The following is a 144,179-nucleotide window of genomic DNA, read 5'->3' as shown; positions in this document are numbered from 1 at the left end:
AACTAATGATTCACTTAATTCATTATATGTTGATCTTTAATCTGTGCATCAGTACTTTATTAAAAATTAAACAGTAACCATATGCAGTTAATAACATAGTGAACCATCACACATAAGCAACACACATGAACACCAAGATTTAAGGTAGAAACCCAATGTGGGTGAAAACCACCTACTGCTGTCATCTCTGTCTTCTTTTAATAATAAGAAAATCTGTTTACAACATTGTACTGGTGTAGAATCATACCAGTACGTAGGCTTCTAACTACAGAAGGTTACTACCTTCTCTCATCCTCCAGCTTCTACTGGAAGGGTGCTACAACCCCCTAGATCTTGTACTAGCCGATATGTTTACTAGTACGTAGGCGCCAACCTACGGAAGGCTACAACCTTCTTTCTTCCTCCAGGGACCACGTTTCATAAATTTTTAGACTGTATACTCTTGGAACACAACACCATAATCTGAAGGCCATGTTTCATCCAATTTTCATACTGAACCCATCAACAACATTGAAGCTCACAATCAATCACCACTGAAATACAACTATCAAATACATCTGCATCAACCAATCATTGAAACTCAATCATCACTCTCTGAATCAACCAATATCAATCAATCACTTACAACCTCTGAACCTCTGACACAACTAAATCAACCATTCATTCATACTTAATCAAGTTCAACCAATCAACAGGAACAAAAAGATTACTGTAATCAGTACACAAATATGAACCCAGAATATTGCATCATCATTCAGAACTAGTTGTAACCTCAAAACCATGCATCAGATTGTATACGCTACTTGAAAGAGCTGAACCAGCATGTATATGCAACTTCACCAAAGCGAACCAGTGTATATATCAACAAATACTTACTTATAACCTTGCTACATTTCCTGACTTCTAACATACCCAAATCATCACATATAAAGGATACAACATGTGTTAACAATCAGATCTACCCTATCCATTATCAGATCACATAATGATAAGTCATTATGATCATGATCCATCATTAGATCTCATCCATCATTACTGAAGCAAATCACACTCAATCAATCTGACCATTTAGAATACTGTCACCAGAATACAGTCACCAGAACTCAAAGCAGAACCCAAAACTTTGTAGCAGCAAACAAAAACAACTGAAACATGCTTCATAAGGTATACGCTACTTCCTTGTGTTGAACCTACGTGTATACACACTTTTCTCAAAGCCAACCAGCGTATAAATCTGTAAATATTAATTCATAACTCTGCAGCTATTCCAGACTTCAGTTATACCCAGATCATAATATTTATAGAACAACACATGCATCAGTATACAGATCTAGAATAAACATGATCAAACCATATAAAGATAATTCATTCCAAGCCTTAATATCCTGATCCATCATAAGATCTTATTCTCCATCAATCACTAAGGTTCATCCCTGGTTCAGATCAAGAAACACACCAAAACCTGCATACTAGATCTCACACTTCATCAGATATTTGATACTTGCACACATTGGCCTAATGATATTCTCCTCCTTTTATAGTTTTAGGCCTTTCTCAATACCATGGACCAAATCCACTTAGGACCAATATCTTGGACAAAATACCTAGGGTCAATACCTCGGACCAGATACCTGGGACCAATACCATGGATTAAGATACCATGGACCAAATACTTCAGACCAAAAACTTAGTTTTCCAATGTATACGCACTTTTCCTTCCGTGAAAGTGCGTGTGTACGTATATGCGACTTGTATACAATGAACCTACATGTATACACATCTTGTTCAATGGTGCACCCGCATATACATCTCTTTCTTCATTCTGTGAAGACTGATCTGTAATTCTTTGCTATTTACCTGCTATACTGTGATCTTTCATCTGAGTGAGTTACCTTCTGAACTGATTCCTTGACACTGTCCTGCATTTCATCACATCTGTAAACACTACTGTTATGCATTATGTCACATCTGATATCTCTTCTATAGATTAATCTAGTTACCATATACAAGTGAGTTGTTCTGCTACAAGTGGGTTGCCATCAAGTACAACACATGCATCATAATGCCAACAATCTACCCCTTTGTACTTGATGGCAACCATGATGGTGTTGATTACTGCAAGCTATAGAAACTGTTAGAGATAACAAGCAACACAAAAATAATCTCCCCCTTTAACATCAAGGGCAAAGGGCAGACAATATAATCTCCCGCTTTGATATCAAGGAAAAAGGGTTGACCAAAATGAAGACTTTCATATCTGAGTAGCTAAACCTTTGATCATGCTCCCGCTAAGCACATGCTAAATTCACTGATTGAACTTCACTTTGTCTATGTTGAGATGCACTATATCATCCATGCTCCCCCTGAGCACATGCAGAGTCTGCAAATATTTTCCAAAAGAATAACATGACTCTATCACTCAACTATGTGAGTTTGACCTTCCTATCAATGATGACTCATACATACATCAATCTCCCAACCAAGTGGGGATATACTGAATTTGACTCATCTTCCCAACCAAGTGGGGATATACATGACTGAAATATATCAATTATTACATCATCCTTCCCATGCATAGTGGGGTTACAAATTACATCATGTGATAAAAAAGGGACTCATCAAAAAGACTGCAACAGACAGAGACAAGTTATTACATCATGAGTCTTTATATGACTTTAACATCGAATGATATTTATAACAGAGACCAAACATCTTAAGCAAGACCATGATAGTCATCAGCAACTATCATACACCATGTATGATTTGCACCATAAGCATTTGTCAATAACATCCATACCTGTAACTTGTATATGTCCATCATTAGTTCCCAAGATATGACAGTGTAAATATCATCAACCTGTGACAAAGTATGTCTGCGTATATCAAATCATCCTCTTGATCTCATCTTGCTTCGTTTCCTTAGTAGAAATAGCCTTATCATAGCTTTCCATTAAGCATATGCCATATCTCCAAGCGGTAGCAAAAAATAATTTACATCATATCATATGTATGTGAAAACACCATAAACAACATCTATGATCATAACACCATTGTGCAAGATCTTTCCACAAGAGCCTTCACTATATCATCGGTAGGGAACATCCCACATCTGATAAGCATCAACATATGTGAGTATCAACCTATCATTATAAGTTAAGAACTCATCATCATTATGTGTCTAGGTAATTCATGTCTTCGAATATCCATGTCTTCAAATAGTTGTGTCTTCATGCTACCTGCAATAACACCATTCTCTTGGCCAACCAACAATATTTATCAATATGCAACTTAAGTAATCATCCATGTATCTAGCATACTGTATATCCATTAAAGAGATATAAATATGTATCTAGAAAACCATGAGCTCATGGTCATTTGTCAAGATTTCTTGATATCATCAACAACAACTATCCTCAACCATGTGGGAGCCAAGAACTATAGGAATCCTGCATCATATCTGCACCATACGAACTTTATGCATCTTTGGAGGCATGATGACAGTAGCATAAAAGAAATAAGTGGCTCATCATCAAATAATGAAGTTGTGTACTCAAGATTTGTACTTATCCTTGTCCTTATGAAGATCACCATATAAGCAACATATATATATTGTATCTATCATCAAAAAGTCATTCATAAATTTGATCTGAATCAATACAAGTATCATCTGAGATTTCATCATGGGTAACTCATACATAGAAAGATGTATCATTTAAACACTTTAGCCACATAAGCATTATCATCATTGATTAGGTACCAAAGACTTCTAAACATAATGCCAACAATGTTTTATTAGAAGCATAGCATGTTCTCCCCCTGAACCTATTACCCCTGTTCACTGTCAGATCTCATCATTGCATATATCAGTAAGAAGTATCAAGGAGTCATCATCAACTAGATATACATCAAGTTATCAAAAACTTGTGAGGATAAAAAATACTTCACAAACTATAGTCATCTATCATTGCGACAAAAACGATAACTGATAATTGTCTTAATCATATCAAATCAGTTTTTCTGAGTCTGTCCCACTGTATTTTTCTCAAACCACATATACGCAATTGTGCAACTTCGAACCCACGTATATACATGACTTATCTTAAAGAAATTTGTGTATGATATTTAGAACATTGAAGTTTGATACTTTCAGTTTCCCCTGAGTCTGTCATGTCTGTACACTGTGCCATGCCACATTTTTCTGACTATACTTCCTTCTTCTTCCATATCTTGAAGTGTGATGATGTTTTCTCCTTTTGGTATGGTGCCCAAAATTCTCTCCTGCATTCCTTTGCTATATGTCCAAACTTCTTACATGCATAACATCTTATATGTTTCATATTTCTTCTATAGCAGTCAATGGCTTTCTGACCAAACATATTGCAAGAAGAACAATATCGCTTAAAGTACGTAGAAGTTGATGATCTTTCTGAGTGATGGTCTTGAACCATTCTACTTCCACATCTCGCTACAAAATTTCCAAGATTATGACATATAAAACATTCAACATTATTCATTTGAGGAAATAACCGACTATCACTTCCATAGTTAGGAGTAAAAGATTTTCTTTCCTTGGTTTTTGATGGGATTGACCTCTCATCTCCTTGTTGAGCATTTCAGATTTTGCATTAAAGTTCCTTGCCTTACCTTGTGCACTAGATTCACCTTCAACAGACTCATGAAAACCAAGACCAATTTTGATGGAAGGAGACCTTTGACTACTGAGAATGTCATCCAAAATCTTAGTACAATCTTGAAATTATAAAAGCTTATCCTTTTCTCCTAATTTACCTTTTAGGATATTTACCTCACCTTGATATTTCTCTTCCTTTTCAAGATACTGTTTCTTCATGATTTATTCAACTCTTCTTCCTTCTTCCATCTGTTGCCTTAATTCAAGAACTTCATTTTCTTGTTTTTCAAGAGCATGGAGTAGATCTTCATTCTGCTTATTTGATTTTTCAAGATCTTCTTTTAGAGAGAGGATCTTAGCTTCAAGAACTTCATAGTAACTGGATCTATCTTTAAGTTTCTTGATTGTTGAGCTCCTTTTATTTACTTCATTTCTTAATGATGTCACTTCATCCTGCAGCTTTTGACATTGATCTTCCTTTTCCTTGTACGGATTCCTTACTTTGTTTCCTTCCTCCAGTTGAGTTTTTAGTCTGGTAGCTTCTTCTTTAGAGGCACACTCCCTCTTGTCCAATAGATCTTGTTGATCTCTAATTTTGTCTCTGAGCATTTTGAATTTTTCCTCTATTTGATATCTTTCTTTTTCACCTATAAGAGCAAATTTAGTTGTTTCGCTTTCACTTTCATCATCTTCAAATGGACAAAGAAATGTATCACCAAAGGATAACAAATTCATACCTGATAGTTCTTTTGTTTGTTCATCTTCATTTTGAGATGATTCTGAATCTGAAGAGTTGCTTCCACATAATCCCCAATCGACTCTCCCACTGTCATAGTTCTTTTGAGATGTCTTCTTCTTCTGAGGCGCTTTCTTCTTTAGCTTCTTTCCCATTGTTCTACAGATCTCCTTCAAGCGATCAAGCTTCTACCAAAGGACCCACTCTGATACTAATTGTTAGAAATAATACTAAGCAGGGGGGGTGAATCAATATTATTCAAGTCAATAGTATTTTTCTTTTCGTACTCAAATTCATATACGCTACTGCAATGAAGGTAACCTGCATGTACACGCAACTGTGTTTAAGGAAACAAGCATATTTCTAGCAAACTAATGATTCACTTAATTCATCATATGTTGATCTTTAATCTGTGCATCAGTACTTTATTAAACATTAAACAATAACCATATGAAGTTAATAACAGAGTGAACCCTCACGCATAAGCAACACACATGAACACCAAGATTTAAGGTGGAAACCCAATGTGGGTGAAAACCACTTGCTGCTGTCGTCTCTGTCTTCTTTTAATAATAAGAAAATCTGTTTACAACATTGTACTGGTGTAGACTCATACCAGTACGCAGGCTTCTACCTGCCGAAGGTTACTACCTTCTCTCGTTCTCCAGCTTCTACTGGAAGGGAGCTACAACCCCCTAGCTCTTGTACTAGCCGATATGTTTACTAGTATGTAGGCGCCAACCTATGGAAGGGCTGCAACCTTCTTTCTTCCTCCAGGGACCACGTTTCATAAATTTTCAGACAGGATACTCCTGGAACACAACACCATAATCTGAAGGCCACGTTTCATCCAATTTTCATACTGGACCCATCAACAACATTGAAGCTCACAATCAATCACCAATGCAATACAACTATCAAATACATCTGCATCAACCAATCACTAAAACTCAATCATCACTCTCTAAATCAACCAATCTCAATCAATCACTTACAACCTTTGAACCTCTGACACAACTGAATCAACCATTCATTCATACTTAATCAAGTTCAACCAATCAACAGGAACAAAAAGATTACTATAATCAGTACACAGATATGAACCCAGAACATTGCATCATCATTCAAAACTAGCTGTAACCTCAAAATCATGCATCAGAGTGTATACGCTACTTAGAAGAGCCGAACCAGTGTGTATACAAAGCTTCACCAAAGTGAACCAGCGTATATATCAACAAATACTTACTTATAACCTTACTGCATTTCCCGACTTTTGACATACCCAGATCATCACATATAAAGGATAAAACATGTGTTAACAATCATATATACCCTATCCACTATCAAATCACATAATGATAAGTCATTCTGATCATGATCCATCATTAGATCTCATCCATCATCACTGAAGCAAATCACACTCAATCAATCTGACCATTTAGAATACTGTCACCAAAACTCAAAGCAAAACCCAAAACTTTGCAACAGAAAACAAAAACAACTAAAACATGCTTCATAAGGTATATGCTACTTCCATGTGTTGAACCTGCATGTATACGCACTTTTATCAAGGCCAACTAGCGTATACATCTGTAAATATTAATTCATAATTCTACAACTATTCCAGACTTCAGTTATACCCAGATCATAATATTTATAGAACAACACATGCGTCAGTATACAGATCTAGAATAAACATGATCAAACAATATAAAGATAATTCATTCAAGCCTTAAGATCCTGATCCATCATAAGATCTTATTCTCCATCAACCGCTAAGGTTCATCCCTGGTTCAGATCAAGAAATGCACCATAGCCTGCATACTAGATCTCACACTTCATTAGATATTTGATACTTGCACGCATTGGCCTAATGATCTTCTCCTCCTTTTATAGTTTTAGGCCTTTCTCAATACCATGGACCAAAACCACTTAGGACCAATACCTTGGACTAAATACCTAGGGTCAATAACTCGGACCAACTACCTTGGACCAATACCATGGACCAAATACTTCGGACCAAAAACTTAGTTTTCCAATGTATATGCGCTTTTCCTTCTGTGAAAGTGTGTGTGTACGTATACGTGGCTTGTATACAGTGAACCTGCGTGTATACACAGCTTGGTCAATGGTGAACCTGCGTATACCTCTCTTTCTTCATTCTGTGAAGACTGATCTGTAATTCTTTGTTGTTTACTTACTATACTATGATATTTCATCTGAGTGAGTTGCCTTTTGAACCGATTCCTTAAGACTGTCCTGCATTTCATCACATCTGTAAACACTACTGTTATGCATTCTGTCACATTTGATATCTCTTCTATAGATTCATCTAGTTACCATATACAAGTGAGTTGTTTTGCTACAAGTGGCTTGCCATCAATTATAACACATGCATCATAATGCCAACAATTTTGACAGATTGCAGGAGTACGTGGAATTCAAGGCTAACTTCCACCACATCTCAATACGGGCACAAAAGGACCCTAAGAAAAAGTGGCATGACTTGCCCTATTTGGACATAAATGACATGATCGACGCGGTCCTTGACTGCTTGCCAACAGAGTAGCGCACTGCCTCAGACTTGGCTATAGGATCGAGCAAGACCGCCGCACAACGCAAGAATCAAGAGGCCAAGCTAAAGATGGAATAGCTCGCTGTGAAGATGAAAAAGGAGGCCGTGTAAGAATTCCAAGGCTAGAAAGACGTCTCTGGATCCGATCACCATGACACAGGGCGATTTGCATGATATGCGGGATGCGGTGCAGGATGCCACTGCGGAAATGCTGCAACAGTTTGAGTAGCAGTAGCAGCAGGCATTGGGGGCCATTCATACGGTCTACGGGAGATGCAAATCCATCGTCACAAACTCAGACTAGTACAGCAGCCACCAGTTTGGCCCTTGGAACCTCAGAAGTTGTAGGGATCCTATGCACACGGGACCCCTGAGCCATAGTGCTGCCAGATGGAGCATTGGCGATGACGACCAAAGCTGACAAGCCCATTGTCAGTGCCCTCAAGGGAGTGGGAATCAACTTGGCTGTGCTTTCTACCGAGGCGCTTCATCTTGTGCAGGATGGAGTAATTGTGGAACTTCGGGCCTACGAATAGCACGCTTTACAGGTGATCAATGAGAAAAAGGTCAACAATGATTAGTGGTTGTGCAACGAGACTCTGCCATCAACCTTGCGATCGACCTCATAGATAAGAATCAATGCCTCACTAAGGTTTTGGATGAAGCATGCCAGACTATCCCAGAGCTGGACATCCCTGAGGATTAGACAGTCGATGTGCGGGTTCAAAAACTCGCTGTAGGAGTGTGCGACGCATGCACAGAGTTGGCCAAGGTTCAACTAGAGCTAAATCTCAAGATCATGGAGTTGAATTTGAAGGCCCAACCTTTGACTTCCCTAGAAGTCAGGGAGCAGCACACGAATGTTGTGGCAGATGTGGTAGCAGCAGTAGCAAGTGTAGTGACGGACTACACAACACTTTTTGAGCAGTCATTTGAGGCCCTCAGTAGCCTACAAGTGGACCCCAATGTGAAAATGCTAGAGATATAAGTGTGGAACTACAGCAGTGCTACAACGAGGTTAAGGCAACCACACGAAATGTTGCCATCACGCCGAGGCTCGTAAAGCTATAGAAGGCCAAGGCATTGAAGGAACAAGTAGACGCAACGCAACACAAGGAAGCCATGTTGAAGGCTCACTTGAAGCCTTGGTTAGATGAAGCCTATGAAATCATGACCACCATTGAAGACAAGTTGGCCAGTCTGCAAAAGACTCAGCAAAACCTACAAGCTGATAGCGTAGGGCCATTAAAAGAATAGTTGGTCGAAGTGCTGAAGCAGGCAACAATGCAGTGCGCCACTGAGGTAGTAGCTGTCTAGGTCGAGTTGGGAAGTCTTCGCGACAAGATCTCTACGCTAGCCGAGTGACTCAAGGGTGAGTCACCATGTTTGTGTTGGGGTCCTATTGGGAACGGGTCCCCTAGGGGTCAATTTTGGGGTTAAACACCCAAGTTTTGGGGCAAAAGGCTCGAATTTTGTGTGAATAAATGTAAAGTCTCCATATTTTGGGGTCGCGAAGCATGAAGATGTCTAAAGTTAAAAGGGTTTTCCGCACTTAGTCTAGATAACTTCTGTCAGTTTTGGAGATCTACCCAAAGGGAAGTCTTAGAAGATCTAAGTAGACAATACAGTAAATAAGTTAGAAGTCATGAGTCATTGGTAAGTTTGGGTGAGCTAAGAGAAAGAGTCTTAGCATAGGAAGAGGCTCTGCAGCTGAGTGCGTAGAGGCCTAGGGTGGAAGTCCACAGCTAAGTGCGTAGACCCCTGCAGCTATGTTCGCAGGGCGGATAGAGTCTATATTTGGAACTTGAATCATAAATAAAGAGAAGTATTATGGAATCACTATGTTTTTTGTCTCTCATTATTGCATCCAATTATGATATGTTGAGTTCTGGGTTTACATTATAATGTTAAATTGATGCGCGAATGTATCTATTTCTATCTGTTAGTTGAACGCAAGTAATAATATATGTTTACGCAAGGGTAATCTTAATTGCATGATAAAGTTGGCTAACCACTAAGATAATTAGGGAAACGAGACAGTGGCATAAATATAGAGGCGCGTAAGTGCTTGAATCATTGTTAAGGGTTGTGCGAAGGACAGTTGGATACCTTCGTGGAGGTTCTGAAAGACGAAAGAGGAAATACATCGATAACCCCTAAAGGCTTATCGATCTATGCGAAGGAAGGGGTTAAGGTAGAAAACCGACATCGCAACCATCTCAGGGTGTGGAAACTTGGTTCCTGCATCCCCCCATATTGCTTCGAGTGAGACTTCGGTCCACGATCCACAGACTGATGCCGAAAGGGCCAGTAGTGTAGGGATTTGCTTGGCTGCGTAACACTGAACCTAGGTTAGGGCCCATCAAGCCAACACTTGGTAATAGTGTAAGGACCGTATTGGACTAGTATGAGTTTCCAATAGGCTCTTGTAAGGTGTTCTTTCTGTAAATGAAACCAAACTTTGTCGCCAACCCAAAACTTGTGTGGCACTCAATGTTAATCATGTCGCTGCATGTACTTGGAATTTTCCACAATGGAGCGATGATAAATTGACCCGTTGGGTAGAGGTGTTCTGGGAGTCAGATTAAATGAATTATTGACATGACAGTGCAACAGTACCCGTGTGGGTGAGCAGAATATGTCCCTGTATTCTATCATGACCATATCCACCTGCTTCTACTGCGTGGAGGAACCATTCCCGAGGGCCATGGATGTGGCTACGATCTTCCCCTTACTTTGACAGTGAACCAGAAAGAAAATAAATTTCCTGGTTTGGGAGATGATCTTACTACATTTCTTGGTAGAGATCAAAGAGATGGTGATAAGTGGGGCTACCTCTGTTATCCTGTATAAAGTATCACCTGTTATCACTCCAGGAAACTATCCTAGTTTACAGCTCGGAGATGCCTGGTAACATATAATATTCAATATTGTTCTCTGAACTATTGGAATGGATGATGGTTTGGATCAAGTCAGATAACCATTTCAGCTCTATTCTCACTTGAGACATGCATGAAAACCCTCAACAATACAAGGCTTTAGACCACTGATGCTCAATAGTTTATAGATTTAATGGATAGATGGAGAATACTGATTGTACTAGTAGATTACATACATAAACACATATGAATGGCCAGCTACAGGAAGTAAATGAGACTTGCAAATCTAATTTATCAATGCAGAGATAAGATGACAGTTATCTGGCATTAGACACAACAAAAATCATGAATAACCTATTCATGTGCAAGCATAGAACAACAAAGAAAATGGAATTGAACATGTAACAACAAAAGAAGCTTATATTGTTGGAATGAAGATGAGAAGCTAGAGGAGTAGAGTCTCCACAGTCTCCAAAAGTTGAACCCCTATTACATTTTTCTTTCAGATATTTATAGCTCTTTACAATGCTCTCGAGCCTTCTAAGGCTTGAGAGGTCTTAATCTATCCCTGTGTCTCTTAAACCACTTTGATGCCCTAACTATGAAAGCATGGCTCGGAGGTTCCTTCTTCTGACAGAAGAGTAACCGCACTCAGGTAGTTTGATGTGCTATCTAGGAGCTCTCTTGCGTGAGAGATGCCCCATAATCGGTTCTTTTGTTTTTGGCTGAGCGCTGTATACTCCATGATGTTTTTGTTTGTTTTGGACAAGCTATGCTGCTAATGCCCCATGATCATTCTCGGCCTCTGTCTCTCGGCAGTTATTTCCCGGCCTCTGTTTTGTGATAGAATGGGTCTTCGAGCCTATGTTATCCCTTTAAATGTCAACAATGACTATTTTCTGTTTAAAACAGAAAATGCTGCAACACTGTAAAAATCCCACCCATCTCTGTTCTTCCAGACTTCAAAAGTCCTTAGATATGGCTTATTCACCTATCGGGTCCGCCCTTAGGGTTGCTATCGCATGTCGCACATGACCTGTTCCTATGTTCCCTTTGTATTCTTGGAATGTGTTGAAAAGCACTAAAAACCATGAAAGATCGGCCTTAGCGGACCTGAAATATTATATATTTCATTCCCGAACCCTTTTGGGTCTGAGACCTATCGCATCATCACTGCCCAAGGCTCCCTTTGTATTTCGTTATATAATGAAAATACACAAAATGCATTAAAAATCACTTTGGCGTGGACCTCAAATATTATATATTTCCCTTCCCAGACCCTTTCGGGTCCGGGTCTTATCACATATCACAAAACCAAGATTCCCTTTGTATTTCGTTATATAACGAAAATACACAAAAATGCATTGAAAAAGTCTTACCTGCGAACCTCAAATATTATGAAATATTATGTATATAACCGTCGGGTCCAGCTATTGCATCGTGCATATGAATGTATATAGGCCCTGCCCCTTGGTGCTGCTCCGCTGCGATATAGCGATGTGGCTTGTCGCAATCGCATATCGCCCAAGCCATAGGTCTTTCATATAACACGGTGCATGCCCCCGACGATTATGATCCTACGACGTGATGTGAGCCATCGATTTGCGCATGCTTGATCGACGGTCCACATTGCATTGCTGATTTCCATTACTATGTGCACTTACTCCTCCTGCTTCCTTCGCTGATTGTGACTCGCCGATCCAATCATTGAAGATCGTTGATCAGGGGTGTCCTCCACCCAACCTTAAGTCATCCTCTCTGTTCGGTCGATTGCAATTTTCTGCTTAGATCTAGGCTGTTGATCGGCCAGATCTAATGGCTGCTGTACATTGCAATGTCTAAGCCTGTGATTCATGGTTTTTCACTATTTTTCTTTGTTTTAGCCTCCTGATAGTGTTTTCCCCCCTTCCAATGGCTTTTGGCATGCAACTTTTTTACTCCTTGAACGATCTTAAGAAGATTTTTGAAGACTTCAAGAGCATTTTTGGATCCATTGGCACGATTTTGTTGGCTTTTGGAGACTTTAAAGAGCATATTTGGATCCATTTTTGGGCCATTTTCCAACAACGTTAACACTGGATCCTTCTGGGGATGAAATCCTCCTTGTGAGGTTTCAAGAATCACAGAATAATGCCTTTCCTGTAAAAACAAAATCAAATCTTCCTCCTAGTGTTCCATTGGGCATGGAGTCTATTTTGCAATGAAAATAAAAACTGGAAAAAACATATTTACAATAACAAGGCTTTAAAGCCTTAAATGAAATAAGGTTTCAAGAACCGCCCATTTACTGGGCTACAAAAAGTATCTCCTCCTTCTAGAATGTGCAGAATAAATGTATTGTTCTGCTGAATTTGAGCGATGATAAACGGACCTATCCATAAGGAGTCAAACTTTCCATGATTACCTTTATTTTCCTTAAATGCATCCCATTTAAGCACCGAGTCACCAACTTGGAAATTGTCCACTTTTTCCTTCTTGTCAAAGGTTTCTTTGATTTTCTTCTGATAAGCTTTTGACTTCTCAACTAGCTGCTCTCTGATCTGCTATAGTTCAACCAGGTTATTCATTCTTCTTATCATGTCATTCTCTTCATCTTGTTCTTCTTGCAAGAATTTAGCCACAAGGAGAATCAGATGGATAGGGAAAACAACATTAGCGCCATAAACTAGTTTAAATGGAGAATTCCCTATGGACTTTTTGATGGTAACTCTGTCAGCCCATAGCGCAAACTTCAACTTGGAATCCTAGCTCTTTTTGCTGTCCTCTAATAGTTTTTTGATTACCCTTACCAGACTTTTGTTAGATGATTCTACTAGGACATTGCCTTGAGGATAATATGAGGTAGAATGCACCACTTGAATGTCCTTGGATTCAGTCATGTCCACCAATTCTTTTGCTTTGAAAGCTGCTGCATTATCAGTGATTAGTTTGGTTGGGCAACCAAATCTAGTGAAAATATTCTCATTCAAGAACTTTATGACAACTTGATGATTGGCATTCTTAGTGGGTATAGCCTCAATCCACTTGGTGAAATAATCAGTGGCTACTAAGATCCATTTGTGTTGGCCACTGGGATGTGGGTTGATCTCACCTATAAAGTCTAAGCCCCACTACTAGAAGGGACCATTGACATGTATTGGCTTTAAGGGCAGAGATTTTAGCTGTTGTCTTCATGCAAACCTTTAACACTTGTCACAAGATTTCACAAAAGAAAACACATCAGAGAACAGAGTAGGCCAATAATACCCAGCCCTCAAGATTTTGTGGGTTTTGGTTTTCCAATAATGATGCCCTCCACAGATGCTAGAATGGAACTGGTGTATGACTTCCATAGGTTGTTCTCTATCTAGACATCACAAAAGGATTCTTGATGGGTCTTCCCAATAAAGCAGATTTTTATTTATGCAAAATTTGGCTGATTTGAGTTTATTGGCTCGGACTTGACTTGAGCTAAGCCCTAGAGGGACTTCTAGCTTTTGCAAAAAATGAACTATGTTGGAATACCATTCACAGGTGGCTAGATTTTTAGCCAAAGACTGATTCTTCTTTTGCTCTTCTGCTGCTCCCTCTGTCTACTCATCATCTAAATTTAGACCCATGCAATTTATGTCTAACAAGCTGCAATTTTCTTCAGCCATAAGTTTAGCCAAGCCCTGGCCTTTGACAAGCTTAGTGGGCTTCACCTCTATGTTAAACTCTATGAATTTGGCAATCTATTTAGCACTCTTTCCATCAATATCTAGCTGAGTTAAGACATCTTTCAATGAGGCTGAAGGTACATATGCCACCACTTTGGAATGCAGTATATAAATTCTGAATGCCTTTAAAGATATTATGAGAGCATAAGCTTGTTTTTCAATAAGGTCACACCTCAGTTCACCATCCCTTGTAGTTTTGTTGAAAAAGGCCACAGAGTGCTCTATGCCTTCATCATTTTTCTGCAACAGAACTGCTGCAAGTGTATCATAAGAGGAAAAAGAGAAGATTCAAAAATCCTTAGTGTAATCTACGCTGATTAGAGTGGGAGCTTCCATGATAGATCGCTTGATGGCTTCAAAAGAGCTTCTTGAAACATCTGTCAATTTTATTTATGATCCTTACTTCAACATGGAAGTGATGTGCTTTACTAGCTCTGCAAAGTTTGGAATGAACCTCCTTACAAAGTTAATCTTACCCAGGAAGGATTGAATGTCCCTTTTTGACCTTGGGATGGACAATGTCTGAATTGCTTGAACTCTTGCTGGATCAATCTTCACACCTTCGGCAGAAAAAATATGTCCTAGAAGTTTGCCTTCTTCTAGAGCAAACCATGACTTCTTTGGGTTCACCGAAATTCCAAACTGTTTCAACTTTAGGAAGGCCTTCTTCAAATGTTGTAAATGGTCTTTGTGACTGTTGGAGAATACTTTTATGTCATTAAGATAAATAAGGACAAACTTGTCCTTCTCTCCCACAAAGGCTATGTCCATGGCCCTCTGAAAAGTAGCCCCAGCATTCATTAGTCCGAAAGGCATCTTAGAGTACATGAAAGTGCCCCAAGGAGTAGTGAAGGTGGTCTTCTCCTGTTTTTCTGGAAGTACAACAACCTGATTATAACCTGAAAATCCATCTATGAAAGACATGACTCTAGCCCCTGAAACGCTTTGCAACAAGTGTTCCATCTTAAGCAGGGGGTAGTTATATTTTTTAGAGCACTTTTTTAGATTTCTAAAGTCAACACAAAGCCTGATTTCTCCATTTTTCTTTCTTACTACCACAAGGTTAGCTATCCACTTTGAATACCTTAGGGGAACTATGATTTTGGCATCCAACAGCTTCTTGATTTCTTTCTCAATCAAAGGCAATAAGAGAGGACTGATAGGCCTTAATTTCTGCTTAAAAGGGATGGTGTTCTTTTCCAGTGGAATCTTATGCTCAATGATGTTTGTGTCATAGGTTTTAAGATCACTGTATTCCCAGGCAAAAATTTCAGCGAATTGCTTCATGAGGGTGCAATACTCAGAATTATGGGCAGAAGACAAATTAGTGGATAGATTTATGTATTTCGGATGGGTTGGGCTCCCTATATTGTGTTTATGAACAACAAACTCATTTTCTATTTTGGCGGGATTATAAGGCACATTGTTATGATAGAACATCTTCTATAGAGGCACCAATCCCTTTGGTATATGGTTACTAGGAAACTGGACAATTCTTTCTCGGCTGATCTCATTTTTTAGCTTGGACTGGCCACATTCTTCCATGGTTTTATTTTCTTGGTCGATGTGCACTTCAGAAAATTGCTTAACAACTTGTAAAAACCTGTTAATTTCATCATCATCTTCAAAAAATTTCCAGTATTTGACATTGTCAGGCAGAGATGGTCTACATTTAACCTGAACTTCATATGTCAATTTAGGAGGCAAAGGAGGAATAAACATGCTAGCATACACAGCACGGGAGTTGGCAAGATGGTTCTTCATTCTCAAAATGTAAGAAATGTTGAAATTATTAAAATAATCCTTAAGCCTCCATACCTTATCTCTGTATGCTTTCAGCCTTGGATGCTTTGCTTGGAAGGTTTTATTAACCTACTAAATGATGAGGTCTACATCTCCAAACACTTTCAGGCCTTTGATGCCCATTTCTTTAGCAGAGCGTAAGCCCAAAATCAAAGCTTCGTACTCTGCTATGTTGTTTGTGACCTGAAAGGTTAATTTGAAAGATAAATGAATGCATTCTTATGTTGGGGACACAAGGACTGTAGCTGCCCCTCCAGCTTCCTTACAACAAGCCCCATCAAAGAACATGTCCCAAATCTGTGGGCCTTCTTCCTTAGCGATCTGGAAAATTGGTTTTTTAAGCTGTGTGGAGGCCAACTAGGATTCTTCAATATGAAGAATACATGCTCCAAAATCAGTGTCAACAGCATAGATGGGATGATTAGTGGGATTCCTTCCATTGCTAATGATATAAGCCAACTGAGCTTCTCTATATAATCTCCTGCTCTCACCTCCAAAAACTGGGACAGTGGCATAGGACAAATCATTTTGTAATGATCCACCTAATCTCTTGATCCAAACTCTGGAAAGTAACATTCCAAACTTGGGGGATACATCTGCTACCACAATATCCATCATCATTCTCTTCATGTGCAGCTGAGACAAAGTGATGGCTAGGTCCTTGATTAATCCAAGGAATTTCACTTTTCCAGAGTCAAAAGAAAATAGGTCATGATAAGGCTTGGTAATGTCAAGACCCATTTCATCCACGACATCCTTGGGCATTAGATTATGGCTAGCTCTAGTGTCCAAAAGGCAGTTGTCGAGGATTTTATCATGAATAGTTAGAAAGACATAGAATGATGGGGAGCTGTCTTCACAATTTTCAATCATTGGGCTGAGAATAACAGCTGGCTTGTCATCTTGCAGATTTACATAGTCAGTGGAGGCTTGGATGGCTTTAGGCTCAAGGGCCTCGAGGATGGATCTTTCAAAGGTCTCATTCTTCACTAGTTCAATCAAAAGCATAGGTATTCTTAGCTTCTGAATTTCTGATTGAAAATCGAAAGGAGAAGGAGACTTGTCAAGACCTCTTACCTCATGAGCTGGAGCTTTGACGATGATAGGATCAACTGCTGGTCGCTTCTGCTTATTAGCTTGTTGTATTACAGGGACAATAGCTCTTTGAATAGGGGTTTCCTTGGCATTATTCATCTTTGACCTCAGATTATATCTTTGCTGATCTTCAGTTTGTAGAACAGCTTCACCATCCCATTCTTGGTTAATCTGGTCATTAAATAATGACTTTTCATAGGTAGCTGAGGTCAAAAAGGAGGCATTACCTTTGTATTCTAGATAATGGATCTCATCATCTTCTTCAAACTGCTCTTCTTCCATGACTACATTCTGGAAAGGGGTCTTCACCCTTTGGTATTCATTGACATCTTTGCTTCTTTACAAAATCTGCAACTTCTCATTAGTTCTTTTATATGGATTTGGATTTGGATTTCTAGGAGCAAAGGTATTAGGAACTCTTCCTTTCCCAGGGTGCTGCTCAACCTTTAATTTGGAGATTTTAGAGGCTAATGACTCTATCATTTTGGTCATTTTATCTATCTTGGGATCTGAAGATGATGAAGACTCACCCCTCTGTCTTCTTCTATCAACATTTCCCTTAAGCTTCTCTATAGCCATGATGTTTGATTCTACTTCCAAGGTTGCATCATCACTGCCCAAGGCTCCCTTTGTATTTCATTATATAATGAAAATACACAAAATGCATTAAAAATCACTTTGGCACGGACCTCAAATATTATATATTTCCCTTCCCAGACCCTTTCGGGTCCGGGTCTTATCACATGTCACAAAACCTGATCCAGGTGGATATTGGTGGCCACCTGCCAAGTCCACCTGGACCCCCACCATTGTCTTTCTCAGCATTTTCAGTTTCCTTAATTGTAGCACAACTTACTATTTTTAGCAGTTTTTCGGGTCCTGAACTTCCGGAGCCGTTTTGAGGCCCTAAACGACGTTTTTTGGGGAATCCGGGGGCAACATGAGTCCATGGAATGGACTGGTGTTGCCCGTTCCAACGATGATAGTGCTCGGATAGATCTTTCTAATGAGCTATTGTATGCGTCAAACGGAGATCATATGCCAAAGTTACGACCCCGGGAAGTTGATGTACCAACTTACCCCCAAACGGGGCCCACATTTTGGCGTTTCATCTCCTAGGGTTAGGTTTTGGAATGTTAAGGGTTTTTCCATTGTTTCTCAACAATAAATAGGCCTTCGAGCCTCATTGTAACACAGTTCAGAGGCATGTAGCCATCACATCTCTTCTCAGAGATAAGCTACCATCGCCCTAGCTAGCTTATTGCCATTTCTGTTTGTAAGCATATTTCAGTATTTTCCATTAATGAAATGAAGTATTAGTTCCGCTGCATCTTTGTGTATATGGTTATCTCTGTAATTTGTTGCGTTCCTATTTAAATCCGGATTAGTGGTATCAGAGCGGTCTGCTTTTTTCTCTGTTTTTCTTTGCATGTCCCCAACAAGGTCGGGATATAAGGAGTTAGGGCTTGAACTGGTTGAACCTTTGCAAGACCAGCCTCGCAAATCCCGACGGCCTCCCATGGCGGACGAGAAGAAAGACGAGGGGGCAGGAGATCCCATCAAAATCTTGCTCGAAGAAGCGCTCGAGCGACAACGGAACGCAATGATGGACAGCTTTGCGCAGATCCTTCAGCGGCTACCCAGAAGCAGCGCATCGGCTTCCAGCAGCTCCTCTGGAAACGCCACACCCTTTAAGGTACAAGTTAATTTTGAAATCCCCATATTCGACGGTTAGATAGACGCCGATGCCATAGATAAATGGTTAAATCTGCTAGAGGGTTATTTTTCTGTTCATGAATTTTCGAGTCGGGAAAAGATTGTTTTTGCTCTTCTCAAAGCAGCCCCCCACTTCAAGGACTGGTGGGAAACCTACTGCGAGCAGAAGGATGAAAGTACTGGCTCACTATTTTTAGCTGCACCCACCTGGGATTCGTTCCGGGATGCCATCAAGGAGCAGTACTACCCTGTCGGAAGCTATGAGGATGAATACATAAAGTGGACCACGCTGCGGCAGGGAAGGGACCAAGACGTGCCGGAGTTCACCAATCTTTTCCATACCCTTCGCACAAAGTTGGGTATCAAGGATTCAGAGCAACATTTGATACTTAAATACCGTGGCTGCCTGCACAAGTACATCCAGGAAGAAATACAGTTCCTAAACATCCCCTCGCTCGGCGCAGCATACCGGTATGCCGTCAAGGTCGAGCAGAAGTTTAAACAAAAGAAGCGAGACTTTGGATCTGCGAATCCAAAGCAGGGGAAAGGTGCCCCTAAACCACAGAACAAAGGACAAAGCCAAGGCGGGACAGCCCAAGACAACCAGCCGAAGCTGTAAGCAAAGAGCAATGCCGCAAAGCCGAGAAAGGACACTGGAAAATGGTGCGAGTTCCATAAGAGCTCCACTCACAACACAAGTGAGTGTCGGGCCAAGCAGTCACTGGTGGCTGAGCTAAAGGTTTCAGAATCAGATGCATGTTCCGACTCTGAGTCAGAACCCGATAAGGGGTATGAAAAAGGGAAGCAGATCATTGATGCGGATCCCAGCGCCACTATTGCTACCGCAAAGATCCAGAAAAATGAACCCGAAGATCCAGAGGAGGAGGAGCGTCTCTTCCACTCCCAGATGTGGGTAAACGGCTCCCCGATACAGTTCATTGTTGATAGCGGGAGTCAAAAGAACCTCATTTCGGCAGAGGTCGTGAAGCGGTTGGGCTTACCGACCACAGCACATCCACAACCATACACCATTGGGTGGCTTCACCAAGGGTGAGATCTTCGCGTGAGCCAGCAGTGTCACCTTCCATACAACATCAAGCCCTTCACGGATGAGGTATTGTGTGACATTGCTCCCCTTGAAGTTTGTGATGTATTACTAGGACAACCATACTTGTGGAAGCGACATGCTGTGTATGAATCAAGGCCCCGTGCTGTTATTATTACATTGGGAAATAAGTTGTTCAGGATACCAGAGGTAGCACCACCTGCCGCCATCTCTTTGATTACTGCAAAACAATGCAGTAAGATCATTTCCAAATCCAGGAAATTTGTTTTCCTGATGATACGCCCTCAAGGGAAGAAGAAGACAGTGGCCGCGGCCTCCAAACGGGGTCCCTCTGCATGGCAGCTACAGATGGACAAGATTGTGGAGGAGTACGAAGACATCTTCACCTCCCCGGCAGGGGTTCCTCTGCACTGTCAAGTCAAGCACTCCATCAATCTGACCCCAGGTGCGCCACTACCCAATGGACCAATTTATCGGCGCTCCATTCTGGAGAACAATGAAATCAAGAGGCAGATTCAGGAGCTCCTGCAGAAAGGTCACATCCGTCCGAGTTCTTCGCCCTGTGGGAGCCCGATAGTGTTGGTACAGAAGAAGGATGGGACGTGGAGACTCTGTATTGACTATCGGGCGCTGAACAAGATCACTGTCCGTAATAGGTACCCGATCCCGCGGATTGATGACCTCCTAGACCAACTAAAGGGGGCGAAATATTTCAGCAAGATCGATCTGAAGTCAGGATATCACCAGGTACCAATTGAACCCTCAGATGTGTGGAAGACTGCGTTCAAATCCAAGGAGGGCCTCTTCGAATGGTTGGTCATGCCTTTCGGATTGACGAATGCTCCTGCAACCTTTATGAGGCTAATGGATGACATCTTGCGGCCATTCACCAACTCCTTTGTAGTAGTATACTTGGATGACATTCTGATCTTCAGCCAGAGTTGGGAAGAGCACCTCCACCACATCCGACAGGTTCTCCAAACACTGCGGCAACACAAGCTATGTGCCAATTTGGAGAAATGCACTTTTGGCATGACCGAGGTTCAGTATCTGGGATACATCATTGATGAACAGGGGGTGCATGTCGATCCAGCCAAGGTCCAAGTCATTCGGGATTGGCCCTCTCCAACCACTCTAACAGAGCTCCGCAGCTTTCTAGGTCTTGCCAACTTCTATCGCAGGTTTGTGTTGGGATTTTCTCATATTTCTTGGCCCTTGAGTCAAGTCACCAAGGGCGGGGCGAAAGAAAAATTCTTTTGGTCTGAATCTCAACAGAAGGCATTCAGGGAGTTGAAGGATCGCCTCTGCACGGCACCAGTGCTCGCGTTACCAGATTTACAACAACCATTTGAGGTCGAGACAGATGCCTCTGACTATGCTATTGGGGCAGTCCTTACTCAACATGGAATCCAGTGGCATATCACAGTGAAACACTTTCAGACACAGTCCGGAAGTACCCCACTTATGATAAAGAGATGTATTCCATTGTACAGGCCTGCCGACAATGGAAGCATTACATTTTGGGGAAGGAAACGGTCATCCACACAGACCACCGACCTCTGCAGTTCATACAGACCCAAGGGAAATTGCAGAATGATCGCCATCAGAAGTGGTCTACATACCTGCAACAGTTTCACTTGAATATCAAGTATAAAAAGGGCAGCACCAATAATGTTGCAGATTGCCTCAGTCGACCACCGATCATGGCGCTAACCACCGTGCTCAACTCTTGCGGGCACGAGACTTCTGATTGGCCACTTCTCTACAAAAGCGACCCAGAATTCGGCCACACATACCAGACACTCTTTGAGGGTCGACAGGTTGCAGATTTTCACCTCCAGGATGCCCTATTATGCCACCTCGGTCACCTCTGTGTTCCTTCAAGCGAGCGTGCCAAGATGATTTGGGAAGCACACTACTGTCGGGCTGCTGGGCATTTCGGGGTCGAGAAAACAGTGGCAGTACTGCAAAACTATTTCTATTGGCCGAATCTTCGACAGGATGTTGGGAAGTACATCCGATCATGTACTGCCTGTGCCATTGCCAAACCGACCATTAAGAAGCAAGGCCTCTATACCCCGTTGCCTACCCCTAGTCGACCTTGGGAATCCATCTCCATGGATTACATGTCAGGCCTTCCTTCCACTAAGCATGGAAATGACTGTGTTTTTGTGGTCGTCGACAGGTTCTCAAAGATGGCCATTATGATGGCCTGCAAGAAGAATATCACAGCAGAAGCCACTGCTAAACTCTTCTTTGAACGAGTGTGGGTGCACTTTGGGATCCCACAGTCTATCATCTCAGATCGGGACAGTCGGTTTCTCAGCACGTCTTGGTCCAGTCTCTGGTCAATGCTGGACACCAAACTCACGAAGTCCACAGCCTTCCATCCTCAAACTGATGGCCAGACATAGGTTGTCAATAGGATGATTGTGCACATTCTGCGCATGTATAACTCAAAGCATCCACGCACATGGGATGAGAGCCTCCCCTACGTTCAGCACAGGTACAACCGAGCTCTTCACAGCTCCACTGGCCATAGCCCTTTTCAGGTGGGTTTGGGATTCCAGCCACTATGCCCCATTGATGTGGCCATGCCACTTGCAGCTACTCACATGAATTCAGCTCATGTCCAGTCTGAAACAGATAAGGCCACCAGCTTCATTGAGCGCATCCAACATATTCACCAGCAGGTCCATGACATTCTTGAGAAATCAAATGCCAAGTACAAGCAGCGACATGATCAACATCGGGTGCCACACAAGTTTCAGGTGGGCGACAAAGTCTGGTTGCATTTGCAAAAGGAACGCCTTACTGGAGCCTATCGGAAATTGAGACCACTCCGATATGGTCCTTACACCATTACTAAGGCTATGGGAGACAATGCATTTGAGCTCAGCATTCCCCCATTCCTTGGCCTGCACCCAGTATTTAATGTGGACCGCCTTCGGCCATACTTTCCACCATTGCTAGACACATCCGACATTGCAGAACAGCTCAAACCCACAGAATTAAATCCAGATTGCATGGAACAAGCTGCAACTGATCGGATCATGGACACACAGATCAAGAACACTCGCCAATAGAATATCCAACTGTATCGAGTTGTCAAAGTGGGCCAACTGCTTCAGCAGGGCAAGTGGCTCACCAGGGAACAAGTTCAGCAGAAGTTTCCTCATCTCATGGAGGAGCTCAACGCAATGGGGACCATTGCTTCCTAAGGGGGGAGGAATGATCCAGGTGGATATTGGTGGCCACCTGCCAAGTCCACCTGGACCCCCACCATTGTCTTTCTCAGCATTTTCAGTTTCCTTAATTGTAGCACAACTTACTATTTTTAGCAGTTTTTCGGGTCCTGAACTTCCGGAGACGTTTTGAGGCCCTAAACGATGTTTTTTGGGGAATCCGGGAGCAACACGAGTCCATGGAATGGACTGGTGTTGCCCGTTCCAACAATGATAGTGCTTGGATAGATCTTTCTAATGAGCTATTGTACGCGTCAAACGGAGATCATATGCCAAAGTTACGACCCCGGGAAGTTGATGTACCAACTTACCCCCAAACGGGGCCCACAGTTTGGCGTTTCATCTCCTAGGGTTAGGTTTTGGAATGTTAAGGGTTTTTCCATTGTTTCTCAACAATAAATAGGCCTTCCAGCCTCATTGTAACACAGTTCAGAGGCATGTAGCCATCACATCTCTTCTTAGAGATAAGCTACCATCGCCCTAGCTAGCTTATTGCCATTTCTGTTTGTAAGCATATTTCAGTATTTTCCATTAATGAAATGAAGTATTAGTTCCACTGCATCTTTGTGTATATGGTTATCTCTGTAATTTGTTGCGTTCCTGTTTAAATCCGGATTAAAACCAAGATTCCCTTTGTATTTCGTTATATAACGAAAATACACAAAAATGCATTGAAAAAGTCTTACCTGTGAACCTCAAATATTATGAAATATTATGTATATAACCGTCGGGTCCAACTATTGCATCGTGCATATGAATGTGTATAGGCCCTACCCCTTGGTGCTACTCCGCTATGATATAGCGATGCGGCTTGTCGCAATCGCATATCGCCAAAGCCATAGGTCTTTCATATAACACGGTGCATGCCCCCGACGATTATGATCCTACGACGTGATGTGAGCCATCGATTTGCGCATGCTTGATCGACGGTTCACATTGCATTGCTAATTTCCATTACTATGTGCACTTACTCCTCCTGCTTCCTTCGTTGATTGTGACTCGCCGATCCAATCATCGACGATCGTTGATCAGGGGTGTCCTCCACCCAACCTTAAGTCATCCTCTCTGTTCGGTCGATTTCGATTTTCTGCTTAGATCTGGGCTGTTGATCGGCCAGATCTAATGGCTGCTGTACATTGCAATGTCTAAGCCTGTGATTCATGGTTTTTCACTATTTTTCTTTGTTTTGGCCTCCTGATAGTGTTTTCCCCCCTTCCAATGGCTTTTGGCATGCAACTTTTTTACTCCTTGAACGATCTTAAGAAGATTTTTGAAGACTTCAAGAGCATTTTTGGATCCATTGGCATGATTTTGTTGGCTTTTGGAGACTTTAAAGAGCATATTTGGATCCATTTTTGGGCCATTTTCCAACAAGGTTAACACTGGATCCTTCTGGAGATGAAATCCTCCTTGTGAGGTTTCAAGAATCACAGAATAACGCCTTTCCTGTAAAAACAAAATCAAATCTTCCTCCTAGTGTTCCATTGGGCATGGAGTCTATTTTGCAATGAAAATAAAAACTGGAAAAAACATATTTACAATAACAAGGCTTTAAAGCCTTAAATGAAATAAGGTTTCAAGAACCGCCCATTTACTGGGCTACCAAAAGTATCTCCTCCTTCTAGAATGTGCAGAATAAATGTATTGTTCTACTGAATTTGAGCGATGATAAACGGACCTTTCCATAAGGAGTCAAACTTGCCATGATTACCTTTCTTTTCCTTAAATGCATCCCATTTAAGCACCGAGTCACCAACTTGGAAATTATCCACCTTTTCCTTCTTGTCAAAGGTTTCTTTGATTTTCTTCTGATAAGCTTTTGACTTCTCAACTAGCTGCTCTCTGATCTGCTATAGTTCAACTAGGTTATTCATTCTTCTTATCATGTCATTCTCTTCATCTTGTTCTTCTTGCAAGAATTTAGCCACAAGGAGAATCAGATGGATAGGGAAAACAACATTAGCGCCATAAACTAGTTTAAATGGAGAATTCCCTATGGACTTTTTGATGGTAACTCTGTCAGCCCATAGCGCAAACTTCAACTTGGAATCCTAGCTCTTTTTGCTGTCCTCTAATAGTTTTTTGATTACCCTTACCAGACTTTTGTTAGATGATTCTACTAGGCCATTGCTTTGAGGATAATATGAGGCAGAATGCACCACTTGAATGTCCATGGATTCAGTCATGTCCACCAATTCTTTTTCTTTAAAAGCTGCTGCATTATCAGTGACTAGTTTGGTTGGGCAACCAAATCTAGTGAAAATATTCTCATTCAAGAACTTTATGACAACTTGATGATTGGCATTCTTAGTGGGTATAGCCTCAATCCACTTGGTGAAATAATCAGTGGCTACTAAGATCCATTTGTGTTGGCCACTGGGATGTGGGTTGATCTCACCTATAAAGTCTAAGCCCCACTACTAGAAGGGACCATTGACATGTATTAGCTTTAAGGGCAGAGATTTTAGCTGTTGTCTTCCTGCAAACCTTTAACACTTGTCACAAGATTTCACAAAAGAAAACACATCAGAGAACAGAGTAGGCCAATAATACCCAGCCCTCAAGATTTTGTGGGTTTTGGTTTTCCAATAATGATGCCCTCCACAGATGCTAGAATGGAACTGGTGTATGACTTCCATAGGTTGTTCTCTATCTAGACATCACAAAAGGATTCTTGATGGGTCTTCCCAATAAAGCAGATTTTTACGCAAAATTTGGCTGATTTGAGTTTAATGGCTCGGACTTGACTTGAGCTAAGCCCTAGAGGGACTTCTAGCTTTTGCAAAAAATGAACTATGCTGGAATACCATTCACAGGTGGCTAGATTTTTAGCCAAAGACTGATTCTGCTTTTGCTCTTTTGCTGCTCCCTCTGTCTACTCATCATCTAAATTTAGACCCATGCAATTTATGTCTAACAAGCTGCAATTTTCTTCAGCCATAAGTTTAGCCAAGCCCTGGCCTTTGACAAGCTTAGTGGGCTTCACCTCTATGTTAAACTCTATGAATTTGGCAATCCATTTAGCACTCTTTCCATCAATATCTAGCTGAGTTAAGACATCTTTCAATGAGGCTGAAGGTACATATGCCACCACTTTGGAATGCAGTATATAAATTTTGAATGCCTTTAAAGATATTATGAGAGCATAAGCTTGTTTTTCAATAAGGTCATACCTCAGTTCACCATCCCTTATAGTTTTGTTGAAAAAGGCCACGGAGTGCTCTATGCCTTCATCATTTTTCTGCAACAGAACTGCTGCAAGTGTATCATAAGAGGAAAAAGAGAAGATACAAAAATTCTTAGTGTAATCTACGCTAATTAGAGTGGGAGCTTCCATGATAGATCGCTTGATGGCTTCAAAAGAGCTTCTTGCAATATCTGTCAATTTTATTTATGATCCTTTCTTCAACATGGAAGTGATGTGCTTTACTAGCTCTGCAAAGTTTGGAATGAACCTCCTTACAAAGTTAATCTTACCCAGGAAGGATTGAATGTCCCTTTTTGACCTTGGGATGGACAATGTCTGAATTGCTTGAACTCTTGCTGGATCAATCTTCACACCTTCGGCAGAAAAAATATGTCCTAGAAGTTTGCCTTCTTCTAGAGCAAACCATGACTTCTTTGGGTTCACCGAAATTCCAAACTGTTTCAACTTTAGGAAGACCTTCTTCAAATGTTGTAAATGGTCTTTGTGACTGTTGGAGAATATTGTTATGTCATCAAGATAAATAAGGACAAACTTGTCCTTCTCTCCCACAAAGGCTATGTCCATGGCCCTCTGAAAAGTAGCCCCAGCATTCATTAGTCCGAAAGGCATCTTAGAGTACATGAAAGTGCCCCAAGGAGTAGTGAAGGTGGTCTTCTCCTGATCTTCTGGAAGTACAACAACCTGATTATAACTTGTAAATCCATCTATGAAAGACATGACTCTAGCCCCTGAAACTCTTTGCAACAAGTGTTCCATCTTAAGCAGGGGGTAGTTATATTTTTTAGAGCACTTTTTTAGATTTCTAAAGTCAACACAAAGCCTGATTTCTCCATTTTTCTTTCTTACTACCACAAGGTTAGCTATCCACTTTGAATACCTTAGGGGAACTATGATTTTGGCATCCAACAGCTTCTTGATTTCTTTCTCAATCAAAGGCAATAAGAGAGGACTGATAGGCCTTAATTTCTACTTAAAAGGGATGGTGTTCTTTTCCAGTGGAATCTTATGCTGAATGATGTTTGTGTCATAGGTTTTAAGATCACTGTATTCCCAGGAAAAAATGTCAGCGAATTGCTTCATGAGGGTGCAATACTCAGAATTCTGGGCAGAAGACAAATTAGTGGATAGATTTATGTTTTTCGGATGGGTTGGGCTCCCTATATTGTGTTTATGAACAACAAACTCATTTTCTATTTTGGCAGGATTATAAGGCACATTGTTATGATCGAACATCTTCTATAGAGGCACCAATCCCTTTGGTATATGGTTACTAGGCAGCTGGACAATGCTTCCTCGGCTGATCTCATTTTTTAGCTTGGACTGGCCACATTCTTCCATGGTTTCATTTTCTTGGTCGATGTGCACTTCAGAAAATTCCTCAACAACTTGTAAAAACCTGTTAATTTCATCATCATCTTCAAAAAATTTCCAGTATTTGACATTGTCAGGCAGAGATGGTCTACATTTAACCTGAACTTCATATGTCAATTTAGGAGGCAAAGGAGGAATAAACATGCTAGCATACACAGCAAGGGAGTTGGCAAGCTGGTTCTTCATTCTCAAAATGTAAGAAATGCTGAAATTATTAAAATAATCCTTAAGCCTCCATACCTCATCTCTGTATGCTTTCAGCCTTGGATGCTTTGCTTGGAAGGTTTTATTAACCTACTAAATGATGAGGTCTGCATCTCCAAACACTTTCAGGCCTTTGATGCCCATTTCTTTAGCAGAGCTTAAGCCCAAAATCAAAGCTTCGTACTCTGCTATGTTGTTTGTGACCTGAAAGGTTAATTTGAAAGATAAATGAATGTATTCTTGTGTTGGGGACACAAGGACTGCAACTGCCCCTCCAGCTTCCTTACAACAAGCCCCAGCAAAGGACATGTCCCAAATCTGTGGGCCTTCTTCCTTAGCGATATGGAAAATTGGTTTTTTAAGATGTGTGGAGGCCAACTAGGATTCTTCAATATGAAGAATACATGCTCCAAAATCAGTGTCAACAGCATAGATGGGATGATTAGTGGGATTCCTTTCATTGCTAATGATATAAGCCAACTGAGCTTCTCTATATAATCTCCTACTCTCACCTCCAAAAACTGGGACAGTGGCATAGGACAAATCATTTTGTAATGATCCACCTAATCTCTTGATCCAAACTCTGGAAAGTAACATTCCAAACTTGGGGGGTACATCTGCTACCACAATATCCATCATCATTCTCTTCATGTTCAGCTGAGACAAAGTGATGGCTAGGTCCTTGATTAATCCAAGGAATTTCACTTTTCTAGAGTCAAAAGAAAATAGGTCATGATAAGGCTTGGTAATGTCAAGACCCATTTCATCCACGACAGCCTTGGGCATTAGATTATGGCTAGCTCTAGTGTCCAAAAGGCAGTTGTCGAGGATTTTATCATGAATAGTTAGAAAGACATAGAATGATGGGGAGTTGTCTTCACAATTTTCAATCATTGGGCTAAGAATAACAGCTGGCTTGTCATCTTGCAGATTTACATAGTCAGTGGAGGCTTGGATGGCTTTAGGCTCAAGGGCCTCGAGGATGGATCTTTTAAAGGTCTCATTCTTCACTAGTTCAATCAGAGGCATAGGTATTCTTAGCTTCTGAATTTCTGATTGAAAATTGAAAGGAGAAGGAGACTTGTCAAGACCTCTTACCTCATGAGCTGGAGCTTTGAGGATGATAGGATCAACTGCTGGTCGCTTCTGCTTATTAGCTTGTTGTATTACAGGGACAAAAGCTCTTTGAATAGGGGTTTCCTTGGCATTATTCATCTTTGACCTCAGATTATATCTTTGTTGATCTTCAGTTTGTAGAACAGCTTCACCATCCCATTCTTGGTTAATATGGTCATTAAATAATGACTTTTCATAGGTAGCTGAGGTCAAAAAGGAGGCATTACCTTTGTATTCTAGACAATGGATCTCATCATCTTCTTCAAACTGCTCTTCTTCCATGACTACATTCTGGAAAGGGGTCTTCACCCTTTGGTATTCATTGACATCTTTGCTTCTTTACAAAAACTGCAACTTCTCATTAGTTCTTTTATATGGATTTGGATTTGGATTTCTAGGAGCAAAGGTATTAGGAACTCTTCCTTTCCCAAGGTGCTGCTCAACCTTTAATTTGGAGATTTTAGAGGCTAATGACTCTATCATTTTTGTCATTTTATCTATCTTGGGATCTGAAGATGATGAAGACCCGCCCCTCTGTCTTCTTCTATCAACGTTTCCCTTAAGCTTCTCTATAGCCATGATGTTTGATTCTACTTCCAAGGTTGCATCCTGCATATCAGCCAAAGTAGCACATCGCCTCTCCCTCAATAGTAGGCAAAAGTCAGAATCAAAAGCACTGGCATAGGTGAGTTTAGCAGAGGTAGTGGTGGGTTTTACTTCAGCTCGTATCTTGCTATACATGCAGTTAAACCTCTTATTAAAATCAGACAGCAATTCACCATTTTCCCTCTTTAAGTTCCCAAACTCAGTGTGGTAGTAGAGGAGATCCTTCCTATCCCCCTAATGCTTTAGGAATGCACCATCTAAAGCTTCAATATCTGCTATAGGTCTTGGGGTTAGTTCCCTGAACCATTTTCTAGCCTCTCCATCTAGGCTTTGGACAAAGACTCTCATCCAGACATCATCTTCACTAATGTCCAGGTTATCAGCATAGCTATAGAATGACTCAAGATGTTCCTCAACTATGACACCTTCAGTCCCAGTGAACTTAGGCCTATATTTCTGATACTCTCCAGTAGGCATGGCATTCATGGGAGTGGACAGTATTAGAGGACCATACCTAGTAGCTATGATTCTTTCCATTTTGGTGGGTGCTTGTGGACCTACCATAGTTATGGTGGCTCTAAGAGTACTGACAGTTTGAATGATAGAGGGCTAAGGAATGACTGACAAGACTAAAGGAGTATGATGGATAGCAGGTGAGGTTTCCTTTGGGCTTACAAGAAAAGGAGAACCTAAAGAATAAGGAGATTTATGAATCTCTGAGAGTATTTCTTCACTACTAGTATTAGATGCTATGATCTCAACATGTATTTGTTCTATTTCAGGGTTTTCTTGAAGAGATAGAGAAGATTGTTTACGTTTACTTGAACCTGATGCTCCTTTCTGTAATACCTTTCTTTCTCTGATGAATTTTTCAGGATCAGGTATTGGATCAACTTGTAGCTTCTAAGGATTTCTCCAAGTATGCCTCACAAACTAACCCAAAACAATGAAGTGGAGTCACCAAGAGGTTCGTCCTTCAGTAGAGTCGCTAGATAGATGATTACAACCAAAAAAGTGCCTAGACTTTGTCTATCATCAAAGCTGGTTCTGTGTTGTCTCCCAGGGAAGCTGAGCTTCAGTTTTCTATCCCCAGCAATGATGCCAATTATGTTATCACTCCAGGAAACTCTCCTAGGTTGCAGCTCGAAGATGCCTGGTAACATATAATCTTCAATATTATTCTTTGAACTATTGGAATGGATGATGGTTTGGATCAAGTCAGATAACCATTGTAGCTCTATTCTCACTCAAAACATGCATGAACATCCTCAACAATAAAAGGTTTTGGACCACTAATGCTCAATAGTTTATAGATTCAATGGATAGATGGAGAATACTGACTATACCAGCAGATTTCATACATAAACACATATGAATGGCCAGCTATAGGAAGTAAATGAGACCTACAAATCTAATTTATCAATGCAGAGATAAGATGACAATTATCTGGCATTAGACATAGCAGAAATCATGAATAACCTATTCATGTGCAAGCATAGAACAATAGAGAAAATGGAATTGAACATGTAACAACAAAAGAATCTTATATTGTTGGAATGAAGATGAGAAGCTGGAGGAGTAGACTCTCCACAGTCTCCAAACGTTGAACCCCTATTACATTTTTCTTTCAGATATTTATAGCTCTTTACAATGCTCTTGAGCCTTCTGAGACTCGAGAGGTCTTAATCTATCCCTGTGTCTCTTCAACAACTTTGATTCCCTGACTAGGCAAGCATGGCTCAGAGGTTCCTTCTTCTGACAGAAGAGTAACCACACTCAGGTAGTTTGATGTGCTATCTGGGAGCTCTCTCGTGCTAGAGATGCCCCATAATTGGTTCTGTTGTTTTTGGTTGAGCACTGTCTGCTCCATGATGTTTTTGTTTGTTTTGGACAAGCTGCACTGTTGATGCCCCATGATCATTCTCGGCCTCTGTCTCCCGGCAGTTATTTCCCAGCCTCTATTTCATGATAGAATGGGTCTTTGGGCCTATGTTATCCCTTTAAATGTGAACAATGATTGTTTTCTGTTTAAAACAGAAAACACTGCAACAGTGTAAAAATATTTCCCATCTCTATTCTTCCGAACTTCAAAAGTCATTAGATATGGCTTATTCACCTATCAGGTCCGCCCTTAGGGTCGCTATCGCATGTCGCAGATGGCCTGTTCCTATGTTCCCTTTGTATTCTTGGAATGTGTTGAAAAACACTAAAAACCATGAAAGATCAACCTTAGCAGACCTAAAATTTTATATATTTCATTCCTGAACCCTTTCGGGTCCGAGACCTATTGCATCATCGCTACCCAAGGCTCCCTTTATATTTCATTATATAAATAAAAAACACAAAATGCATTAAAAATGGCTTTGGCACGGACCTCAAATATTATATATTTCCCTTCCCAGACCCTTTCGGGTCCGGGTCTTATCGCATATCGCAAATCCAAGCTTCCCTTTGTATTTCGTTATATAACAAAAATACACAAAAATGCATTGAAAAAGGCTTACCCGTGGACCTCAATAATTATGAAATATTATGTATATAACTGTCGAGTCCGGTTATTGCATCACACATATGAATGTGTAAAGGCGCTTCCCCTTGGTGCCGCTCCGCTTCGATATAATGATGCAGTTGAAAATGCAACAAGATGATGGAGCTTAGTGGAAAGGAGTCGCCTTCACTAAGTGGGCCTGCAGGCTATTTTTGGCGCAAAGTCTATTTTTAGACATATGGATCATGGTCTATGAGTTGCAGGATGCTGTTTATGGATGTTTGGTCATGTTGGGGAAAATAGATGGACTTCTATTTTTGGTTCACAACGGAGTGATCAGAGTCTATTTTTAGACTGCCAAGGTAAAAATAGAAACAATCAAATATTATTAGCCCTTAGTAATATTTGGACTCTAAACATTATCTTATTCTCTTGGAGCACTTCAGTTCGAGCTATGGATGTGGCACATGGAGCTGACAAAAGGAATCACGTGGTTTCTTATGTGTTAGTTGAGCTATTGCATGCAGGACATCAGTTAGAACTCATGTGGTTGAGTTTGGTGGAGTTGATTGTGGAGTTGATGGAGTTGTGTTCAGTTTGACTTAGTTGAACTAGTTGTATTTAGTCTAACTAAAGAATACACTAGTGATGAGTTGTGTGAATTGATTGTTAATTAATTCACTAATTATTAACTCATAAAAAAACTAAAGAATACATCAGTTAACTCAGTGCATGGACAGTTCAACAGAGACAGGTGTTAGAGGTAAGTGAAAGGGTGAGTTGTGACTATCGGTTGTGCATGAGATTTGTACATGCATGGGATTGAGTTATGCAAATGAGGATTGCATAGTGTGGGCCAATATCAAGGCAATTGTAGCTTGTGCTCACGTGATTTTCACTTGGCATTGTGCAGTGGAGGCAGGCAAAGCAGCGGAGGAGATTTGAACCTCTGACTTGTTCAGATCTGAGCTAGTTTTGTGTGTAACAGGTGGAGATAGTGCTAGATACTTGTGAGGAGTATTGTACTATGTATTGTTACATGTTCTCAATCATTATAATATACAGATAGTGTGGGGTTTTCAGCTGTATGCTTTCCTCGGGTTACATATTGTGTTAATGTGTGCATGCGATTAATGTTTCATTGTTTTTAATGCTGCTAAATTGATGATCAATGTAGAGGAGATTATGTATTGTGCATGTATTCGGCAATAGCGTATAATCGGGATAATCTTTGTGAATAAGTGTTTATTATTCAAAATTTCTACAGATGCGACTTGTCTCAATCGCATATCGCCCAAGCCATAGGTCTTTCATATAATGCAGCATATGTCCCCGCCAATTGCAATCCTATGATGCGATGTGGGTCGTCGATCTACGAACGCTTGATCGATGTTCCAAATTGCATCACTGACTTCCATTGCTCTCCGCACTTACTCTGCCTACTTCCTTCGCCGATTGCGACCCGCTGATCCGATCATCAGAGATCGTTGATCGGGGGTTTCCTCCGCCCAGCCTTAAGTCATCCTCTTTTCTCGGTTGATTGCAATTTTCTGCTTAGATCTAGGCCATTGATCGGCCAGATCTAATGGTTGTTGTGCATTGCACTGTCTAAGCCTACGATTCATGGTTTTTCGCTGTTTTTTCTGTGTTTTAGCCTCCTGATAGTGTTTTTCCCCCCTTCCAAGGACTCTTGGCATGCGACTGTTTTTCTCCTTGAACAATCTTAAGAATATTTTGAAGACTTCAAGAGCATTTTTGGATCCATTGACATGATTTTGTTGGCTTATGGAGACTTTAAAGAGCATATTTGGATCCATTTTTGGGCCATTTGCCAACAAGGTTAACATCACCCAAATAAATAATCATAGAGCGAGGTCTAGACTAATATATAGCATGTCGCTTCCACAAGTATGGTTGTCCTAATAATACATCACAAATGTTGACAGGAGAAACATCACACAATACCTCATCTCTGAAGGGCTTGATGCTATAGGGAAGGCAACATTGCTGGCTCACTCAGAGATCTCGTCCTTGGTGAAGCCACCCACTTCTGTATGGTTGCGTGTGTGTTATGGTGAGTAGTCCCAGCCACTTCACGACCCCTACTAAAATGAGGTTCTTTTGGCTACCACTATCGACAATGAATTGCAGTGGTGAATGCTTCACCCACATTTGTGAGTGGAAAAGATGCTCCCCCTCCTTTGGATTGTCGGACTCATTCCTCTGGATCTTGGTGGTGGTAACATTGGCACTAGGCTCCACATCAATACTTTACTTCCCTTTGTCATTCCTCTTGTCAAGTTTTGACTCTGGGTTGGAGCATGAATTTGATTCTAAACCCTTCAACTCGGCCACCGACAACTTCTTGGTCCAACACTCACTTGTTTTGTGAGTGGGGCTCTTATGGAACTCACACCACTTTCTTTTGTCCTTCTTTGACTTTGTGGTGGTATTCTTTTTTTGCAGCTTCGACAAGTTATCTTCGGTCACCTCGCCTTAGCTTAGTCCTTTTTTCTTTGGATTCACAGATCCAAAGTCTCCCTTATTTTCTTTCAATTTCTACTCGATCTCGACAGTGTATCGGTACACTGTGCCAAGCGAGGAGATGTCCAGGAACTCCATCTCGTCTTGGTTGTACCTGGGTAGACACTGAAGGATCTGGGCAAATTTGTCCATTATTGCATTCCTATGTAGCTCGAGGGCATCTTCAAGCAAGATTTTGATAGGATCTCTTGCCCCCTCATCTTTCTTTTCATCCGCCATGGAAGGCTATTAGGATTTGTGAGGCTGATCTTGCAAAGGTTCAACCAGATCGAGCCCTAACTCCTTACATGTTGACCTTGTTGGGGACATGCAAATAAAAATAGAGAAAGAGCATATCGCTCTGATACCACTGATATGGATTTAAATAGGAACGCAACAAATTACAGATATAACCATAAATATAGAGATGCAATAGAAATAACACTTCTTTTCATTAATAGAAAAATATTGAAGTATGCTTACAAACAGAATGGAAATAAGACTAGCTCGGGTGATGACAGCTTATCTCTGATAAAATATGTGGTGGCTACATGCCTCTGAACTAAGTTACATTGAGGCTCAAAGGCCTATTTATTATTGAGAAATAATGGAAAACCCTAAATGTCCAAAAACGTAACCCTAGTAGATGAAGTGCCAAAACTGTGGGTCCCGTTTGGGTAAATTGGTTAATCCACTTCCTAGGGTCGTAACTTTGGCATACGATCTTCGTTTGGCTAACATAATACCTTGTTTTGAAGATCTCCAAGAAATGGCCAAAAACAGACTAGAAAGGATAATTGGCATGTTTTTGGTCTCTTTGTTTTCGCTAAAAACATCGTTTAGGGCCTCAAAACAGCTCCGAAAGTTTAGGACCCGAAAACTACCAAAAATAGTAAACTATCCTACAATTAAGGAAACCGAAAAATTGAAAGTGACAGTGTTAGGGGTCCAAGTGGAAAAGGTGGGTGGCCACAATTATCCACCTGGATCATTGCTCCGCACTTAGAAAGCAAAGGTACCCATTGCGTTGAGTGCCTCCATGAGATGAGGAAATTTCTGTTGAACCTAGTTTCTGATGAGATGTTCTACAATATATGATGTGTCCAGTAATGATGGGAAGCATGGTCAAGGGTGATGCAAGCCAAGGAATGGAGGAATGTTGTGCTCCAAGGAATTGATCCCCATAGCCTTGGTAATGGTTTAAGGACCATATCAGAGTGGTCTGAGTTTCTGATGGGCTCTTGTAAGGCCTTCTTTCTGCAAATGCAACCAGAATTTGTTGCCCACCTAAAACTTGTGTGGAACCCTATGTTGATCACGTCACTTCTTGTACTTGGTATTTTCCATAATGGAGCAGAGATATATTGGCCCGTTGGGTATAGGTACTTCGGGAGTCAAATTGAATGAATGCTTGACCTCACAATGCAACGGTACCCCTGTGGGTGAGGAGAATATGTCCCCCTAGTCTTTCATGATTGTATCCACCTACTTCTGTTGCATAGAGGAACTCTTCCTGGGGGCGAAGGATGTGGCTACGATCTTCCCTTTACTTTGATAGCAAACCATAAAGAAAATAAATTTCCTAGTTTGGGAGATGATCTTACTGCATTTCTTGGCAGAGATCAAAGAGGTGGTGATAGGTGGGGCTACCTCTAGTATCCTGTACAATGTATCATCCAAAGAAATAATCATAGAGTGAGATCTAGACTAATATACAACATGTTGCTTCCAAAAGTATGGTTGTCCTAATAATACATGACAAACGTTGAGAGGACCAACATAACACAATACCTCATCTGTGAAGGGCTTGATCCTCTAAGGAAGGCGACACTATTTGCTGACTCATAAATCTTGTCCTTGGTGAAGCCACCCGATGTTGTGCAGTTGTGGGTGTGGTATGGTCAGTACGCCCAGGCACTTCATGACCTTTGCTGAAATGAGATTCTTTTGGTTGCCACTGTCGACAATGAATTGCAGTGGCGAACCCTTCACACACGTGTGAGTGGAAAGGATGTTCCCCCTCCTCTGGAACGTTGAGCTAATTATTCTAGATCTTAACGGTGGCAACAATGGTGCTAGGATATGCATCAATAATATGCTTCCCTTTGTCATTCCTCTTATTAGGTATTAATTAAGGGTCAGAGCATGCATCTGATTCTGAAGCCTTCAATTTGGCTACCAATCACTGCTTGGTCTGACACTCACTTGTGTTGTGAGTGGGGATCTTATGGAACTCACACCACTTTCCTGTGTCCTTGTTTGACTTCATTGTGGTGTTCTTTTCTTAAATATTCGACGGGTTGTCTTTTTTCACCCCACCTTGGCTTTGTCCATTGTTCTTTAGATTTGTAGATCCAAAGTCTCGCTTCTTTTGCTTAAACTTCTGCTCGATCTTGATAGCGTATATGTATGTCGTGCCAAGCGAGGAGATGTCCAGGAACTCCATCTTGTCCTAGATGTACCTGTGTAGGAAGCCATGATATTTGAATACCAAATTCCGCTCTGAATCCTTGATACCCAACTTTGTGGGAAGGGTATGAAAAATAATGGTAAACTCTTTCACATCTTGGTCCCTTCACTATTGCAGCATGGTCCACTTTATGTGTTTATTCTCATAGATTCCGACAGGGTAGTACTTCTCCTTGATGGAATCCCGGAATGAATTCCAAGTGGGTGTGGCTGAAAATAGTGAGGCTGTACTTTCATCCTTTTGCTCACAGTAGGTTTACCACCAGTCCTTCACGTGAGGGGCAGCTTTGAGAAGTGCAAAAGTGATATTTTCCCGACTAGAAAAATCATGAATAGAAAAATATCCTTCTAGCAGATTTAACCATTTATCTACAACATCCGCATCTATCACACCCTCAAATATGGGAATGTCAAGATTAACTTGTACCTTAAAGGGTGTGGCGCTTCCAGAGTAGTTGCTGGAAGTAGATGCGTCGCCCCTGGCTAGCCGCTGAAGGATCTAGGCAAAGTTGTCTATCATCGCGTTCCTTTGTTGCTTGAGGGCTTCTTCGAGCAAGATTTTGATAATATATCCTACCCCCTCTTCTTTCATTTCATCTTCCATGGGAGGCCATCAGGATTTGCAAGGCTGATCTTGCAAAGGTTCAACCAGATCGAGCCCTAACTCCTTATACCTTGACCTTGTTGGGGACATGCAAATAAAAATAGAGAAAGAGAAGACCGCTCTGATACCACTGATCTAGATTTAAACAGGAATGAAAAAAGTTACATATATAACCATAAATACGGATATGCAACAAAAATAACACTTCTTTTCATTAATAGAAAAAATATTGAAGTATGCTTACAAACAGAATGGAAATAAGACTAGCTCGGGCGATGGAAGCTTATCTCTGAGAAAAGATGTGGTGGGTACATGCCTCTTAACTGAGTTACATTGAGGTTCAAAGGCCTATTTATTATTGAGAAACAATGGAAAACCCTAAACATCCAAAAACCTAACCCTAGGAGATGAAGCACCAAAACTGTGGGCTCGATTAGGGTAAATTGATACATCAACTTCCCGGGGTCGTAACTTTGGCCTACGAGCTCCGTTTGGCTATCATAATGCCTCGTTTCGAAGATATCGAGGAGGAGTTTGAAAACAAACTAAGTATCTAGTTTGGGGCATTTTCGATGTCTCTGTTTATGCTAAAAACATCGTTTAGGTCCTCAAAATAGCTCCAAAAGTTCAAGACCCTAAAAACTGTAAAAAATAATAAAATGTCCTATAATTAAGGAAACTGAAAAACTGAAAGAGACAGTGTTGGGGGTCCAACTGGAATAGGCAGGTGGCCACCAATATCCACTTGGATTATTCCTCCCCCATTAGGAAGCAATGGTCTCCATTGCGTTGAGTGCCTCCATGAGATGAGGAAATTTCTATTGAACCTGGTCCCTGGTGAGATGTTATACAATCTTTGATGTGTCCAGTAATGGTGTGAAGCATGGTCGAGAGCAGTGCAAGCCAAGGAATGAATGAATGTTGTGCTCCAAAGCATTGTTCCCCAGAACCTTGGTAATGGTGTAAGGACCATATCAAAGTGGTATATGTTTCTGATGGGCTCTTGTAAGATGTTCTTTCTGCAAATGCAACCAAACTTTGTCGCCCACCTGAAACTTGTGTGGCACCTGATGTTGATCATGTCACTACTTGTGCTTGGAATTTTTCACAATGGAGTGATGATATATCAACTCATTGGGTAGAGGTGATCCAAGAGTCAGAACGAACGAATGCTCGACCTGACAGTGCAACTGTACCCCTGTGGGTGATGAGAATATGTTCTTGTATTGTTTCATGATCATATCCACCGGTTTCTACTACACGGAGGAACCCTTCCAGGGGGCCATGGATGCCACTTCAACCTTTCCCTTACTTTGAAAGTGAACCAGAAAGAAAAGAAATTTCTTGGTCTGGTAGATGATCTTATTGCATTTCTTGGAAGAGATGAAAGAGGTGGCGGTAGGTGGGGCTACCTCTGGTATCTTGTATAATGTACCACCGAAAGAAATAATCATAGAGCGAGGTCTAGAATCATATACAACATGTCGCTTTCACATGTATGGTTGTCCTAATAATACATCACAAACATTGAGAGGAGAAACTTCACACAATACCCCATCTGTGAAGGGCTTGATGTTGTAGGGCAGGCAGCACTACTGGCTGACTCAGAGATCTCATCCTTGTTGAAGCCACCCAATGTTGTACGGATGCAGGTGTGGTATGGTTAGTAGTTCTAGTCGCTTCACGACCTCTGCTGAAACGAGGTTCCTTTGGCTGCCACTGTCGACAATGAATATTAGTGGTGAACCCTTCACCCACACTTATGAGTGGAAAAGACGCTACCCCACCTCTTGAACATTGGGCTCATTCTTCTGGATCTTGGTGGTGGCAATAGTGGCACTGGGCTCCACATCAATAATCTTCTTCCCTTTGTCATTGCTCTTTTCAGATTTTGACTCAGGGTGACAAGATCCATCTTTTTTTGAAGCCTTCAACTTGACCACCAATGACTGCTTGGTCTGACACTCACTTGTGTTACGAGTGGGGCTCTTATGTAACTCACACCACTTTCCTGTGTCCTTCTTTGACTTCATGGTGGTGTTATTTTCTTGCAGCATCGATGGGTTGTCTTTGGTCACCTTGCCTTGCCTTTGTCCCTTGTTCTTCGGATTCCCAGATACAAAATCTCGCTTCTTTTTTTTTAACTTTTGCTCGATCTCAACAATGTATCGGTACGTCGTGCCAAGCGACAATATGTCCAAGAACTCCATCTCATCCAAGATGTACTTATGTAGGACGCTGCGCTATTTGAGTACTAAATGCTGCTTTCAATCCTTGATACCCAACTTTGTGCGAAGGGTATGAAAAATATTGGTAAACTTCGGCATGTCTTAGTCCCTTCCCTGCCATAACATGGTCCACCTTATGTATTTATCCTCATAGCTTCTGACATGGTAGTAATGCTCCTTGATGTCATCCTGAAATGAATTCCAAGTGGGTGCGACTAAAAATAGTGAGGTCGTACTTTCATCCTTATGCTCACAGTAGGTTTCTAACCAGTCCTTGATGTGGGGAGTGGCTTTGAGAAGTGAAAAAGTGATCTTTTCCTGGCTAGAAAAATCATGAATAGAAAAATATCCTTCTAGAAGATTTAACCATTTATCTACGACATCCACATCTATTCGACCCTCAAATATGGGAATGTTAAAACTAAATTGTACCTTAAAGGGTGTGGCGCTTCCAAAGTAGCAGCTAGAAGTAGATGCGTCACCCTTGGGTAACCGCTGAAGGATCTGGGAAAAGTTGTCCATCATCGCGTTCCTTTGTCACTCGAGAGCTTCTTCGAGCAAGATTTTGATAGGATCTCCTGCCCCCTCGTCTTTATTTTCATCCACCATGGGAGGCCATCGAGATTTGCGAGGATGATCATGCAAAGGCTCAATCAGATCAACCCCTAACTCCTTATATCCCAACGTCATTGGGGACATGCAAATAAAAAAAGAGAAAGAGTAGAGCGCTCTGATACGACTAATCCATATTTAAAGAGGAATGCAACAAATTACAAATAACCATAAATAGAGAGATGAAGCGCCAAACCTAACCCTAGGAGATGAAGCGCCAAACCTATGGGCCCTTTTAGGGTAAATTGGTACATCAACTTCCTGGGTCGTAACTTTGGAATACGATCTCCATTTACCTATCATAATACCTCGTTTCGAAGATCTCAAACAAAAAAAAACTAGCAAGCCCAATTTGGGTATTTTCGGTCTTTCAGTTTCCGCTAAAAAATTGTTTAGGGCCTCAAAACAGCTTTGGAAGTTTAGGACCCGAAAAGCTGCCAAAAAATAGTAAACTTTCCTACAATTAAGGAAATCGACAAACTGAAAGAGATAGTGTTGGGGGCCTAAGTGGAATAAGCAGTTGGCCACCAATATCCATCTAGATTATTGCTCCCCCCTTAGGAAGAAATGGTGAGATGTTCTACAATCTTTGACGTGTCCACTAATGGTGGTAAGCATGGTTGAGGGCAGTGCAAGCCAAGGAATGGAGGACTGATGTGCTCCAAAATATTGTTTCCCACAATCTTGCTAATGGTGTAAGGACCATATTGGAGTGGTTTGAGTTTTCGATGGGCTCTTGTAAGGCATTCTTTCCACAAATGCAACCATACTTTTTTGCCCACCTTAAACTTGTGTTGCACCCGAGTTGATCATGTCCCTGCTTGTACTTGGAATTTTCCACAATGGAGCAGTGATATATCTACCTGTTGGGTAGAGGTGATCCGGGAGTCAAATTGAACGAATTCTTGACCTGACAGTGCAACGCTACCCTCGTGGGTGAGGAGAATATGTCCTTGTATTCTTTCATGACTATATCCACTTGATTCTACTTCCTGGAGGAACCCTTCCCGGGGGCCATGGATATGGCTACGATCTTCCCCTTACTTTGAGAGTGAACCAAAAAGAAAATAAATTTCCTAGTCTAAGAGATAATCTTACTGCACTTCTTGGCAGAGATCAAAGACGTGGCGGTAGGTGGGGATACCTCTGGCATCCTGTATAACGTACCACCCAAATATATAATCATAGGCATGGTCTAGACTCATATACAACATGTCTCTTCCACAAGTATGGTTTTCCTAATAATACATCACAAACATCGAGAGGAGCAACATCACACAATACCTCATCTATGAAGGGCTTGATGTTGTAGGAAGGCGGGATTCCTGGCTGACTCGAAGATCTTTTCCTTGGTAAATCCACCCTATGTTGTAGGGCTATGGAAGTGGTATGGTGAGTAGGCCCAGCTGCTTCATGATCTCTGATGAAATGGGGTTCTTCTGGCTACCACTATCGACAATGAATTGTAGCGGTGAACCCTTCACCCACATTTGTGAGTGGAAAAGACGCTCCCCCTTCTCTGGATCATTAGGCTCATTCTTTTGGATCTTGGCGATGGAAATAGTGGTGCTGGGTTCCGCATCAATAATCTGCTTCCTTTTTCATTCCTCTTGTCAGGTTCTGACTCAGGGTCGAAACATGCATCTGATTCTAAAGACTTTAACTTAGCCACCAATGACTACTTGGTCAGACACTCACTTGTGTTGTGAGTGGGGCTCTTATGGAACTCATACCACTTTCCTGTCTCCTTATTTGACTTCGTGGTGGTGTTATTTCTTGGAGCTTCGATGAGCTGCCTTTAGTCACCCTATCTTGCCTTTGTCCTTTGTTCTTCAGATTTGCAGATCAAAAGTATTGCTTCTTTTTTTTAAACTTCTACTCGATCTCGACAATGTATCAGTATGTCGTGCTAGGTGAGGAGATGTCCAGGAACTCCATCTCGTCCAAGATGTACCTATGTAGGCAGCTATAGTATTTGAGTACCAAATTCCTCTCTGAATCCTTGATACCCAGCTTTGTGTGAAGGGTATTAAAAATATTGGTAAAGTATGGCACATATTGGTCCCTTCCTTGCTGTAGCATGGTCCACTTTATGTATTTATCCTCATATATTCTAACAGGGTAGTACTGCTCCTTGATGGCATCCCGAAATGAATTCCAAGTTGGTTCCGCTAGAAACAATGAGGCCATACTTTCATCCTTATGCTCGCCATAGGTTTCACACCAGTCCTTGACGTGGGGACAGCTTTCAGAAGTGCAAAAGTGATCTTTTCTCAGCTAGAAAAGTCATGAATATAAAAATATGCTTCTAGTGAATTTAACCATTTATCTATGACATCTACATCTATTCGACCCTAAAATATGGGAATGTCAAAATTAACTTGTACCATCAAGAGTGTGGCACTTCCAGAGTAGCTGCTGGAAGTAGATGCATCGCCCCCGGGTAGCCGCCGAAGGATTTGGGAAAAGTTGTAAATCATCGTGTTCCTTTGTCGCTCAAGGGCTTCTTCGAGCAAGATTTTGGTAGGATCTCCTACCCCCTCGTATTTCTTTTCATCCCCCATGGGTGGACGTTGGGCTTTGCAAGGCTGTTCTTCCAAAGGTTCAACCATATCGAGCCCGAATTCCGTATATCCCGACCTCGTTGGGGAGATGCAAATAAAAACAGAGAAGGAGCAGACCGCTCTGATACCACTGATCCATATTTAAACAGGAACACAAAAAATTACAGATATAACCATAAATACAGAGATGCAATAGAAATAACACTTCTTTTCATTAATAGAAAAATATAGAAGTATGCTTACAAATAGAATGGAAATAAGACTAGCTCGAGTGATGGCATCTTATCTTTGAGAAGTGATGTGGTGGTTACATGCCTCTGAACTGAGTTACATTGAGGCTCAAAGGCCTATTTATTATTGAGAAATAATGGAAAACCATAAACATCCAAAAACCTAACCCTATGAGATGAAGCGCCAAAACTATGGGCCTCGTTTGGGTAAATTGGTAAATCAAACTCCCAGGGTCATAACTTTTGCATACGATCTTCATTTGGGTATCATAATACCTTGTTTCGAAGATCTCTAAGAGAAGGCCAAAAACAAACCAATAAGTTGTTTTGGGGATTTTTCAATCTCTTTGTTTATGCTAAAAATGTCGTTTAAGGCCTTGCTGAGAGATTAAATTGGTGAATTAAACCTCTTAATATTTAATTGTCAATCCGGGCTCGTAAACACGAGTTGCACTGCACTTCTTGATTCAGTTTATAGGTCAAAGCTTTAAGGTTTCCTTTATAATGATCGGCTAAGGAATAAAACAAACAAATTCTTTCAAACTTAAAAGAAATCAAACATCTAACTATCATGAGAAAACCCAACAATCAAATTTAATCTAGAGATTCAAAACCTTCACAAATTCTAGCATTCAAATCTGTACTCAACAACTACTGAACTACGTATCTCTAGTGATGAAAACAGACTTCTATTCACACAAAACTTTACTCAATCAAATCTTCAAATGCTGGTACCAGACCTTCTATTTGCAAAAACCATTTAATCATTACTCAACAAGAATCCTATGATGGCAATTCTTACTTGAAGCAATCAAACAACTTGTACTAATAAGCATTCGACCATTAAACTATCGATACAAATAAAAATTCATTCTTGAAGCAAATAAGCAATTTGTATCAATGATAACTCAATCCTCAAGCAATCTATAACAATCCAACTCTAAGCAAATGAGTAATCTATCCTAATAGCAACTCAATCAAACAATCGTTTTGTACCTAATGGTTTATTACCCTATCAAGACTCAAGAGTTAAGTACTGATCTTGACAAATTACTCTGTTTTAGTCTATCACTCACTTGTTGTTCTATCTTCAAATAAACCACTTACATGATTTGATTAATGAAAGAAACCCTAACACTGATCATATTTAACACCCAGCTATGTAATCACAAAAATTCTAAGGAACTGTACTTAAATCTTTCCTGGAATCACACCAATCACTACTTGTGAATATTCTTACTCAAAACCAATATGATGTTCTAAATCCAAGCAATGATTTAACTACGAAGTGGATAATTGAAACCAATGAACCAAGAGAGAGATCAATCATTCAAATGGGACTAATTATTGCACAGAAACAGGGAAGAGTAATCATTTTAGTCAACTAATGAAATTGGTAATTGCACGAATAGGGAGGCAACTATGAGCTAAAGAATTACACACAAACGTTCATGTAGTGTTTTGTTAACAATCCACAATGCATTAATCCAATAGTCTGTTAAATGAAATGAAACGAAACAAAAACCAATCAATCATCTATGCAAGTAATACATCTTCACGCTTTGGTCACCAATCCAATTTGTTTCAACCAAATCTATTACAGTATTTGAATAGTCGATGCAATGTTTTCCTATATTCGTGTTGCCTATACAATGCTAACGGTTTAATCAAGGGATCGATTTGAGTCAATTCTCTTAGAGAAACAGAGGTCGATTTGGCGAATAGACCAAGCCTATTCTAATCAATTAAGATCTTATTCATACATGACTGTTGAAGAGTTTAAGGACTATTCCGGCATTGACCATAGGTAGCGATTTCAATCAGCTTGTCAAATGACCATACGATGCATTTAAGATGATGGTAAATCAGGGTAATGGCATAGCTCTGGTTTGGAAAGCACACAACGTTCACACCCGAATCTAATTGCAACTATGAAAATAACAAGAATTTCACAATCATTCAACGCACCTATGTGTACTAATCAATCAAACGAACAACTCAATTGAACTGACTTGCAATAGAAAAGGAAATTAACTGTAACTAGTTTCACAGTGACACTGTTGATGAAAATACAGAGCAAACCCAGATGGGTGGGCCTGGCCACACCTAGGGGCTAATAAACTTACAGTAACGAAATGATTTCGATCACAATTAAAACATGAGCATCAACATCCCATCAACGCATTCAACTAGAATTCAGAGCAAGAGCATCATAACGATCTTCTATTGAAACTAAGTCACAATTATACAGTAAATACTTCAAAGGTTCAACGTGCTCCCTGTCAGAATCAAAAGGCAGGCTTTATAATAGAGCCTGATACATAATTGGCAAGCATCAGATCTGTTACAAAGAAAGGCGTGGGAAAACCAACGATATGGAGATCCGTGAATTACTCTTATTTAGCACTAAAAATCCTCTAATTATTAACTATCCACTTCCTATCAAAATCATATTCTGATATATAATTTTTCAACCAAAATCATTCAGCAAAATCCAAACTCGAACTAATCCAATAAGTTCATGTTCAAAAATGGTTTTCATTGGAATATTCCTTGGGAAATAAATCCTTCACAAAGACGAATTTTGGCAAATAGTTTTTGGGTTATATGAAACATGGTTCTCTGAACGAAACCCATGTCTCATAATTTCCAAATTCTGCCCCATTTGATCAGAAAATCCATTTTTCACCTACAACAATTTCATACTCAACTACCTAGCAACTAGTTAAATTTGACTTGTGGAGACTTCTGTCAACCTGTAGCAATACATCACAACACTAAACCTGTAATGATTAGTTAACCTCAAGGATCTAAACATGAAACATCTGATCTTTGAGTTATAAAATAGTTAAATAACACCATTATAATGCTTTTACTGTGGGATTGGATCTATCACTATCCATAGAATAATGAGGATGAAAGGGTACAGAAGAGTCTTAAATAGGGATCAAAATGTGGCAAAAGATAGTAAAGGAGGTGAAATACAGAGACAAAAAGTGGGTCCAACATCTCCCCCATGCTTAAGTTGATGCATGCCCTCATGCATCCTAGTAAAAAAGAGATGGAACCAAAATCTTTCAAAGGCCAGCAACCTTAATCAAAACTTCCAAATCTCCCTGTACTAGAATCGAACACCTTGAAAACTGTCCTGCCACCCTCTGTGCACTCACCCTCTTATGTCTTTCAGGTATGAGGCAAAAGACTAAATGCTCTTCATTATTTTTCCTTTCAAAAAGCATAGACATAAATAATAGGTTCGAACAAATCAATGGGTTATCCAAGATAGACAACTTTCAGTCATTCCAAATACCCGTTAAAGAACTCAGGACAGTCCTCCAACAACCTCCCATATTCAGCTATGACTCTATCTACCTTGTCTTATCTGCTATGTCTGCTATGTGGACCAGACGGGCTTTCAAATTACACCATTTCCTTATTCAACTAAAGTTTTCACCTAAGAAACAACATTATACCTTGCAGTTGCAACTCATAGGGCAACTCATTGATTGTTGTGAAACCTCAAGCTCTTTCAAAATTCCCCACAAGTCAATAATTTCCAATTGATACCTGTAACAAAGTCTTTCAGCTTGTATTCTATATCTCCTCTGACAAGTGACAAACATCTCTGGTCAACAGGTCTCATTTACAATAAGAATAAATAGGAAAATTCCAGGCCTCCCTTTTTTATTTCTATTGTTAAGAGAAGACCTATGTATTCCATGCAGTATTCACCATCGACCCCTAGAGTCAGTAAGCAGAGTAACATATGGCCTAGAAAAAATATGATATTGTCAAAACAGATCTTGAAGGAAATTACTTTCCCTAGAAATCTACCATCTTTAGCTTTGTTGAAAGCTGAATAATAAAATATACATAATCCTTTCACTCATAGTCCTCATCCCTTCGACGAGAAAAAGAAGGTGAAGAAGATAACCAGTAACAAAATAGCATAACTTGTTCAGAAAGAGCAATCACTCCCTTGGCTAGCACTCATATTTGAATTATCTGGCTTGCTTGAAGACCCAATGGGACCTGGCAGAGAAGTGTATGAGGTTTGGAGAACTTTATTTCAATTAGTTTGCTTCCCTGGAGGTTGTTGACTGTATTGGGCTTGGTGTTGTTGCTATTGTTGCTGCATTTGATAAAGAGGATGATGTGGTCCCTGCTGCTGAAGTTGAAATAATGGTGAATTCATGGACATTTGTTGAGCTAGACTGCCAGATTGACCATCCTAGTATTAATATCATACCATGGAACTCACGAACACATGAACGATGTCCAACATGTCTTAATCGATGCCTTCATACAAAGAAACAAGTTGCAAGCACAACACAAATAGCAAGAAGGGAGATGAAAGCAATTTCCATTACTGACCATGCCGTGTTCTCATATGAAGGTACGAGCCAAAATTCCATATTTGGATCTCCAACATGTTTCAAAAACATTTCTCTTGCTGCTTTAGAAACAAACACTGCATGAATTGTGACACCATCTGAATTTCCAGCCATTGAAACTAGATCGATACTATCTTCATTGTTGTAAATAATGGTTGCACTAAATCCTGCAGCTTGTGTATTTCTAACTTTCTTCTCAAAGGTGCATGTACCCTAGATTATTAGAGCAAATGGAGCATATACATCTTTATGTGTGACTGCTTTGTTAGTGAGTGGAGTATAGGCATCAATAGGTTCAGCAAGTTGTAAAACACCACAAGCTCCTGGTCCTCTAATTGCTGGAGAAATTATCCAATCATCTCTAGTAGTGTCATAGTCCATATCACTTTGTACTATTATATCATCTAATCCCTTTTTGTGTTCATCAACAAATGCCCCAAAGCCAGTGCCTTATTGGGAAAGTTCATCATATGTACCGAGCTCATAACCTGTCCTGCTCTCATAACAACTATCATATCTGCCTCATGCAAGAACTCCACTTGATGTGTCACTAGAACAATAGTTTTATTCTTTAAAACACTTCTAATGCACTCCTTAAATAGATAACTTACTGTGTGGCATCTAAAGCACTGAAAATATCATCAAGAAGGTATATATCTGAATGCTGATAATAAGCTCTAGCTAACTAGATAATGATGATGAGGGAGCCAGGGGTAAGATTTCGATCAAGGTTTTGGGATAGTTCAGTAACAATAGTGGTAAAGGAGGATATAGTTCAGAATTAGGAATTAGGAATTAGGATATAGTTCAGAATTAGGAAGGATGATGGTTACAAGGGAGGCATGGGTGGTTTCCGGTCAAGGATTTGGGGATAACAAGAGTAGTGACCAGGGATGTAAGGTAAACCTGCAATTATAATTAGTAATTATCAACTATCTATAATCAAGCCAAATGAGTCAGGATGATACCTGGGTCACTTAAAAGATTTTAAGCAAAGATAATGTGAATGCATAGAATTTAGGTCCATTGTTCAAGCATGATCTCCATAGAAGAAGGATGAGTTTGCAGCAGATTTGAATTGCACCCGGATGATGACACTATTCTCATGCTGCAAAACTGAGAAAATCTTTCTTGAAAGCTGAACTGAAGATGGTGTTGGATCTGTTGAAGAAGGCTGAACTAGAGATAGTAAAGGAGACTGGAAAATGAAAGTCCCCTTCTCCCCCACGCTTGAGGAGTTGTATGTCCCCAAACAAATAAGGAAGATGACTACTGCAAATGATGATCAAGCTACTGCATGGCAACCTTTATTGAAACAAGATGACTGCTAAAAGAAAAGGAAATGCTGCTACAAATGTCCTCACTGCTGCAAATCTGTGCTGAGATCACAAAACCATATAGTCCTCAATCGCTACACATCCATGTGCAATCCTGCATATGTGAATAAATGGTGTCGATGTCGAACATAAGCAAGAATCATTGGATTACCGACCATTGAGGAGATCGTTAACCAATGCGAGATATCCCACCTTTGATGTCAATGGGAATCAAGGCACTAGGTACATTCTACTAGCCATGAATGGATTTGTCGAAGTCAAATGGACTACATAATTCATCCACCAAGAAACATTGATGTATTTCCTTGGTAGATGAAAAAGATACCTGCCATTAAGGCATGCAGGCTCCTAGGTACCTTATCTAACCCTAACCTTGGTCCTAGATGATGTGCTGATGTCGATGGGACAAGGCTTGTTGGCAGGTGGGCCTTAAGGAATCCCACATCAACCAACTCGAGTAAAAACATAATGACATGAAAAATACATGATTTGAAGAACTCATACAAATTTACAAACTTTATTGGGAACCTTGCCCACCAGTTACCTGGTTTTCAAGCAAAGTCCTTGTCCAGTTGCGCTAGACACACTGGTTTTCACAAAAGGACTTATTTTTCTCTTTACTATTTCATTTATTTATTACAATACTAAATTTCCTACTATACTGAAGAGAAGACATCCTCCTTCAAGTGAAAGAGAACTTCCAATGAAGCCATGTGCGGATCAGGTACAAAGATATGATCATGCCCAGATTTAACATATAAACTTTAGATGGTACATGAGCATGAACAATCAGCAGCTTTGAAAGAGATGATGTGAAGAGTATTTGAAGATGAGAGTGATACTTTGACTGAATTGTAACCTCGAACCAATGCTCGATGTAATCCTGGTGGTATTGGCTCGTTTCTTCATTTGGACCACTCTGAATGTCTTCCTCGGTCATGCCAGAAGAGCTTGGATAATCAGTCTCTGGAATGCACACAAAGCTTGTTGCTAGGCATGGTGAAATCTCTTCGATCTCAGGTTCAGCTGAATGCTCCCCATCAGATTTGGTGCATGGATCATCGATCTCCTTGGTAGATAGGCAAGAGGACTCGAGGGAGCTTTCCAAATCTTGTTCTGGGTGTGGAGAGGTAGATAATTTCCTGAATGCAGTCAGGATAAACTCTTCCTGAGAAGAAGATACCCCAGCTACTGCTAGGATTTGAGAAAGTGCTTCGAGGGACATTCTTAAAGATCTCAGTCATTCTTGAATTTCTCCTGCTGGTTGATGATCCCTGTCTCACAACATGGATTAGTGCAAAATAAAGGGGTTCTTACAACACCCCAAAAATGTTTTTTCATTTAAAGCTTTAATTAAAAACTACTAATTGCAAGAAAACTAACAATGGAAATGAATCTACCTTTACTATCCCTAGGTATACTTTTACTTCTATGCATAAAATAAAACGAAATAAAAACTCAAGAACAAGCAGTAATTGATAAGACTTTGGAGCAACCCCACAAAAGTGGATGTGTGGCTCTTCACTCACATCTTACCGTACACTCTCTGCCCTCTAACAACCCTGCAAGATCCTGAAACTCTGATAATGGTTTCCTGAATCAAAAATTACAACTCCCTGGCAATGGCGCCAAAATGTTGAGAGATTAAATTGGTGAATTAAACCTCTTAATATTTAATTGTCAATCCGGGCTCATAAACACGAGTTGCACTGCACTTCTTGATTCAGTTTATAGGTCAGAGCTTTAAGGTTTCCTTTATAATGATCGGCTAAGGAATAAAACAAACAAATGCTTTCAAACTTAAAAGAAATCAAACATCTAACTGTCATGAGCAAACCCAACAATCAAATTTAATCTAGAGATTCAAAACCTTCAAAAATTCTAGCATTCAAATCTGTACTCAACAACTACTGAACTACGTATCTCTAGTGATGAAAACAGACTTCTATTCACAAAAAACTTTACTCAATCAAATCTTCAAATGCTGGTACCAGACCTTCTATTTGCAAAAACCATTTAATCATTACTCAACAAGCATCCTATGATGATGGCAGTTCTTACTTGAAGCAATCAAACAACCTGTACTAATAACCATTTGACCATTAAACTATCGATACAAATAACAATTCATTCCTAAAGAAAATAAGCAATTTGTATCAATGATAACTCAATCCTCAAGCAATCTATAACAATCCAACTCTAAGAAAATGAGTAATCTATCCTAATAGCAACTCAATCAAACAATCGTTCTGTACCTAATGGTTTATTACCCTATCAAGACTCAGGAGTTAAGTATTGATCTGGAGAAATTACTCTGTTTTACTCTATCACTCACTTGTTGTTCTATCTTCAAATAAACCACTTACAGGATTTGATTAATGAAAGCAACCCTAATGATGATCCTATTTAACACCCATCTATGTAATCACACAAATTTTAAGGAACTGTATTTAAATCTTTCCTGGAATCACACCAATCCCTACTTGTGAATATTCTTACTCAAAACCAATGTGATGTTGTAAGTCCAAGCAATGATTTAACTACGAAGTGGATAACTGAAACCAATGAACTAAGAGAGAGATCAATCATTCAAATGGGACTAATTATTACACAAAAACAGGGAAGAGTAATCGTTTCAGTCAACTAATGAAATTGGTAATTGCACGAACAGGGAAGGCAAGTATGAGCTAAAGAATTACACACAAATGTTCCTGCAGTGTTTTGTTATCAATCCACAACGCATTAATCCAATAGTCTATGAAATGAAATGAAATGAAACAAAAAACCAATCAACCATCTGTGCAAGTAATACATCTTCACACTTTGGTCACCAATCCAATTCGTTTCAACCAAATCCGTTACAGTATTTGAATAGTCGATGCAACTTTTTCCTATATTCGTGTTGCCTATACAATGCTAACAGTTTAATCAAGGGATCAATTTGAGTCAATTCCCTCAGAGAAACAGAGGTCAATTTGGCGAATAGACCAAGCCTGTTCTAATCAATTAAGGTCTTATTCATACATGATTGTTGAAGAGTTTAAGGACTATTCCAACATTGACCATAGGTAGCGATTTTAATCAGCTTGTCAAATGACCATACAATGTGTTTAAGATGATGGTAAATCAGGGTAATGGCATAGCTCTAGTTTGGAAAGCACACAATGTTCACACCTGAATCTAATTGCAACTATGAAAATAAAAAGAATTTCGCAATCATTCAACACACCTATGTGTACTAATCAATCAAATAAACAACTCAATTGAACTGACTTGCAATAGAAAAGGAAATTAACTGTAACTAGTTTCACAGTGACACTATTGATGAAAATACAGAGCAAACCTAGATGGGTGGGCCTGGCCACACCTGGGAGCTGATAAACTTACAATAACGAAACGATTTTGATCACAATTAAAACATGAGCATCAGCATCCCATCAAGGCATTCAACTAGAATTTAGATCAAGAGCATCGTAACGATCTTCTATTGAAACTAAGTGAAAATTATACAGTAAATACTTCAAAGGTTCAGCATGCTCTCTGTCAAAATCAAAAGGCAGGCTTTATAATAAAGCTTGATACATAATTGGTAAGCATCAAAACTGAAACAGAGAAAGGAGTGGGAAAACGAACGATATGGAGATCCATGAATTACTCTTATTTAGCACTAAAAATCCTCTAATTATTAACTATCCACTTCCTATCAAAAACGTATTTTGATATAGAAGTTTTCAACCAAAACCATTCAGCAAAATCCGGACCCGAACTAATCCAATACGTTCATTTTCAGAAATGGTTTTCATTGGAATATTCCCCCGGCGATAACTCCTTCAAAAAGACGAATTTTGGAAAATAGTTTTTGGGTTATATGAAACATGGTGCTCTAAACAAAACTCGTGTCTCAGAATTTCCAGATTCTACCCCATTTGATCAGAAAATCCATTTTTTCACCTACAACAATTTCATACTCAACTACCCAACAACTAGTTAAATTTGACTTGTGGAGACTTCTGGCAACCTGTAGCAATACATCACAACACTAAACCTAAAATGATTAGTTAACCTCAAGGATCTAAACATGAAACATCTGATCTTTGAGTTATAAAATAGTTAAATAACACCATTATAATGCTTTTAAAGTGGGATCAGATCTATCACTATCCATAGAATAATGAGGATGAAAGGGTACATAAGAGTCTTAAATAGGGATCAAAATGTGGCAAAAGATAGTAAAGGCGGTGAAATACAGAGACAAAAGGTGGGTCCAACTGGCCTCAAAACGGCTGCGGAAGTTTAGGACCCAAAATACTACCAAAAATAGTAAACTTTCCTACAGTTAAGGAAATCAAAAAACTAAAAGAGACGGTGTTGGGTGTCCAAGTGGAATAGGTGGGTGACCACTAATATCCACTTGGATCATTCCTCCCACCTTAGGAATCAATGGTCCCCATTGCATTGAGTGCCTCCCTAAGATGAGGAAATTTCTATTGAACCTGGTCGCTGGTGAGATGTTCTGAAATCTTTGATGTGTCTAGTAATGGTGGGAAGCATGGTCAAGGGCAGTGCAAGCCAAGGAATGTAGGAATGTTGTGCTCCAAATCATTGTTTCCCACGGCCTTGGTAATGGTATAAGGAATATATCAGAGTGGTTTGACTTTCCGATGGGCTCTTGTAAGGTGTTCTTTCTGCAAATGCAACTAGACTTTGTCACCCACCTGAAACTTGTGTGGCACCCGATGTTGATCATGCCACTTCTTGTACTTGGAATTTTCCACATTGGAGTAGTGATATATCAGCTCGTTGGGTAGAGGTGTGTTGGCATTATGATTCAAGTGTTGTCCTTGATGGCAACTCACTCAGAGGTTGGTACAGGTGCTCAGAGGTTGGTACAGGTGATGGCAACTTAATCAGAAGACAGATCTTAGTACAGCATGCCAAGGAAGTTCATATACGCAGGTTCGTTAAGCCCAAGTCGCGTGTACACGCTAGTTGGATTCAGAAAAAGAGCGTGTATGTGGAAAAGTACCTTTGGTCCATGGTGGTTAGTCCTTGGAAGTTGTGCCTATGATTTCGGACCATTGTGTCTCGACGGGCATGTCGATCCCTAGTTTTGAAGTTGATGGTATTGTGTTACTATGGTTTTGGCTCTTGGTATTGAGCAAGGCCTAAGGCTATATAAGGAGAAGAAGATCATTAGGCAAAATCATCTTTTCGACAAGGCTTGAATATCTAAGAGAGAAAGAGATCTGATATGCAGGTTCTGGGTTGCTTGATCTAAGCCAAGGAGAGATCACATCGGTTGATGGAAGACTAGATCTAAGGATAGATCGGGATCTAATGGTTTGAAATGCACGATCATGATATGGTTGATTATGCGTATTTCTAGATCTGCATATTGTCGCAATGTTATGTTCTGAGTCTAACTGATGTCTGGTACAGCTGCAAATTGAGAAAGTTTATTTTTAGATCTGTACGCAGGTTGGCTTCGGTAAAAGCGCGTGTATACGCGGGTTTTGCTCATTGAAGTAGCGTATATCTTTTGAAGCTTGATTTTGGGTTTACAGTGGGGGTCTGACTGTTATTGCAGAGTTCTGTAGTCTGCTCTGTGTTCTGGTAACTGGTGATTGACAGGGTTCAGTGGTTCAGTGATTCAAAGTTTGGTTGTTTTATGCTTCAATGATCTGTTGTGAAAATTGAATGAATTGGGGTCCACAGATTGTAATGTTGTGCTTCAGGAATATCCAGTCTGAAAATGTATGAAAGGTGGTACCTGAAGGAAAGAAGATTGTAGGTCAGCACCTACGTACTAGTATCTTGGCTAGTACAAGAGCAAAGGGGGTTGGAGCTCCCTTCCAAGGAAGTTTGGAGAACGAGAGAAGGTTGTAGCCTTCTGCAGGTTGTAGCCTGCGTACTGGTATAAGGCTGCACCAGTACAAAAGATTGTAAACTGAAGTTTCATATTAAAGAAAGATAGAGACAACTTGCAGCAGGTGGTTTTCACCCACATTGGGTTTCCACCTTACATCTTGGTGTTCATGTGTGTGGCTTTTGATCTGTTCTGTTATACTGCACCTGTTTACTATTAATGTGGTGAATAATGTCCTGATGAACTTAACTGAAGAATAAGCTAACTAAATTATGAGTTTTCTTCTTATACGCTGTTTTATTTAGTCATAGTAGCGTGTACACGCTGGTTCACCTAACTGAAGTAGCGTATATGTTTCTGAGCATTGAAAAAGTTTGATTGATCTGATAATACTGATTCACCCCCCCTCTCAGTATTATTTCCAACAATTGGTATCAGAGCCGGTCCTTCAGAGAAGCTTGATCGCTTGAAGGTAGATCATTCATCATGAGCAACTACGAGAAAGAAGCATCAATCAGGCCACCGATTTTTGATGGGACAAATTTCAATTATTGGAAGGTAAGAGTTACTGCATATCTTCAGTCTCTTGGTACAGAAGTTTGGAACATTGTAGAAACAGGCTATGCTTTTCCTTCAGCTACTCCTACAGATCCAGCTGAGAAAAAGCAGTATGAAACAAATGCAAAAGCAGTCAGTACTCTATTAGGAAGTATATCCCAAACAGAATTCATGAAGGTCATGCACTTCAAATCAGCAAAAGAGATATGGGACAAAATGATCACTAGCTATGAAGGAGATGAACAGGTAAAGCAAGCTAAACTTCAAACTCTCAGGATTCAATATGAGACTCTCAAGATGTATAATGATGAAAGTGTGGCTAATTATTTTCTTCGGGTAGATGAGATTGTTAATTGCATGAAAAATTTGGGTGAAGAAATAAAAGAGACTATAGTAGTTCAAAAGATTCTAAGATCATTATCCCCCAAGTTTGAATCTAAAGTATCTGCAATAGAAGAAAAAGAAAATCTCCGTGTTCTCACTATGTCTCAGCTACATGGAATTCTAACTGCTTATGAAATGAGAAAGGGAGGTCCATCTGACAGAAGGGAAGCTGCTTTTAAGGCATCAGGAAAAGAAGATTACTATGAAGCAAGCCATGTTCCAGAAGAAGAGGAAGAAGAATCAAATTTTGTCAGAAATCTTCAAAGGGGTTCTGGAAGGTTCAGAGGTAAGCTACCTTTCAAATGCTTTGCTTGTGGAAGAGTAGGTCATTATGCTGCAAAATGTCCTTATAAGGATAAAGGAAAAGAACCTGCTAGATGGAACAAGAAACAAAGTGCAAATAAGAAAAGCTACTACACCCATGAAGATAGTGATGGCTTATCAAACAGTGATGAAGATGAACAAGGTAATAAATATAAGCTGTTAATGGCATTTGAAGATGATGATTATGAGGATGCTGTAGATGTGGATAATCTCTATAATGAAATTACTAGACTCAAGAGATGCATAGAAGAAAAGAGTGTGATCATTGATACTTTGCAATTTCAAATTGATGAAAAGGAAAAACATCTTGAAAAACTAGAAGGTGAAATTGTTGGTCTCAGAAAAGAAATTGAGAAAACAAAAGCTATTAATCTTAAGTTTGTCAAAGGATCTGAAACTTTGGATGAGATTATCAATGTGCAGCGGTCTCCTCTAAACAAGACAGGTTTGGGCTATAATGGAGAAACCTCTCAAGCATCCACCTCAAAAAGTTATCTTGATGCAGCAAGAAGAAATGAGCAGAAGAACAATGAAGATAATCAGGTAAAGCAGGGACGAATTACAAACAGAAACTATCAGGGACAATCCTTCTTAAGGGTGAACAAAAGCTACAACCAACCACAGGTAAAATCCTCTCAGTTTGGCTCAAGAATAGATGAAAATAGAAATTACAATCAGTTGGCTGGTAGATTCAATAACCGCAGAAGCTTCTTCAATGGACAATGCTTTTCTTGCCATAACTTTGGTCACAAAGCAGCTCAGTGTGTTGCATATAAAACAATCATGACTAGGGAAGCTCAAAAACAAAGAAGTATGACAGGGATTACAAAGAGGACCTATAACAACTTTTCGGTTCTTGAAAATGAAGTTGAATGTTCTATTTGCAATAATTTTGGTCATAAAGACTTTGAATGCAGGAGCAGGTTTCAGGAGAAAAAGGAACAAGCCACGAGCACCAAAAAATGGAGAATAAAGGAACCTCAGACAGAAAGATGTGGAATAGCTTGTTATGCAGAAAGAATTCGAAATGTCACTTCTTGGAGAATTGACATATTTTCTTGGATTGCAAATCCAACAAAATGAAGGAGGTATCTTCTTGTCTCAAACCAAATACCTCAAGCAGATCTTGAAGAAGTATGGCATGGAAGAGTCAAAGCTAGTTTGTACACCCATGGTTACAGGATGCAGCCTCAGTGCTAATGATGAATCAGCAGCAGTTCACCAACCCACTTATAGATCCATGATTGGGAGTTTGCTTTATTTGACAGGGACTCGACCAGATATCACACATGCAGTAGGAATGGTTGGAAGATTTCAAGCCAACCCAAAGGAAACTCATCTTCAGGCAGTCAAAAGAATCTTCAAATATCTTCAAGGGACCCAAAACTATGGCTTATGGTATCCTAGAAATACAGATCTCACTCTTCATGCTTACACAGATGCAGATTGGGCTGGAAGTGTGGATGATAGGAAAAGCACAAGTGGTGGTGCTTTCTTCATGGGTTCCAGATTAGTATCTTGGTTCAGCAAAAAACAGAGTTCGATTGCCTTATCTACAGCTGAAGCAGAATATGTGGCTGCAGCATCTTGTTGCACACAACTTCTTTGGATGATGCAGACCTTGCAGGACTTTCAAATCACTTGCACTCCACCCGTCTCTATCTTATGTGATAATACAAGTGCAATCAGCATTTCAAAGAATCCAGTCATGCACTCAAAGACCAAGCACATACCAATCAAGTACCATTTTCTTCGGGAACAAGTGCTTGAGCAGAAGGTCAAGTTGGAGTATGTTCCTTCTAAGGAACAAGTTGCTGATATTCTCACAAAACCACTCCCCAGGGAAACTTTTGAATATCTCAGACAAAAGATGGGAGTAGTTGATGCTTCATCCTGCTGTTGAAGCTTGTCTGTTCTACAGAAAAGTTGGTATACGCAAGTTACGAAAGGTATATACGCATATACAGGCGGATTTATGCTGAGAAAGTCGCGTGTATGGTGTATGCATGTTGCAGAGATTATATCCGCGTCCATACGCCTTTTCTTGCAGGAGAAATCGCGTATATGAAGTTCTGAACAGCAAGGGAAAACTCTGGAGTTCTGAACAGCAGTGGGTATGTCAGAATTCTTCAGGCACAGTTTCAGGAGGTGCAGCAGGCACAGGTTCAGGGGGAGCAGCTTAAAAGTCTCATAAAGCATTGTTGGCATTCAGATGTTTTGGTTGTTGATTTCAAGAAAAGGAGCTCAGAAAGAAATCCTGGTTGCTGATCTAAAAAGATGTTTATAATATGCTGCTGATGATTTTCATAAGTCTTGGTCTAGATCTGTTGTCTCTATGTCATATATCTCTCTTGTGATATCTCTTTTATGGAGTCAAGGTCATGTAACGGCCTATGTTGGTTTCCCCACTATGCCTGGGATGACTGCTGTAATGTAATTGGTTGTTTCTGATATGTCCCCTCTTGGTAGGGAGTATGGATGTAAGTATTGAGTCTTTTGGTGATAGGAAAGTCCCTTATGGTGTATAAGTCTTGGTTCTTGTTGAAGAACATCTTTTGCAGATCTGGCCTACTGTCAGGGGGAGCATGAGTCAGCACAGCCAAGTAGAGGTATCAGCATGTCCTCAGGGGGAGCACAGCCCTTTGCCCTTGATGTCAAAGGGGGAAAGTGACTTGGTGTGGTGGTTGCCATCAAGTCCAAAGGGGGAGATTGTTGGCATTATGATTCAAGTGTTGTCCTTGATGGCAACTCACTCAGAGGTTGGTACAGGTGCTCAGAGGTTGGTACAGGTGATGGCAACTTAATCAGAAGACAGATCTTAGTACAGCATGCCAAGGAAGTTCATATACGCAGGTTCGTTAAGCCCAAGTCGCGTGTACACGCTAGTTGGATTCAGAAAAAGCGCGTGTATGTGGAAAAGTACCTTTGGTCCATGGTGGTTAGTCCTTGGAAGTTGTGCCTATGATTTCGGACCATTGTGTCTCGACGGGCGTGTCGATCCCTAGTTTTGAAGTTGATGGTATTGTGTTACTATGGTTTTGGCTCTTGGTATTGAGCAAGGCCTAAGGCTATATAAGGAGAAGAAGATCATTAGGCAAAATCATCTTTTTGACAAGGCTTGAATATCTAAGAGAGAAAGAGATCTGATATGCAGGTTCTAGGTTGCTTGATCTAAGCCAAGGAGAGATCACATCGGTTGATGGAAGACTAGATCTAAGGATAGATCGGGATCTAATGGTTTGAAATGCACTATCATGATATGGTTGATTATGCGTATTTCTAGATCTGCATATTGTCGCAATGTTATGTTCTGAGTCTAACTGATGTCTGGTACAGCTGCAAATTGAGAAAGTTTATTTTTAGATCTGTACGCAGGTTGGCTTCGGTAAAAGCGCGTGTATACGCGGGTTTTGCTCATTGAAGTAGCGTATATCTTTTGAAGCTTGATTTTGGGTTTACAGTGGGGGTCTGACTGTTATTGCAGAGTTCTATAGTCTGCTCTGTGTTCTGGTAACTGGTGATTGACAGGGTTCAGTGGTTCAGTGATTCAAAGTTTGGTTGTTTTATGCTTCAATGATCTGTTGTGAAAATTGAATGAATTGGGGTCCACAGATTGTAATGTTGTGCTTCAGGAATATCCAGTCTGAAAATGTATGAAAGGTGGTACCTTAAGGAAAGAAGATTGTAGGTCAGCACCTACGTACTAGTATCTTGGCTAGTACAAGAGCAAAGGGGGTTGGAGCTCCCTTCCAAGGAAGTTTGGAGAACGAGAGAAGGTTGTAGCCTTCTGCAGGTTGTAGCTTGCGTACTGGTATAAGGCTGCACCAGTACAAAAGATTGTAAACTGAAGTTTCATATTAAAGAAAGATAGAGACAACTTGCAGCAGGTGGTTTTCACCCACATTGGGTTTCCACCTTACATCTTGGTGTTCATGTGTGTGGCTTTTGATCTGTTCTGTTATACTGCACCTGTTTACTATTAATGTGGTGAATAATGTCCTGATGAACTTAACTGAAGAATAAGCTAACTAAATTATGAGTTTTCTTCTTATACGCTGTTTTATTTAGTCATAGTAGCGTGTACACGCTGGTTCACCTAACTGAAGTAGCGTATATGTTTCTGAGCATTGAAAAAGTTTGATTGATCTGATAATACTGATTCACCCCCCCTCTCAGTATTATTTCCAACAAGGTGCTCCTGGAGTTAGATCGAACAAATGCTTGACCTGACAATGCAACGGTACCCCTGTGGGTGACAAGAATATGTCCCTGTATTCTTTCATGACAGTATCCCCCAACTTCTGTTGCGTGGAGGAACCCTTCCCGGGGGCCATGGATGTGGCTACGATCTTCCCCTTACTTTGAGAGCGAACTACAAAGAAAATAAATTTCCTGGTCTGGTTGATGATCTTACTGCATTTCTTGGAAGAGATCAAAGAGATGGCGGTAGGTGGGGCTACCTCTGGTATCCTGTATCACATTGTTGTATCATTTTTTGGCTTTGGTAAGTTAGAATCAATTAGTCAAAAAATGAAAATATATTTAAAAAAATGTTAAGCTAGGATATGGACAAAAGAATATTGAATAAAAAAACATGTTAGGAAATATTTTAATAAATATGTCCATATCAAATAAAATGTTAGAATAGATGCCCTAAAAAATGAAGGAAAAAATAAAATGTTAGGTTAGAAAGAAAAGCAAAAAAAATAACTTCTGAAAGTGTTGCAAGTCTAAATGCCACTACTTTAGTCTAGTTTACTTCTGCAAATAAAAGTTGTGTGCAGTTTGTTTAAAATGCCACACCTGTTTATACAATCCAGTTATATAGTTTAATCATGATTGGGTTTGTATTAAATTTTTGTTAATAGGTAGCAATAGGTAGAAAATAAAATTGGCCCAACAGTTTAAACTGAGCCAATGGAGGAAATAAGGGATAGAGGTAGATTAATCATGAAAGGAAATATTGATTTGCTAGCTTAAATGCGCTTGGATAGATAAATGAAAAATGTTAGGAGTAAAAGGGTAGGTAGACATGTGAAATGTAATTTGAGCATCAAATGTTTTATCCTAAGCTATAACATTGGAAAAGCATACATTTAATGATGGGTTTTAATTAACCTAAAGTTTGAAAGTTGTAATGTTATTTCATAAATATTTCCATTCATCCATTTGTCACCATAACTCGCAGTTGTCACATCTGCCCTCAAAGCCGTGACCCCACCATCACTTCCACTTATGTGTTAAATGCCCCTCACCTCACTTTTCATCTGGCAGGCGCACCCAAGATCTGATGGCCCACATCCCTCCTCAGCCCTCATTCACCGTTTGAACTTTATCGGCAGTGGGGGGGCTTGAAATGGGCAATTTTCAATACCATCGACCTAAACAGCCTTTTCCACTTTTTAGTGTTTTGGAACTTTAAATCCCGAAACTACTTACTGCCTCACCTTACCCCCAAACATGGTATATCAGGTGATCATTTACCGCCGCTCCACGTCACGCTCCACCTCATGCCTACCATCCAATCAACTGCTGCCTATCTGTTATCCATTCAATGCTGCTCTCGCGAATTTATGATTCAAAGACCCGTTAATTAATCCCGTTGGGTTATTAATGCAAAATTTAAACATTCATTGCCACCCTCGCTCCAATTTTTCCATTATAAACCCTGTTAATTCATGAAAACGGTTACACAGTCCATTTCTGTAACCAAAGTTGATCATTGGAGGTTTCTTCACCATAGCTCAACCACTGTCTAACATTAAGCAATTGTTTTTCCTGTCCATGAAAGTGACATTCAGGTCCACTTGCTCATTTTACAGTTATACTATTTTGACTATAATCACTCTTTTTCAAGCCTATTTCTGTCATCTTCAGTCAACAAGCTGTTTGAAAAAATGTCTCCCAAGGGAGAATAACTTACGGAAGTCCCAAATCCTCTAATTCATCCATAGGTCGACTTCCATCATACCCCATTAGTTGACAGATATTGTAAAATCATTGAGACTTCCTCTCAATTCGATTTATATGAAATCTATTGCTAGATGGAAGATCAACTAATTAACCAGAAAGACAAGATAGGGCTCTGGGCTCCCAACTCCCCCATTACATTTTTCCTGAGATTCACAGATCTCCTAAATTTGTGAGGAAATGTGATGAATTTTATGATCCCAGTCAGAGAGCAATTATTTCACCCACAGGAGAAATCCTTTGCTTAATCAATTCTGATTGCATTGAAAGAATGTTGCAGGCCCCTACTACTACACCAACCCATCCTTTTTCCCATGAAAACCTAATAGAAGCCTATCAAAAACTAGACTTTACTAAAAGATCCCAGACCCTTGCACTCTTTCTAGCTATTGATAGTCCTCTGCCTAAAAGAAATTCTCTTTATGATTCCTCCATTTTCCCTGATAGAACCAAGAAAATCACCTCCATTTTGTCCTATTTTCTTGGTTACAACTTTGATCAAAATGTTAATGAAGCAATCCTTGGTTTCTTGTCTATCTTTTCTGCTGAGTCTAAACCCACTATCATTTATGATTTCAGTCAATTCCTAGATGAAGCAATACATGAGCAGTTTGTCAAGTTTAACACTGAAGAAGTATTCAAGTATGCTTCAGTACTTTTTTACCTTTTTATATATTTTCATGGAGACAAATTCCCATTTTCTTTACAAAAGCTAGAAAAGGAAGGAAATCAATAATCAGTGATATTTTGGACTTCAATGGGGATGAAGGAGAAATAAGAATTTACATATAAACAGTTCATAGAACTGTTTATTCATCCAGCTATCAGTCTTATGAGCAACACTCTAGTACCAAGGATCAGTGAGGAGATTGTCAAAATATTATAGTTGGTTGATCAAGATGCAATAGGGGATTGGTATTTCTACCAAAACTATACAGAGATCAGGGTTTATGGTTGTGAGGTTCCACCCTACAAACTACCCAAGTACCTGCCTATCAGAATCTTTGCACTAGAATATATAAGGCAGAGGTTAAATGTAGATGAAGTGCACTTTGTGGCTGCAAAGAAGAAATCACAATTCAAGATGAAAGCCCAAGTTGGTCCATTCATCTGTAACACCAGGACATCAGGAGAGGAGGTAGACAAATTACTAAAAGAGATGAAGTTTGGTTTGATCTTCACTTGGTATTATGACCCAATGGGAATAGTTTCCAAGCTCAGGATGGAGAACAAATTTACAACATATCATCACACAGCCAGGCCTGAGATAGAACAATATAAAAATCAGTTGGAATGGGCAGAGAACACCCTCCAAGAGGCTGAAGAGCAGACAATTTCTACATCAAACGTGCAAACTCCACTTGCACAAGAAAAGACAGCCAAGAGAGGGAGGGAAGAACAATCATCCCCTACAACTGAAGCATCAAGCCAGGGTTTTAGGATTGTGCATAGAAAGAAGAGACCTAGAATCTCTATGATTGTAGGTGCAACACATGAGTCTATGAAAACCACATTTGATGGACTTGGAGAGACTATGCTCCATACATAGTCGGGTGCACAGTCTACACAGTCCCCAACTCATTCCACTACTTCTCAGGAACAACAAATAACCCAGACCAGTGGAAGCACTCAGAAGGACAAGGAGGAAGACATATTTCATGTTTTCAGTGAGATCAAAAAGAAGAATGAAGAGTTGAAGTTGAAAACCTACACACAGTTCTGGAAACATGCCTCCAGTTCTTAGGACAAACTTCTTTCAGTCTTTGACTCTGAGAAGTGTAAAATGCAATTGGCTTATCTGCAGGCTCAGGTTCCACAACCTAGGACTGCTGTTCAATATCAAAAGCAGACCTCTTTTGAGTTCAATGTGAAGGATGTGCATCCAATTGACCAAATTGAGATGCACAAACAAACTGGGAAGATGATTGCTTCAACCTTGACAAACACTACCATGAGTTTGTCAAAAATGCAGGTTACCTTGGCTAACACTCAGTCACAGTTTAAGTTGGAGAAAGTCTCTTCATTAGCAAAGGATTCCAAGATTCAATCCTTGGAGAATATAGTGTTGAAGATGGGATATGATCCCTCAAACATAAACATTGTAGAAGAGCTTATTAAGAAAAAGAATGCTGAAGTTGCAACATTAAATAAGCAGCTGAAATTGCCAGCTTCTAAGGACCCAATGGCCAAAGAAATTGAGGAGACAAAAACTTTTAAGTCTGATATGATGAAGCTCATCATAGAACAAAATATGTAAATCAAACAAATGGAGGAGCAGATAGAGAAACTGGTCAAGGCGAAAGAGGAAGTTGTTAACAAGGCTCAAACTCCAATGGATATAGTCCCCCTTACAACAATTCCCACCACCAAAGTTTCCACTTCAGCTACAACATTGATTACAAGTGCAACAGAAGGAGTTGAATAGCTTGCCGAAGCCGTTCAAAACCTGTCTATCCAGACAAGAGAAATTAATAAACTGAAGGATGAACTTAAGGAGTTACGACTTATGAAGTCAATAACAGATAGTTCACATGCAGCTGAGTTGAACAGAGTTAAAGGTTAGATTGAATTACTACAAAGGGAACTCAAGGAATCCTTCATTGGAAACAAATTGGGTTTAGCAAAGGAAATTCTTTGGAAAGAAATTATAGAATCAATCAAGGATATTTGGCCCTATATCAAGATAGTGTTTGATTAGAAATATCTCTTAGAGAAATCCCAAGAAGTAGTTGAAACCATTATCGAATAGCTTGAGGATATGCCAGAAATTGCCTCTGATGTAATCAAGTTCCTAAATTCCAAAGATAGCTATGAGCTTAAGGAATTAGGCATAAGTGACAGAACAACAACTTAATTGGAGGTAAAGAAGATCATCACCAAGAAAAACCTCATCCTTCAACTTCAAGAAAAGTGCAGCAATGTCAATACCATAGTTCAGAGGTTTTTCAGCAGGATGGAACCCTTGACCAGCAAGGGTCTCTATGCTTGTGATCAATGAAAAATTGATGCCAATTGAGGATTATGTTCAAAAGCTGACAGAGATGGGAAAAAATGGAGCTTTAGTTTCAAACATTATAGGTTCAACAACACCAACACTTATAGTAAATACACTCAGGGATACGTTCTATATTTTGAATGAGATTAGACACATATTTTTAGTAAAACCCACCTTTACTAAATATACAGAGATGGATGAAATCTATAGAAGAGTAATTAAGATATCTATCCCATAAAAGAAACGTTGCAAAGAGTTGACAGATTTACTTGACTGAAGGGTGATCTAACAACATTCAGTTTTTGGAGGAATAGTCAGCTAGCTTCAACAACTTTCAATTTTTCAAGTGATAGTCATCAACACCTGAGCACCAAAATAGTGCCAAATCAACTAGCAGTTTTTATTTTTGATTTTGTAATAATCTATTTTTGTAAAAACAGTTTAGGATATTTTCTCAATTCCACTATTGTATAAATAACTCTCTTCACGAGTTATCATGGGTTGCGCCCTTGAAGAAGCATTTTTGAAGCCTCAAATGTACTTGACTTTTCTGGATCATTAATATAAAAGCAAAGGATTCTGAATTCTGATTTACAAAGTTTTGTGTTTCCTGTAATTTTTTCTAGTATTATTTATTATGTTTTTCTTCATATTCTTATGTCTTACAGAGATAACTAGGTAGGAATAATTAGGTTTCAATCTATTCCTATAAGCTTTTGAAGTGATAATCTGTAAAGAGAATGAATTAATGAAATGTTTGTTTAATTAATTCTCTCTAAACCAATAAATCATCAACATCTTTGTAAGATTAAGCATATTCTGTTAAACCTTCCGAACATAGTTTAAAGGTTTTCACACTTATGATTATTTAATATTCAAGCTGAAGACTGTGATAATCATATCATATCTCTTTTTCTGCTCACCACCATCTTAGAAGCCAAAATCACTGTGTGAATTTTAATAGCAGCCCTCTATTTCAATATTAATATTGTTCAAAAGGTTAAGCCTCACTATTTTAAATTTGTCTCCTACATTGGTCCTCTAAATTAAAACAAAACCCCAAAACAATTATCTTAGATGCCCTCGCATGATAGCTAACCATTATCATCTCAGAGATACAACACACGTATCACCCAAAGAAATAATCACAAAGCGATGTCTAGACTCATATACATAATGTCTCTTACACAAGTATGGTTTTCCTAATAATACATCACAAACGTCGAGAGGAGAAACATCACACAATACCTCATTTGTGAGGGGATTGATGTTATAAGGAAGGCAACATTATTGGCTAACTCGGAGATCTCGTCCTTGTTGAAGCCACCCGATGTTGTATGGTTGTGGGTGTCCTATGGTTGGTAGGCCCAGCTACTTCACGGACTTTGCTGAAATGAGGTTCTTTTGGCTGCCATTGTCGATAATGAATTGTAGCGACGAACCCTTCACCCACATTTGAGAGTGGAAAAGACGCTCCCCCTCCTCTAGATCATCAGGCTCATTCTTCTATATATTGGCGGTGGCAACAGTGGCACTGGGCTCCACATCAATTATCTGCTTCCCTTTTTCATTCCTCTTGTTAGGGTCTGACTCAGGGTCGGAACATGCATCTGATTCTGAAGCCTTCAACTCGGCCACCAACGACTCCTTGGTCTGACACTCACCTGTGTTGTGAGTGGGGCTCTTATGCAACTCACACCACTTTCTTGTGTCCTTCTTTGACTTTGTAGTGGTGTTATTTTCTTGCAGCTTTAACGGGTTGTCTTTGATCACCTCGCCTTGGATTTGTCCTTTGTTCTTCGGATTCACATATCCAAAGTCTTGCTTGTATTTTTTAAACTGTTGCCTGATCTTGACACCGTATCAGTACACTGTATCAGGCAAGGAGATGTCCAAGAACTCCATCTCATCCTAGATGTACCTATGTAGGCAACTGCGGTATTTGAGTACCAAATGTTGCTTTGAATCCTTGATACCCAACTTTGTGCGAAGGGTATGAAAAATATTGGTAAACTCTAGCACGTCTTGGTCCCTTCCCCGCTGCAGTGCAGTTCACTTTATGTGTTTATCCTCATAGCTTCAGACAGTAAAGTACTACTCCTTGATGACATCCCCGAATGAATTCCAAGTGGGTGTGGCTGAAAATAGTGAGGTTGTACTTTTATCCTTTTTCTCACAGTAGGTTTCCCAGTAGTCCTTGATGTGGAGGTGGCTTCGAGAAGTGAAAAAATGACCTTTTCCTGGCTGGAAAATCATGAACATAAAAATATCCTTCTAGCAGATTTAATCATTTATATATGACATCCGCATCTATCTAACCCTCAAATATGGTAATGTCAAAATTATGTTGTACCTTAAAGGGTGTGGCGCTTCTAGAGTAGCTACTGGAAGTAGATGATTCGCCCCTGGGTAGCTGCTAAAGGATCTATGCAGAGTTGTCCATCATCGCATTCCTTTGTCGCTCAAGGACTTCTTTGAGCAATATTTTGATAGGATCTCCTGCCCCCTCATATTTCTTTTCATCCCCCATGGGAAGCCCTCGGGATTTGTGAGGCTCATCTTAAAAAGGTTCAACCAGATCGAGCTCTAACTCCTTATATCCTGACCTCAGTGGGGACATGCAAATAAAAATAGAGAAAGAGCAGATGACTCTGATACCACCGATCTTAATTTAAACAAGAACGCAACAAATTACAGATATAACCATAAATACAGAGATGAAACAGATTTAACACTTCTTTTCATTAATATAAAAATATTGAAGTATGCTTACAAACATAATAGAAATAAGATTATCTCGGGCAATGGCAGCTTATCTCTTAGAAGAGATGTGGTGGCTACATGCCTCTGAACTGAGTTACATTGAGGCTCAAAGGCCTATTTATTATTGAGAAATAATGGAAAACCCTAAACATCCAAAAACCTAACCCTAGAATATGAAGTGCTAAAACTGTGGGCCCCTTTAGGGTAAATTGGTACATCAACTTCCCGGGCTCGTAACTTTGACATATGATCTCTGTTCGGCTATCATAATACCTTGTTTTGAAAATATCAAAGAGTAGGCCAAAAACGTGCTAGCAAGCTTGTTTGGGGCATTTTTAGTCTCTCAGTTTCTGAAAAAACATCTTTTAGGACCTCAAAACAGCTCCAAAAGTTCAGGACCCAAAAAAATTTGAACAATAGTAAATTGTCCTACAATTAAGGAAACTGAAAAAATGAAAGAGATTGTGGTGGGGGTCTAAGTGAAATAGGCGGGAAGCCACCAATATCCACCTGGATCACCTGGAGAATAAAGATGAATGTACCATCAGTTGCTGAAGAGCTTAATTCCAAATCATCAAAAGAAAAATAATTTGAATATCCTTGCAAAAGTATTACCTGCATGTTTGCAAGAAACTAAAACTATGTTAAATACTTATTGATATAAATATTAAATAGAGTGAAGAAGATAGAAGGAAAAATGGGATAATATTTACCATGAAGGAAAACTTAAACCATGCACTCTAGTAAACCCTTTGCAACAAGTTAACATTATGTTAGTAAATCGTAGAAAATATACCCTCAAATTTAGAGAGGAAAACTCAAAAATTATATGAGGGATAAAGTAGAATACACCATGATAAAAACCCTGTGGAAATTCATTTGACAAAGCCACAAAATAAAAGAATGGTATACATTTTATTTAAAATAAAATATATATATATATATATATATATATATATATATATATATATATATATAGAGAGAGAGAGAGAGAGAGAGAGAGAGAGAGAGAGAGAGAGAGAGAGAGATTCTCTTATGAAAAGAAAACTCTTGTACGGGCTAAAAACCTAAAGAATTTAAAACCAAGTTGAAAAAAATGTTAGTATTATAAAAAAGGAGTTGCGACTGAGCTCATAAAATTGTTACAAAAATTATTTCATTGGAGGAAATAACATTCAATTTTGGGCTTGAATGACAGTGCAAATGACATATATTTTCCACTGATAGAATCATTAGTGTATCTATCTTGAGTTGCTGCAACCTTACTTCTAGGGTTTTGGTAATTCCCTTGATAATTGTACTTATCATAATCTTTACAATCGCTAGCCATATGTCCAAAGTTAGTACATGAAAACAATAACCATTAAACAAAGTTGTGTACCTAGATGAGTTATCTCATCTAAATGATATTATGTATTCATTATTTTTTGGAGGTGCCGTAATCATTCGTTGATATATGGTTGTCATTGATGTCAACTCAAGAAGAGCCAAGATATGCCTTGCCTTTTGTCGATAAAAATTAAATGATAATTCATGGAGTTTCCTATCCAAATTATCCTTTATGGATTATCGTCATCAAACTATTTCTGGTGGTATGTGACCCGCCCTGATATTATTCACTGTTGGGGAGTCATGCTCGTTTGAAGATAAGGCACCCATATTGCGGAAAAAACGCCTAAGGGTAATATGATGGCAACTCTATTTTGACCAAGTAAAAAGCTCAAGTCGTATGTCTCTTCTACAAAAAATAAGGATATTGCAAAATGGATATTCTAAAGGGCCTCTAGAATTTAATTTTTAAAAATTGTGTGTCTAATGAAGGGGTTTTGGTCCTAAAGATATTTTGAATTTTAACGTTCAAAAACCCTGAAGGAGTTTTCCCTCTACTAATTAATTTAAAATTCAAATTATTCCTCCAAAAAGGGAATTTGAATACTCTCTTACAGTCCCTTCAAAGACTATAAAGAGTCATTTGAGATATCCTCCAAGAATGTATGAAAATGAAAAATATTTTGTGACATTTATATGAAATTTTAGTCGACCTTGTGGATATCAAGTTACATGAGATGATAGGCCTAGTTTTAAGCAGTGTCATTGTGGAAGGGATATTTCACATCTATTTTAGGACAACAGAGGTTATTGGAGGTTCATATATATCCTTTTTGGTTTAGGTATTCGTTGGATTGTTTAATTGCAGGTGAAGGCTTGTGGTAAATGCACCTTGGTTTTGGCACTCATAGGGCACACATATTGAAGATCTAAACATCTAATAGGAATGAAGCAATAAGGCTCCTTGAGTATTTTTTTCTTTTGGCTTCTCTTTTTCTTTCTTATATGTGATTTTTCCCTCATCTAGGGCACAAGTTATGAATATAAAAGATGCCAACTTTTGTTAATGGGCACTTTTAATATTTTTCTGATTTGCATCAAGTTGGAAGCTTCAATGGAAGAATGGAAGGAAACCTTAGTAGTCCTACACTTATTGAATATTTTGGGGATGAAGGTCAATGAATATACTGTGGAAACCTTCATCAATGGATTATCCTCATCATGACGATTCTGATGGTATATGGCACGTCACGAGAGTCCTCATAGAATGAGTGATATGATCCCTCAAAGTTAATGCATAAAGGTAAGGTCAAGATACCACAAAATGAGATACATATTTCAGCTTGATGGTTGATTAGTTGTGGACTTGAAGATTGATTAGCATTGGCATTAATATTCAAGGAAATTTATGTTGACCATATCATCCTTAAAGGGAGGACATTTTTTTTCTTGAAAAAGGCATCATCATAAAAGATCAAGGTTGGATGAATTTATCCTCTCTTAAATGTCAAGTCAGCCTTCTAATAACATTTGATTTTATTGAGTTTCCGTACAAGGTTGTAATTTTTGAATTCGGGCTTTTGTGATCCATACTTGAATAATTGATAATACTTTCGGAAATAATCACATAGGAGATGTTTTATCGACATGTTTCAAACCATAAAGTGTGGTTCATCGTGAAGAAATGATCCAAATCTAAAATCAGATTTAGCAAGGTGGTTCATTTTCATAAATTAAGCTAACCCATTAAATTATTTAAAAAAAAAAAATCTTTAAAATTGTAAGTTCAACTAACTATTCCTTTGGACCAATCAACTCCTCTTTCAAGAACCTCCAACTAATGTAAATAAAAAGGTTGGTTTCCATTCAAATACATCAATTTTCAATTGAAAATACATTCACACTTTCTGAGGCTTTGGGTAGAATGTGACATCATTTATTCAATGGTTATTTGGATTATATCGCTTAATATTTTATGAGGGATATTCATTGGGATAGAGGAAAAAAGTGAGGGATATTTTGTTGAAGTCTGCAGAAGTTTTTTGTTGGATTTAATTTCTCCACAATATATATAATTGAAACAATTATATTTTTGGATATGCTCTAAAATTCTTGACCTAGATCTGACACGCTAATATAAGGAAAGGTAAAAAATGTGGTTATTTGGGTCATTCTCTAAAGAGGCGTTTTTTGGGTTCTTTTGAGGTGGAATTTGTACTATTGTAAAGACTTGAATAACTTATGAGGAGAAGTTGGGGTTGAAGTCTTGTTGATTTTCTGAATTGTTTCGCTGCAAATTTGTGACAAAGTGTGCACACAAATTAGGACTCCTTTCTGAGCACCTTCATAGCTACCTATGGAATGATTTCAACCCTTAGTTAAGAGAATTTTGCAACTCCTTCATGGAAGACTAAGGCCAAAATTAGATCGATGATAGGATTTTTTGGCCTCTTGTAGCACATTCCTTTACAACCTCTATAATATTATTCATTAGTGCTACAAATATTCCTTACATTGAACCTTTTGAAGTTAAATTTTGAGGCACAGTCTGGGCTTTCTGTGGCACACTATTATACATTTTTTGTAGTGTGTTGATGGTGCTGGACCTCCCAACCTTTAGGGAATCTCCCCGATATGAAGTCCCAACTAGACCTCACACCATTTGGAGTAGGCATCCCAACAATGGGTGGTAATGTTATGCCTTGATTGTGAAAACATGTAGACTAAAGTGCGGTAAGTTTCGTGAGAGCAAGTGTGTGACCCTGCGGAAAGTCAAGAGCAATGCATGAAGGTTCCAACACATGAAGGGAAAATAAAATGCAACCCTTGGAAGCCTATAATACTACACAACTTGAAAGGAACACACGAGCATAATGACATCATGAGTTAACATGCAGAATAGTCCACAAGTTAAGGTGACAAATTAATACAACAACACGCATTCAACAAGATTCATACAAATGCAAATGAAATAGTTCATATGCATAATCATAAGTTAAATAACATACATTTCAAATACAACAAGAATGGTCCTACTATATTCACAACATTTGCATGAAATTGTTCCAACTCTGAATTTTATTATAAGTGAAAGTTCCATTCGTGCATACACCCTTAACGGACCACTAGCCCCAATAGTGGAACATTAAAGTCAAGAACACCTACTCCTTCAAATAAGTATACTCGATCTATGATATGTAGAAGCCAAGGCTATTCTCTATACACCCAAGCTCCTTCTAAGCCTATGCCTAGTCGAAAGCTTGGCTCCCAAAAGACCTTTACATGAGTTATGAGGTTCTATTTATAACAAGAGCGGGTGACTCTTCAACTCCCCTTTGTGACCTTTGGACTACCCTCTGATGGGCCTCCAAATTAGACATAATTTAAGGCCCATATGACCATCCTTAAACACATTAAACCTCTCTTTTTTCATTAGAAAATGTATTTTTAACTTTAATATGTTCATTAGGAAGGTTTATGGATAATTGCATATTTGTGCCTAATATTATTTTCTTTTATAGAATATTATGAGAATATTGGGTAGATTGTGGAGATTTGGAGGAGGAGATAATTGAGGGACCTTATCCCTACTACAGGAGGATCAATATTGGATAATAAATCAACAAGATATTATGAAATTATTGCACAGATTCTGGAGCACCAATGATTGAAAAAATCTAAGAATGTGTTCACTGTCATTTAATGAAGATTCCTAGTGTTGGGAACCAGATGCACTATTAGAGGGATTTTGAAGGGTAAAGCTTGCTCCTTTCATGGGGAATGTCTCCTAATAATTTTTTATAAGTACCAAGTCGAATTTTCCTCTAGGGGATGATTTTTTTTATTATTGTTCTGGTGGAGAGAACTCGTATTTTTGCAGCTTCACTTTCATTTCTTGCAAGGATGTAATTGTATTGATGGAAATAATGAAGATTGGTGTCATGTATAGCTTCTAAATATTGGTCTCCTTTATAGGACTCCGAGTTTCCTTGTGCTTGGCCATCCCAATAGCCTCAGATCCATTTTTTATCATTTACTTTTCTTCATTTTATTTCTTATTCACATGCATCTCTTGTTCTTGTCTTTTTCTATTTTTGCATTTAGTATTGATGATTTCTTGTTGTAGGATTAGGTTAAATGGTTGAAGTAAGTTATTTTGTAGGATCACAAGAATCATTTAATCCTTGGAACAACTTTGGAAGTTCATAGTAATCATCGAGCTACTCGGATTAGTGTTCTTATTCCCAAATCTAACTTTTTGGAAGTCCCTTGTGGAAAATAACAATAAATTTCTGCTATCTTTTAGAACATGCTAATGAGATTTTTGGGCATGGAACCCCCACAAGGCATGTTTTGGGGCTCAAAGCCCAAGTTTTGACTGAATTTTTTTGTAAATATCTGTGAATTGTAGGAATGGTGCACGAAAGTATAACAAAGTCACAGGGTTGTCCACCGTAGTTTTGTAATGTAATGTCGGCTGGATAGACCTACCCATGGTCCGCGGACCATGGGATTGTATAAATAGAGCGAGGCTCTAAGTGTAAAAGAGAGATAAGAAAAGAGAAGGATAACAAGTCTAAGTGGTTAAGTCATGAGGGTAAAGTGTTTCTTTGGGTCGTAGAGTAGGAGAAGGCTCTGCAGTTGTGTGCGCAGAGGCCTAGTAGTCCACAGCTAAGTGCACAGATCCCTGCAGCTAAGTGCACAGGGTAGAGTCGAGTCTGTAACTAAGGAAGGAATTTATAAAGAAAAGTTTTATCATAATTCTGTGTTTCTATTCTTGGGTTAATGAATGATTGATATAATTTTCAAATATATTGTTTATTTACTGCACGCACCTCTACGAATGGTTTATATTGTTAAGTATACTTCAAGCACTCAAGTAGGAAAAGTTAATTAACTAATGTTGGAATACCATTGAGGTCTTGGGTAATAACATAGAGCGCGATGTTCATCCCCTCGGTAGGGCTGTGTGAAGGCAGTATATCAGGTTGCGAGGTACAGGAAGGTGTGCGTAGCAACTTGCGCATAGGGTCAAACCACAGACCACTTGAACTCATTAGACATCTCTAGGGTGTAGAAACCTAGTTCTAGCACCCTCCCATACTACTTCGGGTGAGACCTCAGCCCGCACTCCATGGACTATTGCCAAAAGGGCCAGTAATACCGGGATTTGTTTGGCTAAATCAACTCTGAACCTAGGTCAGGCTCCATCAGCCAACAAATGGTTCTGTTGTCGGGTCCAGGATCTGCATAAGAGATGTCTGATGTCGTATCACTGGAATCTGATAAAGAAAGGAATGAAATAGTGATTGGACAGGAAGATTCACAAGTTCGTGGCACAGGAAAATAGGAACCCGCGATTATCAAAGGAAGAGCAGTTGGATTGCTACTTATATATGGAAAACTAGGAAATTTTCTTTACATCCTTCCCCTCTGAGTTGTACGAGTCGATCGCGAAGCTAGCAGATAGTCAAGGAAGGTGTAGGCTCGATAAACCTATTGTGTGGACTCCAGAGTTGGTGCGCAGACTGGAAGCATCGAAAGATAAGATCGTGCGCACTGTGGACCATTGGCTTGATCAAATTATAGGAGGGTTTATCACCGAGTTTGCGGTAAATAATTTAGTCAGCTATAGCAAGGCAGAACGATGCTTCCTCAAAGGACCGTGAGGTAAGTACATTAAATCTTTGAACACTTGGATTAAAATTCTACTGTGTGAAAAGTGGGTTATGCGAATAAATTTATGTTTGGGGCTATGCGAAGTGGGAGGATCTACATAAACGAAGGTAGCACAGAACTATTAACTAGCCCCTTGATCTCACCTCTGTGAGAAAGCGAGGAAGAGCTTGTGAAGGTTTCACCAAGGAGTGCGATCAGTTTGATAAAGCAACAAATTTCGCACATACCACCCCCACCTACACCACCACCAGTTTCAACATCTTCACCCCCATCTTCACCCACACCACCTCCGCCACCACCACAGTTCAATATGGCAAGCGCAATAAAGTTGCTAGTGTTCAAAGAAGTAGGGAACGAAGATCCGGACTAGTTTTGGTTCATGGTAAAGGCTGTATGGGAAGCGCAGGTAGTCACAAATGACAATTTAAAGAAAGAAACACTAGTCAGTGCTTTGCAGGATCATGCACCGACATGGTACATTAAGCATTCCAATGACAATCCAAGTGCAGGGATCGTAGATATCCAAGTTGCACTAAACAGGGAATTTAGTAGGGAAAAATCAGAGACACAGTTGACTATTGGATTTTAGGAAATCACAATGCTTCTAGGTGAGACCCCCTGGGAGCTAGATCAGAGACTGAAGGGTATGATTCATGAAGCCAACATGACCTTGATGGATGGGCAACACCGCGCATGGTTTGTAGCATCGCTAACGCCGCATCTAAGGAACACGCTGTCACAACAGAAGCTATCCACTCAAGTCGAGGCCTTGGAGATTGCAATGAGACTGCACGAGACCCTGATACAAGATCCTAACCTGGGAGTTCAACAGATCCACGTGCAATTGAAAAACTTGTGTCTTGAGATGCAGAGTTTGAAACAAGACAGGACAGCTCACCTAGAAGCACGCAAGGAGGTATGGTGCGTAAAGTGCAAGGGCCAGGGACATGACAAGGACCATTGTCCAGTCTTCGCGAACTACCTGGCGAGAGGAGGACCAATGCCATTAAGACCATAGGCACAAGCAGGACCAAGCACGGCACCTGCATTATGGTGCGCGATTTGTTAGATAGGAGGGAAGCATGCTGCATTTAACTACCATCTATTATAGAAGTATACGTAGAGTTCCCAACAGTTGTTCTATAATTTCTGCAGATTAGTAGGCCATGATGAGTGCACCTGTAGAAGTTATGAATTGATGATGGATCAAACTCCTACCTAGAAAGTTCAGACTAAAACACAGGCCCTCGATCAAAATGCAGGGATGGCGTGCATTGGATTTCAGGGGCGCAGATGAGGTCAAGGTGGAATGGGACCAGGAAGAGGTCTCTGCTAACTGATTTATTACAATTGCGGAGGGCCAGGGCATTATGCCTGCGATTGTACAAATCCGACGAGAGTGTCATGCTTATATTGTACCCAGTTTGATGATGAGACAGAGGACTGTCCCACACTAGTAGCGAGAATGCACGATAAAGAAACACTCCAACCTCCCCAAACTCAGAACCTGCAAATGATGAGGTCTGAGCCACGCAAGGAAGACCTGAATGTAAATATCATGCTCCAAAGTGACATTATGACGGGGGATGACAAAGGTAAGCAGCCCGAAGAGAGTGTCTGGGTTCGCAAGGCTCCAACAAAGGAACCAAAATTTGATTTGGAGCGTGCTATGGAGACATTCATGGAAGTTAAGAAGACCTTCGTAGAGGCCTCCACTTCAGGTAGTAAAGATAAACTGAAACCAGAAATGGACCCATAAATGCTCACTACCTTTTTGGAGACATGAATGAAGCTACTACGTGAAAACAAGGCGATGAAGGGGCTGTAAGAACTCATAGCTAGATGTGTTTGGACCGCGCCAAGAGAACTGTGTGTAGTCTAGAAGATCAGGAAGCACACAACGTGAACAGGAAGAGAGATGAGATTGACTGTGTAGATCGGGGAATATGAAATGGATCAAGTAATTTTGGATCTAGGATCAGACGCGAACATCCTGCAAAAGAAGACATGGGAGCACATGGGTAGGCCCATGTTGCAATGGTCTCCTATTCAATTGTAAATGGAAAACTAGCAAAAGATCCTACATATGGGAAGATTGTAGGGAATTATGGTAGATATCGAAGGTGCGAGCGTGCTTGCAGATTTCGAAGTGATAGAGATTGTTGATGACAACAATCCCTATCCCACACTACTGGGAATATATTGGGCCACTGACATGAATGGATAGATAAATCTAAAGAAGTGAAAGATGATTTTTGAGAAAAAGTCACTGCGCGTAGTGTTACCTTTAGACCCTACGGAAGGATCGCACTACACGGGCTAGTGCGCGACTATGAGAGAGATGAAGATCTAGACTATATCTACAAGATAACCACATGGGAGAAGGACTGGGTGAATCCAACAGCGGATGGCAGGATTTCATGGTAGTGTGAAAGCTCCTACACCTTAGATTCGGATGAGGAGATAGAACGATGGCAGAACCAGTTACACGAGGTAACCACACTCAATTGCAACATGGTGACAAGGTCTCTGCACTGCGTGGCAATAGAGGTTAGAGATCTGCCTGTGTATGATGGATTGACTGAGGTGGATGATTTCCTAAACCAATTTGAAAGAGAAGTACTGGAACAACAACGTTTCGATGCTCTGAAATGGGTACTGCGTGCTACGCCCGCAAACGCACCAGCAGAATTTTGAGAACTGGCGCGAATGCAAAAGGATGATGCGCATGCAGTTTGGGACACCTCAGATGTGGCTAATAGATAAATATGACAGACGGGATGATCCACGTGCACACCTCGTGAAATGGACCAAGGTCTATAGTGAAGAGCCACAACCTGAGTGGGTGCATCTGTTCTGTCATACCCTGGATATCATACCCATGAATTGGTATACTGAGATGGAGCTCTGCCATGGCACAAGCGAATGGGATATCTTATGTGAAGGATTCCTATTAACCTTCATGTTTTAGGATCATTGGTGGGATACTGTTGATGATGCACTACAAGCAGTAAAAGCAGCTATCTTCAAAATACCCCAGGAGCCAATGGAAGTGCTTCAGCCAGAACAAGCGACCCAGATGAGTTGTGTGCTAGAGTGTTACAATGTAAATATTAAGGAGGATGATGAGGATCCACGGAAAATTAACATTCTAGAAACTGAAGGCTATCGCGAGGTTTAAGGACCATTGATTGAAGATCCTGACATCACTACGCCACTAAAAACGAAGCAAGCAAACATTGGGATAGAGGCTAAATCGAAGTATGCAATGCTCGGTGACTATTGGGATGATGCCATGGTGGATAAGGTCGTTGAGCTACTCCGTGAGTACCAAGACTTATTCCCAACCAAGATTACAGATGCAAAGGGGATCGTTGGAAATTTAGGGATGATGAAAATCACCCTAAAACTCGACGCGAAGCCGGTTAAGTAGACGCCTTACCGCTTGAATCCGAAGTACAAGGAAAAGGTCCGTGTAGAACTAGACAAAATGCTCACAGCCGAAATTATTGAGCCGATGGAAGAATCCGACTGGGTGAGCCCTATGGTAGTACAGGAGAAAAAGTAGAAGGGTGAGATAAGAATATGCGTGGACCTCAGGAAGTTGAATGACGCCTGTGTACACAACCCATTCCCGACCCTGTTCACAGATGAAGTATTAGAAAATGTTGGTGGGCAAGAAGCATATTCTTTCACCAATGGGTTCTCAGGGTACCACCAAGTCAAAATCGCGCCAGAAGATAGGAGAAATACATCCTTCAATACTGAATGGGGCTGCTTTCAATACACCATCATGTCGTTTGGGTTAAAAAATGCGCCAGCCATATTTTCACACATAGTTGTTGCCACCTTCAAAGAATATATCCACAAATTCCTAGAGGTCTATCTGGATGATTGGACTGTCTTTGGATTGGTTAAGCACCATGTAGCAAGCTTACGCTTGATGTTGGATACTTTCCAATGACACCATATTGCGCTAAACCTTAAGAAGTGCACGTTCCTTGTTCCCTTTGGGAAACTACTGGGACATGTGGTCTGCAAAGAGGGACTGATGGTAGACCCTGTGTAGATTGCAGTAATTCTGAATTTGGAAGCACTGTGAAGTGTTAAACAGTTGTGTGCTACCTTGGGACACACAGGGTACTATAGGAAGTTCATCAAAAGCTATGCTCAAATCACTGCACCGATGGAGAAACTATTGAAAAAGGATGTCACATTTTGCTGGAATGATGATTGCATGAAGAGCCTAGATGTCCTAAATCGGAAATTGGCTTCCGCTCCAATCTTGGTCTTCTCAAAATGGGATGTGGAGTTTCATGTCCATGTTGATGCATCGTGTATCGCGTTGGGAGTAGTGCTCACACAAGAGGGTAGAGAGGGCTTGGATCACCCTATCGTGTTTACAAGTCATAGATTGTCCAAAGCTAAAAAGAACTATTCCACAACTGAGCGCGAGGGATTGGCTATGGTATACGTGCTCCAAAAATACCAGCACTATTTGCTAGGAGGACATTTCAAGATGTACATAGACCATTTTGTGCTAAAGTACTTGGTCAATAAGCCTGTGTTGGGGGGGTGCATCTGTAGGTGGCTCTTATTGTTCCAAGAATATGACTTTGAGGTCATGGTAAAACCTAGATGCCTGAACGCAGGACCAGATCACTTGTCGCATATTGAGATGGGCAAGGAACCTACTAGTTTTGAGGAAGGATTACCTGACGCACAGCTCTTTGCTATAAGCGTCGTGGATGGACACTTCGTAGATATAATCCACTTTCAGATAACAGGGACTGCACCGTAGGAATACTCTATCCAACAAAAGAAGGTATGGGTGGTGCACGTGGTGGATTTTTTTATCGTCGCGAGGAACCTATACAAAATGGGAAACGATGAGATATTGCGAAGGTATGTACCTGAATTTGAATGAAGTTAGATCCTCACGGAAGCACATGGGGACACTATAGGAGGACACTATGCAGCATGAGAAACCGCACAAAAGGTTCTTCGCGCAAGGTTATGGTGGCCAACCCTTCATCAAGATTCAAAAGCACATTGTAAGGGTTGTGATATATGTCAAAGGACCGGTAAACCATCACGAAGGGATGAAATTCCTTTGAATCCACAAATGATGTTGCAGCCCTTCGAAAAGTGTGGAATCAACTTGTGGGACCTATCAAACCCCAGGGAAAAACTAGCGTGCGATACATCATCACCGCGATGGAGTACCTGACACGCTGGGTGGAAGCACAGCTAGTCAAAGATTACATGGCCGCGAAGTTTTTGTTTGAACATGTGCTTACTTGATTTGGCTATCAAAAAATCTTAATGAGTAATCGTAGTACACATTTCCTGAACGAAACCATCAGCTTGCTCATAGAAGAGTTCCAGGTGTATCATCAGAAAAGCACACCATATCACCCACAAGCCAATGGGACAGTAGAAGCATTCAAAAAAATACTAGAGACTATGCTAACCAAAGTGTGCAACGCGCAGCGAAGCGACTGGGACCTGCGTGTACCTGCAGTACTATGGGCTTATAGGACAATGTACAAGAAACTGACAGGACAAATACCTTTCGAGTTAGCTTATGGCATGGAAGCTATCATTCCAATGGAATATACTGTACCTAGTATACGCATAACAGTGCTCACAGGTATGACAGACCGCGAAGCTCTAGAAGAAAGGCTCATGCAATTGGAAGAACTTGAGGAGGAACAATTCCTGGCGGGTTTTCATCAGCAGGTACAGAAGCAGCGTGAAAAGGCTTGGCACGATCACCATATTATGTTGCGCACCTTCAAGGTAAATGACCAAGTGTTGTTGTATGACAGTAAGTTTGAAATTTTTTTGGGAAAGTTCAAAATGAATTGGCTGGGACCATACATGGTTAAGGAGGTCACAGACAGAGGCACAGTCCAACTAGTCAAACTAAATGGAGAACCCTTCCCAAGCAAAGTGAATGGCAGCCACTTGAAGCCCTACACAGGTGGGCTGGCTATTTGACTAGCTGGCAAAAGCACAGTCTTCATGCTCCAAGGATCTAGACAAAGGTGCAGGACTATAAACATATGCAGTAGATACCAGTAGAGATGTATGGTAGTAGTTCGGACACATAGGTCTCGTGACAACATATGCAGCAGATCCAGCAAGCAGCAGCTCAATGCATTGTTGACCTCCATGTAGTTCGAGAACAGTTGGAGGGACTCCGCGCAAAGATCTCCACGCTAACAGAGTGAATCGAGGGTGAGTTACAATGTTTGTGTTGGGGGCTTATTGGGCATGGAATCCCCCCAAGGCATGTTTTGGGGTTCAAATCCCAAGTTTTGACCGAATTTTGTTGTAAAGCTCCGTGAATTGCGGGCACGGGGTGCAAAAGTATAATAGAGTCACAGGGTTTTCCGCCCTAGTTTTGTAATGTAATGTCGACTGGATAGACCTACCCATGCTCTATGGACCATGGGATTGTATAAATAGAGTGAGGCTCTAAGTGTAAAATAGAGATAAGGAAAGATAAGGATAACAAGTCTAAGTGGTTAAGTCATAAGGGTAAAGTGTGTCTTTGGGTCGTAGAGTAGGAGAAGGCTCTGCAGCTGAGTGCACAGAGGCCTAGTAGTCTACAGCTGAGTGCATAGACCCCTACAACTGAGTGCGTAGGGCGGAGTCAAGTCTATAACCAAGGAAGGAATTAATAAAGAGAAGTTTTATCATAATTCCGTGTTTCTATTCTTGGGTTAATGAATGATTGATGTAATTTGCAAATATACTGTTTATTTACTGCATGCACCTGTATGAATGGTTTATATTGTTAAGTATACTTCAAGCACTCAAGTAGGAAAATTTAATTAACTAACGTTGGAATACCATTGAGGTCTTGGGTAATAATGCAGAGCACAACATTCAGCCCCACGGTAGGGCTGTTTGAAGGTAGTATATCAGGCTGTGAGGTACGGGAAGGTGCGCGTAGCAACTTGCACGCAGGGTCAAACCGTGGACCACTTGAACTCATGAGACATCTCCAGGGTGCGGAAACCTGGTTCTAGCACCCTCCCATACTACTTCAGTGAGACCTCAGTCCGCGCTCCATGGACTGTTGTCGAAAGGGCCAGTAGTAGCAGAATTTGTTTGGCTAAATCAACTCTGAACATGGGTTAGGCCCCATAAGCCAACAAGGTTCAATAAAGTTGACTCCACTTGCATTAGATAAAAAAATAAAATCTATTTAATTAAAAAATTTACCCCATTTCATTTGCACTTGATTAGGTTAGGCATTTGATAGATTTACTAGCTCACTAGTTCTCAAATTTGTAGATTTTAGACTAGTAATTTTCTATTATTTTTTAGCATGGGTTAACAAGGGTATTTTTGAGTGATTCCAATTTTAACGGAGACCTAAGACATCCTAATCAATAAAGAAAATGTCCCATCCAATTTGGATTTTATTTGATTGTTCATTCATTGAATTATAACTTCCTGTAGCATCTTGTAGCACCCTGTAGTTTCCTGTAGCACTCTTCCAGCATGTATATACTTGCCCATATTTGCTCAAAAAGATTGGTTTTTGTCCCTTATGGTTGAATCATGACCCATAGTCTCTAAATAAATGGTTGAGGAGGAATAAACACCACTTAGGACTTGCCCTTTTACCCATGCAAAACATCTCAGTGATTTGGGTTAATGGACAGATTTATGAAATGGGAATACAATGATGATTTTATTGATTGCCACATCCAATAAACTCTGAAAATGGATATGAAATATTTGAAATGTAATGATTTATATTTAGTTCATGATATTTTCTTTGTGTAACTAGAAGAAGTTTTCTTTCCTTGTATTTTCTTTCCTGCAATAGGTTAAGGTTTCCAATTCAAGCATTTCTTTTGCTGCAAATTGTTTAGGATTTGACTTCATTACATTCACAATGTATGTTGCACACATAGTGCTAGTACCTCTTAAGTTTGTACGAACCCCAGGTTGATAATTAAAGTTGGTAGCCTTGGGAGTTGCACCATTCTTGTTGCAATACTGAGGCTCATCACCCTCATGAATATTCAAATTATCTACAAAATGACTCATTACATTACATCATGTCTCTTCATATTCCAATATTGACACTTGAAATTTCACTTACAACATAATTACAAATAATATTACAATTTACACTTGTACCCATATAAGACAAAATAAGGTAGAGACAACTTGACAACCTAACAAGACAAAACACTATGATGCTTGAGTTTGGGGAAAATCTAGCTAAACACTCCCACTTGATGCTTCTCAGTCACATATTGGTGCCAAGCTTAGTACAACGTGATGACATCCCCAAACTATGTGATGGTGTCTAGTTGAAAGTAGACACTAGCCTCCATATCATCTCGATACAATGACTTCCAACTAGTTTCAACTTCCCTCTGAAGCATGAGTAACATCATTCTAATTTGGATAGAACCACCAATGTAATTATACATGTTTGGTCTATTTAGCTCCAAATATTCCTTAGTGGAAATATGTCTCAGCTGCTCGAAGTACTCTTCGATCTCCTATCAAACTTGGTTCTTGGGTTCGGCTTTGGTGAGCGAGCCAACTAATGGGACCTTGTGTGTTTTCAAAAAGACATCCAAACTACTGAATAAACATACATATAAGGCTTGAATTCTACCAATAAATGAGGTGAGATGCTTGTTGTTTTGAATCAACATCCGAACTCTTGCTCTCTCCAACTCTACATATCGCTTCATTTTCCTCACTAATTCAAGTGGTGCCCCTTTGTATCACATTGTCCATTCTTTCACATAGGTAATGTCAACTTGTACAATCTTGAGAGTTTTAACAAATATTTACTCTACTACTGTAGGCCATGAAAATGGACAACTACTTTATGTACGATCACAAACTCCTAATAGAGGTTCCACATGGTTTCTCCAAGTGTTGATACTTCAGCAAGTATCAATTCTCGCATCTCCTCCAAGTAGACCTATGCAGAAACTACATTTAGTGCTGTTGTGTGGAGTTGTTGTACCTATTTCCTGGAAGCTTGTAGGTTCTATGCCAATTTCTCATTCTTGGCCATCAATTACTAAATGTTTGATCTATCACACTTGCAAAGGCAAAGTTGGCTTCAGAAAGGTAATTTTGATTCCTCTTGGTGTCTGCCACTATCACCATTTCTCCAACGAATGCAAGTGATGCCTGATCATCAGGAAAATGCTTTCTCTATGCTTTACAATATTCTTTTGGAACTCATCAAATGAAAAATTGTACACATCCATTACCAGATCATCATCAAGAGGAACAACATGCCCTTCCTTGCTCGGGGTCGGTTCTATTGTTGGAGGTGGTGGAGACTAAACGGTGACTTGTGGTGCACTCTACATTAGGTCAATCTTCATTCTATGGCTCCTGTTCCATCTCCATGTCTGTAATTTCAATCAACTTCTCAATCTACTAAGAAAAATCTCGTTCCTGCATTTTTTCAGCTTCCTCCTCAACTACTAGTTGGTTTTGTTCCTGTTGTTCAACCTATATTTGTGTTGTTTCTCCTTCCATTGCACCTTGAATTTATTCTACTTCCTACTTCTTTTATTCTTGTTATCTCCTCCTCAACTCCCATTCTTCCTTCAGTTCATATTATGCTTCCTGCAACTTCAATTCAACTTCCTACAACCTCTACTTTTCTCTCTTCCTCCACTCTTATCTTTGTATCCTCTACTTCCTCTTTTCTTCTGCTACTAAAGCTACTTTCATAATAATAGGATCCATTTTCATCTTCAACTTTGCTCTCCCCCTAGAATTTCAATAATCTTTCTCTTTCCGTTATCCTGCATGGGATTTCTACCTTCAGTTGTTGTTTCTTCCAAAGTTGTTGCCCTTTGTGAAGTAGCCTATGCCCTGGAATTTCAATAATCTTTCTCTTTCCCTTATCCTGCATGGGATTGCTACCTTCTGTTGTTGTTTCTTCCGAAGTTGTTGCCCTCTGTGAAGTAGCCTATGAAGTCCTTGCTAAACTAACCCGCTCATGGAGATTGGAGGCATTATATAAATTCCTCCATGGATCATCCTTTGGCTAATGAAAATCCTCTTTGATCCACTAAAAGTGAATCCTCACATACTGGTCTTTACAAATACTACGAGGATCATGCAAATTAAAGTATCTAGTACTGAATCCAAAATTCATTATCTTCTTTCCCTCGGTATCCATGACTTTGAAGTTATTTATCTCGTATAATCCAATTTTCAAAGGAAGAGTGGACCATGGTGCTTTCCTCTTCCTGTGCAAAGCTACTGACAACCCTATGGCAAGATGATATGACACTTCTTTCATGACAAGCTTTTCGGTGGCATACCTTCGTAAAACATGTGGTAGCTTCTCTCAATTGAACACTCTAAGGAGGGTTCCACCCCGTGAGGCATACCAATCTTCAATCTCTACTATTGCCTCCATTTCTCCTCGTGACATGCAAGGTGGTTCTTCTTCAAGGATGAGCTTGTAAAGTGGGATGATGAAATGGTCAGTTAGTTGTTCCATTACTCCTCGATGGATGAAATCCGAAAGAAGCTTGCAATAGATATGCATGATAATTTCTCAAGGTTTCCATGTTGAGTTCATGCTAGGAAACAGATGTTGTACATAGATTGCATCCAGTGAATATGTAGACATATAAAACCTTGCTTTCTCACCCTTGGGAGGACTCTGGGCATGTGCTACATGGGCTCTCAATTGTCGAGCCAAAAGATCTAAAAACTTGAATGTCTTCCCCTCATTCACAACCTAGTTCAATAAGATTTCACACCCTTCAGGAAAGGTCTTCATGCCATGCTAACCATAGATTCTACAAGTAAGATAACAAACATCTAGTAGGCCTTCATGAGAGACTTTGTCTTGTATGAATGGGTGGATGTCTGTCGAAACTTTGATGGCTCTTTCGCCCAGCCTTTAACAATATCTCTCGTGTTCACATAGTTATTGGTGGCATAGAAAAATGAGCCCATGAGCTTCATTGGCTTGGGAAAGTGATACATGCACTGATAATCTTCTTCCATAAAGGTAGCAAACTTCTGTCCACTAGCACTGCTCAATCTCATGGTCTTCTCATCAATGTGTGAAACAATCCAATTGATGACATCTACACATGGGAAGGCTACATATATGCATGCAACCTTGTGTAGTCTTGTCCTCTGGATACTAGGATAAACTTGTGATTCCTCTAGATCTACCTCAAGGATCCTTGTTGAAAGAGATTCATTAACCTGTTGTTGTGTTAGTGTTAACCCCTTTTCTATAAACATTTGAGTGTTCGCATACAGTGGAAAGTCTACTGGTGTTTTCTCAACTACTTCCCCAGTACTACTTTCAATGGTCTCTTTTGAAGCATCTCCCTTTGGTGCCATAATAAATGACTGGTGGAGAGAAGTGATTCACAAGTGTGGTACCTGTGGGAAAAAAAGGGCACTGATGGCAAGTAAACATTAGATTTTGTAAATCTACCTTCAAAACATGTTCAAGCAGCAAACCCGGAAATTGATGAGACGAATTGTGAAGTTTTCATTAACAAGAAAGGAAGACTCACTATGGAACTGTGTATTGCGCAGTTGTAGTAGTCAAGGGTACAGCCTGAGGCTTAATACTACAAAATGCATAGTTTAGCTTGGGAAGAGATAGGGAGAGACTGTGCATTACGTAGTATTTGTGGCCAAGGTGATAGGATGATCCTGGAAATATGAAATGCATAGTTGGGCAAGCCTATACTATTCATTGCATAGTTCTAGAGGCCAAGCTCTTGACTTGGTACTTAGTATTACGTAATGCCCAACTGGGCAAGGAAAAATATGGCTAAGGAAAGTGCAGATATGCCCTGTGGAAGTGTGAAAATGAGAATAAGTGAGTAATGATGTGAGAATGGGTACAAATCTGGCTAAGTATGAATCAGTCATATCAAGTGAAAAAACTGAACAAACAAGAGGAAAATCAAGTATGTGAGGGGAGTGTCCACAATGACGAACATTGGTGTACAAATGGGAAAACCAATGTGGCACTTGTGAAAGGAGAACGACAACTTAGAACAACAAATCTACAAGCTAAAATAAGTTGCAACACCATAAAATATGAAGATAAATAAGTAAAACAACACTCACATTAGAAAAATGAAAAAAAGCGACAAAAAAGCGACAAAAGACGACAAAATTGAAACTCAACTAGAAAAGCAACAATAACTGTACTGAAGGTTCCTTGATCTCCTTGGGAATTCTAGTTTTCCAAGATAAAATGTGCAAAAGAGATCTAGAGGCGTTGATTAAATAGATTTGAGTGTATTAGCATTTATGATGCACATGCCTAAAATCAAGGAAAAAGTGACACTTGACAAAAGTTTCTAAAAATAACAAGTGTACCTCCTTTGGGATACTAATAATGGATCCCTAATTTTTAGGGATTTTTTTTATTTTTAGATTTTTTATTTTTTTCTTTTCTGAGGAAACTTTCCTTGCATTCTACCGGGAATGATTGCATAATTATATGGAACTATACAACTTTCCAACTCATTTCACTTCGCAATTTCCGAGCTCATTGAGGGATTGTGCAATTTCTGGGCTCAATGTTGGGCTCCATTCCATGTATGCGCAATTTCTGAGCTCAAGGTTGACTACCAATCTGAACTACGCAATTCCAATAATCAAAGTTGCTTGCCATCAAGGAATGCATAGTTTATGGAGGCAAGCCCAAAACTATTGTGTGACCAAGTCAGAAGGTTAGCTTGTGAGTTGGAAAGGTCAAGTAAGTGTGAAAACAAGAAAACAAAAGCACAAATGAAAAATACAAGTCCCAATAGAAGCATGAATACCTGAATCAGTGCAAGATAAGGTCATTTGGATAGGAAGGAAGGCTCCAAAATTAAGGCATAAGCAAAATTTTGGACAGTGGTTGTAGCCGCTACAACACTGGTGACACACTAGTAAAACTCTAGCTCTATGTATGGATCTTGTCTCATGCAAAATAGGTCTAACTCTTTTAGAAGTATTTTTCAGCACATTAATTGATGCAATTTCTTCACTTAGCTTGAGTTCAAGATATAGTCCCTACCATTCTCTTTATTGACAGCACACATACTAAGACAAATAAAAATGAGTTGCTTCGTTTAGGGATAAGGAGTATATAAATGAAAAATTAAAATAAAATGTCAGAGTTTTTAGTTTTCATCTTTGGGGTTTCTCCATTGCCAACAGGCCTAGACAGTACCTGGACGGAGTCACTTCACGAACACAAGCATTTCATTGCTGCGAAGGGGCCTGGACAATACCCCGGCGAGTTGATTTCTTGACCTCTCTCCACAGGAAGCCTTTCTCTTATTTTTACCTTTATTTCATTCTTCATTTTTTTCATTTTTATTTGTTTAAAGAACTGTGCATAGGCACTTATTTATTTCATGGGGGTGGAAGAGGGATCCTGGCTTACTGATATCAGAAGAGGTTGTCCCTTCAGAGAAGGATATTTATATACACCTCTGACATACTTGTTAATGTTTTCCTCCCCTCCTTACTCTACTCGAATTAGTTGAAAAGGATTAACCGAAAAACAAAAAGTCGATTAGACTAGGCGGTACTAATTAAAAGTGAAAGCATTGTGATTTCACTGTGACTTTCTCTGAGACAAGCGTATTTTCCATCAGAGTATCATTGACCAAAAGGAATGAAAGATTCACATAAAGAGAGGGAATAAACAAATAACAAAGCATTGATAGGAGTACATATTCCTCGTAGACTTCACCCTGCCTGTCTAAGAAGACAAACTCAGTCTCATGCAAGAGCTATCCTATGAATAAAAGAAAACAAATAAAAGTGTGGAGGGGAAAGTAAAAGAAAGAAAATCAAAGAAACAAACAAGAAAACAAAAAACTACTCCTACTCCTAACCTAATAGTGAATAGGCCAAACTCACGTGAAATGATACTTCCAATGCAGTCAACGGTGCATTGGCTGACCTATGTACATGAGGGAATGCATGTCAAGAAAGATATACAAGCATAATAATAAGAAAACAAAATAGGAAAATACAAAAAAAAATGTTCAAAGTTTGGAAGTACACGTAGAAAATTAAGAACGAAACGTGCATGAAAGACATTCGGTGGGTGCATTGTGGTGTTTAGACACACTGTGACCTAAAGACATACAAGAACAAAGTTTTGAACTACAAAAATGGATGAACATGCATAAAGAAGAAAATTTTCAGTTTGCAACTGTTCTTGCCACGTATGACTACTCCAAATACTGAGTGACAAGATTGTGTGACACTAATGAAGGATGCGAAAATTTTAAAACAAATTGATCTTCAATTTGTGGGACAGAGTGATGAGGAGCCTCGTAAGATTCAACACATTTATGATGGGAAGTGGAACTAACTGCAAGAATACGAGAACCTAAAATAACCATCATATTAGGATGAAGTTCCTTGACATCTTATGGAAGTTCCAATACCTCAGAAGATGGATCATCGAAGACTGGTGGCTTAGAAAGATCTTTATTGGAAAAATCAGAATCATGATCAAATGAATCAATGAAAATATCACGACAACCACAATCATACATTTCATGATTACATACAAAGGCATCCTCATGAACTGATGAATCGTAAAGAGGGGATGATGGAGAATAATAAATTTCACCCTCTATATTTGTAGAAGGATAAGATGAGAGGTTGGAAAGATCAAGAAAAACATATTTGTCCTCTCTACCCTCGAATGAAAAACTGACATTCCACATGTTCTGTGAATGATCGGAAACAGATTCCTCACAAGATTTAATAAGAATGAAAGGATCATGGAAGATGTCAATATAATGAGGGAGAAGTGGGGAAGAAGAATAATCATCCTTCATTACAAATTCTTTTTTAGCTATGGGATCCCATACATAATCATCTTAAATGATATTGAAAGTTGGCTTCTCAACACGAACTCCATCCAAAACTTGATCCTCATGAACATCAACAGAAGGATTCAAAACAGGTGAACACAAAAACTCATCATCTGGAGGATCAAAGGAACTAAATGATGGAGGACGAGGAGATAACACTTCATCATAACCATCAGATTCACAGTCCAAACTTGAGCTAAAATTCTGTGTATGTGGAGTGGAAGAAGATGGTGGTAGATCAACGGATGAATTATCAAATTCTCCTACCTCAACTTGCACAACTAGAGTTGTTTGAAGAGAAGGGGATGGGGGGTCAATTGGAACAACAACCTCATCCGTCAAAAATTTAGAAGCTCTAATACTGAGATATGTTGGGAGAAGTTTGAAAGATTCAATCTTGTGTGGATTTACTGAAATGTGAACAAGATATAAGAATATTTCAACCAAGAAATACCAATCAACATTATCTTCTAGAAATTCAAAGAAAAAATGAATAAAACAATTGTGAAAATCCTGAACAACTTCATCATGTGTTTTTCGAAAATTCAGAATTTTCTCGCATAGGGTTTTATGATCATACAAATCAAAGGCACAAAACATATATATGACAAGGTCTTAAAAAGAGTGTATGGAGTCATTATGAAATGTGTTACTCCATTCTCGTATGCGCCCTTCGAACGTGAGAATGAGAAACCTACAACCAACATCCTCACAGTGGATATTGTGCTTCATGTAGAAATCAAGAAAATGTGTGGTGTGCTCAAATAAGGTTGTTTCACCCTCACCATTCAATTTCAAATTCGACAAGTCATCAATAATTATCACCAGCACTTTCAGATTTATGTCTAGAAAAACATGTATACGTTATGATTTGGGGAGAAGACATTAAATTAGTGTAGAAATTCAAAACAGACTTCAAGGGCTCATCTTGTCATCTGGCCCTCCTTCTAGCTCCAGAAATGTTGGCAATGTTGGACCCACCAACATTCTGGGGATATCCTCGATATGAATTCCCACCTAGACCTCAAACCATTTGGAGTAGGAGTCCCAACAGTGGGTGGTAATGTTATGCCTTGACTGTGAAAAATGCGCAGAGTGAAGTACGGTAACTTTGGTGAGAGAAAGTGTGTGACCTTGCAAAAAGTCAAGTGTGATGCGTGAAGGTTCCAACAAACGGAGGGAAATGGAAGTGTGACCCTTGAAATCCTATAATAGTACACATCTTAAAAGGAACGCACAAGCATAATTACATCATGGGATAACATGCAGAATAGTCCACAAGCTAAGGTGATGAATTAATACAACAACACACATTCAACAAGATTCAAACAAATGCAAACGAAATAGTTTATAGGCATAAGCGTAAGTCAAATAACATACATTGAAAATACAAAAAGAATAGTCCTACTATATTCACAATGTATGTATGAAAGCGTGTCGGCTCTGAGTTTTATTATAAGTGAAAGTTCCATTCATACATACACCCTTGACAAACCACTAGCCCCAATAATGGAACCTTAAAGTCAAGAATACCTACCCCTCCAAATAAGTATACTCACTCTACGCTATTGAGAAGCCAAGGCTCTTCACAATACTCCCAAGCTCCTTCTAATCCTAAGCCTAGCGAAAATCTTGTCTCCCAAAATCCCTTCACATGAATTATGACGTTATATTTATAATAAAAGGGGGTTACTCTTTAACTCCCCTTTGTGACCTTTGGACTACCATCATGACTCTTCAACTTCTTTACAAAAAGTCTCATTACATTAAATCATGACTCTTCATATTCCAATATTGACACTTGGAATTTCACTTACAACATAATTTACAATTTAATATAAGACAAAATCACTTACAATTTAATTTACAAAATAATATTACAATTTACACTTGTACCCATATAAGACAAGATAGGTTAGAGACAACTTGATAGCCTAAAAAGACAAAACAATTTGATGCTTGAGCTTAGGGAAACACTAGCTCAGCAACATCCACTTTAGGCTTTACGCGGACCTACCTATGGTTTTGTGCATGGGTTTTTTACATGGTTTTGGGCATGATGGTTTTCTTCCCATGGTATCTTGTAGATCTGGTCAAGGGAACTACGATTATGTTTTAATATAGGTTTAATGGATTGGGATTTATGTATGCTTCAACATGTATATATATGGTTTATAACATTAAAATAAATATAATGAAAAATCAATCTGGTAGTCCTAGTTTTGGGATCCAAGGGAAAATCTATGTGTATATTTTATTTTATGTTTTATGCTCGCGTCATAGTTTATTTTATGTTTTTAAGAATTTTTTTACAGGTAATTTATGTACAGGGTTAAAACCTACATTTGGTATCATAGTTGTTTTGGCTTCAAGGGGATGCCTTTGTTGCTAAGGGTTTTTTGTTGGGTCCCTATAATACTAGTGATTACCCCATTACTATTGTAGTTATACCCCTTATTAATATTGTTGTGCCCCTATTTCCCCCATATTGTTATTACTGTGCTCCATAGAATCCCTCTATTGTTATTTTTGTGGATTTATATTATTATTGTTAGGTCGGCTGGATTATATTGTGACTCCTTAGACTCCTATATATAGAAAGGAGGTTTTGTCATTTGAATCATCGAAGAATTGTTCATTTATGTAATGTAAAGGAGGTTTCCCCCTCGAAGAGGCTGAATTATAAGGCATTGATCTATCTTTTCTATCTTTTCTTGAGCTGGTTTCACATCATTTGGTATCAAAGCTTTGGATTCTAGGGTTTCGCTGCTCCAAACAGGTCATCGTGGAATTTTCACTATAACTTTTTTTCTGCGATGTTTCAAAAGTTGCAAAAAAAACCCATTTGAGAAGAAATCGCACTGAACCTTAAGTCCGAATTTCAGACCTTTTTTCACTATATTTACGGAGATATGATCTGAGGAAGTTGGTATTTTTGCAGACTCCTGAATTACATTCCAAACAGGTGACCTGGGGAAAATCGTCATAACTTTCTCTCTAGGGATCAGATTGAAATTTTGTAAGAAGGTACAGAAAGAGGACGGATTTTAGTTTCTTGTATGTAGTTTTTAGATCCAAAGGTCGAAACAGTGACTCGTGGCACATTGTACAAGTTTTTTCTACTGAACTAGTCTATAATCAAGTCACTGTGGGAGATTTCGCATAACTCTTCCTTGGAGAATCCAATTTGGGTCAGACTTGCAGAATTGGAAAGAGGACACAAAGGGCTACTGCAAGTCACAAATTCAGAACTAGATGATTGGAAAGTATAGAGATACATCAGAGGCAATATCGAGCTCCTACAAAGTGAAAAAAGGTGTGTAGATTTTCTTAAATTTTTGCTTAAGCTTGGTTTGAAAATTTATTTTGAAGGAATTCAGAGGGCATAATAGAGCATTATTATTGGTAACTGATGCCCCGAGGAAAGAAAATGCAAACACCTAGTAAGGAACCTGAAAGCTCTAGCATGACTCATGAAGAAGAAGAAGAAATGCTATATGATATATCAAAATTACAAGAACAAGTGCAACAAGTGTCACTTGCACAAAAAACAATAGAATCTAAGATGGATGGTTTAAGAAAAGATGTAGAAGCTAAGATGGATGGTTTAAAGAAAGGTGTAGAAGCTAAGATGGATTATTTAAAGAAAGGCATAGAAGCTAAAATTGATGGCATGGATGATGAGATGGAAGAATTGAAGATAAATATGAATAAGTTGCTACAAGAAATGGTCACTAAGGGTGAAAGGGTACTAAAGGAAACTCATGATGAGAACAAAAGAAATGTTAATCATGATTCCATAGACTCTAATGTTGGATCGAAGACTCACCATATTCCAAAAATCGATATGAGGAAGTTTGATGGCAAGGATCCCGCCACATGGATATTACAGATGGAGCAATTCTTCGATCTCAATAATGTGAAAAACACACAAAAGGTACGTATGGCAACTTTATATTTGGAACCAAATCAGTTTGTATGGTATCAATGGCTTTGCTCTCGTAAACAATTTATCACTTGGGCAATTTTTACGGAAGAATTGATAGCACATTATGAGGATACAAAAAGCAACACTTTTTTTAGCCAATTGATAAGTCTCAAACAAAAGGGTTCAATAATGGAGCACATTGAGGAGTTCCAAAAATTGAACATAAGGGTAAAAGATATTCCAGAGGAGCATAGGATTGATGTGTTCATAGGGTCTTTAAAGGATAATATCCAACATGATGTTCGCCTTTGGGAACCTGATTCATTAGAGAAGGCATTCAGGTTAGCAAGAAAAATGGAAAGCAAAATTATGGCAACCAGGAAGCATACCACTCACAACTATAAAGATGGAAGTGTTTTTCCCCTAGTCTTCCACAACCTATAAGGTTGACACCACAACAATTGGAAGAAAAAAGAGCAAAAGGGCTTTGTTACAGTTGTGATAGCAAATACACTAAAGGTCATAAGTGTGCTGAGAAGAAATTATTCTACATAGATTGTGAAGAGGAAGAAGAAAAGGAGAAAGAAAGGTCAAAAGAAGAGGATATACTCCAGGAACAAAGCCTAGATGAAGAAAAAATAAATCCGACCATATCTTGTAATGCATTGGCGAGAATTACCACTCCTCAAACCATCAAGATAGAAGGACAAATCAAGAAGAAAAAGGTAATAGTGTTGATTGATTCAGGAAGCACCCACAATTTTATTCATTGTAAGGTAGCAAAAGAATTGAATTGCTTCCTATATCCAGCACCAGAGTGTCAAGTGATGATTGCAAATGGAGGAACAATAAATTGCTCTGGAAAGTGCCATAATATCAAGCTATCCATGGGAGAATATGTATTGACTAGCCCAATGCTTTCCATTCCAATGGGAGGTGCTGATGTTGTACTAGGAGTCCAATGGCTACAATCCTTGGGTACAATAGCTTTTAATTTTCAAGAACTTTTCATCAAATTTTCTACAGAAGGAAAGGAAGTTGAATTAAGGGGTATTGCAGGGAAACCAGAAAGATAATCAGCTCTAATGGTATGACAAAGCTTCTAAAAAAGGAGCAAAGAGGTGTAATTGCACAATTATGTTCGCTAGATGTTTCCACATCGGAATCATCTATTTCTCCAGATCTCCAAAAAGTCCTGGACAATCATTCCAAGGTATTTGAGACTCCCAAAGGTCTCCCACCTATGCGTGATCATGATCATGCTATTCATCTGATTCCAGGAAGTGTTCCTCCAAACATCAGGCCGTACAGATATCCCTATGTCCAAAAGAGTGAAATTGAACGTATGGTTGCAGAAATGCTAGAGGCTGGTATAATTCAACCGAGTCAAAGTTCTTTCTCTGCTCCAGTAGTATTGGTGCACAAGAAGGATGGATCATGGCGCATGTGTCCTGGATTATAGGGAGCTCAACAAGCTCACTATTAAAGATAAGTTCCCCATTCCTGTCATTGATGAATTACTGGATGAATTGCATGGATCAATTTACTTCACCAAGTTGGATCTTCGTTCAGGATATCATCAAATCAGAATGAAGACTGAAGACATTCCGAAAACAGCATTTAGAACTCATGAGGGTCATTATGAATTTTTGGTCATGCCTTTTGGCCTTACCAATGCACCTTCAACATTTCAAGGTTTGATGAATTCAATTTTCAAACCATTCCTTAGAAAATTTGTGTTAGTATTTTTTGATGATATACTAATCTACAGCAAGTCTTGGAAGGATCATGTTGAACATGTTGACAGGGTGCTACAACTATTGGAGGAGAAACAATTATATGCAAAAAGATCCAAATGTTTCTTTGGAGTCCAGGAGGTGGAATATCTGGGTCATATTGTATCTCATGAAGGAGTTAAGGTAGACCCTAGCAAAATTAAAGCCATTAAGGAATGGAAAATCCCCACATCCATAAAGCATCTGCGAGGATTTCTCGGGTTGACAGGGTATTATCGCAAGTTTGTTAAGAATTATGGGAGAATAGCAGCACCTCTAACAACATTATTGAAGAAAGATTCATTTTCATGGACTTCGAAGCAACAAAGGCCTTTGAACATCTTAAAGAGGCAATGTGCCAAGCACGGGTCTTAGCTACACCGGACTTCACAAAAACCTTTATTGTGGAATGTGATGCTTCAGGAAATGGAATTGGTGTTGTTCTAATGCAAGATGAAAGACCCATTGCTTTTGAAAGTCGTCCAATCAAGGGAAAGTTTTTAAGCAAAGCTATTTATGAGAAGGAAATGTTGGCAATACTCCATGCACTTAAGAAATGGCGACCCTACCTAATGGGAAGACACTTCAAGGTAAAAACGGATCATGATAGCCTTAAATACTTTTTAGAACAAAGATTATCCTCTGAAGAGCAACAAAAGTGGGTCACAAAGATGTTGGGTTATGACTTTGAAATCATCTACAAAAAAGGGAAGCAAAATGTGGTGGCAGATGCACTCTCAAGAAAGGATGAGGATGTGGAAGCATTGTTGTGCGCCATTTCTATTATCCAACCAGATTGGATAAACGAAGCAAGGGAGGAATGGAAGAATGACGAAGAAGTGTGGGCACTTATTCGAAAGTTACAACAAGATTCCAGTACGTCTGATACATTTAGCTGGCAAAATGATTCGTTATGGTACAAAGATCGCTTATACCTCTGTAAGAATTCCCAGCTAAAACAAAAGATTCTTATGGAATTGCACACTTCTCCCTTAGGAGGGCACTCAGGATTTTTAAAAACTTACCACAGGGTTAAGAAGGAATTTTTTTGGGATGGCCTTAAATCAGATATTCAAAAGTTTGTGGCAGAATGTTTGGTTTGCCAACAAAATAAAGTTGAAACAATTAAGACATCGGGTCTATTACAACCTTTATCCATTCCAAGCCAACGTTGGGAGGAGGTTTCAATGGATTTTATCACAGGTTTACCCAAGTCTGAGGGAAAGAGTGTCATCATGGTGGTAGTTGACAGACTTACCAAGTATGCACACTTTTGTGCATTATCACATCCATTTAAAGCCAGTACAGTTTCTACTGCATTTATGGAAACAATTCAAAAGCTACATGGAAACCCAAAGATTATTGTAAGTGACAGAGATCCCATTTTCACTGGAAATTTTTGGACAGAATTATTTTCTTGTCTTGGTACTCAGTTAGCTCATAGCTCATCTTATCATCCTCAATCTGATGGGCAAACTGAGATAGTAAACAAATGTTTGGAAGGATATCTTCGTTGCTTTGTATCTGATAAACAGACACAATGGGTCAAATGGTTGCCTCTGGCTGAATGGTGGTATAACACTTCCTTCCATACAGCAACAAAAATGACCCCATTTATGGCACTTTATGGGTATCAACCACCATCCATCACATCATATTTAAGAGAAAATTCTAAGGTTCAGGCAGTGGAACATCACATCGAACATCAACAACAAGTCCTCCAACTCTTAAAGGATAACCTCGTGTTGGCACAAAATAGAATGAAACAACAGGCAGATCAACATCGCAGTGAAAGAAGTTTTGATGTAGGTGATTGGGTATTCCTACGGCTACAACCATATAAGCAAATGTCCCTCAAGCAAGCTAAGAAGGATAATAAATTATCACCAAAGTATTATGGTCCGTACAAGGTGTTGCAAAAGATTGGTACTATGGCATACAAATTGGAGCTTCCTGCAGCTTCTCGATTGCACCCAGTTTTCCATGTTTCATGTTTAAAGAAGGTTATAGGTGACAAGCTCCCAGTTCAAACAATATTGCCAGAACTTGACGAGGAAGGAAAAATTATATTGGAACCGGAAGCAGTCATAGAAACAAGAACTCGACAGCTACGAAATCGATCAATTTCAGAGTATCTTATCAAGTGGAAGAACTTATCCGCTGAAGATTCCACATGGGAGGATGAGAATTTTATGCAGAAGTATCCAGAACTACTCAAGCATTGAGGACAACACTTTTTTGAAGGAGAGGGGCATGTTGGGTCCCTATAATACTAGTGATTACCCCATTACTATTGTAGTTATACCCCTTATTAATATTGTTGTGCCCCTATTGCCCCCATATTGTTATTATTGTGCCCCATAGAATCCCTCTATTTTTATTTTTGTGGCTTTATATTATTATTGTTAGGTCGGCTGGATTATATTGTGACTCCTTAGACTCCTATATATAGAAAGGAGGTTTTGTCATTTGAATCATCAAAGAATTGTTCATTTATGTAATGTAAAGGAGGTTGCCCCCTCGAAGAGGCTGAATTCTAAGGCGTTGATCTATCTTTTCTATCTTTTCTTGAGCTGGTTTCATAAAAATTTTGCTCAGGCTTGTGGTAGACCCTACTTAGTGGGAGATCTGCAGGATCGATTCTTGCGGTGAAAGAAGATGGCAAGTAGTGGAAATATATAGATCGAGAAATTTAATGGTCAGAGTTTTGAGTTGTGGAAACTCAAGATGGGGGATCTGCTCATGGATAAAGATCAGTGGATCGTGGTAGATATGGGTACTAAACTAACGATAATGTCTGATGAAGTCTAGAAGAAGTTGGATCGGAAAGCAAAGAGCACAATATGCACTACAAGAAAAAAGGACATTGGTGAGGGCCCAGGGGAAAAAAATGTCACCATAAGCTCATTGGTGACAGTCAAAAGAACATTTGTCACCAAAACCTGAACGTCACCAAAGGTGACATCACCAAAAGTATAGGTGTTGTAGTGACATACAAAGTCCATCACCAATAATGATTTATAATGACGGATAACGACCATCACCATTTCATATGAGCAATGGTGATGGACCATAGCCTCTGTCACCAAAATCTGAACGTCACCAAAACTGGCGTCACCAAAAGTATAGGTGTTGTAGTGACATTCAAAGTTCGTCACTCATAATGATTTATAATGACGGATAGCGACTGTCACCATTACATATGAGCAATGGTGATGGACCATAGCCTCGGTCACCAAAAACTGAACTTCACCAAAGGTGGCATCGCCAAAAGTATAGGTGTTATGGTTACATTCAAGGTCCATCACGAATATTGATTATAATGACGGATAGTGACCATAACAATTTCATATGAACAATAATGATTTATTGTGATGGATCTTTAATGGACGTCACTATTGGTGCATATATATGGTGACGTTCATTGACTGTCACCAAAAGCCGCATTGCTAGAAGTATAGGTGTGGTGGTGACATTCAATGTCCATCACGAATAATGACTATAATGATGGAAAACGATCATCACCAATTCATATCAACAACAACGATTTATGGTTATGGACCTTTGAGGGTCATCACTATTGATGCGTATATATGGTGGTGTTCGTTGACCGTCACCATTTCATATTTTTTGTGAGGGTTGAAAAATGTTACCAAAGCTCATTGGTGATAGTCAAAAGAGCCTCCGTCAGCAAAAATTGATCGTCGCCATTCCATATGGATGTTAGGGCACAATGGAATCAAACCACCAACCTCCTGCTTGTAAAGCAGGTGCTCTTCCATTGAGTTAGCACCCTTTAAAGAATTATATTTTTTAAAATTAGACCTTGAAACTTCATAAATTGTAAATTCTACAACATTCAATAAATTAAATTCTCAACAATATTTTACTAAATAAGCAAAGCAACATCGAAGATGTAGGTCCCTACCTAATGGTTATTGAAGTTATGAAAATTGGGTGGAGGGAAAAATAGTTATGTATAAGAGAATCAATATGTTTAGTTGAATACTCAATTAGTAGTGAAACTCTGAAGATATTTATAATCTATAAGTGACCTATAACTATCAAATGCACCAAATATTGCAAAGGAAATGTCATAAGTGGATATCATATGGAAGAAGAAGAGGTAGGGACTTAGAAACCTTGTACATCTTGGCATGCCTTAGCACTTGGCACATATTAGCTTGTTTGACATGTCTTCGTACTATCTGGCACATCTTAGCATGCCCTAGCATTCCCTAACTCACCTTGGCAGTCATGACCTCACAACTAGCATTGAATTTTTCCATGACTTTGGAACCTTACATTGACTAGAACACCTTGGAACTCCCTAATTTTCATGCCCTCTGTTATCCTCCATAATATCCGAGGCTAGTGAATAGATAGACGAAGGTAAACACAGACCAAGCTTTTAGTTTGGTAGCTAGCCCTACCAAACCAGGGAAGGCTCTCTCTATGAAATCACAGCCAAGAGATGACTGGAATGTAAAGGATTTTAGGCTAGATAGTGTTATAGACATTTTTGGGCACTGCAACCCCAAGCATAAATGTCCATAAACCAAGGGCTCCTAAGTCCCTAAACGTGTTGTTCCAACCCCTAGAAGAACAAGGTCAACTAATTACAGCATCTCCCAGAAGTTCTCCATGAAAAACTACTCAGAACTGGTCAAAATTGGACCATTTCACCTACTCCATCGGCAAAGTGCATTGCATCCCACCTAAATACACACAGTAGGTGCGTTGCATGTCAAAAATCCCTTCTATGGGGTGCGATGGGCGAGAAGGGGCAAATGGCAGGGTCAATCCGCAAGGTGGAGAAGCATGGAATCTTCCAAAAACTTCTCCTGTGACACTTGCCTCTCTGAATTCGACCAGGGATGAGTAAGAGATCATCAATCTCCAAGTGGAATCAAGGACTATCAGAGGGAAGACACTAATCAAATCTCAAAAGCTAACTCACCTCCCTTGCAGACATCTATATATGGATCCCTCATCCGAGAGATCCAGAGGCTGGAATTTTGTATCTTGTAAGGAAGTGTTGTTGGTTTCTTGGTGTAATATCATAGTGTTGGGTGATCTAAGCTTTTCATGAGGTGAAGAAGGGCTTACTTACTGAGAGGATGATGCTGGGTCAGAACAATCGGTTGTAATTCTCTTTGCTCTTTCTTGATTATCAATAAAGCTATTCAAGTTTTCCTCCATATTCTTGTATGATTGATTATTTATGCATTTGTATGGTCAATGTACATCTGATCCTATATTGTTTATGATAATAGATCTATTTTCTTGGATAGTGTTATGCTGCTTTGATTCTACAGGTACTCTTTGAAGCTGGGTAGAAAAGGAAGCAAGTGGCAAAGAGGTACCAGAAGAGAGAGGAATCGAGCAAGGAACCAAGCGCAAGACAGAGGTTGGTCTCCTTATTCTTCTCTTATCTATTTCTCATAAAGGAAAACGAAAGTAGTTTTTAGTGTGTTTGTTTCTAAGGTAGCTACCAGCCTTAGTGGGATTAGCAGCTCTGCATAGACACTATTCCCGGTAACAAAATGGCGACTCCGCTAGGGAGCGAGTAGATTGTTTGTTCATCTACATTTGTTTACTTTATAAACTTACAGACGGAGCCTGAAGTCAAGCCAGCTAGCCTTTGAACTGCATTTGCTATGCAAGTGCAAAGTAGATCAACGCTGCTTCAGTCAATCTCCGGGTTTTGTTTATGAATTAAACGATTGATTTACAAGCTTTCTAATTGCCCTCGTGGTGGCTCTAGTAACCTCCTTAGATCTACCCCTGTGATTGATTTACTGATTACCACTTGCTTGGCCTAAATCCCTGAACTAAACTGCAAACTGTGACCCGGAATCCAATCAAAGTCTCGTCCCTGGTCCAGCACACTGTCTGTTCTGTGAACTTCAAATGCAGTGCACTTCCCGAGTGTAGTAGGTGCGTTGCATTTCAGTTTCACTGTGTTACAGGTGCGCTGATCAGACAAGGCCTTGTTCCTAAATTTTGGTTTATGTATTCACTCTTTTCAGCTCTATTCAAGAGTTTTGCTGCCTGTAGTCAGTACATCTCTGTTTGAAACCCCTTTCCTTGCTGTTATTCCGCCTCCATTGTGCAAAGAACTATAAATGTTTTTATGTGTTTTTGAGTCATTTTCAGTTCTCCTTTACAAAGAAGTAGCGTAATTGTACTGTCGTTTCTTGATTTGAAAGTGTCGCAAGTGTCGTTTTCAGTCATAGAAGAGAATCTAATTGTTTTTTATAGTCGATTACACTGTTACTCTTGTATTTGATCTGAATTAGTAGTTTTTCTAGTGTCAAAAGCCAGTTTGCAATTCCAAATTGCAAAGTGTTGTCATTGTCCTCATTTTGTTTTGAAAAGAAACTTGTTAGTAATTGTCGCTTTGGAAAATAATTTAGATTTGCGCTTAGCTTTCCTTTTATCATTCACACATTAAGAAGGTTGAAAACAAATACATGCACGTGCATTTGCATTTAGACTGTTTGTTGGTTTGATTTAGGACAGTGCACATAGTGTGTGCTCTATGCTCTTTGTTGAAAGAACGCCATCTCTCTTTCCTTAGTAGCTAGGATTTTCACTGCAGAAAGAAGATTAAACGACTGTTTATCATCTTAGATTGCATTTTAGGAATTGTACATCTACATCATGCGGTGAACCTGAAAGGAAAATTTCTTAAGCAAGATCAACTATAAAATAAATTTAATGAATCTAAAAACGCTTTGGAACCTAACGCACAACATCTAGAAGTCTATGCTAGAGACGTATTCCGGCATCATAAAGCCTGGTAACTATTGTTTTCATTGTTGGTTGGGTGATTCCTTCACTTTGAGACGATAAGTGCCAGTACAGACTTGTGCTCCCACGTACCGTCGAGTATATTTTGGGAGACCACAATAGGCTTTATCCTTTATCCATAGGAATCCATGTCTGTCGCCCTATCGATCACAATGCACTGAACACAGCATTCGGGAAGATTGACTGCCGTACCGTAAAAAGTATTCTGCAGTTTTGCGATTGGTTTGGTAATTCCTCTGTCTAGATTTCCAGAGCAGTCCCTTTCGTTCCTTTTCAGACTCCCTAACGGAAAAGGTCCATCTGAGCGCTTGTCACTTCAGGCTCATTAAAAATCGAAGGCAGCTAGAGTCATCTTTTGTTTTTTCTTGACTCTTAAAAATTGAAAAAACAAGTTGTGTCAAAGCATCTAAAATTTATTTTAAACGGAATAATCATCACCTTTCCTATGTTGATCTTAAGTTGAGAAAAATGGAGTCCACCAACCAAGGAGTTCCCCTTGGAGGAAATCCTAGTCCCTTCTCCTCTTGGGGAGATGTTGGTGCACCCCATATGGCCACATTGTCTCTTCCAGGATTGACGATCGGCTTGCCCGTATGGCTCTTCTCGACTTCTGTCGTTCAGAACACCATAATTCCTGAACAATCAAGTCAGCAACTAAACGATATTAGAGTTACCCCCCAACCCTCTACTTTGTCCAATTCTTCCTCTCCTCCTTCCTCTTCGCTTGATGAAGCTGGTAAAGCCCAAAATCAAGTAACTGAGAAGAAGAAGGAGAAGAAGAACAAACAGAAGAAGAAGAAGGAGCCAAAGGCGAAAAGGGGCAACCAAGCATCGTCTAGCGAAAATCCACACACTGCACTGACCAGGCCTCAATCGCCATGTGTCATTTGCAAAGGAGACCACTACCATCGAGATTGTCCTTGCATCCCTCGGATCTTAAGGGACTAGTCTCCTCATTTGCACAATCCGGTGTCATCAACCTCTGACGATCATGTTGAGCATACACCGTCAACTAGTGAAAGTGAAGCCCCTGGACAAAAAGGAAAGTATAAATTTCCTTGTAAATTGTGTGAAGGCGATCACGTCGTCCACCGTTGTCCCTTCTTAGATGAGGCTAAAAGAGTTTTGGACGACCATCCGGTTTCACCGTTATGGCTCCCTCCTGGATATAAGAAACTCTTGCCGAGTCTGTCACTAGTTGAAAATCCGGCTGACACGCCCTTGTGGTTGGCCGAAGCGTCTATCATTGAAGATAAACCATCTGAATCGATACCAGACGAAAGTCAAAAGGTCGAGGCGGCAGTTGACTCGGTTGTGCCTTCAGAGGATCAATCTTCAGACGATATAGTCACCGAAGAGAACAAGAACGACACCGTTCAAATTCTCTTCGTAAACACAGACTCCGATGAACATGGGGGCATTCCACCCGTTCCTTTACCGCAGGAAGGAAGTTCGTCAGAGTCATACCCGGCCGTCTATTCGGTCCCACCTCCAAGCAACCTGGTTGTTTCCTTTGACTGGAATCTACTAGGCAGACCCCGTTTACCGGCTAGTGTACCATTCCGAATCATCGCTCAAGTATATAGAATGGTTATGGCCAGTACCATCATAGATGAGGGGGCTTCTGTGAGTATCCTTTCCTCAACTGCTTGGAAAGTGCTTGGTTCACCATCGCTTTTGCTTCAGATGAGAAATCTAACAGGCTTTAACAAAGGAACCAGTCGACCATTAGGGATCCTTACCAATGTGCCGATAACATTGAGAAGGAAAACTATTCACATGAACGTAATGGTAGTCCAAGGACCCCTGGATTATAATCTACTCCTTGGACGAGACTATATTTATTGCATGGGAGCCATTGTCTCCTCACTCTTTAGAGTAATGTGTTTTCCGCATGAAGGAAGAGTGGTCAAGCTCGTAGACCAACTTTCATTCCTCGGTTCACACATAGCAAATAGTCATATACCAACCCTGAATGGTCTTTTCACGCAAGGAATGTCTCATCAATCCCCAGTCCGTCCTCTTGATGAGCGCAAGTGATTTAGAGGGCATGGCTGAAACCTAGGGGGCATGCACCCTGGCCTGTTTCGACAGGAAAACTTCAGGTATAGGGTAGGTTTCCGCGAAGGATATCTGACTAGTCTGACACACCCGTCCGTTTAGGAAAAGGGGATTAGACTAGAATAAGATTCCCTCGTCAAAGTTATGTGAGTGGAGGCGTCTGTGCCACTCACCTTTGTCTATTTTGGTAGACATCGTCGAAGAAGTGTTTTGTTTGTGGCACAAATAGAACAATCTTTGGTAACCTGAAAAAGGTAGGCCTTTCCCGATAAAACAAATGTTTTGTCTGTAAATTGAGGGGTAACCTGAAAAGGTAGGCCTTTCCCGACAAAATAAATGTTTTGTCTGCAAATTGAGGGGTAACCTTGAAACTCTATTTCACTATACCTGGGGGCATGCAAACCTTTTGGCATGCAAGCGAAGAGTGACCATTTATTTTTTAAATTTATAGGCCCTCTAACCCTTTAAACTCGTAAGATTGGTCATTTCCTAACTTGCATAAAGAAAGGATGTGGGGCAAAACTTGAAAATATTGCCGTTTTTATATATGAGACATTCTTATTATGCGACTGGATTAATCGAGCAGTTTTAATGTGGAATTCAAGCTCGTTAAAAAATAAACATAAGCAATGAGCAAGTGTTTCTCCCAGCGTTTAAGCTCATTAAAAAATGAACCAATTTCCGGTAAATAACCATCGTGAATGTATTACTTCAGCCTTTGAAGCCTTGGTCATGTTCTCATCATCACCTCCACTCTGTATTGGCCGATCATTCACCTCCACTTGATTGTTTACCCCTTTTGAGGAACAGCTGCAAAGAGTGATCTTGTTAGCCATCCTTGTGACACTGCCGTGATCGGAAAATTCCAAGCCTTACCTGGAATCAACTGCTACCCGAATCTATCACTCGTTCCTCAAAAAACGAGTCTCCTTTAAGCTCTTTTCAACTGACTCATAAAATATGAAAATATTGCCGAGTCATTGGCCTCTCCAGCTCGTTAAAGCGACCGAAAGTGCTATCCCTCCTTTAGATTTTAATCTTTTTGGACGTGAGGGATTATTACACAAAAAGATCGAGTGCTTGTCTTGTTCGGCTCGTTGAAATTACCGAAAATTCATCCCTTTCGTATTATTTTATACTTTTTCAGACTTAAGGGATTAGATGACGAAAAAGGATTTTTGGAGTTTCCTTTACGTTCCTTTTCATACTCTCTAAAATTGAAAAGGACCGAGTTATCTTTGTCGTTAAACTCGTTAAAACCTAATAGCGACAAACTTGTCCATAACAGACAAGAACGAGTTTCACTATCACTAGGCTCATTAAAACATAGCGATGGGTTTGCCCAAAGGGAAAATTATAGAACAAGCATATGTTATCCTCCTCAAGCTTGAAAAAAGTAAAGAGGTACTGGTCAACAATGACTGGGGAAAAATTGGGAAGAAAACTTGAAGAAACTTTGTTGGTAGCAAGTCGCTCTTGAACATGACACTTTCACTCCGCATCTGAGTTGGGTTGGGTTGTTCCATTCACTGGTCACATCACCATGGTTCCATCACACCATCCACATTTGGGGTTAATGCTACCAATCCATCATGTCAGTGTCGTTGATATGTTCGAGAGAAGTCGCTCAGAGAATTCACCTGTGTCTCACCCACTATAATACATTTTCGCTCCATTCTTTCATGACCGCCACCCTGAACCGTATATCACCAGATTGTTTTCACCTCCATTAAAATCATTTGCTCCGTTCCGTGTCATTGATGTGGGATTCACTAAGGCCCTCCTATGACAGATCGCTTATTGTCGACATCAGCTCATTATCCAAGAAGTCGATCTAGGAACAACCCTTTCAGTACTTTGAAGCTTGCATGCCTCAATGGCAAGTTTCTCACTTCCGGCGATAGGTTTACATCAATGGCCTTCGACCGAAAGATTTTACGTGGTGTTCGACACCATGTCCCTTATTCACACCACGTGAATTGTACTGCAGTACCTTGAGGATCATTATCATTATCGGTGATTCCTCTCACGCCTGTTAACAGCTTACATCATTGGCTGGTAATCAGGCGATGTCCTTCCATGTTTGACTCCAGAACATCTCTCACATGGATCGACTTGTACTTTGAGTGAAGATAGATCGAGATTGAAGACCCTGGATCTAGTTTCATCCATCCGAGCTGCGATATATATTCAGGAAAATAAAGACACCAAATGTACATCATTGCTGCACAGATAATCATCCAATCTAAGGGATGATGGCTCTACCAGAATCATCAGTCTACACTCAGATGATTGTCTGTCCTATGTACATGAAAATGAATTTATAAAGCTGAGCATGGGAATGCCCGCCTCAGCTAGATCATGAAAATAAAATAAAGATAACTTATTGTATTGTATCTTATTACAGGTCGCCTCCCAGCTCGAAAAAACTTCGGATCCTCATGATAAAGCATTTCACCCGACATCAAAATATTAACGACCTCATGCTTTAGGGGGAAACTGTTATAGACATTTTTGGGCACTGCAACCCCAAGCATAAATGTCCATAAACCAAGGGCTCCTAAGTCCCTAAACGTGTTGTTCCAACCCCTAGAAGAACAAGGTCAACTAATTACAGCATCTCCCAGAAGTTCTCCATGAAAAACTACTTAGAACTGGTCAAAACTGGACCATTTCACCTGCTCCATAGGCAAAGTGCATTGCATCCCACCTAAATACACACAGTAGGTGCATTGCATGTCAAAAAGCCCTTCTATGGGGTGCGATGGGCGAGAAGGGACAAATGGCAGGGTCAATCCGCAAGGTGGAGAAGCATGGAATCTTCCAGAAACTTCTCCTGTGACACTTGCCTCTTTGAATTCGACCAGGGATGAGTAAGAGATCATCAATATCCAAGTGGAATCAAGAACTATCAGAGGGAAGACACTAATCAAATCTCAAAAGCTGACTCACCTCCCTTGCAGACATCTATATATGGATCCCTCATCCGAGAGATCCAGAGGCTGGAATTTTGTATCTTGTAAGGAAGTGTTGTTGGTTTCTTGGTGTAATATCATAGTGTTGGGTGATCTAAGATTTTCATGAGGTGAAGAAGGGCTTACTTGATGAGAGGATGATGTTGGGTCAGAACAATCGGTTGTAATTCTGTTTGCTCTTTCTTGATTATCAATAAATCTATTCAAGTTTTCCTCCATATTCTTGTATGATTGATTATTTATGCATTTGTATGGTCAATGTACATCTAATCCTATATTGTTTATGATAATAGATCTATGTTCTTGGATAGTGTTATGCTGCTTTGATTCTACATGTACTCTTTGAAGCTGGGTAGACAAGGAACCAAGTGGCAAAGACGTACCAGAAGAGAGAGGAATCGAGCAAGGAACCAAGCGCAAGACAGAGGTTGGTCTCCTTATTCTTCTCTTATCTATTTCTCATAAAGTAAAACGAAAGTAGTTTTTAGTGTGTTTGTTTCTAAGGTAGCTACCAGCCTTAGTGGGATTAGAGCTCTGCATAGACACTATTCCCGGTAACAGATAGCTAGGATCAGGTGCGTTTTTGGAAAATTTATGGACTTGAAACTCTATCCACCGGTGTCTTGTCTGGAAGGGACTTTTTCAAGGAGGCAAGGACTTGGAACTTTGTCTAGGATAAAGCACCTAGCATGCATGACAGAAGCTCCCTAGAATAGAGTACCTCCTACCTAGAAGAGTGTCCCCTGCTCCAAGTATAGAACCCTTCTCTACTGTGCACGTTTCTTAAATATAAATCTGTGCATAAAATAGTACTTAAAAAACACCTAAATTAAGAAAAGTGAGCATATAAGTCAAACTATAAAATTATAATAAATATGGCTCTATATAAGTTTGCGAAACACTAGACAGGCATGCTTTCACACAAAAACAATAAGATGCCTAAAATTGATGTGATTCTTTCATCGTTGCTATACCCTCATAGCAAAATTGGAATCTATAGCATGTACCCCAAGGCTGTATGCATTTGTTGAAGGTGTAGATTGAAAGGATCTACTGAGATGAAGTACTATTGAAGGAGAAACACCTTCAAAACAATAGATAAAGTATATTGTGAATTAAACCCATTTGCACATAGACCAAGGTTGCTACTGGGTACACTTCTCCGTTGAATGGAAACTACAATGTATTGTAGTGTTGCTGAAGGAAAAACACCTTTAGTGCAACACGGATAAAACTCTAACAAATATTGTCACTGTGGCCTCAGTTGATGATCTCATCAATATAGGTAACAACTTCGATAATTGAAAAACCAAAAGGTGAGATGCATAGGTCATTTGAAATGACAGATTTTGGCATACTTTATTATTGTTTAGGAGTGTTAGTATAGAAAATGCAAGGTAACTTGTTGCGTCTTTATGTCACAGGCCAAGGATGTGAAGAAATACATAAAATATTAAATAGCATGGTATAAGTTGATTGCAGGTTACTTTGAAACGGGAATTGAATTCTCCTTGTGCGGGTTCTAATCTAGTGAATATAACTTTAAATAAGAAACTTATAGTTATGGGGTTGAAATTGTCTCACAATTCATAAAAGGTCCCAAATTTGTTCACTAGAAATAAGTAGAGCGAGTCGTCAGGTTTATGGAAGGGAACACCCTGTTTGCAGGAAGATAACTTGAAATTAGTCGAGCATATTATTTCTCATCTTCTTGTATGTGTGTGTTTTGAAAAGATAACCACATCCAAAGACTCAATAACAACTCTGGTAAAGTTTATAGATGTGAAGAAATTCTAAGAAAACCCATCGCTTAATGACAATTAAGCGAGGAATATGTCGAAGGATTCAATATTGCACTCAGTCATAAAAAGGAAGTTGGGGTATCTAACATCTTGCCAACAAACCGACTCCAACCATTATGTGAAAGGCAAGTTAACTACGAAATCTCTTTCCCACTTTGTAGTATTGTTCCCTCTTGAATTCCAACAGGTATCTGGCTGCTTAGATCAACAAAACTTGTGCAGTTAAACTCTGCATGATATAATTGTGATGTGCAAGCTTGACACACACTCTAGTTTAAGTCAAAATATTATGACAATCTTAACTGTAATATGATCATACAATATTGTCGGATATCATGGAATAAACAATATACTATCAATGCACTAATGAAGAAATCAAAATAAATTAATTTCTTATTGCTACAATAGTGCCTCTTGATATTCTCGGATAAAGCACCTAACCTGCATGGCAAAAGCTTCCTAGAATAGAGTACCTCCTACCTAGAAGTGTGTCCCTTGCTCAAAATATAGAACCCTTCTCTACTGTGCACTTTTCTTAAAGATAAATTTGTGCATAAAACAGAACTAGGAAAAACACCTAAATCAAGAAAAGTGAGCATCTAAGTCAAACTATAAAAGCATACTAAATATGGTTGTATACAATATTGAGGTATTGCTTGGAATAAAAAATATATTATCAATGCACTAATGAAGAACTCCAAATAAACGAATTTCTTATTGCTACAATAGCACCTCTTGTGATTCTTGGACAAATCACCTAACCTACATGGCAAAAGCTTCCTAGAATAGAGTACCTCCTACCTATAAGTGTGTCCCTTGCTCAAAATATAAAACCCTTCTCTACTATGCACTTTTCTTAAAGATAAATCTGTGCATAAAACAAAACGAAGAAAAACACCCAAATTAAGAAAAGTGAGCATCTAAGTCAAACTATAAAATCATACTAAATATGCCTAAAATCGATGCACTTCTTTCATCGCTACTACAACCTCATAGGAAAACTATAATCTACAACATGTATCCCGACACTGCATGCATCTACTAAAGGTGCAGACCAAAATTATGTACTAAGATGAAGTATTGTTGAAGGAGAAACACCTTCAAAACAACAGATAGAGTCTAATGTGCATTCAACCCATCTGCATACAGGCCAAGGTTGCTATTGGGTACACTTCTCCCTTAAATGGAAACTACAGTGTATTGTTGCTCCGCTGAAGGAGAAACACCTTCAGAGAAACACGGATAAAACTATAACATATATTGTCACTGTGGTATCGATTGTAGAAGTTCTCATCAATATAGGTAACAACTTTGATAATTGAAAAAACAAAAGGTGAGTTACATAGATCATTTGAAATGATATATTTGGGCATACTTTATTATTTTTTAGGAGTGTTATTACAGAAAATGCAAGGTAGCCTGTTGCATCTTTGTGTCACAGACCAGGATGCGAATAAATACAGAAAATATTAAATAGCATGGTAAAAGTCGATTGCAGGTTCTTTCGAAATAAGAATGGAGTTCTCCTTGTGCAAATTCTAATCTATTGGGTATATATTTAAATAAGAAATTTATAGTTATGGGGTTGGAATTGTCTTACGATTCATGGCAAGTCCCAAAGTTGTTCACTAGAAAGAAGTAGAGCAAGTTGTCAGGTTTATGAATGGGAACACCCTATTCATAGGTAGATAACTTCAAATTAGCTAGGCATATTATTTCTCCACTTCTTGTACATGTGTGCTTTGAAAAGCTAACCACCTCCGAAGACTCAAGAACAACTCTAGTAAATTTTATAGGTGTGCAGCACTTTTGAGAAAACCCATCACTTAATGACAATTGATCGAGGAATATGTCAAAGGATTCAATCTTGCACTCAGTCATAAAAAGGAAATTGGGGCATCCAACATCTTGCCAACAAACCAACTCCAACCATAATGTGAAATCCAGGGTAACTATGAAACCTCTTTCCCACTTTGTAGTATTGTTGCTTCTTGAATTCCAACAGGTATCTTGCTTCTTAGATCCACAAAACTTGTCCCAGGTAAACTTTGCATGATACAATTGTGATGTGCAAGCTTGACATGCACTCTATTTTCCCTCTAAAAGAGGGTAAGTCAAAATATTATGACAGGCTTAACTGTAATGTGATCATACACTGTTGAGGTATTGTATGGAGTAAACAATATACTATCAATGCACTAATGAAGAACTCAAAATAAATGAATTTCTTGTTGCTACAATAGCGCCACTCTTGGGATTCTCCAAGGAGCCACTAATTTATACACAATTGGAATCTTTACTTGGTCTGCAGAAAGATTAAGCAATGGTAGTGATCACTCTTTGCCCCCCCATGGAAGGTCTATACAAAGTTAGCAATAAATTTATTTAAAAGTGAGGTATATGCCTGAAAAATAGGAGTCCAACTCTTCAACTCTAATTTAGTGACAAGGAAATATTGAACTATAAAAGCTTGATATTATATAGTGTAAATTTCTAGATAAATGGTTAGCGTAAATCTGTCCACTGTCCACATATCCCAAAAAACCATGTATTTCTGGACTCTAGTTGTGTGTAAGAGAGGGGAGATCACATAAATAATCCATTATCAAAAGAAAAAGTTAAAACACAACATTCTATGGAGAATTTTTTTAAAATTTTATTACATACCTTAGAAATTTTGAAAGGACATAATTGAAGCTTCCCTCTCCTTCCACACTTCATTAAATATGCCCCTTTTCCAATGCAGATGTTGCCTAGAGAATCACAATCAGCAAATAGAATATGAAAAGTCAGTTTAATGAATTAAAGTAGCTTTGTTATACCTCAAGCAAATGGACTATGAGAAATTGGATTCATTCTCTACAAAATATGATATAGCAAGATCTAATTACATTTTTAACTGAAATAAAGGTAAATTAGATTCATGCTCTGCAATAGATGATATAATGAGATCTAATGACATTTTCAACTCAAACAAAGGTAAATTGAGTAAGCTCAAGCTCCAAAATGATGGAATCCAACTTCTGAGTGGCAGTTACTATATACATCTAGCTAGAGGCTATAACATAAAGATATTTGTTATATGTGATGATAAAAAAATGAAAGGAATGTGAAATTTTGACCATCAACTATAAGTTCCTTTCAAGGACTAGATTAAACCATAACATTGCTATCAAGATAATAAACTCACCCATTCTAGTATGCTTCTAGTAGTTTCATGATAAAAATTAAACTCAGTAAACTTCAAACAGCATAAATTAACCAACAATATGTCTGAGGTTGGTTACCTAAGGATTATATCATACTAAACTACCTTTTTGCATCTAACATTGAAAATGACTGTGAAAGAAATGAAGACAAATCAATGATTATGATAGATGCATGTGATGAAACAAAATAAAAAAATACCTTCCTTCTTGCTACTGATGAGCCTTCTAGGGGATTCTTGGATGAAGTTGATCTTGATCTGCTTTCTGAAATCAAAGAGACACTTTCTAACTACTCTGACTTGATGGACAACAACCCTAATGCTTATGAAAATGAATATGGAAAGCAATAAGCATTGATGAAACTGGTCTCGAAGAAGGTGTCTCAAAGTCTAATATGGATAGTATTTTAAATTTCTACAACTAGCAGAGGGTTTTCCCAGTTGGGTTCCCTAGAAAATTTTGTTTTTTTTCCTATAGTGTGGCTGTGTTTTATTTCTGTTCTATTCCACTACAAATTGGTAGAGATATTTTTTGTTTTCATGTAACAACTAGTTTCATATTTATTCATTCAAGCAGTAGTAGAATTTCAAGGAAACTCTACACAAGGGACAATTAATATATATTTTCACTTATATCTTTTACAAGTAAAATTCACAACTAAATTTTCATCCAAAGTGTTTAGGTTACTAGCAAGTGGCACCACAACATATCTCAACATTGCAAGGCATAAATCATACTATTCAATAAGGTTGAGACTTGAGATACAAAAATCTTTCCAAGTTATGCAAGCAAGAAAATTGCTGATTTTTAGTTCTAAATCGATCCAACCAGAAAAAAATCATGCCATTTTCAACACCCTCTAGTCAAAGCTATTCCTGGCCTCATTCAACTCAATTAAGAATATGTCAATCTCGTTGATATTTCTTCTTCATTTCATGCTTCTAAGTTATATATTTATGAAACCTAATATATCATTTATGTTAATTGATTATTCATTAAAAATTATTTAGTCCGTCTAGCACATCTACCTAATTTTCTGATCACTTTCTCGGAAGGCTCTATCAGACATTTGTAGTAGAAAATAGAAGACTATTTTAGTACCTAGTGTTATAAAACTCTAATCTGGAAAAAGTATTTTGGGTTGTTTCCCTAAAAATATTTACAAAATTTTCAATCCCAAAGCCATTTCAGGGAGAATTTTAGTCAGGGAGAAATTTAGTATTATTTTTGGAAAATTTGAATGCAACTAAAAGAAATTCTTCTCGTTTGCTCAAAAGATTCTAGCACCAAATATGTGTGAATTCACATAACTTAAGATTTGGAAATAATTAAATTTCACTTCGCTTTTCCAGGACCATATATGAGTGAATTCACAAAACCTGAGATTTGGATTCTAGAAACACTTAAATTTCACCTCATTTATTAGGATTGGAAGTTCCCTGAGATATAAACATGTAGTGTTAAGGATCTACTTTGCTTGTTTAAGGACAATGTTCAGTTTATAAATAGTGATACAAGAATCCTTGTATGCAGTTCTTTGGTCACAGCTAATGAAACTGAACTCCATCAATACATGAAAAACAAGGTAGAATGTAAGAGAGCATCTACTTTTCAACATATGCTATAACAAAAATAAACATCTATACAATCATATAAAGTTGTCACCACACCAAAGAAGGAATTAGAAACCAAAATAAAAATAAGAACAGGCTAGGATTGTTATGGTTACTCTAACAAAATGTTAAATAGGATCAATATGTTAATATGGAAAATGGTGTAGTTGATTATGATTTATTGAGAGCCCAAGCAGTTAGCCCAACCAAATGTCATTAATGTTACTGGGTATTTGGCTAGTTCTGTGCTGGCAGGTGCCCTATTTGAAATCCCTTGGGTGAGGTGCACTAGTCAATGCCAATGGGTTTACCAGGGATGCCATCCATGAATGTGGGGAAACATCCATTGAGATTCCCCAAAGAGTTTTTCTTGGAAAGAATAAAAATAGGATTTCCTAAAGAGAAATTTTGAGATGCATACAGTGTACACCAAATAAAATCAACTCTATAGAGACAAACCATAAAAGAAAGAAAAATACATATGCTTTTACCTATGTTCCCTCGTTTTCCCTCCTGCCTTGTGAAAAGTGAAAATATGCTACTCTTAAACTTAAAAGAAATGATGAAAAAAATAGTGAACTTTGAATGAGTCCTCCTTGTGTGGAAGAACACTAAAAGTGGGGTGGAAATGCAGTGAGGTTAGAAATGAAATATACCTAGGCACCATTAATGGATTGAAGAGGTAAAACCTTAACTCACAACTCCCTTCAATCTCGTTTTCCCTCCCACCCTGTGAAAAGTGAAAGTATGCTACTGGTAAACTTAAAAGCAAGGATGAAAAATAAAGTGAATTTTGAAACAGAGATCTGAGGTGTGTGTACTCCTCCCCATGTGGAAGAATATTAAAACTGGGGTGTAAATGCAGTGAGGTTAGAAATGAAACATACATGGGTGCCATTAATGGATTGAAGATCCAATGGTGGGGGATTTGAGGTGTGTGTACTCCTCCCTATGTGGAAGAAGACTAAAAGTGGGGTAAATGAAACATACCTAGGCACCACTAATGGATTGAAGATCTAATGGTGGGGGATCTGAGGTGTGTGTACTCCTCCCAATGTGGAAGAAGACTAAAAGTGGGGTGGAAATGCAATGAGGTTAGAAATGAAACATACCTGGGCACCATTAATGGATTGAAGATCCAATGGTGGGGTCAGATATCAGTTTGCTACTGTTAAAACCTTAATTGAAAACACTCTAAAACCTTAATTCAAAACACTCTTCTTCCCTCTTGAAAAGTGAAAATATGCTACTCTTAAACTTAAAAGAAAGATGAAAAAGATAGTGAATTTTGAACCAGTCCTCCTTCTGTGGAAGAAGACTAAAAGTGGGGTGGAAATGCAGCGAGGTTAGAAATGAAACATACCTAGGTGCCATTAATGGATTGAAGATCCAATGGTGGGGTTCAATATTAGTCTGCTACTAGTAAAAACTTAATTCACAACTCTCTTCAATCTGGTTTTCCCTCCCACCCTGTGAAAAGTAATAATATGCTACTCGTAAACTTAAAATCAAGGATGAAAAAAATAGTGAATTTTGAACCAGAGATCTGAGGTGTGTGTAGTCCTCCTTGTGTGGAAGAAGACTAAAAGTGGGGTGTAAATGTAGTGATGTTAGAAATGAAACATACCTAGGCACCATTAATGGATTGAAGATCTAATGGTGGGGTTCAATATCAAACTGCTATTGGTAAAACCTTAATTCACAACTCTCTTCAATCTCGTTTTCCCTCCCTTTGCCTTATGAAAAGTGAAAATTTAATTCACAACTCTCTTCAATCTCATTTTCCCTCCTGTCTTGTGAAAAGTGAAAATATACTACTTCTTTTAGAAAGTAAATGAAGATTGGAATTAGGAGGGCTTTGTTACATCAAAATTAAGGTTGAATTTTTTCAATAATGTTAAAATTTCCCTCCTAAAAAACAATAAATTCAATATTTATAGAGTATAGAGTAGATGTGTAGGTGTAACATAAGTATGTAAACAATTCTAAACATGGGCTTAGTTAAAGAATAATAGTAATAATAATAATAAAAGTCAAAAGTATGGGGATGAGTGCAAAAATATAAATGTTGGCTCAATTAATAATAAAAATAAAATTCAATTTGTTATATTTTGATTTTGTTATTAACTTGTGAATAGGTTTTGTTACAATACCATGAGCCAAGACCATGGCTTATCAATTCCTCGAGCCCAAAAACCATAACTTATTTCACAACCAAAATATTTTATAACAATATGACAAGATTCTTAACCATGGATATTCAGCCCCACTTTACAATGGATATTATTAACTTGTAAAAAATTGGGTTTCTTATAATACCATGGGCCGATACTATGGATTATCAATACCATATGCTCTAAAAACATAACTTATTTCACAATCAAAATATTTTATAACAATATGAAAATATTATTAACCATGGATATTCATTCTCACTTTACCATGGATATTATTAACTTGGAAATAGACTTTGTTCCAATACCATGGGCCAATACCGTGACTTATCAATATCACATGCCCAAAAAACATAACTTATTTAAAAATCAAAATATTTTATAAGAATATGACAGGATTCTTAATCATAGATATTCACCCCCACTTTGTCATTGATAATGTGAACTTGTGAATAGGATTTGTTACAATAGAATGCGTTAATACCATGGCTTATCAATACCACATGCCAAAAAATCATATCTTGTTTCACAATCTAAATATTTTATAATAATATGACAAGATTATTAACCATCGATATTCACCCCCACTTTACCATGGATATTATTAACTTGTAAATAGGCTTTTTTACAATACCATGGGCAAATATCATGCCTTATCAATACCACATGCCAAAAAACCATAACTTATTTCACAATAAAAATATTTCAATTTAATTTATTTTTATAACATTTTTTATTTGAAGCTAATAGGAAAAGGGTTGTAATCAGTTTTGATATATATATAAACCCTCTATCCTCACGACTACTAAAATTATTCCCATATAAATTAAATTAAGGTTTTAATAAAATTAAAAATGAGAATACTTTTGTATTTAAAGATGCGAAATTTATATAATACAAATATTAGTAAGAACCAATATAGATCTATGTTAACTAAGGATCCAGGTGATGATAGCAAGCAAAGTGAAGGGAAGAGAGGGAGAGGGAGATAGTGACAAATATGGAGGGTGGAGAGAGAGGGGAGAGAGAAAGAGAGAGTGAGAGAGTGATGGGGGGAGACAGAGAGAAGGAGGTAGAGAGAGGGAGTGACAAGGGATAGATGGATAGAGAGAGAGGGAGAGGAGAGAGGAGGGGAGAGAAAGAATAGGTGGGATAAGGATATGGGGAGAAGAGAAAGAGAGAGAGAGAGAGAGGGAGGCACAAAGATGGAGGGGGGGAGAGAGAGAGAGTGATGGGGGGGATAGAGGGAGGTGAGAGAGAAAGGGAGAGAGAGGACTAAGAGAGAGGAGAGAGAGATGAAGTTAGAGGGGGAGAGAGAGGGAAGGAAGAAGAAAGACATAGAGGGAGAAAGGTAGAGAGAGAGGGAGTGACAAGGGAGCGATGGAGAGAGGAGAGATAGAGGGAAGAGAGAGAGGCGGAGAGGAAGAGGGAGGGAGAGAGAGATAGATATGGAGAGAGAGTGTGTATGTTTGGGGGGTGAGATAGAGAGAGGGAATAAGAAAGAGACACATAGATACAAATATAGATATTATATAGTATTATATAACCATCCTAGATCCATCTTAACCTAGATCTATCAAGCGCCAAAAAAGAGGTTTGCACATCGAGAGATTGGATCTCTTTTGGCACTTAATAGATCCGAGTTAAGATGGATCTAGGCTGGCAAAATAAGTTTGTAGTTATATTTGATAAACTAACACTTTTTTTATGGTTGTGTTTGAAAACAATTTTTCCATATTTGGTGTATTTATCATAATAATAATAATCTAATTTTAATTTAATTTTAGGCTTACCTTTTTTATGCAATGATTCTATGTTATGCTTTTGGAATTTGAAAAGGAAACATGTTCTCTTAACTTGGTTGTATTAAAAACATAAGTGTTCTTGTATACTAGGTGGGTGCAAACAAGAGAGAGTGTATGGTAAGTGGATTAAATAGTTAAAAACAAATGTTAGTTAAGAAGAAAGTTACAAAAATCTAACAAATAGGCTAGGGTTAAGATACTACTGTTTTGGGACATCTAAAGTTGAAGGTACATTTTATGGAGGTGTAGTCTAAGCCCTTGGGTGTAGGGCACATATTATGGGTATCTTGGACTTTTGGTGTGTGTTAGTGGTGTCAAATAGTGGTGGAGTGTCCAACTAATGAGTAGGCAAAGTTTTTCATTTACAAGGTTGGCATCAATCAAGTATTCTCCCTCTCTACCCAACTCTAAGATGAGGAGTGTGCATAATGGACTTATTATTGTAACAAATTGCAAATATTTGATTATCTTTAAGTTCAAGGGCTTGAAGTGGTTGCCCCAACCTACAAATCTTTAAAGGAACTATGTGTTTTTCAATTAAACCCTTGTGGTCAAGGAGCTGCAAAAGAGGAAGGCCTTATGGCTATTTTTAAGGGGTTGTAATGACCCTCGTCTTGTGGTAAATATGTAGATATGATGCTAATGGTCCTGATCTTAGTACATTCACATATATAATGTAAATATTTTCCTATCACCTTGCATTGTGTAAATATTACAAATATTTTGTGGTTACCCTGATGTACATGTTGAAGTTCCACTTGCATTATTATGGGAAACACTTCTCAGTTATCCTTGTGTACATGGGGAAGATCATAATTACTCTATGTGATAAAAACACCTAGTAATATTTTCACATTGAACACTCTACAATAAACTTAACCCTAATATCTTAGTGAAGAACAAGTAACTAGCTAGACTCTGGAAGGGTTTTTGGATTGACTGTTGGTGAAACTCATTGCAGTTAGGTGTGCCAATGTGTGGTGAGTGTTAGTGAATGCTAGGGAAACACAAGGGAGAACTAGGTCAAAATGCATGGAAATGAATGAATAAGAGTGTGTGACAGGGAGTGTCAATGAGTTCCAGGTGTGGTAAGAGGGGAGTGACGTGGTATGCTAAGCTACGCAAAGTCATTCTAGCATGCCAGGGCGACATGCAGCCAATATGTGCTAGGAAGTGTTAGGGAGCGTTAGGGAAATATGAGGGAGCACTAGGTGAAAATAATGCATGCAAATGAACGATTAAGAGTTTGTGACAGGAAGTGTCAGTGATTTTAGGGTGTGCTAAGGAGGGAGTGACAAGGTATGCTAGGCAGTGCTAAGGTATTCTAGAAGCCAAGGGAACATGACAAGATGTACTAGGTGCTAAGGTGTGCCAATGCATGCCAGGGAGAGTTATGGAGTGTCAGGGAAAAACAATGGAGCACTAGTTTCAAATGCATGGAAATGAATGAATAAGAGTGCATGACAGGGATTGTCAGCGAATTCTAGGTGTGCTAAGGAGGGAGTGACAAGGTATGCTAGGTAGTTCCAAGGAATGTTAGAGTGCCAAGGTGACATGCCAAGATGTGCCAAGTCCTAGGGTGTGCCAATGTGTGTCAGGGAGTGCCATGAGAAAACAAGGGAGAACTAGTTTAAATTGCATGGAAATGAGTAGATAAGAGTGTGTGATAGGGAGTGTCAGCAAGTTCCAATTGTGTTAAGGAGGGAGTGACAAGGGTATATTCTAGGCAGTGCCAAGGCAGGCTAGAGTGTCAGGGCATGTTAGGGCATGGTAGGGTCTGTCAGGGAGTGGAAAATCATGCCAAGGAATGTAGGGGATGATAATGTGTGCCATGTAGTGCCAATGGATTGTTATACGTGTTATGGCATGTGAAGATGTAAATTATGTTGCTTAGTTGTTTTATGGGCACTGTTTGATGTAAGCCTTGACTTGGTAAATCGTTAAGTGGGATGAGTTATTATTGGACATGAGAAGCCTAAGATGATTTATAGTCCATTAGGGGAACAAGGCATAGTCTAGTTGTAGTAAATGTAACTTGGTAAAGTTGTTGTAGTCAAGGTAGGACTTGGTTAGGTTCTTAAGTCTAAAAGAAAATAAGGGTAGTTATGAGGGAATGATAATTAAGGAGTGCCATGGCATGCCAAGGAATGAAAAGGCATGCTGACATATGCCAGATAGTGTCAATGCATGTCAAGGAGTGTTTGGGAGTGTTAGGGAATCATAAGGGAGAACTAAGTCAAAGTGCATGGAAATGAATGAATAAGAGATTATGCTAGGGAGTGTCAGTGAATTCTAAGTGTCCCATGGATGAAGTGTGTTAGGAGAATTTCATATTAGGACTTGTAGGAGGAAAGCCTACGATTGTGATAAGAGGATGGAAAAAGAAGTTTGAGACAAAGGGAGACTTTGGTCTAGGCACAACACTATTTTTTCAATGACTTGGTTGGGTTCCCAAGTCACAAAAAAGTAAGGTTCTGGAATTAAGACCTCTGTGGTTTGTTATTTTCGACTTAGTCACCGGAGAATCCACAGTAAGAACAATTTTCTGCCAACGTTTCAAATCCCAACCGGGATCCATCATCAGGACAACTTGAATGCTTGATAGAAGAAGAGCTTATTTTAGGGTTAAATGGTAATGAGGAGAGAAAAGATGAATGTCGGCTCTCAATTTTTGATGAGAAGTCGGCTGTCTCAGATTAATTTAATTAATTAATTATTATTATTATTATTATTATTATTATTATTATTATTATTTTAATAATTAGTATTATAATAATTAAAGATAATTAGAATTAATGATATTAAATTGATCAAAGTTAATGTTAATTTTTTTTTAGAAAATTGAATTAATATTTAATATTTGATCAATAATATTTATTAATATTGAAATTAATTGAAATAATTATTATTATTTATCATAAATTAATATAATAATTAGTAGTAATCATTATAATCATCATAATTAAAAAAAAAAATTATCTAGGAATATTGTATTAATTTTTATATTTATTATAATATATGTTTGGTACAATTTTATTTATTTATTTATTAAATTTTAGAATAGGTTTTAGCTTAGTAAGGAAATTAATAAATAATTGCTAATTGAAAATATTATTGTTATTAATAATTATTATTTATTAATCTAATAGTTAATATTAAAAATTAGAATTAATAATATTAAAAATGAACATAATTAGAATTGATTAAATTAATTCAAGAATATTGTATTTAGAATAAAATTGAAACTTATTAATCCTAGCAAATTGCATTTAGAATTTAATAATTAATATTTATTTAATTATATATAATAAATATGTAAGTACTGAAATTTATATTTTTATTAAGAATAATTATCAAAATACTTTTGATAATTTGGGAATAATATTAAAATTGGTTAAACTTATTATTTCAAAGAGTAAAAAATATAATAATAATTATTATTGTTATGTTAAAATAGAAATTTTAATATTTAAGAAACGAAGTAATTAATAAGGGTAATTAATAAATAGAATAATAAATTAATGATAATTAATATTGTTAATAAATAGATTAATTAATTAATGATAATTAATCTTGTAAATGCTTAATAGTGAATTAATTATTATTATTATTATTATTATTATTATTATACCGGAAGGGGGTTAATTTTTCTGATTAGGGGAAGCCAGCTTCCACTAATTTCCAAACCACTGTCTCTGTTGAGATTATGCGGGTGTTTGATAATTTCAAGAGCTTCTCTGATCTTTCGCTTATGGTGTTGCTCTTCCTGAGCGATAAGCCTCAGACATGGTGCTTAGTTTTTAACGAGTGCTCTGCCAGGGCGGAAGTACGAGACCTTTCATTCTTAATATCAGCTCCATGTTCCTTGAGTCTTGTCTACAGGGAGCGACCTGTTTCACCAATGTAGCTTTTTCCACATGAGCAATCAATTTTATAGACCCCTTTAAGTTGATGTCTAGCAATATTATCCTTGACAGGTCTCATACCTTGCCTAATCATTCCAGGGGATGAGAAAGGAGGATGGCTCCGTAGGGCACAAAGTCTTCAAGAAGTCAACCCATACTGAAAACTACCTTCACGCTGATATGAGATCTGTCAAGGATAATATTGATAGACATCAACTTAAAGGGGTCTATAAAATTGATTGCTCATGTGGAAAAATCTACATTGGTGAAACAGGTCGCTCCCTGCAGACAAGACTCAAGGAACATGGAGCTGATATTAAGAATGAAAGATCTCGTACTTCCGCCCTGGCAGAACACTCGTTAAAAACTAAGCACCATGTCTGCTTGGAAAGCGCCTCTATTATCTCTAAGGAAGAGCAACACCATAAGCAAAAGATCAGAGAAGCTCTTGAAATTATCAAACACCCGCATAATCTCAACAGAGATAGTGGTTTGGAAATTAGTGGAAGCTGGCTTCCCATAATCAGAAAAATTAACCCCCTTCCAGTATAATAATAATAATAATAATAATAATAATAATAATTAATTCACTAGTAAGCATTTACAAGATTAATTATCATTAATTTATTATTCTATTTATTAATTACCCTTATTAATTACTTCGTTTCTTAAATATTAAGATTTCTATTTTAACATAACAATAATAATTATTATTATATTTTTTACTCTTTGAAATAATAAATTTAACCAATTTCAATATTATTCCCAAATTATCAAAAGTATTTTGATAATTATTCTAAATAAAAATATAAATTTCAGTACTTACATATTTATTATATATAATTAAATAAATATTAATTATTAAATTCTAAATGCAATTTGCTAGGATTAATAAGTTTCAATTTTATTCTAAATACAATATTCTTGAATTAATTTAATCAATTCTAATTATGTTCATTTTTAATATTATTAATTCTAATTTTTATTATTAACTATTAGATTAATAAATAATAATTATTAATAACAATAATATTTTCAATTAGCAATTATTTATTAATTTCCTTACTAAGCTAAAACCTATTCTAAAATTTAATAAATAAATAAATAAAATTGTACCAAACATATATTATAATAAATATAAAAATTAATACAATATTCCTAGATAATTTTTTTTTTAATTATGATGATTATAATGATTACTACTAATTATTATATTAATTTATGATAAATAATAATAATTGTTTCAATTAATTTCAATATTAATAAATATTATTGATCAAATATTAAACATTAATTCAATTTTCTAAAAAAAAATTAACATTAACTTTGATCAATTTAATATCATTAATTCTAATTATCTTTAATTATTATAATACTAATTATTAAAAAATAAAAATAAAAAATAATAATTAATTAATTAATTAAATTAATCTGAGACAGCCGACTTCTCATCAAAAATTGAGAGCCGACATTCATCTTTTCTCTCCTCATTACTATTTAACCCTAAAATAAGCTCTTCTTCTATCAAGCATTCAAGTTGTCCTGATGATGGATCCCGGTTGGGATTTGAAATGTTGGCAGAAAATTGTTCTTACTATGGATTCTCCAGTGACTAAGTCAAAAAAAGTAAGGTTATCTATGAGGGCATGAAAACTAGGGAGTGCCAAGGTGTGCAAGGAATTTCAGGAAGTGCTAACACGTGTTATAAAGTTCCAAGGAATGTTAGGCATGTCAAGACATGGCAAGTTCTAAGGCATGCCAATGTGTGCTAGGTTCTAGGATGTGGTGCCAACACATGCTAGGGATTGCCAAGGAAACACAAGGGAGGACTCGTTAGAATTACATGTAAATGAATGAATGTGCGTGTGTGATAGGGAGTGTTAACAAGCTATAGGTGTGTTAAGGAGGGAGTGACAACGTATGATAAGAAGTGCCAATAGATGATAAAGTGCTAGGAAATCCTACTAAGATGTGACAAGTGCCATGGTGTGCCAATGTGTGCCAAGGAGTGTTAGGGAGTGTTAGGGAAACACAAGGGAGCACTAGGTCATAATGCATGGAAATAAAGGAATAAGAGTGTGTGGCATGGAGGGTTAGTGAGTTCCATGTGTGTTAAGGAGGCGCTACAAGGCATTCTTGGAAATGATAAGGAATGCTAGAGTTCTAGGGTGACATGCGGCCAAGATGTGCCAAAGCGTGTAAGGAAGTGTTAGCTGGGAGTGCCAAGGAAACACAAGGGAGGACTATGTCAAAATGAATGGAAATGAACAAATAAGAGTTTGTGATTAGAAGTTTCAGTGAGTTCTAAGTGTGCTAAGGAAAAATTGACAAGGTATGGTAGGTAGTGTTAAGGCATGCTAGAGGCTAGGGCAACAAGCCAAGATGTCATAGGTGCTAGGGTGTAACAACACGTGTCAAGGAGTGATAAGGAGTGCTAGAGAAACAGAAGGGAGAACTAGGTAAAAATGCATGGAAATGAAGGAATAAAAGTTTGTGACCAAGAGTGTCAGCGATGTCTGGGTGTGCTAAGGAGAGAGTGACAAGGTATATTATGTAGTTCCAAGGAATGCTAGAGTGTTAAGGCAGTAGGCCAAGATGTGTCAGGTGCTAGGGTGAGCTATGGAGTGTTAGGGGGTGTCAAGGAAACATAAGGAAGCACTAGTTCAAAATGCATGAAAATTAATGAATAAGAGTGTGTGAGAGGGAGTTTCAACGAGTTCTAGGTGTGTTAAGGAGGGAGTGACAAGGTTATATGCTAGGCAATGCCAAGGTATGCTAAACTACCAAGGCATGTCAAGAAGTGCCATGGTGTGCTAGGGAGTGTCAAAGCATGCCAAGGAATGTAGGGGATGTTAACGCATGCCGCATAGTGCTAAGGCATTCTAAGACATGTTAGGTGCTATGGCATGTCAAGATGTAAATTGTGTTGCTTAATTATTTTAGACCAAGGTTGGATGTGATGAGCCTTGTCTTGGTAACTTCTTAAGTGGGATGAGTGAGATTATACATGAGTACCCTAAGATGAGTTACAAGTAGTTCTTAGGTGAACAAGGCATATGTTGAATTTCCATGACACATGAGAATCCAGGTTTGTCCTTAGAATGTTTTATGCGAACACACTCAAGTGCCAGAACACATCTACTATGAAGAATGAAATCTGCCATGAAAGAAAAAGTAATGGATTGAATGCACATAGTTTAGCATCTGCACATCTTCATATGTTAATGCTTATTATTGTGATATACAATAGCCATTTATATATCTGGTGTAAGACTCCTCCAGAGATTTCTATCCAACAACAACATCTCTGTGGTAAAAAGTGTAATGTCAGAGGTTGCTCCATCAAAAATAGCAACCAAAAGGGACCTTACTATGCACACAAATGAAGAATTAAGAATATTGTTATCTATGAGTGTTGATGTGGAGGTATGGGACAAAATTACATAGGCAGCAAACCTTTTTGTTCAACCAAACAAGATCTAAAAAGGAAAATGTGTGATTATATATACATGTGTGATAGTATTTGGAGAAATGCCAACCTAACCCACAAATTTGTTGACATTTTGCTGGAGATGACTTATAATTGTTCCTAAATTTAAAAACATGTAAAATAGGATTGACTTTTCAATACAAAATATAAATTGATAGGAACATGGCCAAATTGTGAAAGTGTAAAAATTGGTATGGTTTAAAGAGATCGATCCCTTTGAAAAGTCTTAAATGTGGTAATGAAGGTTGAGCCTTGTTCTAGAACCCCTTTGGGAATCCATCTTAGGAATTGGTGTAGGATAAAACACTTCAGAATAATTTTTGTAGTAGTGATGTCAACACTTGTATAGTGACATCGGGTTGGAGTTGGCCTGTCAAAGCTTATTGGTCTACTTTGGAACTTCTCTAGGGTGATGCTTAGATGATTTGGAGTAAGAGGGCATGATTTGATATTTAGTTTGCATTGAAGAAGCTTTGGAGGCTAGATACTACAGAAAAACCCCTTGTTCTGAACAAGGAAGCACATGCCACTGAAGAAAGTAACAACAAGTACATAGATTTGAAACTCAAATCACATCACTATTTATTACTCTTTGAAACAAGAAATAACTAAAAATTTCAAACACTACTATTCACTTTTCCTTTAGTCTAGAAGGTACAATGAATCTGGAAACATGTACAATAATGTCTCAACTTTCTTAACTCCTAATCCTAATGCACCATCCTTGCATGGATAGACAAGACAATTAAAGTCTGCCACTAGTGAATATGATATGAGATATGCAAACATGCTTGCTTAGCTAAGGCTAACAATTAATAACTAGGGAAGTGCTCCTTTTAACTGTGCATGCAAAAACTAAATAAAGCAAAGAGTTTGGCTACTCTAGGTGCCAGAAATGAATCCACTACCTAAGGTAAGTGCTTTGCCTAGAACAAGATATTAAGGACTCAGAAACAATGTTGCTTCCTTCAAGGGAGGTGTATGCCAAACAGAACTAAGCTATCATGCACTATCCTCCAAATTCATTCACCTTTAACAGAAATCTTGTGCCCAGAAAAATACAAGAGACCAATATCCAACACAATTCGCTACCCATCCAGAGACCCTTGTGCTCAAACAACGAGATAATAAAGGAATGTCAACTAGGGTGGAATATTTCACCACCAAAATTGACAAGAGATAGAAGGGGTCAAAAACTATCAGACCTAATGCTCAAGAACAAATGAATTAATCCACACTTGGTGATCCAAAATGAATTCAATCCTTCTTTATTTATATATTTTCTATAGGGGTTTCATATTCTTAAGTGATTGCGTAAACCTTACTCCAAACCCCAAATTTGGTTTTTTAAGTTCAATTTCACCAAAAATTGCCCAATAATGGGTATTTTGGTGTTTTTTCCCCTTTGTGGATAGGATATTACGTCCCATTCATCCTCAATTTGTAGAGGACGTTACATGGCACCTAATAAAAGAAATATTGCTTTAGTTTAGGAGGTAATAACTAAATTCTTATTTCTTTCCACATAGGACATACATCTTGCAAAAATGATCATGGGGTACAAATACTACAAAAGGCCTATATCTTACTAGCATTGTCATGGTCCAAGAATAGAAACCCTTTCCGGTGAAACAAGGTCAGTACCACATACTACAAGCACAAATGACAAATTCAAATTCAATATACTTATTCAATGAAAGAATGACGAATCATATTAGTGCACTTTAAATTTAATAGCTCTTGACTTGTAGTGTCAATCAAAATTTCTCAGGTTGGATCATAATTAAGTACTCAATGTTGTTTTGGGTCCAATTTGGGGAAAGGAGGAGCTCTTGGTGACAATGGGATGATCAGGCTTTTCAAAAGGGAGCTTTGATATACTTTTCAACATACAAGCCATTCATTCTAGTGTAGGAGATATAGAGAAGCCTTTAATAAGGACCTTTCCAAGATCAATTTGGAGGAAAATCCATTTTCAAAGCTTAAACATAGTTCTAGATTCAAACAAGAGTAGTCATTTTTCAAAACAATTATTAATTCCCTAGAAATTGGAGCCAAGCTAACATGTTGGTCATTTATTCTTCTACTAGGCAAGGAAGCATTTATGAAAAGTCCTTGGCCCGTTGATCCAGTATTTGATGTAAATCTCTTGATTAGAATGTAATAAGAGATGTAGTTTATATTAAGGAAAATGGAAAAGTAGAGGGCTAGATAATAATTATCTCTAAAAAACTATCAATAGAATCCTAACATATTTGAAATGGAAAAGGATAACTCCATGGTTATTTTTTGCTTTAGAAACTTTGCTAATTTCCATGATTGAAGCATGTATTCATGCCTTGAAAGAAGCTCACAAATGCTTTTGATATTGGTTGAAGCAAAGAAAATGTGAAAAGTTACACTCACATAGAGGTATGGAAAAAAATTATGTGGAGCAAGGATAATTTTAGGGGCGAATGTTCGCCCTTTGGCGAAATTAAGGGGTTTTAAATTTTTAGTGGGCGAATATTTTGTATCATAGTACATTTTTACAAATCACCTCAAATAGTCCACCTTATTTTAAGGGAGAGGATAAAAAAGGTAAATTTAGCCCTGGAAATTAGGACTTACAAGCTTCCATTCGCCCATTTTCAAGAATAGGTTTTATTTAAGTGAATCCATTCGCCCATTTTCAAGAATAGGTTTTATTTAAGTGAATCCTATGGGCCAAATACCATATTTATAAAAGAGGTATGGTAAATTAATAAAAATATAAATAAATGAGAGGTATGGTAAATAAATAAAATATTTTTTATATTTACTCCATAAGTCATCTTATATACATGTAAGGGTGTAAACAAATAAAAATATAAGTAAAGTGGAGGTATGGTAAATAAATAAAACGTCTTTTTATTCTTACTCAAAAGGTATGGTAAATAAATAAAAATATAAATAAACTAGACGTATAGTAAATAAATAAAACCTCTTTTTATATTTAGTCCATAACCCTCGTTTTATTTATGAAGGCTCAAGAAAGAGGTTTTATTTAAGTGAATCCTATGGGCCAAATACCATATTTGTAAAAGGGGTATGGTAAATTAATAAAAATATAAATAAACGAAAGGTATGGTAAAAAAATAAAACATTTTTTTATATTTACTCCATAAGTCACCTTATATTTACGAACACTCAAAAAATGGGTTATATTTAGGTGAAACCTATGGCCAAAATACTATGGGACAAATACCATGGACTAGATTGTTATTAATACCATGCAAAAAACTATTATTAACCCTAATATTAGAATTAATAAAAATAAAAATGGCACATGGTATTGACCCATGGTATTCACCTGGAATGTAACCTATTTAAATGGGGGAATTAAACCAGCATGTAGCCTATGCTAAGATTCACTAGGACTTTACAAAGTTTTATTATTTAGTGAAAGACTCGCCAAGATCTTACAAGATTTTATAATTGAGTAAAATATTCGCCATGCCTGGTGAGAGATTCGCCAAAAAATTATATATACATATTATATTATTGATAAAATCGCCTTCCATTTTTCCTATATACCATGGAGATTCGCCCATTTATTATATTTATAAATTTAGGGGGGGTTCTTAAAATTTTCCCTGATGTGGAGCTTGTTGTCCGAGACTCCAAACAAAGAAAGGACAAAAGGTGAAAAAACCAAGTCAAAAGGTATGTATTTGTCATGCAGAGGTAGGTGTTAACTCCACACTCTACAACAAAGGCTTTGCGGCACAAGTGACACAAAGGTTTGCATGCATAACTTTGGATTAAAAGGAGTGGAGCTTGTCGCTACATGTACACTACTACCCCACTTTCTGTATGAGTTACAGGAGATAAAAATAATGAGATACAAGAGATACAGAGTAGATACTATTATTATTCAAATTTAATAAAAAAATATTACTATGTCTTCCTCAACATAAAAGAAACATCTTCCATAAAATATTTTCTCCAAGAACCTAATTTAAAATGAATCTCTTCCGTTGATGTGCCTAGCTTCAGTTTAGAAAATTCACAATTAGTTTCAATTGTAAGATCTCCTATTTTCAGTTCAAATTTTAGTTACAAGCAGTGAAATAGGACTCACCGATCAATCGCGATTAATCACGAGTCGGAATCTGGTCGCTCTCCAAAAGATCCGATCTAAATATTTGCGAGTCAAACTCATGTTGACCAAGTTTAACTCATGGTTAGTGCAAGTTTGACTTGAGACTTGCCGATTAAAGAAGATTCCTGTGATTGATTCCAATTTATTTGATTTTCAGCCTTGACTCGACGAGCACGAGTTTTTCAAGTTTAGGTATGTCGCATTGCTAAAAACTAAACGTTAGTCATTCCAAAATTTATTTCTCATTTCTCAGGCCCAAAAATCATACGTCAAGACCTTCAGTAATCAATCACTACTCACTATTACACAGTCCAGACTCAATATTGGGGAACTGCCAAGGTGAGCCTAAGTCTAGACTCCATATCGAGCAGTCACCAATGTGTGCTATATCCATACTCCATATCGACCCTCGGGAAGTCGCGCATCACCTTCAGCGTGTGTTACCTTTAGGCTCATCCGCTTCACTATTCAACAATTGAGGTACCTTGGCACTTGGCTTAAATAATAGGTATATTACTATATTGAAGTTTCAATGTCATTTTCAATGGCAAGTTTCAAGTTTCACTATTCAGCAATCAAATGTTCGGCGTATTCCTTTGGTTATGACTTTTCGACCCTATAAATGGGGCTTAAATAGATTTTTAAAATGTACTAAGAAATGGTTTCATACCAACCATCGACCAAGTCATCAAGCATTCTTTCCTTGGTCGATGTCTTGCCGACTTCAAAGGCTTTAACCATGCATTCACAACTTTTGGTATTTTTGTTCTTCCAGAACCTGTTATTGATGTATTGATTCAATTGTCTTATGCTAAATGAACTTGCAAATTCAGATTACAATGCAATATGTGTTGATAATATTTCCCTTAGGTAGCATTTCCTCATATATACCTAATTATGTTTCAAGGTCATAATGATATATTAGGTCTAAATGTGCTTGTGTTGCTGGAAAAACTCCTCTTTGATCCTGAACAAAACCTCATATCCTTTAAAACCAACCCTCTTTTTTGCGAAGTTATATATGGCATTTTTAATTTTAATTTTTTTTTGTATTTTACAGGAGCCAAATTAAATAGAAGGCACAACTCCAAATCTAAACAGAAGCCGCAATTTAAACACAAGTCCAAAACAACAACAACGCTGAGGGAGAAGGACTTTGCTTGGACTTATTGTGACAAGATTCCTGGAGACCCTAAGCTCCTTTGTAAATTTTACAAAGCGAAATGTAGTAGAGGAATTTATAGATTCAAGTACCACCTTGCACAAATACCCGACCATGATATACATATTCGCAAAAACGTTGACGAAAATGTCAAACACCAAGCAACCTTGGCCATTGATATGTTGAGTCAGCATAATGCAAAGAAAGAAAAGAAAAAATAAATAAATAGGAACTCCTGGAGTTGACAATTTTTCTTCCACTACCCCATTTTCATCTCCCTTTGTTGAATCCTCAATGCAGTTCCCAAGTTTCCCACACATGCCTCCAAGTCCAAGTCAAACTCAAGGCCAAATGAATCCTCCTACATTCAACATTAGAGGTCGAAACATAAACACCTTTTTTCTCCCCACACAAAACCCAGTTCCCAACCTACCTTGGATACCACTGGTTGGAAAAACAATATCCATACTCAGGCAAGGAAGGCCATTGCTAACTTTGTGTACTATTCTAACATACCTTTCCACTGTGCCATAAGTCCTTATTGGCAAGCTATGATTGATGCAATTGTTGTTGCAAGTCTAGGGTTCAAAGCTCCTTCATTAGAGAGAATTAGGAAAAATGTGCTATTAGAAAGTGTTGAAGATGCCATGCTTGTGCTATCTGAGTTTCATTCATCATGGGTAGAAACAGGGTGCACGATCATGAGTGATGGATGGATAGATAAGAGGAATAGAACTTTAATAAATCTCCTTGTATCTTGTCTAGTAGGTACAATGCTTCTCAAATCAGTCGATGCCTCAGACAAGGTTAAGACTGCACAACTTATTTGTGAAATGATGGAGGAAGTCGTTCAAGAAGTGGGAGAAGAACATGTTGTACAAATTGTCACTGACAATACAGCTAATTATATGGCTGCTGGTAGACTTTATGAGATTAGGCACCCCACTATTCTGAGGACCTATTGTGTTGCCCATTGTATAGATTTAATTCTTGAGGACATTGGTAAGCTTTATTGGATACATCAGGTTGTGGAGAAGGAAAAATCCATAACCAAATACCTATACAACCACATTATTGTCCTAAACATCATGAGAAAATACATTGAAGGTAAAGAAATTATTCGACCTGAAGTGACTAGATTTGCAACAAATTTCATATCTTTGCAATTTGTGGTTGAACAAAAGGATAAATCTGAAGAGGATGTCCTTGGGACCTGAGTGGATGGCATCTAAACATTCCAAGACCCTTGAAGGCATTGAAGTTGTTTCACTTGTGTTTAATAACGGTTTCTGGAAAAATGTCGAAGAGATTATTGTTGTGATGGAGTCCTTTGTTAGAGTTCTCAGGTACTTCAAGTCTTTTAACTTTTTCATGTTTTAAATTTCATTTCAAGCTTCTTTTTATTTTCAATGTTTCATATTAATTTAAATTTGAAAGATTGAACTCTCAAGATGGTTGATGGTGAAAAACTCGTTATGGGTTACATTTATGAGGTGATGGATCTCGCAAAGGAGGCCATCAAAATAAGATATGGGGATGAGGAGGCAAAGTATGTGCCTCTTTGGGACATTATTGATGCACATTGGGATAGGAAATTGCATTCCCCCTTACATGCTGCTAGGTACTTCTTAAACCCATAATATTTTTATGATAAGAGCAAATTTAATGAGGATGGGGAGGTTCACAGACGACTTATGACATGTATGGAAAGGTGCTTCCCTGATCCGGAATTTCAAAGTCATGTCTTTTCCCAACTGTAGGATTATATAGCACCACCTAAATTATTTTCCTATACCAATGTTATACGAGAAAGGTCTAAGGTGTTGTCAGGTACCCTTTTAGGCTTAAAGGCTTTATTAGTTCATTAAATTTGTTTAAACTTTATTTTGTATGTTAAATGTTTTATTAAATTTTGCTGTCTTTTTAAGTTTTTAGTATTTAGTAGGTCTATTCACAAACCCTTGCCACTTGCTAGGTCTTTGGTGGCAAAACTTTTGTAGTGATACACCAAATTTGAAGAGATTTGCCATTCGAATCTTAAACCAAGCATGCAGTGCTTCAGGTTGTAAGCGCAACTGGAGCATGTTTGAGAAAATACATCCTAAGAAGCACAACTGATTGACACAAAAGTGCTTAAATGACCTTGTATTTTTCCATTACAATCTACAACTTCGCAACAAGAAAATACTAGGTGAGAGCTTGAATTTGAAGGTTTCATAATCTGATTTGGAATTTAAAGTTTAAACTTTAAAGTTCAAAGTAAAACTTAAATTCACATTTCAATGTCTCATTATAATGATAGGTTTGGATCATTCACCAATAGACCTTGAAGAGATAGATATGCAAACAACAAATGTAGCAGATTGGGTCCAATTAGAGGAGGCTCCTATTTTAAGCCTTCATGACTTGAAGAACTTTGAGAGTCAAGCAAGCGGAGGAGTGGGAGGAATCTCTTCTAGTTCTCACTCTTAAGAGTTTTAGATTCTTTGTTACTAATTTTTTCTAATTAGTATGCAGTTGTTTGTAAACTTTTAGAAGTAGTTTCTTCTAGTTCTATATAGTCACTAGTTACGAGTCATGACTCTATACTTTGGATCATGTTTGGACTCATAACATATATGAGATGCTTATTCATTCATGATATTTCAGACATCTATTGATATTGTGAATTGTTTGGACCTGGCTTTACTGCATATCAATGAAAAATGTTTTTTTTTTTTTTAATTCAATATATGTGTATATTTTTATTTATTGAATTCACTAATTTTTTCCCGATTTTTTTCTGATTTTTCCCCAATATAATTAAAACTCTTAGCTCTTTTGCCTCACCAATTTATTGTCTATTTCGAGTCTGGTAACATTGGTTACAAGTTTCATTCTTCACTTATGAGTGCTAAGGTGTGCTAGAGAGTGCCAATGCATGCTGAGGAGTGTTAGGGAGTACTAGGACAACACAAGGGAGCACTAGGTCAAAATGCATGGAAGTGAATGAATATGAGGGTGTGTTGGGGAGTGTCAATCAGTTCTATTTGTCATGCCAAGGAGGGAGTGACAAGGTATGCCAAGAACGGGTAAGGCATGCCAGGGAATATCAGGGAATTTCAAGAAGTGCTAGAGTGTGCTAGGTAGTTCCAGGGTGTGCTAACATATGCCAAATAGTGCCAAGGCATTCCAGGTGCTAAGACATGCTAGGATGTGCAGGGTGCCAAAGTATGCCAATATGCGTCAAGGAGTTTCAAGGCAACAAAAGGAATAAACAAGATAAAATGAAAGGAAATGAACACATAAGAGGGTTAATAAGTCGAGACTTTATCTTTTTCAAAAGGGGCATGCTAGGCACACTATAATATGTTCCAATACATGCCAAGTGACAATGTGTGCCAAGTGCTAATTTTTGTCAATGCAATATTATGCCAAGGAGTTCTAGGGCATGCTAGGGACTATAGGGAATGCCAACAAATGATAGGGGAGTGCTATGCTATACTATGGCATGCCAACATGTGCTTTGGCGTCCTACTCATGGCAAGATGTTCTAGGTACAAAGATGTTCCAAGACATGCAAGGTGCCAAGGAATGTTAGTGTATTTTTCCAAAGCATGTTAAGGTGTGCCATGAGTGTTGAGGAGTGCTAGGTCTCTCTCATTAATAGAATTGATAGAGCTTGATTATGTATTAAATAATATAGTTCCTACACACACTAGTGGAACTTTATTTAAAGGAAATTTGCTAGATAATAAACCTAATAGAGATGAATCATGTGTTGACTCATAGGAAGACTATATTCTTATGACTTGAGGGAAATGATACACACTAATTACTTCTTAACAAATTGACTTTCTATTATAACCACTATGACCTTCAACACAAAATGAAAAAGACTCCACAAAAATGGTCTTAAATCATTATATTTTGACAAAAAATATAGTAACAAGTACATAGCGTCATCAAAAACTCATTGGAATGATCAATGATGATGAACATTTTTTGACCGTCACCAAAAGTAACCAAAAAGAGCATTGGTGAGGGTCAATAAAAGATTGTCACTCGAAGTGTCACCAAAGAGAGAATTAGTGATGGACCTTTAACGACCCTCACCAAAAGTGTCACCAAAGAGAGAATTAGTGATGGGAAATTAACGACCCTCACCAAAAGTGTCATTGAAAATGGCTTTGGTGACAAACCTTAAAGGACCATAACTATATACACTTACAACAACAATTTTTTTAAAGGCTGTCACCATATGTGACATTTGTGATGGACCTTAAAGGTCTATCACAGGCATGAAGCGTCATCAAAAACTCATTGGAATGATAAATGATGACTAACATTTATTGACCATCACCAAAAGTAACCAAAAAGATCATTGGTGACAGTAAATAAAAGAACGTCACTAGAAGTGTCACCAAAGATAGAATTAGTGATGGGCCTTTAATGGCTCTCACCAAAAGTTTCACCAAAGAGAGAATTAGTGACGAGCCTTTAGAGACCCTCACCAAAAGTGTCATTGAAAATGGCTTCGGTGAAAAACTGTAAAGGACCATCACTATATACACTTACAACAACGTTTTTTTTAAATATTGTCACCATATGTGACATTGGTGACAGACCTTAAAGGTCCATCACAAGCATCACCCTCACCAATGACCTTTTCTCTTTTAGTGACGGTTGTGTATCTTAGATTTAGTATTGTTGAATGTATCAGGGGAATCTTCGGTGAAGGCTTTCTGGGACAAGTTAGGGACTTTGTACCAATCTAAGTCTCTAGTGAATAAATTGTTCCTACGGAAAAATTTGTATAACCTGAGGATGAAGGATGGAGAATCAGTGACAGAGTATTTGAATGCCTTTAATACTATGGTAAGCCAGCTTTTATCTATTGATATTAAAATATCATATGAAGATAATTGCATTAGTTTGTTATGTTCTCTACCAGATTCCTGGGATAGTCTAGTTGTTACAATAGGAAGCAATACAACAACCTTACAGTTTGATGAAATAGCCTCATCCTTGTTGTCAGACGAGATGAGACATAAAAATATGGAGAGCCAGATTGGTGATAACTTATCTGTATGAGCACAGTCCTATAGTAGAAACAAAAATAAGTCCTGAAGTGGGAGATCTAAATCTAGCGGGAGATCTAAATCTCACGGAAAAATTGTAAAGGTGTGTTGTAAATGCAGAAAGGAAGGACACCTCAAAAAGGACTATAGATATAAATCTCCTAAGAAAGGAAAGGGATCTAATGTTGCTCCTTCTGCAGAGGTGAAAATAACCGAAGATGAAGGTGGGGATGTGTATTGGCTTCTTCTTCAAGTACACAAGTAGATCATGAGGCATGGTTGATTGAATTAGGTGCATCATTTGATTTCACTCCTCATAGGGAATAGTTCTATGAGTATGAGAAATATGATGGTGGTGATGTCTTCTTAGGGGATGATAGGAAGGCTAGAATAGTCCATCGCGGAAAAGTAAAGTTTAAGTTGCAAGGTGGAAGGATTAGAACACTTTCAGGTGTTCTACATATTCATGCATTGGCTAGACATCTAATTTCTGTAAGCAAGATTGATGATGCAAGTGTAAAAATAGTGTTTGAGAAAGAGACCTGCAAGATGGTACGGGGAGCACTCGTATTGATGCGAGGAATTCATATGGGAACTTTGTACAAGCATCTAGGTAGCACTATTATTGATGGGTGCAACAATTTTCTGGTTCCTGAAAGTGGAGTAGAAAACCTTGTCGTCTCTAGAGAAAAGACCATGCTATGGCATCAAAGGCTTGGACATATTGGAGAGAAGGGCCTTCAAATACTTCATGATAATGGTATGGTAGAAGGAATGTCTAATTTCACTCTGGATTTTAATTTCTGTGAACATTGGGTATATGGGAAGAAAAATCAAGTGAGTTTCCCCTCTGGTGCTAAGAGGGCGAAAGGGATATTAGAGCTTGTGCACAGTGGTGTGTTTGGACCTGTGTTGATTCCATCACTAGGTAATCTTATGTACTATGCATCATTTATATATTACTTCTCAAGGAATACATGGATATATTTCCTCAGGAAGAAATCTGAAGTCTTTGATAGGTTTAAATAATTTAAGGCTTTGGTGGAAAACTAGATAGAGAAGAATATAGAGGTGTTGATGATAGATAACGGTGGAGAGTTCTGCAAGAAGGAATTTGAAGAGTTCTATAAGAAGTGTGGTATAGCATAGTAGAATACTACTCCATACACATCTAAGAAAATCAGAGTTGTAGAAAGAATGAATAGGACATTTATGGAAAAGGAAAGAAGCATTCTCAGTGGGGCGGTGGAGACTGCATGTTACCTGGTTAATAGATTTCCTTCATCAGAATTGGAAGATAAGTCTCGACAAGAGATATGGACTAGTAAGAAGCCTTGTCTTTCACATCTGGGGGTATTTGGTTGTGATGCATAGGTACATGTTCCTAAGGATAAAAGAACCAAGTTGGCTAGTAAATCTTAAAGGTGCATATATATTGGGTATAAGGATTTTTTAAAAGGTTAGAAGCTTTGGAACCCAGAAACAAGGAAGGTTGTGTAAGGCTGAGATGTGGTTTTTAGAGAGGTGAAATATGTTATTAAACATGAAGTCTTACCAAAGGAACCTGAGAGGATAGAGTTCTAGCTAAAGGAGGAAGAATCAGACTCTACAACAGAAGAGGAATCAGAATATGAAGAGCCACAAACTCCAACTATGAGAAGATCAGTTCAAGAAAGAAGGTAGCTAGAAAGGTATAGTCCATCTAATTTATGTTCAAATTTTTCTTTATCTATTACTGACGATGATCCGTGAACTATGAGGAAGGCAGAAGATTCAGAGGATGGAAAACTATGGAAAGAGGCCACAGTTGATGAAATGGAATTTTTTTCACAAAAGTGAGGATTGGGATTTAGTGGAGTTGTTGGATGAAAGGAAACCCATTGGAAGAAAATGGGTGTTTAAGAAGAACATGAATGCAGAAGGCAAGGTGGAAAAATTCAAATCTCAATTGGTAGAAAAAGGTTATTCCTAGGTGTCGGGAACTTATTTTGGTGATATTTCTTCTCCTGTTGCTAAGGTAGCTTCTATTATATTACTTTTATCTATTATTGCTGCTTTTGATTTTGAGGTAGAAAAGATGGATGTGAAGACAAAATTTCTTCCTCGGGATTTGGAAGAAGAGATATACATGAAGCAATCTGAAGGCTTTGCAGTGAAGGGTAATAGAGAACTAGTATGCAGGTTAAAAAAGTCTCTATATGGATTAAAACAGTCACCAAGGATGTGATATCAGAAATTTGATACATTTATATGGGGACTTGGCTTCACCATAAGAAAAGCGGATCATTGTGTTTATTTTAACTTAAATGTTGACCGTTTCATTTATTCAGTCTTGTATGTGGATGATATGTTGCTGATTATAAATAACAAAGAAATTATCCATGATTCAAAGACCCAATTTTCCTCCAAATTTGACATGAAAGATCTTGGTGCTACGAACTATATTTTTGGGCATGGAAATTCAATGAGATTGGGAAAAGAGAAGCTCTGGTTAAACCAGAGGAAGTATGTCAAGACAATACTTCAGGATTTTAATATGCAGGATAGTAAACCAGTGAAGGTTATTATTCCTGTAGGTGTAAATTTATCTACTGAATAGTGTCCCAAGACACAAGAAGAGGAAGATGACATGTCCCATGTAACATACACAAGTGTAATTAGTAGCCTGATGTATGCAATGGTTTGCAACAGACCAGACATTGCACATGCAATGGGAGTATTGAGCAGGTTTATGTCAAAACCAAGGAAGGATCATTGGACAACAGTGAAGTAGGTTTTCAGGTATTTGTGTGTTAATAGTGATTATGGTCTATGCTACCAAGGAAGATCAGGATTGGAAAAAGTTTTGGACATTCATGGCTTTGTTGATGCAAAATGGGTTGGAGATCTGGATTAGAGAAGATATTCAAGTGGGTATGTGTTTAACCTATTTGGAGGTGCAGTTAGTTGTATGAGTAAGATACAGTCTGTAGTGGCACTTTCAACTACAAAGGAAGAATACATGGAAGCCATTCATGCAAGCAAGGAAGCAGTTTGGTTACAGAGATTGTGTTCAAGTATGGGGTTAAAAAATGAGCTATAAGGATAGACTGTGACAGCCAAAGTGCAATTTTCTTGGCAAAGAACCCTGCTTATCATTCAAAGACAAAGCACATTTATGTTCAGTATCACTTTGTGAGGGATATGGTTGAGGACAAAAATGTGTTTCTGGTAAAGGTGGACACTTTGAAGAATACTGTAGATGCATTGACAAAGTCTATGAGCTCTAAGAATTTTTCATGGTGTAGAGAAAAAATGGACATTGCAAGGCTGGACCAATGACTAAGCTCTCATGTGACTCCTCATGGAAAGAAAAAAACAAGTGGTAGAATGTTGGGTATGTGTTATATTCTTTCCACGACTAGTCCAATGCATGAAGCTCAGGGATGAGGCCAAACCCCCCTTCATTGCATCAAGTGCAGTGGTGGGGTCACAAGGGGGGTAGCAGCTCCCCCTGTTGGGGTGTTTGAATGGATCCCCCGAGGTCGATTTTGGTTTTAAAATCCCAAGTTTTGGATAAAGTCTCCGCATTTTGTGGTCATATAGCATGAAGATGTAAAGAGTTACTAAGGGTTTTCCATCCTTCTTTTGTATAATCCATGTCAGCTCTAGAGATCTACCCATGGTCCGCAGACCATGGGAATGTATAAAAAGGGAGTCTTAGAAGATTCTAAGGGAGATAGTTCATAGGTGATACTTGATGTTGATGAGTGTAATGGGTCTATGAGAGCTAAGCACGAAGAGTCTTAGCATAGGAAGATGCTCTGTAGCTGAGTGCACAGAGGCCTAGGGTGGAAGTCTGCAGCTGAGTGCGCGGACCCCTATAGCTTTGTGCGCAGGGTAGTCAGAGTCTGTACTGGATATTTGAATCAATAATAAAGAGGCATATTCTGAAATTACCTGTGTATTTTACTTATGTTCATTGCATGTGATTATGTTATGTTGAAATATTGGGTTTATGTTTTAATGCTACTCTGATGCGCGAATCTATATGTTTCTCTATTTTATATGACTGCAAGTAGAAATATATGTTTACATGAAGATAATTGTAATGCATGTTAAAGTAACCAATACTTAAGTGAATCTGGGTATATACATAAGTAAGAGGAATTACAGGGGCACGTAAGTGCCTGATATATCTATTTAGGGCTCGTGAAGGATGACAAGAGACCTTCACGGAGGCTCCGAGGATGAATAAGAGAAGTACTTTGATAAGCCCTAGAGGGATTATCAATCTATGCGAAGGAAGGTTAGGTAAAATAACCGACATCACAACCATCTCAAGGTGTGGAAACTTGGTTCATGCATCCCCCCATACTACTTCATGTGAAACTTGAGTCCGCATTCCACGGGTTGATGCTGAAACGGCCAATAGTGTAGGGATTTTCTTGGTTGCTTAAATGCTGAACCTGGGTCAGGGCCCATCAAGCCATCAAATGGTTCCGTTTCCGAGACTAGGATATGCATAACAAGACATGTGATGTCACATCATTGGAATCCAACTAACAAGGAGATTGAAGTCTGGTTGGATAGAAAGATCCACAAATCCATGGCGCAAGAAAACAGGAATCCACATTTTATGAAAGAGCAGTGGTTGGAAAGATATTTGTACACAGAGACACATGAAATTTTCTTCTGTTCCTTCCTAGTTGAATTATTTGAGTGGATCGCAATGTTGGCAGACAACCAAGGGAGGTGGAGGCTTGATGATCTGATTGTTTGGACCTCGGAGTTAGTGTGGAAATTGGAAGCCTCTAAAGATAAGATCATGCGCATTGTCGATCATTGGCTCGACCATATCATAGGAGGGTTTGTGAAATATTTCGCGGTTGACACTTTGGTTAGTTACAGTGAAGAAGAGCATTGCTTCTTCAAGGGGCCACGAGGTAAGTATTTGAAATAATTAAATACTTGGATTAAGATGCTCTTGTGTGAAAAGTGTGTTATGCAGTTACCTTGATGTTTGGGGCTACGTGAAGTGGAAGGACTTTCAAGGATGGAGGAAGAAAAGGCCCTGAATATAGCTCGCTAATTGAGCCTCCTCTGAGTGACGATGAAGGAGCAGCACAGGCTTCTCTATTGATTGCTATTCAGGTGATAAGATAGGGATTCCCGTGAATACCTACACCGCCTCCATCCTCACCTCCACCTCTTACCCCCTCACCCACACCGCTGCCACCTCCACCACCATTCAACATGGTGAACTCCGTAAAGCTACCTGTGTTCAAGGGTGTAGGAAATGAAGATCCAGACTAGTTTTGGTTTGTCTCGAAGATTGTGTGGGAAGCTTGGGGTATCACGGATGATCAAATGAAGAAATCAACATTGGTTAGTGCTTTGCAGGACTGCACACTAACTTGGTACATTAAATACTACACTGATAATCTGATGTCCACATTGGTCGATATCCAGACTACGCTGAATAAGGAATTTAGTAGACCTAAGTCTCAGGCGTAATCAATTGTGGGATTCAATGAGATCGTGATGAAGCCTAAAGAGATGCCTTGGGATTTGAATCAAATATTGAAGTGTATGATCTGTGAAACCAACATGAATCTGAATAATGGGCACCACTGCGAATGGTTTATGGCCTCGCTCTTGCCTCACTTAAGGGTTGCACTATCACAATAGAAGATTGGAACCTAGGCAGAAGCTCTAGAAATCATGATGAGATTGCACAAGACACCAATGTAGGATGCTAATCTGGGGGTTCAACAAATTCACGTGCAGTTGCATAACCTTTGCCTTGAGATACAAAGTCTAAAGAGAGACAAAATAGCTCGACCAAAGGAGCGTGAATAAGTGTGATGCCTAAAGTGCAAAAGCCAGGGGCATGACAAATATCATTGTCCTGTTTTTGCAAATTATGTTGCATCATGGGGACCAATTCTTGTAAGGCCAAAAGTTACAGCAGGGCCAAGTACAGGGCCTGCACTATGGCGTGCTATCTGTTAGGTAGCTGGGAAATATGCAACAGACAATTTCCACTTGCTGCAAAAATTCGTATAGACACCGCAACAACTCTTCTACAACATTTTTCAATCTGTGGGTCATGATGATTGCACTTGCCGAAGTTACGAATTAATGATGGACAGGACACCTGCATACAGGGTGCAGGCGGAAACGTAACCCCCAGACCAAAGCACTGGAGGAGCACGAGGTGAGTATTAGGGGAATGGTCGAGGCCAAAGTGGAGGAGGACCTGGTAGAGCTCAAGGGAAAATTATTTGTTACAATTGTGGAGGACTAGGACACTACATGCGAGACTACTCGAATCCAACATGGCTGTCATGCCGCTATTGTACTCAGTTTGACCATGCGACAGAGGATTGCCTTATATTGTTAGCCAAAATATGTAAGAAGGTGGCATAGCCTCAACAGCCCACTCAGAACGTGTAGATGATGAGGGATGAGCTTCACAAGGAAGACCCCAAGGTAAATATTGTGCTGCGAAGTGGAGTGACGACTGGTGAGGATAAGGAAGCAGCCTGAAGAAGGTGAGTGGGTCCACAAAGCACTAGAAAAGGAGACCAGGTTTGATCTGGAATGCGCAAAAGAAACATTTATGGAAGCAAAGAAAAGTTTTTCTAAGGCCTCTACCTCAGGGAGTCAGGAGAAACTGGTTGAAGAAATGGACCCATCCATGATTACCATGTTCTTAGAGACCTGCATGAAATTTCTTTGAGATAGTAAGGCTTTGAAGGGACTGTAGGAATTAATCAATAGGTGTGATGGGAAGGAAAACGCTACTAACGAATTGTTCTTGGTCAAAAATCTTGGTGAGCATAAGGCAAGGACTAGACGTGAGATGAGACTCACCACACAAATAGGAGAATATGAAATGGAACAGGTTATCTTGGACCTAGGGTCCGACACAAATGTTTTGTCGAAACAGACATGGGAAAGAATGGGGAGACTTGTGCTATAGTGGTCTCCAATTCATTTAAGGATGGAGAATCAACAAAAAATCATCTGAATGGGGAGGTTGCAGGGGGTAACAGTTGATATCGAAGGTGTGAGTGCACTAGTGGATTTTGAAGTGATAGAGATTGTGGATAACAACAATCCCTACCCCGAGCTCCTTGGGATCGATTGGGGCACTGACATGAATGGGGTAATCAACTTGAAGAAGTGAAAGATGATATTTGAGAAGAAGTCACTCTGTGTAGAGGTGACACTGGACCCTGCAAAAGGCCCGAGCTATACTGAACTAGTCCGCCATTATGAAAGTGATGACGAGTTGGACCAGATTTACAAGATAACGGCACGAGATTAGGATTGGGTGAACCCGACAGTAGATGAACGTATTGCATGGGACCACGAGATCTCCTACACATCATATTTAGACGAAGAATTGGAGCACTGACAGAATCAACTGCATGAAGTATCTACACTGCACTGTAATATGATGACCAAGTCATTGCATTGTTTATCATCAGAGGCAAGAAATTTTCCTTACTATGATGGGTTAACTGATGTTGATCAGTCATTGGATGAATTTGAAATGGAGGTACCAGAGACGCATCACTTCCCGGAATTAGATTAGGTGCTACATGCTACACCCGCAAGATGGTGGGGTATGCACAAAGATAGTTTTGATGATTGGCACGAATATAGGAGGATGACGAGGGTACGCTTTCGTCATCCAAAGGTGTGATTAACAGAAAATTATGATGGGAGAAACGATCCGAATGACCATTTGGCCAAATGGACTGAAGTGTACAGAGCGAAGCCTCAGCCGGAATGGTTCCATCTATTTTGTCATACCTTGGATGTTATACCAATGAATTGGTACTTAGAGACAGAACTCTGCCATGGCACCGAAGAATGGGATATTTTGTGCCAGGGATTTTTCATGACATTTAGTTTTGAGGATGGATTTGAGTCTATCAACGAAGCATTGCAGGAGGTTAAGATGGGAATTTTCAGGATACCATAGGATCCTCTAGATTTGATTCAACCTGATTGGACCACCCAACTAAGCCACATGCTGGAGTGCCACAATTTCACAGCGGAAGAAGAAGATGAAGACCCAAGGAAGATTAATATCCTAGAGACTGAAGGACACTGTGAAGTTGAA

This window comes from Pinus tabuliformis, chromosome 1_2 (assembly GCF_031772625.1).
Source record: "Pinus tabuliformis cultivar Carrire ecotype Pingquan chromosome 1_2, CPIR1, whole genome shotgun sequence".
NCBI lineage: Eukaryota > Viridiplantae > Streptophyta > Pinopsida > Pinales > Pinaceae > Pinus > Pinus tabuliformis.
This window is presented reverse-complemented; position numbering follows the sequence as displayed.